This window comes from Notechis scutatus, chromosome 16 (genome assembly GCF_049901735.1).
Source record: "Notechis scutatus isolate UNSWTSFEM ecotype Mainland chromosome 16, rNotScu1.2, whole genome shotgun sequence".
Classification (NCBI taxonomy): Eukaryota; Metazoa; Chordata; class Lepidosauria; order Squamata; family Elapidae; genus Notechis; species Notechis scutatus.
This window is the reverse complement of record NC_142024.1, coordinates 5146688-5248294: the sequence shown is the minus strand read 5'-3', so window position 1 is coordinate 5248294 and position 101607 is coordinate 5146688. Positions and strand designations below refer to the sequence as shown.

The 101607-nt window shown below is 45.2% G+C and overlaps 4 protein-coding genes across 6 annotated transcripts; all 4 read right to left on the bottom strand.

Annotated features, from left to right (window-relative positions):
• Nucleotides 1-4231: 4231 nt before the first annotated feature.
• Nucleotides 4232-36092, bottom strand: PIK3CD (phosphatidylinositol-4,5-bisphosphate 3-kinase catalytic subunit delta). 2 transcript variants are annotated; one of them, XM_026686451.2, is made up of 23 exons: nucleotides 35660-36092; nucleotides 30528-30691; nucleotides 29172-29400; nucleotides 28078-28310; nucleotides 26972-27151; nucleotides 26142-26291; nucleotides 24737-24826; nucleotides 22534-22755; nucleotides 20361-20457; nucleotides 19043-19173; nucleotides 17905-17964; nucleotides 16304-16471; nucleotides 15573-15694; nucleotides 14289-14432; nucleotides 13273-13372; nucleotides 12324-12502; nucleotides 11524-11633; nucleotides 10782-10860; nucleotides 9593-9760; nucleotides 8759-8882; nucleotides 7722-7867; nucleotides 7248-7380; nucleotides 4232-5120 (listed from the first exon to the last, which is right to left on the bottom strand). In XM_026686451.2, exons 2-23 carry the CDS (start codon nucleotides 30675-30677, stop codon nucleotides 4983-4985), a joined length of 3153 nt encoding a protein of 1050 aa, XP_026542236.1. In that variant the 5' UTR covers nucleotides 30678-30691; nucleotides 35660-36092; the 3' UTR covers nucleotides 4232-4982. The 2 variants fall into 2 exon arrangements, with proteins under 2 accessions (XP_026542236.1, XP_087800723.1); XM_087944597.1 differs by lacking the exon at nucleotides 35660-36092 and adding an exon at nucleotides 35299-35380 and having other exon boundaries at nucleotides 4527-5120.
• A 5911-nt stretch (nucleotides 36093-42003) lies between these two features.
• LOC113424653 (uncharacterized) lies at nucleotides 42004-44239 on the bottom strand. The gene has a single exon (XM_087944717.1). It carries the CDS (start codon nucleotides 44237-44239, stop codon nucleotides 43367-43369), a length of 873 nt encoding a protein of 290 aa, XP_087800843.1. The 3' UTR covers nucleotides 42004-43366.
• A 1944-nt stretch (nucleotides 44240-46183) lies between these two features.
• On the bottom strand, nucleotides 46184-70726 carry TMEM201 (transmembrane protein 201). 2 transcript variants are annotated; one of them, XM_026686441.2, is made up of 11 exons: nucleotides 69954-70726; nucleotides 64875-64995; nucleotides 63980-64174; nucleotides 63160-63336; nucleotides 61210-61595; nucleotides 59848-60051; nucleotides 53155-53372; nucleotides 52203-52274; nucleotides 51007-51285; nucleotides 50143-50262; nucleotides 46184-48765 (listed from the first exon to the last, which is right to left on the bottom strand). In XM_026686441.2, the coding sequence occupies exons 1-11, from the start codon at nucleotides 70070-70072 to the stop codon at nucleotides 48668-48670; spliced, it is 1989 nt and encodes a 662-aa protein (XP_026542226.2). In that variant the 5' UTR covers nucleotides 70073-70726; the 3' UTR covers nucleotides 46184-48667. The 2 variants fall into 2 exon arrangements, with proteins under 2 accessions (XP_026542226.2, XP_087800756.1); XM_087944630.1 differs by lacking the exons at nucleotides 46184-48765; nucleotides 50143-50262 and having other exon boundaries at nucleotides 51163-51285; nucleotides 51942-52274.
• Nucleotides 70727-72239: 1513 nt separating this feature from the next.
• Nucleotides 72240-82461, bottom strand: SLC25A33 (solute carrier family 25 member 33). The gene is made up of 7 exons (XM_026686453.2): nucleotides 82271-82461; nucleotides 78223-78402; nucleotides 76332-76409; nucleotides 75028-75128; nucleotides 74667-74733; nucleotides 73501-73781; nucleotides 72240-72786 (listed from the first exon to the last, which is right to left on the bottom strand). The coding sequence occupies exons 1-7, from the start codon at nucleotides 82321-82323 to the stop codon at nucleotides 72584-72586; spliced, it is 963 nt and encodes a 320-aa protein (XP_026542238.1). The 5' UTR covers nucleotides 82324-82461; the 3' UTR covers nucleotides 72240-72583.
• Between the last annotated feature and the right edge of the window lie 19146 nt (nucleotides 82462-101607).

Below are 101607 nucleotides of genomic sequence, written 5' to 3'. Positions count from 1 at the left end.
ATGCTTCCCCTCCTGGGTTGTTTTTTTTTCTTTCTTTCTCCACTTTAGAATTAAATTTTATTTTTTTATTATATCATAGAGGGCTGTTCTCCCCCCCCTCCCCGTTTTGCATCTCTTTTTTTCTGGTTTGCAACGGGGTGAAAGCAAAAGGGGGGAGAATCCTCCCCAACCGCTTGTCTGTCGACCAGCTAACCTCTTTTTTTTTTTTTTTAATTTAGTCTTTTTCCCTAAAAAAAAAAAATCGCTTTGGTTTTTAAGCTGATTTTTTCCGTTGTCTCAGCTCCTCCCCACGACGATTTCCAAGTGCTTCTTTTTCTTTTCTTTTTTTCTACCCCCCTCCCACTTTGTTCCTCTTCTTCCTGACTCTAGTGCATGTGTAAAATGGCAGAATGGGGGGCGGGGGATCAATATTTAGGAGATTTAACAAGACTTTTTAATATTTTGTAAATACGTCGGAACTATGTAATTATGTCACTTGTGGTAGTGAAAACATGGCTGGGGGAGGGAGGGAGGGGGAGGGGCAGGGAGGGGAGACGGCCGCGCGGAGGTTTCAAATGACGACGAAGAATCATGCAGCATGGCATAGCGATTTTAAGTTGTTGTTTTTGTTTCCAGAATTCCCAAGGCAAGAAGCCTGGGACAAGTTTTTAAGTAGTGCAGAGAAAACTCAACAGCCACCTCGGAGCTGGCGGACTTGACTGCAGTTTCACACGAGGTCTGTGGATGGGTCCACCCCCCCCACACACACACACACTTTTTTTTTTAAATTAATAAAATAAACGAATCCATTTTTCTTTCCGAAAGGGGGCGGGGGGAAGAAAGAACGAAAGAAAGGTGGTTTGTCCTCTCGGCCACCTTTGGATCCAACTGTTGTTATCCACAGAAGCAACATGGCTCCAGCTTTGGTTGTTGTTTTGAAAGCAGGTTGCACCCAGGAGCCCTTTTAAACGCGGCCCTCTCTGGGTTTACACACTACACTTTCTCAGGAGTTGAGCCACCAAACCAGATCCGGTCCAAGTTCACCTCAGCTGCTGAGGAAGGGTTTTTTTGGTGTGTTTTTTTTTGGTGCCATTCCTCGTTTTGTTGTTTTGTTTTTTGTTTTGAAAACACTCCCATTCATTCCTGTAGCTACTACAACACTAACTTGAGGCGTGGGGTGTTTCTTATCTCCAGCTGCTTATTTTTTTATTTTTATTGAGGGGGCGGGGGAAGAGGGGTAGGGTCTTTGTATACCCCGAACGAATGTGGGGGAGGGGGCTCTTCCTTCCCAACCTCCCTAAAGCGATCGCATCAACATTCCAGATAACGTTGAAGAGTGGTCCAAGAGAACAGACCTAGCTGTTAAATAAAACCTTGCCTGGATGATTTGTGCCCGAAGCAGAACGGTTTCTCTCCAAAAGCCGTTTTACGCACCGGTGTAGCGGCAGGAAATGTCACATTCTCCTAGGTGGAAAGAGGGGGGTTTGGAGGGGGAAGGGGGTAGAGGAAGGGATCTTCTCCCTGTTAATGCAACTTTTTGGAAAAAAGAAAAAGAAAAAAACAATAATTTGCTTTTACGGTTCTTCTCTTGCTCCGTGGCCAAAGCCTGTTTCTAATCATTGCACAGAGCACACAAATACACACACAGAGAGAGACACACACAGCTTCTCTCCTGGTACATGGTAGATCTGCCCCAAACTGGCAAAAGCACAAAAAAAAAAAAAATTTAAAAAGGGAGGAGGAGGAGGATTTCAGCTGCAAAAGTATAGAAGTTTTTTTTGTTGTTTTGTTCTTTTTAAATCTTTACAGCAGGAAGCAAGGAACAGAAAAGGAAAGCAAAGCCCGTGGCAGAAATATTCGGACAGGTAGAAATCTCCCTTTGGTCCTGGCCATCCCACCGTGAAAAAAAATGGGGTGTGCCTGTATCCGTTGGGCAAGGGGAGCGGGGTGGTATGCTTTAATTACATCCCCCCCTTTGAGAACTTCCCTTCACTGCCAAGCCAGGAGTTGTATAGGGTTTCCTTTGGACCGGTCTGATCTCCACAGTGCCTTTGGCAAATGGGACAGCTCTGAAAGCCAAGCGCAGTTTCACTCCCCACCCTTCAAATCATCACCCCTTCCCCTTCTTTTTTTTTTTTTTGCAAAAAAAAAAAAAAAAAAGGACAGGAAAATGAAAACGGTTGATTGATTAAACAGGCAAGGGAAGCTGGTTTGGAAGATTTCCACATGCGACTTTTCACTGGGAACACTCTTAACTTGTGTCTGAATTTGTCCTGTGTTTTGTTGTCACTGTATAGAGAGAAAAAAACAAAAAACCACCCTTAAGCCTTTTTCTCCATGATCCTGTCTCTGTTTAGCAACTGTATTTTAGAGACTGTAAACCTAATCATGTTCACTCAGCCTCCCTCTCCCTCCCTCCCATACTAATATGGAAAGGCTGTAATTTTTTTCCCCCCCCTCTGATGCATTTTGTAGCCATCATGGGTCTTAACATTTCAGATGTGTATATTGGTAAATAGGTCACGTTTGGAAAAGTCTGAGCTACAATAAATTTCTGGTTCTAAAAAAAAGACAAAGAGTTGCTGTCATGTTTGGGGAAGGGAAATCCAGCAGCGTCCTTAATGTTTAGCTACCTACCTACCTACGTGCCAAAGTGGCACAGTAGTTATAGAGTGCAGTAATGCAGGCTCCTTCTGCTGACTGCAATTTGGCAGTTCGAATCTCACCAGGCGCCAGGTTGACTCAGCCTTCCGTCCTTCCAAGGTCGGTAAAATGAGGACCCAGATGGTTGGGGGCAAGAGGCCGACTCGGTAAACCGCATAGGGAGGGCTGGAAAGCAGTATATAAGTCGGAGGGCTATCTTCCTTCCCAGTGGTTACAATGCAGTATTTGCAAGCTAACTCTGCCCACTGTCAGGAGTTCGATCCTGAACAACTGGCTCAAGGCTGACTCGGTCTTCCGTCCTTCCAGGATTGGTAAAACGAGGACCCAAATTATTGGAGGCAAAAGGCTGACTCTGTAAACCACTTAGAAAGGGCTGTGAAGTAGTATATAAGAGCTATTGCTATGTCTGCCTCTATCTGTCTGTCTATATCTACGGTACCTATATACCGTATCTATCTTTCTCTTTTCCTTCCTTCCTTACAAAAATCCTTTGTCCAAAAAGACAAAAGCTTATGTTTAGCTGGTTAATTTAGAATTTAAACTCAAACGCTACGCCTGCTAGTATTTTACTGTTCTTTTTTTCCCTCATTTTATTAAAGGCTAACCCAACCACAGATAGGAGGGATACTGCAGTGTTTATGCCAAACTTTCTGGTTTTCTTCAGATAAGAAGGTAGTCTAGCAATCAACTGGGACCAGCCAGTCCTTTGCCTTTTAATTTGGATTTAAGCCCAGGATTGTAGAGGTAACTTTTTAGCCTTACGGGCCTCTCTTTTCTCTTGTAAGCAATGAGCCTTTCTGTATATTTCTTTTTAAAAAAAAAAAAATGAACCGATATCTTGGCAAGAAGGAAGTGGTGAAATCAGATCCCCCAGATCAATTCAACATTAGATAAGTTTGGGAAGTGTTGCTCAGTTCTTCCCCAGGGATCTTTTTCCCAGATAAGAGGTTTTAAGAAACAAAAAATCCTCAGTATATTTTTTAAAATAAAAGTTTTCCTCCTTGTTCCAAGGTTTGTTCCAGTTAGCCTTCTGTCACCCCCACAACATTTAAAAAATAATAATATGGGGAAAAAACAAATCATAGAAACTTTAATAGACTTGTTTTTCTGGTTTCCCCATTTTTTTTTTCCTGGTTGCTTTTTAAACTTATCAGTTTTTGTTAACTTTTCCTACACTAATGAGAGAAATCCTCCTCAGGAACAGTTTAGTCAGGTGGGAACCCACCCAACAACCGCATTCACACTTCACACAAAATCGTGGCTTAGGGCAGAGGTCTCCAAACTTGGCAACTTTACGATGTGTGGACTTCAACTCCCAGAATTCTCCAGCCAGCAGAGTGAAGTTTGGGGGCCTTTGGCTTAGGGAGTTATGTGAACCAGTGCAAAGATGGCAGGCGGTTTTCCTGCATCCATGTAGCTCCCACCTCAACATATGGCAAAATTTTATCTCGTAGAAGAGGCTCCTCGCCTCATTTCTTTCCCATTGGACATCTCAATTCTAATAAAAAGGATTAGTTTAGGAATTTCGGGCTGTGAAATTCTTCGGAAACAAGCTCAGGCCGCCAGCAGAAAGAAACACCAGCCAAAGTTAGTGGTAAAACAAACTCTGAATTTATTGAAAAGCTGAATTTAAAAAAAAATAAAATGAAAGGGTCATTGGTAAGTGACCAGGTTTTTTTTTTTAAAAAAAAGAATGTAATCTCTAGCTCTGGAAGAGAGAAGTAACTGGAAAAGTTTGCAAGAACATTTTTGCATCGGACAAACCAGGGCGTGTGACCTCATCAGCCATCCAACTCCTGCCAAAACTTCTCACCAAGGGCTCCTCTTTCAAAAGGCAGTTCCTGGCCCTGCAAGACCGGGCATTTTTAATTTTTTTTTTTTTGGGGGTGGGGTCAACATTTTGTGCAAAAACCAAGTTTTTGGAGAGTCCATTTCTTCCTAAAGAGGCCAGCTCTTTCGGAGGCATTCGAAGCCTTGAAACCTTACAACCACCTCAGCTCAACCAGTGAGTGAGTCCTAAGTACCTTTGAGCAGTATAAAATTCAAACCTCACACACACACACACACACACACACACACATCATCATCATCATCGAACTGCGCCATTGCCAGAATCGTGCCACTGTTCATTCCTCATTTGCCCTGGCCATCATCAGTTGGCCAAGGAATCCTCTCCGGGGACTTCCAAGCAGGACCTCCTGGAATAAGGACTTCCTCTCGCCATTCACACCTGGGACGCTTAAAAAGCAGTCCAGCCTCGTTTCATGCCAGGTGTGGAAAGGCCCACCTGCCCCATCCTAAAAGCCAGGGAGGAAGACTCGAAGGGGAGGGTCTCTCCCCTACTGGCGGTTATCCTTGGAGACGTTATGGGCCAGCCAGTTGACTTTGGTCTTCCAGCTCTCGCGAAGGGCCTCGTTGAACTTAAGATGGAATTGCTTCCGGGCCTCTTCATCCGTCTTCCCCAAGGCCAAGGAGTCCTGAAAGGCGTAAAGGAGATCCTTAGGAGGAAAATATCTCTTCACCTAGGTTTTATACACGTAAGAATAGGATAGCGCAGAGCGGAGCAGAACAGAACATGGAATAGAATAGAATTAGAATAGAATAGAATAGAATAGAATAGAATAGAATAGAATAGAATAGAATAGAATAGAATAGAATAGAATAGAATAGAATAGAATAGAATAGACTAAGAGTTGGAAGGGACCTTGGAGATCTTCTAGTCCAACCCCCTGCCTAGGCAGAAAACCCTACACCCCTTCAGACAAAGGGTTATCCAATCTCTGCTTAAAAACCTCCAGTGTTGGAACATTTACAACTTCTGGAGGCGGGTTGTTCCATTGATTCATTGTTCTCACTGTCAGAAATGTTCTCCTTAGTTCCAGGTTGCTTCTCTCCTTGACTTTCCATCCATTGCTTCTTTTTCCTGCCTTCTGGGGCTCTGGAGAATAGCTTGACTCCCTCTTCTTTGGGGCAGCCCCTGAGATATCGGGACACTGCTATTGTGTCACCCCTACTTCTTTTCATCAAACTAACCATTCTGTAACCATTCTTCATGTGTTTTATTCTCCAATCCCCCTGATCCTCTTTGTTGCTCTTCTCTGCACTCTTTCTAGAGTCCCCACATCTTTTTTACATCGTGGCAACCAAAACTGGATGCCGTATTCCAAGTGTGGCCTTATAAAATGGCATGAACACTTCACGCGATCTTGATTCTATCCCTGTGTTTATGCAGCCTAGGACTGGGTTGGCTTTTTTTTGGCAGATGGAAGCAGGAGGCAGGCTGGAAATATCATCTCTTCTTCTTCCTTCCTGCCTCCCTTCCGATGTATATATAATGTCTCTTGCAATCGGCAGAAATCCCTATCCCCCCCACCCCTCCATCTCAGGCCTATATAATTACACGTGGTCTAGCAAAATGGTCTTCAAACCCAGGAGTCATTTGCAATCTAGTGGAAGCAGCCAAACAGCTGGGAACTGCAAGGGTCAAGCCTAACATCTGGTTCTGCAGCAGATGCTTCCTCCTCCTCCGGCTTCTGCCACGCCACATCCCGGTGCCAGTTACTGACTTAGAATTGGGTGGGATTGGACCGGTTCGGACCGGTTTGGGCAAACTGGACGTTAAATTTGCATCTGGTTCGCCCAAACCAGTATTTGAACCGACTGGCTGACCCCACTCCCCACAATCCTCCCAGGAGTCTTATTCACGCGGCCCATTTTCGATGCAGGTAAGTACAGGGTCTGCATGGAGGCTCTGGGAGGGCGAAAAATCAGGCCTGTTTCCAGCTTCCAGAGGGGCCTCCAGAACCTGAGAGAGGCCCTTTTTGCCCTCCCAGAGACCTGAGGGAAGCCCCCAGACCCTGGGGAAGGTGAAAAACAGCCCTCCCAGAAAGTTCTGGTAGGGCACGCCCACCATGGCCACACCCACCCAGCAACCTGGCAGAGAACCGGTTGCTTGTGGGATTTTGGAATCCCACCCCTGCCTAGAATGTTTCCATACCATGAGAGGCTCCTTCCAATCTTCACGGTGTTCAGAAACATTTGACTCTTTGGAAGTTCTTCTGGGTCGAGTCCTCGTTTTTATCAATCTTGGAAGATTTACCAACCTTGAGCCAGTTGGTCAGGATCGAACTCCTGACAGTGGGCAGAGTTAGCCTGCAATACTGCATTCTAACCACTGGGAAGGAAAGGAAGGAAGGAAGGAAATGAGAGGAAATAAGGAAGACAATGAGAAGAACAGAAGGAAGGAAGGAAGGAAATGAGAAGAAATAAGGAAGACAATGAGAAGAACGGAAGGAAGGAAGGAAGGAAGGAAATGAGAGGAAATAAGGAAGACAATAAGAAGGGAAGGAAGGAAGGAAGGAAATGAGAGGAAATAAGGAAGACAATAAGAAGAAGGAAGGAAGGAAATGAGAGGAAATAAGGAAGACAATGAGAAGAACGGAAGGAAGGAAGGAAGGAATAGCCCTTCTTAGACTTAAATACCGCTTCACAGGGCTTTGCAGCCCTCTTCAAGCAGTTTACAGAGTTGGCTTCTTGCTCTCAACAATCTGTGTCCTCCGGAAGAGATTTTGTCTGTGAACCCACTCAACCCTTTTCTTCCTCACCTTGAGATACTGGATGTCTTTGGAGCAGCTCAACTCTGGCAGGCCAGCAGCTTTCATCAGGGAGAAAAGGTGCAAGAAGAGAAGGCCATGGCCTCGGAGGATCATGTAAGCCCTTTCACAGTAATCTCTGAATCTTAAGAAGGGGAAAAAGAAATGGTCACTTTGGGGTAACACCAGCTGTACGTTGACTTGACTTGAACTCTTATTTGGCTTTATAAGTCTGATTCTACACCTGAGAAATTGGTCTCCGGGGGGGGGAAAAAGCACTCTGTGTACATGCAAAGCCACAAGAATCGTCAACATCGTATCAATAAAAAGGAGTAAAGAAGACAGTAAGAAGGATGAGTAATAATGCTACGTGGATAAAAGGGCAAGTTGAGAACAAAGAAGCGCATAGCTGCTGACGTTTTACCCTTTGACACCAAGTCTCCCATATATGACCAGCCATTTCAGAGCCTCCATCCCTACACTCACCTTTCAAACTTCTCGCTGTTGCTGGTTTTCCCCTGCTGGATCACGTGGACGAAGTCATAGGTCAGAATGAAAGGGACCCTCTCGCGGTTGATCCCAAATTTGGTCTTGAAGTTCCCCAGGAAGTGGCCGAAATCAATATGGAACAACTGCCGAGGGAGGTGGAAGGGAAGGAAAAAAAAAACGTTTTTAAAATTCTCACCTTGCAAATCCAGCAGTGCTTTTATTTAAAACAAAAAGGAGCCGCATGCATATCAAAGACTTCTCAATCAAAATTCTGTGTAATACTAGCTTGATACCTGTGCTTTGCTACGAAACTAGGTGGGGTCAGGCTTAGTTTTGGGGGAGGAAAATAAGGGGTGGGGGGGAAATTGTGCCTTTGCCTACCAGCATCCATCAGTATTCATCTGGCTAGTGTCCTGTCAGTATGGGAGAGAGTGGAGGGCTGTGAGGAAAATGAAACCATATTTGCTGTGTGAGCAAGAAGGAAACAGCAAGGAGCCTGGGCGTGGCTTAGCTCAACTGTTCCGTACTAAAGCTGCTTGGTGATCTGAAACTGAAACTGAAACTCCTCTCCTCTGCTTGTGTTTTGCACTTCGAAGAGATTTCTTTTCAGGTGGGCAGGGGGAGTAGAACTCCTTAGCATCAGAGCGTGTTAATAATAATAATATAGGAAATACTCTAAATGCTCTGATGGTCATTTCAAAAAACCCTTTCTTAGTGAGCCCCTAGAAGCCAAGAGGACCATAGGTGAATTTCAAGCTTGTAGGCTTTACGGTTCTGGAGATTTTGTGATGATGCATGAGGGGTCTTTCGCTTTTATGTATATAAATTTAGAAACAAGACAATTTACAATACTGGACATCGCAAATGTGAGTAAATTGTACAACTTGGACAACATTAACCAGCTCGTTGGATTTTTTTAGATTATAAAACAATGTCTTAAAGTGCTATTGCTATATCCACCAATCTAACCTAGGTCCTTACGGAATAAAAAGAGAACTAACAAGGAAGGGTCAGCTATCATGATCTCAGAATACCTGTCCATTCTCTCGCACCATGATGTTGTCGCTGTGACGGTCCCCAATCCCCAAAACATACGTCGCCACACAATATCCGGCACATGAGAGCGTGAATTCCTCAATGGCTTGCTCCAGAGCATCACTACACAAGAGAGGAGGAACAGGCTGATGAAGGAAAAAGTCAACTTGCCTCTTTTGCAAGGCAGCTTAAAAACTCACCCTGTGGTACCCTTTCAAAGCAGCAATGGCCAAAAAAAGCCAAGATCGAATTCCTATCCTTTAAGCTCCGCTGTCCTTAATTCTTATGGTTTTTAAGAAAGATAATTCATCTAGTTAAGCATCTGAAGGCCTCAGAAGTTTCATGAGAAGATCTACTTAGAGCAGGGGTCTTCAGCTTTAAGACTTGTGGACTTCAACTCCCAGAATTCCTCCTCCAGTCATGTTAGTCCAGGAATTCTGGAAGTTGAAGTCCACAAGTCTTAAAGCTGTCAAGTTTGAAGACCCCTGCTCTAAGTAGATCTTGCCAAATCATTGAAGATCTGGGTACCAACCAGTCAAAAACATGTCCACTTTCCATGTGTCTTCTCAAACCAGAAGATCTTCCCCTCTATTCCTTTCAGCTAAATTAGTTGAGTAGGTAATGGCCAATGGACAGGACCTTATTTCTGAGTAACCTTTATCCATCCGGTCTCATCTTCATCGTCTTTTCAAGCCTGGGTTTGTTTAGGACCCCCTTTTATTCTGAGCCTCTTTGTTCAAGATCTGATCCCAGCGTCGGCCATGCTAGTGGAGATTACTGGGAGTTGTAGTCCCAACCCATCTAGAAGGCCTGGGGCCTTCCTTAGAACATACCCGGGATTTTTGGATTTCAGCCAATTCAGGAGGGCATCCTTGTTGAAAGCGGCAGTGGCCGCCATGTTGCTCTTGTTGAGTTGAATGTTGGCGATGGTGTCTGAATTCATCACCACTTCGATCAGCCCCATCTTGTCTCCCGTGGAAAGGCAGCCGTAAGGGGTCATCCTTCAGAGGAGAGAGAGGAAGAGAGAGAGGGATCATCAGATCCTGCCCTGGTGGGGTGAAACGTGAGGTGTCGGGAGGGTGCCGACACCTCCACCAAGCCCAAATAGAGATCAAACTCATGCGAGCAAGCTTGGTGTCAGGACTCCTCCATTCAAATCATAAGTCTCTAGCCGCATCTATCAGAGTAAAAAAGATTTGATTTATTAGGAGTTGACATGTTGGCGTTTCCCGGTTGCAGCCGACTCTGGCACATCCTTCATTTCACCCTTGACCGTGGTCTTCCCCCCACCCCCTGGATGTATATTCTCCAATGAGACACATCCATAGCCAAGAGCCATCAATCATGCTCTCCAGTAATAATCTTGCGTGCCAGAAGCTTCGGTTGCCAAAGCGATTATCTGAAGCATTTAAGGAATGCACTGCTTTCCCCCGCTCCCTTTCTGCTGGCAATTCAAAAGACCAAAGGAGTATTTTTTTAGTTGACACTTGGAAGAAGGATCAGGTGAAGATCAAAGAGAGGGAAAGGGAAGTCTTCATCGGAACTTATGGGAATTAATGGATGGAAGAGAAGACTGTAGAACAGGGGGGGTCAAATTCAATTTCATTGAGGGCCACATCAGGCCAGCTTGATGTCAACTCATGTCAGGGGGAACCTGTGGTAGCCTGAATGCTCTGACAGTGAAAATGGACTCCTGAGCTCGGTTTTTAGCCGTGACAGCCTCCTGCAGTCCTCTGCCAGCGAAAACGGAAACCGTCGTGGCTAAAAACGGAATCTGGGAGGGACGTGCATAGGTCTCCCGAGCTCCGTTTTCACTGGCCGAGGCACGGCGGGCCAATCCTTTGCTGTTTCCTGGGCAGCCCATCGGGCCAGATCTGGCTCGCGGACCTTGAGTTTGACCCCCCTGCGGTAGAAGAAACAGGATGGAGAGGGTTCATCAGCACCCTTCCAGGCTTGCATGGCCGCCGCAGAAAGCGAAGTATGAAGTTCTGTGGGGCAGCTTACCCCCAAGCATCAACTCACCTCAAGTCGAGACCTTCTTGCTTCCATAAGATATCCATGAGTTGGATCATTTGGAGCGTCAACATATCCTGGCGAAGATCTGCCGAATAGGGAAAGGTTGATTTGGCCCTTTGTCTCTGGCTGTCGCTGGCTGTCGCTGGCTGTCTGTCTCTCTGTCTCTCTCTCTGTGTGTCTCTGTCCCTGTCTGTCTGCGTCTATCTGTCTCTCTCTCCCTCCCCCTCTCTCTATCCTACAACCCTCAACTTTCTCCAACCAGAAATCACAGGGATGAAATCCTGTCCATCCATCACCCTGGATTTTTCAGCTGGACCACAAGGGGGCGCTTTGGCTAGGCAGAACCAAGCAAAACTCTGCCACTAATGTGGAGATGGATCTGATAACGTTAGCTAGTTTGGTAATGAAACGTCTCAGGAAAATAAGCTCAGAGCGTGCCAAGGACCCCTGGAGGCAGAATTCTTTGGCATTACTTAAAGTCCCCTGCAGCCCTTATCGTCTCACCCATATTTTTAATGTTTTTCTCTCTCCTTGGAGCCGAAGTCTTTATGGAAGAAGATGGGCCCACCTCCTCTTTTAATTTAAGAAAAACACTGAACACCCACTCTGAGGTAGAAGCTTCCTTTTAAACCTTCACTGTAGTGGAAGTAGAAAGTGACCTCATCAAACCGTGTGTGAGGCCATCTACCCTGACCCCTTGTACACAGTCTCTTGCTAACCAAAAGCTGGGTTTGTTGCTCTCTCTTACCGTCCCCGTTTTTGAATATCAAGCCAGTGCTGGGTCCTCCCGCCTCGCCGTTGTTAAACATAATCCACAGCGGTTTCATCTTGGAATCCATGACGGTGCAAAGCTCTACACTGAAAAGAGGCACATACAAAAAATGTGTGCTTGTGTGTGTGTGTGGAGAGGGGTGGTGGTGACACACAACTCAAATCCCTAATTAAAAGAGGGCGGAAATATCCTTGCCACTCCTTAAACTGGAGAACTGACCTAAACACACACATACACACACGCTAACTTTGAAGTGAAATCAGCATTTCTCAACCTTGGCCATTTTAAGTGGGGTGGTGGACTTCCAACTCCCAGAATTCCCCAGTGGGGTTGTAAACAATAATAGAATACTTGATTGGCCAAGTGTGACTGGATGCACAAAGAATTTGTCTCTGGGGCAGAAGTGCTCAGATGCCACTGGAGCTTTGCTGGCTGGGGAGTACTGGGTGTTGAAGTCCACCCCTCTTAAAATTGCATAGGTTGAGAAACACTGAGTTAAATCAGTCACTATTATGAGGTGGTAGTTCTCTAAATTCAAATGAATGAATGAATGTTTCTGCTATTTCTCCCTCTTTCCTCATTCACCCCAACTTCATCTCAGCACTGCAATGCCCATCAATTTTAGCAGTTGCTAAAAAAAAATCATGACCCTTGACCAACATTAATTCTATCATTTAACCCAGCAAGACTGGGCTGGCCTTCTCACAAGATCTTATTCATTTTTCAGGCCCATCCTGAACCATCCGTTCCCCCCTGCCTTTCTCCAGCGCTCTTACCTGACTCTTGCCAGGAAGATTCGGGGATCCAGAGGGGACTGGAGATGGGAGAGGGCCTCCAGGTAGGTCTCTTGGCGCATACAGGTGTGCATGAACTCCTTGGTTTGAGGTTTGGTGTTTTTTTGAGCGCTGACTTTGATGAGGTCATTGAGGGCCTTCAGCTTGTTGAGGGCTTCGCTCTTGAAGCCGGAGAGAGAGAGAGAAAGTTAGGTCAACTGGATCCCACGGGGGGCTCGCGAAGACAATCCTCTCGAGGTTGGACATAATAATAGAATACTTCATTGGGCAAATGTGATCAGACACACAAGTTCTCAGAAGTTCTCAGATACCACTTGAGTTGAATCCGGAGGGAGACAGAAAGTTAGATCACATGGAAGTCAGATCAGCGTAAATAGAACTGAACTGAACTGAATTGAATTCTTTATTGGCCAAGTGTGATTGGACACACAAGGAATCTGTCTTGGTGCAAATGCTCACAGTGTAAAAAGAATAGAATTGAATAGGAACCAAAGCAGTTCAATTAGATTCCGAGTCCTCCTTGAAGCTCTGTGTATGCTGGTCGTTGTTTTCTGGTACTTTGGGTGGTTTCTGTTACAATTAATTTGGATCCTTCTGTTTTTGGCAGCATTCCACAGCACTGGCAGGTGTGTGCTTATCTTGGGGAACTGTTTATAATTCGTTTGGCTGGGAATGCAAGTAATTCCCAGCGTTGCAATAAAATAGGTTTTGCTTTTAAAATAAGTTTGTGTTTTGAAGCCTGGGTCAGAACACTTACTTTCTCAGGCCAGGCGAGGAGTGATGGGGAGGGGAGGGGTGGGGCCAGCCAGTGGTGGGATCAGCCAACAGGGAGCCGCAGCAGAGGGCCAAAAGAGCTGCATGTGGCTCCAGAGCCGCAGGTTTGCCGACCCCTGCCCAAGACCACTCTCACTTCCCAAGGGAGCCTCCTTACCTGTTTCATTAGAGCTTTGATATGGTCAGCGTTTCCCCGGCAGTAGGCCTCGAGAATCAGGCCAAACCTTAAGGCAAGCGAAGGGAAGTGCATTTCCGATCTAACCACAGTTCAGTGTCGAAGGAGACATGGAACCCGAGCAAGAAAAAAAAAAAGACAGAATTTTAATCCCGGGGGGAGTTACAATAGATTGCTACAACCCCTGGGCAGCTGTGGCTCATTGAATCTCTTCTTATCTCCCGCTCGTTTGACCTTTAGTAGTTCAGATTCGTGTAGGGAGCTTAAGCTTGCAATCAAGTTTTATACTCATTTGAACTGCCTGAATCTGAGGACAAGAAGCAAAGGGTGGAAACTAATCAAACAACTTAGAATTAAGGAGAAATTTCCTGACGGTTAGAACAATTTAATCAGTGAAACAACTTGCCTCCAGAATTGTAAATACTCTAAATGCTGAAAGTTTTTAAAAAGATGTTGGATAACCCTTTGTCTGAAGTGGTGTAGGGTTTCCTGCCTAAGCAGGGGAGAAAACCTCCAAGGTCCCTTCCAACTCTCTTTATTCTATTCCTGATTTCCCCGGGGGGCTTGACAAATTAGTGTACATATAAGTGACAATAAAGTTATTCTAAGTCTAATCAGCATATATTCAAATGAAATTCTGTTGCACACAGCTCTCAAAGGGTCACCACCTCCAATCTACACTGCCTAAACATGACAAAATAAATAAATGCAAAATGGTGTATATACCCACATATATAGTATATGACCCAGATAGTTATAGTTATTCTCAGTTAACTAAGCCTCCGTGTTCCAGGGCAGCCTATCTCCAAATCTCAGCTGCTCAGAAGTGAATATAAGCAAAGAGCTGTGGATGGATGGATGGATGGATGGATGGATGGATGGATGGGAGAGGGAAATAAATAGATGGATGGGGTGTCCGTCGTCATTTCCTCAAAATTTCCAATCCCAGAGAACGGGCCGTAAACCCACCTTGCTTCTCCCAAAACCTCTTTTCTCACCTGAGATGCCAGAAGAGGAAATGGCCGACCTTCCGGTTGGATAAGGCCCTTCCCAAAAGGAACTTGGTTAATTCACAGTCTAAGTAGGACTGGTATTTCAAAACCTGAACCAGCTGTAAAAGATACTGGAACAATTCGGCATCCCTGCGGGGGGGAGAGCAGAGGGTTAATCGATGGCTCCCTCACTTGCGTAGCCATTCGGACAACCCATGTTTAACCCCCAGGGAATTATCCTGCTTTTTTTTTCTGGGTTTCCAGGTTTAAACTAACCACGATCCAGGTTTAAACTAACCCATCTTGGCCAGTTGAGGGAAAGGAGCTGTCAGATCTTTAAAACAACCGGGTTAAGCAGCTGAACTAGATCTCTCTCTCTTTAGAGGATTGGTTTGACTCCCATCCTGGGGACAAGGATGATGAGAGTTGTACTCCAATCTGCCTGGGGAGGGCCACATTCAGGGGAAGGCGAGTTCAACAACCTCCTTTTCCATCCCCTCATTCGCAATTTAATCTCACCCTGTGTTGTGTCACGTACTTTTTGCCCTGTTTTTCTCAACAGCAAAAAGATACCAAGGCACAACGAACCTAGCTTGATAACGATATTTTTTCAATCTGGGCAAATTTTAACCTGGGAGTTGAAATCGACCCAACTCGCAGAATTCATGGCTGGCTGGGGAATTCTGGGAGTCGAAACCCACTGTCAACTCATAAAATATTTCTGTGGTCTTTTTAGAGTTGCCAACAGCAGGGGAGGGGGAAGCAGTGCAGCAGCTTGCATTCCATAAATGTTTTCAAAGATAGTTTCTAGGTGACCGAAGTTTCTGCCGTGCAAAATTCCAACTGGAGAGCCTGAGGGATGACTCTTGGCTACGGATGTGTCCCATTGGAGAATATGAATTAGAATACACCCAGGGGGTAGAGGAAAACCAGGGTCAAGGGTGACAATTAACGATGTGTGCCTCAGAGTCAGCTACACCCAGGCAGTGCCGCATCTTTTAACTCCCAATAAATCCTTTTGGAGTTTGGCTAGAGACTCATGATTTAAATGGGGTTAAGTGTCGGAATCCTGACACCCACCCAATCTTAAAATCGTCCGAGGTTGAAAAACAGCGCCCTGGGTTGAAGTTTGTCCCCCTTTTTAAAATTAAAACCCGAAATGGTATTACAGCAGAGCTGCAGTATTTCCTCTGCAGTATTTCCTCTACAGCCTCTTCCTTTCCTTTCTCTTCCTCACCCCATCCCTCTCGGCTTTCTCTTCCTCTTTGAGAGAGATGAATTTTAACTCACGTCAGCTTTTTCAGGGAGTTGACGGTGAAGCGGCTCACGTGAGGGTCAGGGAAATTGAAATCCAAAAGCTCCAAGGCGTTGAGAACAGGCAGCTCGGGCCAGGATTGCAGCAAAAATATCATCTGCAAGAAAAAGCACAGGATCAGCTCTGGATCAGGCCACCTTTGGGTCGTCCCTGCCTTCCATCGGAAGAGCACTGAAGGTAACGCTGCCCTGGTATACTGCCCCTAAATAAGGAGGCTTGATTTAACAGCCTGGCCTATACAGGTAGTCCTCAACGTATGGCTCCAATTGAGGTTGCTCAATGAAACAAAAACAAAAAAGCATCTTTGGGACACTTTTGCATTACTATTTTTATTTTATTTTTTGCATTTTAGTATTTAATGACTACGGGCCTCAGAGTTTATGGATTGATAGTATAGTTAGGCCACGTGTGACTGATGGACTGGATACCAAATGGTGATTGTAATATAGATTTTATCTTGTTATTTATTATTTTATTCTAGAACCTTTTAACTGGATAGGCATTGAGTGTTTTTATTCGTTCTGGTCTTTGACCGTAATAAACTTGATTTGGGTTAACAGCAGTTAACAATCCAGGAAAGAACAGGCACGCTATTTTGGTGAATTTGGGGCAGGTTTCTAGACAGGTTTCTAGAAGTTAGGATTTAATTGCTTGTCATCCCCGGCTAAATATTTTATCCCCGGCAGATCTTAACTAAAATTCTCACCTGGGCAACATCCTCGTGTTTATTCCACTTGGTTACCATAAGCAGTTTAGCCAATGCTCCCGGATATTGATCCCGGATCTGGTACCTCATCTTCCACACCAAATCTTTCTCGTGTTCATACAGTTCGATGCAGGATCTCCGTTCCAGGATCTCCTTCAGCTGCTGTTTCTAAACGGATCACAAGGTGGCAGTTAAGAGCAAGACAGAAAGCTAACAATTATGCCACTATAAAAGGAGCAAGTTAAATATATTTATAGGAAGGCTTTTTGAAAAGGGGACGGATGGACGAGAGAAGATCTGTCTTTGTGGGTTTTTTGCAGGCTTATGGGGAAAAGAAAATGGGGGGGAAATTGTTTGTTTTCTGTCTTGCTTCAGGGATAGCAAAATGAGCCCCCCCCAATAATGGAATGTGCAGAAATGAGTAAATTGACATTCGAAATTAGAGAGCAAGAAGATAAACAATATTATGAACTATGGGATTTATTTTATCAATGGCTAGATAAGAAAATAGGGAAATAAAATACATTATAATATACAATATAATAGTAAAGAGAAGACAATGTAATGATATGTTATCATTGAATATAATGATTATAATGGAACGTATGATAATATAAATTAGATTTTGTAAAAGTTAAATTTTGCTCAAAAAGGATGATGTGAATTTATAATTATAGTCTAATAAGGAGATAATAACAATAAATATAATATGCATAGCTGATTTTTATATGTAGTTTAATCTAAACCAGAAGAGAGAGACTGTTGATATTGTGTTGATACTGCATGTAATGGAAAGATGGGTTTTTTTGATGGTTTATGTTTGTATTTGTTAATGTTTGTTGTCTAAATAAATAAATAAAATTAAAAAGAAAAAAAGAAATTAAAATGGGGCCCAAAAGGGGAAGCCTGCATGACAAAAGCGGTGAGGTTTACAGTCATTTAGTTCAGGAGAGGAAAAGGAAATACATAAAAGTATCACGAAAGGGGTATAAAATTAAGCCTGGCGTGTTGAGTAGAAAAGATCTTTTCTATGGCAAAGAAGCGGTTTTTCAACCTTGAAGATGGGTGGGCTTCAACTCCCAGAATTCCCTAGCCACCAAGTCTATTCCTACAACTATTTTTTTTTTTAAAAAAAATTGCTTTTCTTTCCATCATGTTACTGGATTTAAATAAAAAAGTCTTTGAAGATCCAGTCTTGGCTTCTAAAGAGGGCATATGCTTGTCTCTTTTGCTTACTCCCTTCCAGCTCTAGTTATTCTTTTTTTCTAATTTAACAATCACAACCTGGGACAAGAATTTTCAATGCTGAGCAAGGCCATTGTTGAGATGATTTTGCCTGATTTTGCAACCGTTTTATTTTGCCATGACGGCTAGAGAAATCACCATTGTTAAGCAAATCATGCAGCCGCAAAGCGGTTGTATGAAGTGCCATGACGATAAAGTAAACTAAATGGATGGCTCTACCCCGAGGACTAACTCCATCCTCCTTGCACACCTCATTCCCATTTTAAGCAGAATATTTCTGCATGGCACCCCAGATACAGCTCAAAACATCCACCAGACTTTAAAAAACAAAACAACCAAGTTTGTTTCTTGCTGACCTCTTCTGGATCCTCTCCCGTACCGCAGGCACAATGGCCATTTTGCCCCTTTTCTAAGATCTGAAACAATAAAACACACACACACACACACACAAAAGTGGTAGTTGAACACTGTTCTCCCAAGAAAGATGGACTTCAAGAGAAAATGGCTTCAGTTATCAGCCTGTCTTCGTTTTCCCATCGTTTGGGGGGGCGGGGGCATTCCCCGTTGGCATTTTTCTTGCTGAATCCCAATTGAGTAGCCTATGGCAAATTTCTTTGAAAACCCATCAAATTGTTCTTCAAAGACACCGCTAGTCCCGTCTCTGGGACTTGACAAGGAGGCCACATGGAATCGGTCGCTCCCGGATTAAAACTGACCAAGAGATCCACTTCCTTTCGGCTGATATTTTCTAGAAATCTTTCAATTTTTTTAAAAAAAAGAGGTTGGAAGAAGAAGTAGGAAAAGGAGGAGGAGGAGGAAGAAGGAGGAAGAGGAAGGAGGAGGAGGAGGACTGATGGAAGGGATGAGGGGAGAAGGAGAAGGATAGTGGAAGGAGGAGGAGGAGGAGGAGGAGGAGGAGGAGGAGGAAGAAGAAAAGAAGAAGAAAAGAAGAAGAAGAAGAAGAAGAAGAAGAAGAAGAAGAAGAAGAAGAAGAAGAAGAAGAAGAAGAAGAAGAAGAAGAAAAGGAGGAGGAGAAGGGAAGGGAAAGGAAAGGAAGGAAGGAAAGAGAAAGAAAGAAAGAAAAACAAAAAAGAAAGAAAGAAAGACAAAGAAAGAAAGAGAAAGAATCCCAAACAGATTTTCCACCATTCAACCTGAATACATTTGAATTTCGGATGGAAAAACGTGACGTGATGATGTGGATCCCTTTTGGGAAGGAAAGTACAACACCACCCCACCACTCCACACACACACACTGGGATCTTGTTAAGTTTGGGAACCAGAAGATCCAGATCTGATTCTGAGTGTCCCCGCGCCCTCTTTGCTTGCCTTTGGGGACAACCTCAACCCACAAACACCAAGAGAACCAAGGCAAATCGTCCCAGTGGCCCAGAACACATCCACAGCCCACAATGGATTGGACACGACTTCGCAACTCACAACAACCCAAAAACACAAAACAAGCAGCAGGGAACACATCAACACAAGCCTCACCTGTCTCATGGAAGGGTAGTAGATCGGGTACAACGAAATGCCGGGGAAGCGGATGAAAAGCGTGGCGGCACTCTCGGCATTGGGATTGGTCTGGATGGTGCCCGTCGGGTTCAACAATTCTCCTTTCTCATCTGCAAGGCAAAAGGGCTCTAGCTGCCAATCGGCTCCGTTGGAACGCAGAGCCTCGCTTGGCTAGGTTTACTACTGGGCTGCCGTAAACCCGGCCTGCTGGAACAAACCACAATCGCCAGGGCATTTATCCCACCCGTGTCCTGCGTGAACTGGGCCTCCGCATCCGATATCGGCAAATTCCAGGATGACCGAGTCCACGCTTTGCAGTTGCACTTATCTGCAACTGGTTGAAAGTTGAGCTAAGTTGAGCCTCCCTATCCAAGAGCAGTCCTGCACTCTTCTAAACTACATGATCAAATGACACACACCCCCGCCCACAGCAGGGTGTCTACCCTGGTGGGTTATGGAAGACCTCCAGTTTTAAGACGAGATTAGACAAACTGTTTGTCTAAAATGGTGTAGGGTTTCCCTGCTTGAGAGCGGGTTGGACTAGAGGACCTCTGAGGTCCCTTCCAGGGGTGGGCTTCAAATTTTTTAGCAAGGGGCTCTCTGCCCTAATGACTGGCTGGGTGGTCATGTGACTGGGTGGGTGTGGTCAACTTGGTGTTGCTTCTTTGCCCTAATTTCCTAAACAAAAAGGATATATACCAAAAAGTCATTTATTATTTTGTGCATTTAATTTAATACTTAAAATAAAAGACTGGGTGAAACCAGGCTTACTAGCAGCAGCTGTGAGAGGGATTTTGGAGTCTTAAGTGGAGTTTCTGGTAAGTTACGTGATTCTTATTATTTGGGAATTAATCCCCTCGGAAGCTAGTGGCTCTGTGATCTGATTTTCTCAATGGCTCTCCCTGACAAGCGCCGAGTGGATTGTTTATCTAGCTTGCCATACTTTTACCAGGTATGAAATGCTTTTGGCTGAACGCCCAGAAGTTCAGTTAAGCCTGTTAAGAGCTTTCCCTTGCTGCTTGTCTTTCTGAGGTTATGGGGGGCCTCTCCGAGCCCCACAGAGGGGCTCGGGCAAGCCCCCAACAGCCCACCCCTGGCTCCCTTCCAACTCTTCTAATCTGGTGATTCTGTTTTTCTTATCTTTAAAACCCGCTTCTTGTCTTTTCTAGACCTTTTGGCTGGGCAGAAACCTGATGAGAATTAAATAATAGTGACGAAATTAAAGGAGTGGACTCGTCCCACTGGATGCCCTTCCTGTTCTCCGTGGAAAAAGAGAAGCAGGGCGGATTTATCCCACCTGGGAAGGCCGACCACATGGGTAAGACGCATTCTCCGGCTTTCAGCTGGTCTTGGTAGTCGAAGAGCATCACATTCACCCAAGCGAGCGGGCAGTCCTAGAGAAGGGAGGAAGGAAGAGGATGGCAGGGATGATGGGACGCATGGCGATAATGGGACTGCCAAGAACAGGGTGTCCTGAAGACAAGCCATGGCAGACCTTAAAAAAAAAAAAAAGCATTCATTTTTCAAAGCCAAACCTCATTTGGTCTGCCTTTTCGCTCCACTGCCTGCCTCCTGCTTGTGGTATCCTGCTTGAAAGGCAACTGTTAATCCGATTCAACGGGGATTTTAAAAAAAATAAACCCTTTGCAGTGTAAACAAAACATGTGTTCCAGCTACAAAGCACTGTTTTTGGGATGCTTCCATGCTTTTCCTTTCCAAAGGAAGCTGGCCAAGAAAGTCACCAAAGTGCCTTCACTTCCTTTTTCCTTCTACATTAATATTATTATTGGTTAATCTTTAGTGAGATTCACAGCCTTTGGGGCTGGTTGGTAGCTCAACATCTCGAGTCCTAACCAAGGACCTAGGAACTGTTCAGGTAGCGTCGGAGGATATAAGCTGTTCCAAGTAGGATGTTTTTTTTGTAGAATCGGTATTCAAGTCTGATAAATTCAGAATTTCCAAATAGCGAGGCAGCCCTTTAGGTATTGCTCCAAGGGCTCCAATTACAATTGGTTGTTGTTGTTATTATTATTATTATTGATCATCAACACAGCCGGATGTTCAGACTGGGTTGGGCAATGTTGTCTACCTATCGAGTCCTTACCAAGGACCTGGGATAGGCAGATCTGAATGTTTAATGGTGTTACAGATATTGTTGCAGGATTATTATTAGTAGTAGTATTGGTGTTATTATCTCTTTTATTCATTAAACATGAAACTCAGTCAACTGAAAGTTTAAAAATATATCACAAATATCACTGATTGGTGCTGATGGTTGATACAGGTTGCTGCCAGCATCCTAGGTATCAACTTAAGTATCTTCTTAAAATTCTTAAAATACTATTGTTGTTGTTGTTACATAATATTATTCATATTCTATAATAATATACATTATAGAGTTGAAGAGAAGGACCAAGGGAGACACGATAGCAGGGTTCCAATATTTGAGGGGCTGCCACAGAGGGGAGGAAGGGGTCAAGCTATTTTCCAAGGCACCCAAAGGCCAGACTAGGAATAATGGATGGAAATGGATCTAGGAGAGATTCAACTTAGAAATAAGGAGGAATTTCCTGAGAGTGAAGACAAATCCAATGGAAGAGAAGTTGCCTTTGGAAGTTGTGGGAGCTTCATCCCTGGAAGCTTTCAAGAAGAGGCTGGGCTGCCATCTGTCAGAAATGGTGTAGGGTCTCCTGCTTGGGCAGGGGGTTGGACTAGATGACCTACAAGATCCCTTCCAACTCTGTGTTCTGTTCCGTTCCGTTCCATTCTATTCTATTCTGATTTCTATCCTCTATAACTCTTGAGTGCTATTGCTATTCTACTCTACTCATTCTAATTCTCCTTCTTTCTTTCTCCTTTGAACTGGCCAGTGAGTCAGGGCAGCAAAAAAAAAAAACGGGCAACTAAGCAGAGAGCGGTGAGTAATTCGGTGGATGGACTCCAAAAAGCAGATGACTCGGCAAATTTGGGGGAAATGGGGAAAACAGAGGGCTGAGTGACTCAGCAAAGGATTCCGAAATATGACCATCATTGGCCCGATTCTAGGAAGTCCCAATGCCTTTCGTTCCCCCCCCGCTTCCCTCCCTCCCCGTTGCCTTTGGCAGCTGCACAGCCTGTGTCTGTTGGCACTTTCTCATGTTTCTACAACCGAGAAACACATCCCCGTTGCTGAAACGAAATCTTCTTTTTAACATCTGGAAAGAAACGGGGACTTTCTCAGAAAAGCAGCCGTTGTTTTTTTGTACAGATGTCCAAGAAAAGGAGGCCTCTGGAAGAATAAGCAGGCAGCCATGTGGGCCAATTCTCTCTTTTTTCCCCCCCCCCGGTCCCAATTCAGGGTTTGTGAGATGAACGTTTAAAGCCCCCAACGTAACGGAGACTCTGGTCTGGGTCTCTTCTAAAGCTTTTGTTTTGCTTTTGTTTTTTGCTGGCAAAGAATGGTGCCACCACAATAGGGCCAAGAGACTTACTGCTTTTTTGGATTTCTTCTTGGTGGACCTGGCTTTTTTGGCTTTTTCCACCACCGAGTAGAGGACTAAGCAGAGCCGAGCCATGCGGGGCAAGTCGCAGACATGAATGTCAAATTTTAACGTCTGATCCCACGTGGGCTCGGAGCAAACATTGGCTTCGGTGCTGGTCATCATTTTGCAGAGCATTTCATGACCGTGGTAGAGCCCGGCTTGCACGACCAGCTGGAAAAAAAAGGAGATAAATGGGAGAAGGGAGAAGGTTTATCCAGCCCAAGGAGCTGCCGATCCAGTTCTACAGAGGAATGATTGAGTCTATCATCTGCACCTCTATAACTGTCTGGTTTGGCTCTGCAACTCAACAGGACAGACACAGACTCCAGAGAGGAATTAGGACTGCAGAAAATAGCAATTGCTACCAACCTGCCTTCCCTGGAGGTCCTGTATCCTGCACGAGTCAAAAAGAGGGCTGTGAAAATATCTACAGACCCCTCACATCCCGGACATAAACTGTTTCAACTCCTTCCCTCAAAATGACGCTATAGAGCACTGCACACCAGAACAACTAGACACAAGGGGAGTTTTTTTCCTCCATGCCATCACTCTGCTAAACAAATAATTCCCTCAACACTAACCATTTACTAAGTCTGCACTACTATTACTATTAACCTTCTCATCACTCCTTATCACCCCTCCCACTTGTGACTGTAACTTTGTCGCTTGTATCCTTACTATTTATATGGACTGTTTCCTGGTATGATTTGATTGCTTATTGTACCCTGTGACTATCATTAAGTGTTGTACCTGATGATTCTTGACTCTTGATGAATGTCTCTTTTATGTACACTGAGAGCATTTGTACCAAAGACAAATTCCTTGTGTGTCCAATCACATTTGCCAATAAAGAATTCTATTCTATTCTATTCTATTCTATTCTATTCTATTCTATTCCATTCCATTCCATTCCAATTTCTATTCTATTCTATTCTATTCTATTCTATTCTATTCTTTCAGCCCCAAATGAATAGCTCCCCATCTGCGGATGGAAACCAGGAAGTCTCAGATCTGTGGGCCAGGGGAAGGATGTCCAAACACACTAACTGTTACAGACGGCCCTCAACTTAACAACAGCTTATCGAGAGATCATTCAAAGTTTAACCACGGCACTGAAAAAAAAGTTTTTCTTCTTCCTTTTTTTTTGCAGTGTTCCCCGCAGTCGCGTGATCAAAATTCAGATGCTTGGCAAACTGACTCGTATTTACAACGGTTGCAGTGTGTGATTCCCCTTTTGGCGATCTTTCTGACATGCCAAGTCCGCCCCCCAACAACCCTGTGAGGTGGGTTGGCCTGAGAGAGACTGGCCCACCCAGCTGGCTTTTCCTGGCTAAGGCAGGACTTGAACTCATGGCCTCCCGCTTTCTAGCCTTGTACCAAACTAGGCTCTCTGATTACCTTAATGGTTCTTTTCTAAGAGATCAGAAACGACAATATAATACGTGTTTGAATGTCCTCTTTGCTATTCCAGTTAATGTCTTTATCTTATCTTATAATTATATAATAAATATCCTATAATAACCCCGGTCAGTTTGCAAGGAGGGCTCAAAATAATAAACCAGAAGCAACCTCGCTCCAATCTGATCAACGCAATTTGGAAATTTGCCCTAAATTCAGGAAGGAAATAACATCTTAAGTATGATCTGCAAAAAAAGGAAGCAATTAAAAAAAAACCCTTGTGGTTCCTTATTTCCTTCTACCCCCTAATTTCTCCATTTAAAAAAAAAAAAAAATTCCCCCAGAACTATAAAGTCAAGAGATGTTCAACCTCCTCCGCTTTTTTTAATTTATGTGCAAAAAGCTGCATTTTAGCGTAAGTGGAAAGGAAGGAAAACTTTTTCAAAAAACAAAAAACAAAAACCATAAACAGTTTCTAAGAAGTTCATTTCTGGCTAATCAACACTGCCATCCTGACTTCCTGTAATGAGAAGTTTTCGACCGCCAAATTGTAGAATTGAATGAAAGAGTTTCAGAAAGAAAAAGGAAAAACAACAGTTGCATGATTTCGAGCTTGACAATCGCAGGTTTGGTTACCAATGCAAGTCGTAAACAAATCCTGAGTGGGAAGGTAGAAAGCCACAGAGCATCTAGTCGAAAGAATAAGAGAGAGAGAGAAAGAGAAAAAATAAATGTTTGGTTTAAGGTGACTTACTTTCATTCCTTCGTCGGCGTTCACCTTGCTGCAATGCAGGAGTTCAATACAATACGGCTGATCCAGGGACCACAGAGATACACAGGTCAGCTAAGCACAGGAACAAGGGGAAGAAAGAAACGGTGAAGTTGGATTTCATGGCTAATTTTGGCATTTGGCCCACCCAAGAAAGGATATATAACCAGCCCCTGGTATGCTATTTAAACTTCGCCTGCAAAGATAGATTTGTCTTATAAAGTCAGCTTTGAATTACAACCATCCTTCCTATCTCCCCAACACCCCTACGAGGTAGGACACTTTGCACAAAGGTTGGGAACTGGAGAAAGAAGCACTGAGGATGAAGTGGGGAGGGCAGACACCATAATTCCAACCAAAGGACTCTGTACCAGCCTACCAGGGATCTGCTTCGTTTCCAATAATAATAATAATAATAATAAATAATAATAATAATAATAATAATAATAATAATAATAATAATAATACATTTCAATCAATCAATCAATCAGAATATTCAATTGTTCGTGTATTAATTTGCAGCTAGAATTGCAGTTGCTCAAAATTGGAAAAAGCGAAAAAATTCCTACTAATGAAAATGTGATTAGGAAAATATTAGAATGTGCAGAAATGAATAGATTAACCTTTGCAATTAAAGAGAAGGAGCAAACTGAATATTACAAAATATGGGAATTATTTTAGCGATGGCCAGAGGAAAAAAATATGAATGGTAGAAATAGCGAAGAGATTAATGAAATATAGAAAATAGGTTTATGGAATTAAACATGCTAAGAAGAGGAGCGTTACAGTACTAGAGATATTATGTATATTAGTAGGATAAGAATGAGATAAGAATAGAGAATTAATACCAAAGTAACGAGCATGGATGTACATTTTAATAGTTATGGCACAAGATATTTGTACCCGACAACACACCGTTAAATGGAAGATGAATTGTATGCACCTTAAATAAAAATTTAAAAACTAATAATAAAAAAAAGAATAGAGCTGGAAGGGACTTTTGGAGGTCATCTAGTCCATCCCCCTGCTCAAGCAGGAGACCCTACATCATTTCAGACTGGTGGCTATCCAGTCTTTTCTTAAAAACCTGCAGTGATGGAGCCCACAACTTCTGGTGGCAAGCTGTTCCACTGGTTAATTGTCCTCCCAGTTAGGAAGTTTCTCCTTCATTCTAGTCGCTTCTCTCCTTGGTTAGTTTCCATCCGTTGCTTCTCGTCCTGCCTTCAGGAGCTTTGGAGAATAGCTTGACCCCCTCCTCCTCTTTGGGGCAGCCCCTCAAATATTGAAACACTGCTATCATGTCCCCCTCCCCCAATAATCCTTTTTTTTTTCCTTCTGAATTTGAAAAATCATCTCTTTTTGGTGAAAAAGGAACATTATATGGGGTTACCTTCTGCTTAGGGCCCGGAGACAATTTGAGGGCTGTTTTGGGGGGGTGCCCAAGCCCGTTGCTCTGTTCCTCCCGCAAAGTCAGAAGAGAAGATCTGTGGACCATAATGAGGTGGGGGACGAAACGCCGGTGGAGGCATTCGCGGATGTACTGAGGGGAAAAAGAACAGGTGCCATTAACGCCTCAATCAAAGCTTCAAAGGCTCATCAGGGGTTTGACCGGGAATAAAATCAAGCAGGCCTCAAATCCCAAGCCTGGAGCAGAATCCTAAAAAATTTGGACAAATTTAAAACCGAACTCAAGGTTCTAGCACCTATGAAGGAAAGGGGGGCACATAGGCACACTGTTCGCCTTAAATAGCAAAAAAGGACTGAGGCGTGACTTCCAAAGGTGAAAAGGGTCGAGGTAGCCATTTTAGTTGCTTCCTCGTCCCTGGGGGTGGCTGCCTTGAAATTCCTTGGGATTCATGAGGACTAGAATGCCAGTTTGGGGCTGCAAGGTGTCGAGTCTAAGCTGCATCTGAAGCCAGGCAGCATATAAATATAGACGAGTGTTTCTCAAACTTGGGACACTTTTAAGTGAATTGGAGGCAGGGTGATATTGATAATACAGTGGGGGGTTTTCGGCCATTTTAAGATGGGCGGACTTCAACTCCCAGAATCTTCCAGCCAGCTTTGCTTTTGATTTGCTGCCTGGGGAATTCTGGGGGTTGTAGTCCGCCTGTCTTAAAATGGCCGAACCTTTCTCCCCGCCCCACCCCACACTGTATTATTTTTATCACCCTGCCTCACATGGTTGTGTTCGCTTAGCAAAGGGTGGAAAAGACATACCTGGAACTGATAAAGGGGATACTCCCCGTAGATGTATTCGTACTTCCCGTTCACCTGCAAGGTGTACTCGTCCGCGGGGCTCACTCTTTGGTGGCGGAAAATGGTGGCTTGCTTCTTGACGGCGTAGCTCATCAGAGTGATGGGGAATTCCTTCAGGGAAATCTGGAAAGTGAAGCTCTCCTGCCAATCCAGGAAAAAATATGAAGGCAGAAGGTTAACTTTCTTAGTCCATCTCCGCTGCTTTCCTCATGGGTAGTCTCGACTTACAACCATTTGTATAGAGGCCGTTCGAAGTTATAACAGCAAGGGGAAAGAGAGTTTAATGGCTGTTTGGGACACGTAACGACCGTTGTAGCATTTCCCACAGCCGCGTGATCCAAATAAATAAATGTTGGGCCCAATTGTGACTGTAAGTTGAAGACCACCTGTATTTTGCACTGGTTCAGCCCACGTGTCCCCACCTACCAGGTCTTTGCAAACAAGCCAAGATCTGAGGAAGATGGGAGGTTAAGAAATATGAAGGCAAGGGAAGGGAAGGAAGGAAGGAAGGAAGGAAGGAAGGAAGGGAAGGAAGGAAGGAAGGAAGGAAGGAAGGAAGGAAAGGAAGGAAGGAAGGACGAAGGAAAAGGAAGGAGAGGAAGGAAGGAACGAAGGAAAAAGGGAGGGGGGAAGAAGGAAGGAAGAAAAAAGAAAGGGAGGGAGAAGAGAGGGAGACAGGAGAAAGGAAGGAAGGGAAAGAAAAAGAAAGAGAAAAGAAAAAGGAAAGCAAAGGAAGGAAAAAGAAAGAAAGAAAGAAAAAAGAAAGAAAGAAAGAAAGAAAGAAAGAAAGAAAGAAGAAAGAAAAAAAAAAGAAAGAAAGAAAAAGAAAGAAAAAGAAAGAAAGAAAGAAAGAAAGAAAGAAAGAAAAAAAGAAAGAAAGAATTAATTAATTAATTTGAGATTTACACATTAGCAAGAGCATTGCCAGTTTTTCGCTTTGGAAAAACCCATTATCTAGGACACAGACACACAGACACACACACACAGTCTTTGCGCTTTTCCACACACTACAACATCTCCATTCTCTCTTTCTCTACAGAGATTCAGGAAGCGTGCAGATTATTTACCCCTCCGGATTGAAATTTGACGTTGACAAAAATGGTCTTTCCAGGCATGGGCAAAGATGGCCTCCTCCCGAGCCCACTCAGGGCGGGCTCCAGTTGAACTGGGAAACTGTACTCCATCCAGTCCTTCCAGCTGAGCTGCTGGCGCTGAGCCGCCCTCTGCTCGCAGTAATCCCGCATTTGAACCCGGAAGTCGTTCACCTCAGGATCGGCCAAGGAGTCAAACTCGTGCAAACCTAAGACGGGGAAGAAGAGGAGGACTTTCTAAAAAAATGGCAGGGAGAAAGTTGGCCCGTCTACCCTACCGCATCAGATCTCCTCCCTCGACAAGGTAAGCCTGTTGCATCCCTTCACAAGCCCTAAGTTTCTAGTCCTCGTGAAAGCATGGAGGATTCCCTGGGCCAGAAGTCATGCACCGAGATAGGATTTGACTACGCATCTTAGGAAATAGGCCAAACCTTTTATCGAAAGCTGCAAGGAAATCTCATTTCTGCTGCCTGGGTGCATTTCAGTTGGCAGGAAAGTTTTTGTTTAAGATGCCCTGAGATTTTAGGTTTTTCAGCCGCTTTCGTGATTGATCATTATGGGCTATAATTGTCAATAACACTGTCTGTCTTCTCCTAATTACTTTGATTATACTGTGGGGTCCCTGGTGCTATCTGAGCTTGGTTTTTTTTCTTGCAGACGTTTCATTACCCAGCTAGGAAACATCATCAGCGCTAGAAAGAAATGGCTTTGCACTGATGATGTTACCTAGTTGGGTAATGAAACGTCTGCAAGAAAAACCACCAAGCTCAGAGAGCACCAGGGACCCCATAGTTCAACTCTGAGCTACCACTGTATTCTCTTTCTATCGGTGCTTTGACTACACATTAATAAATCAAAATAAGGACTAAAAATACAGCATTGAAAAAGAGCAGGTGGGCTATTTTATATATGTAAGTTTTCAATCAAATCAAAGAATTAAAAACTTAGCAGGCACCAGTCATCCTCTGCCAAGGGCACTTCCTGAGGAACGGAAAGCAATACTTTTATTCCCTCCAACAGCCCTGCAGTGCAGGCCATTTGCCCCCTCGCCCAGGTGCCCTTCCGCCAACCTTTGCCGATCAGGAGGCTAATCTGGGAATTGAGCAGTTTCTTCGCCCGGTCCCCCTCGCGGGCCACCAGCCGCAAGACCGGGAGGAAAGGCTGGACATCACAGAGGCGTCTCTGCTCGTCCTCCAGTTCCTGCAACTCTGCGGCTTGGTTGATGCAGGTGAAGACGTAGGAATCCGGGGCGCTGAGCATCTGGAAGAAGGGCTCATATTGGGCCTGGTGCCAGACCACCTGGAAGGAAGACAGCAATAGCCTTAGGCTTATGTACCACTTCACAGTGCTTGACAGCCCTCTCTCTAAGCGGTTGACAGAGGGTCCTCATTTTGCCAACCAATGGAAGGTTGAGTCAACCTTGAGCTGATCAGGATTGAACTCTTGGCTGGGGGCAGACTCAGCCTGCAATACCGCATCTTAACCGTTGTGCCACCACAGCTCCCTCTGTCTCTGTCGGTCTGTCTGTCTGTCGGTCTATCTGTCTGTCTGTCTGTCTGTCTGTCTACCTACCTACCTACCTACCTACCTACCATCTATGTATATCCACCTACCTACCTACCTACCATCATCTATGTCTTACCTACCTACCGACCATCCATCCACCTACCTACCTACCCACTACCGGTATCTACCTACCTATCTACCTATCATCTATGTCTATCTACCTACCAACCATACATTCAGCAAAACACACACAGTTGGGAAGACACCAGGACCCCAATAAGCCTCGACAATAAAAGATAGCTCACGATTTGCTCCCAACAAGTTGCTGTGCGCAAACTCCCTTTTTAAACAGTGTTCCCAGCTGCAGCTAATGAAGGGAATCAGGGCCCTTTCCTTCCCAGTAAGCCATGCAACCCACGTTACTCCCTTCTCTGTTCCTCCCTGCGTGCCCTAGGATGAAGAGGGGGTAGGCCTCCGAATTCTTCCTCTCTTGCTCTACCTCTCCCCTGCTCTGCCCAGCCGGACTTTGCCCTTCCCCAGTTTTTTCCACAGCCAACTGAGCCCATACTCCCACTCCCTGTCAGCTGCTCGGCCTCCCTCTCTGAATCAGATTCTGACAGGGGGCATGACAGAGGTAGTCCTTGACTTACGACCACAACTGAGCTGGTCAGAAGGTCACAAAAGGGTGATCCAGTGACCCTGGCACATTGCAACCATCATAAGTAGGAACCAGTTGCCAAGCCTCCGGATTTTGATCATGTGACCACAGGGGAGGAGGAGCTGCAACAGTCGTAAGCGTGAAAATCAGTCGCCTGTGCCTTTTTTCCAGTGCCGCTGTAACTTTGAAGGGCCACTAATGGAATTGTTGTAAGTTGAGGACTCTCCATAGCTGGGCGAAACTCCCGTCACAAAGACCGTACCTTTTTGATGGCAGCCAGGCTGGCATGGCAGGAAACGGGCAAGGGCAGGTAAATCCCGGTGGGTAGGAGGAAGTCCACATGGATGGTGTAGTTGCTTTCTTTGGACCAAAATTCGGACGGGCAGTACATTCCTGGGGGCATCCCTGGCATTTCTCAATGCCAACCTGCAACGAAACAGAATCCCGACATTTTCATCCCTGCAAATTCTCTCCTTTTCATCCAGGAGAGTGGCCAAACCTCTGAATTCCCAAGCATGCGATCACGGAAACACAGTCACCGTTTTTTTTTCCCCCCAGTGCCGTCGTAACGCCAAGCGGTCACTAAATGATCTCTTGCAAGTGGGCCACCTGGATCGTTCACGTGTTCTGAATACCCTTAAAGAGGGGCTGTAAAGCACTGTGACATATACCGCTTCACGGTGCTTTACAACCCCTCTTTAAGCGGTTTACAGAGTCAGAATATGGCCCCAAACTATTTGGGTCCTCATTTGATGGTAGGTAGGTAGGTAGGTAGACGGATAGATAGATAGATTAGATAGAGATAGATGATCGATAGATAGAGAGATGAGAGAGAGATGGGGGAGAGAGAGAAGATGGATAGATAGATAAGTAGAGAGAGATGATAGATGGATCGATAGATGAGAGATGGGGGAGAGAGAGAAGATGGATAGGTAGGTAGGTAGGTAGGTAGGTGGGTGGGTAGGTTGGTAGAGATGACAAATAGATGGACTGACGGATGGATGGATGGATAGATATAGAGATGAGAGAGGTATAGATAGGGAGAGGGAGAGAGAGAGATGGATAGATAAGTAAGGAGAGAGAGAGAGATGATAGATAGAAAGGTAGATATAGAGATGAGATAGGAAGAGAGAAGATTGAAGGTAGATAGATAGATAGATAGATAGATAGATAGATAGATAGATAGATAGATAGATAGATAGATAGATAGATAGATAGATGGTAGGTAGCTGCCCCCCAAAAGCAGAAAGGGAGATGGACCCAAGGCAGAAGATAAAAAGGGCTTGAAAAACAGATGTCCTGGACACTTGAAAGGAGATTCCTGAGAGATGATTCATTTGTTTATAAAATGTGCGTCTCAGCTTTTTCCTTTCTTTTTTCAACTACCCCACAGTTGAAAATGACTTCACCGCCCTCCTGCAATGTGATCCCCGGTGTGCAAAGCAGATCTTTTAAAATCTTCTAAATCCTGCCCTTTCAAACTGCCCAATCCTTTCTGAATTATGGATTCCTTCCCAATTCATTTGCAAGTCCTTTGCATCTCATCCATTGTGCCGCTTGTCTTTCCAGCTGACACATTTCTCTGCTGAACGTTTTCAAATCTGGCGGCGCTGTTTTATGCAATACTAGCTCGATACCCATGCTTTGCTACGAAACTATGTGGTCGGGCTTAGTTTTTTGGGAGGAGAATAAGTGGGGGAGGGGGAAATGTGCCTCTGCCTACCAGCATCCATCGATATTCATCTGGCTAGCGTCCTGTCAGTGAGTGAGAGTGTTGAGGGCTGTTTGGAAACTGAAGCAGTATTTGCTGTGTGAGCAAGGAGACAGCAAGGAGCCTGGGCGTGGCTTAGCTCAACTGTTCTGTACTAAAACTGCTTGCTGCTGTGAAACTGAAACTCCTCTCTTCTGCTTGTGTTTTGCATTTGGAAGAGATTTCTTTTCAGGTGGGAAAGGGGAGTGGAACTCCTTAGCATCAGAGCGTGTTGTGGATAATAATAATATATGAAATATTAATGGTTCTGAGGGTCATTTGGAAAAATCCTTTCTTAATGAGCACTGAGAAGCCAAGTTTGTAGGCTTTATAGTTCTGGAGATTTTGTGATGGTTCCCGAGTGGTATTTTGCTTTTATCTATATAGATGTTATGATGAGGCATTTTGAAATGACTTTGACCTGCCTCATAAGTACACAAACCTAGCAGCATCTTAGCGAGCTCACTTGGGGTTTTCCAGAAATCAACTAATAACCAAATTGACAGGGAAAGGGGGGGTTGGGAAGGATGCAAAGTATAAAAAGTCTAATTTAAATAAATCAAGTTTCTAGACCTTAAGGTAATAGAGCCATTCTTGCTTTCTACCAACCACCTAATTAAAAAAAAGTGAGGAACAGATTTGGTTCTATTAGGGTCAAACATGATGCAGTTTGCAACCAAAATCTGAACTTGAGCACTTCTATGTAAAAACAGGTAGTTCTCAACTTATGACCCCAACTGAGCCCAACACTTCTGTTGTTAAGTGAGACATTTGTTAAGTGAGATTTGCCCCATTTTAAGGCCTTTCTTGCTCCAATTGTTGAGTGAATCACTGCAGTGGATAAGTTACTAACCTGGTTGTTAAAGTGAATCTGGCTTCCCCATTGATAATAGAATAGAATAGAATAGAATAACAGAGTTGGAAGGGACCTTGGAGGTCTTCTAGTCCAACCCCCTGCCTAGGCAGGAAACATTGCTGGTCAGAAGATCGCAAAAGTGGAGCACGTAACCCCGGGACACTGCAACAGTCATAAGTATGAAGTTGCCAAGCACCTGAATTTTGTTCCCACGATTATGGGGATGACGCCAAGGTCGTGATGCTGAAAAAAACAGCCGTAAGTCACATTTTTCAGCGCCGTCATAACTTTGAATGGTCACTAAACAAAACCATGGCAAATTGCACGTATAGATTATAAGTTCAGGTTCAATTAACTGGGAGCTCTGGAAATGCTCCAGCCAAGAGCAAAAATTTAGGGAGGGCGAACCTAATATACCACAAATTTTAATGAAGTAGTGTTGTACCTTATGATTCTTAATGAATGTATCTTTTCTTTTATGTACACTGAGAGTATCTGCACCAAAGACAAATTCCTTGGGTGTCCAACTACACTGGGCCAATAAAGAATTCTATTCTATTCTCAAGTAGAATATTTGAAACGTGAATTGCATCACGACCATCTCAATTAGAGTTTTCTCCCCCATTGTCCACTGCCTTTATACAATTACCCATCAGCAGAGAATGGGTCAGATCCACCAGGCAACAAAAATGAGCTCTGATCTGGCCCTCAGCCGCCTTGCAAAAAACCACCCCCCCCCCGTTAGGGGTCTTCAACTTCAAGACTTGTGATTCTCCCGAATTCTCCTCCAGTCATGGTAGCTCAGGAATTCTGGGAGTTGAAGTCCACAAGTCTTAAACTTACCAAGTTTGAAGACCCTTGGATTAGGTGATGCACAGTTAGTCCTCGACTTACAACACAGTTCATTTAGTGACTGTTCATTTTTCAGAGTTTACGATCTTTGTAACATCCCCGTTGGTCGGGTGATCAAAATCGGCCACCGGTTCAGACTTACGACCATTGCTGGATCCCAAGGACCTTTTGCGACCTTTTGACAAGTAATGGGAAGGGGAGGGGGAAGGAAACCAGCTTCACTTAACCATTGGATTACCAACTCATCAGCTGCACTGACTCACTTAACAATGGTGGCGAGAAAGTTCATAAAATGGCAAGTTTGAAACTCACTTAATAAGCGTCTCACTTAACAGCGGAAATTTCGGGCTCCATTTGCAGTGGCAAGTCAAGGATTACTTGAAGTTCTTGGAAGGCACAAATTCTCTTGCAGCCTTGCCTGCAAAATCTGGGAATTATTTTTTTAAAAAATATATTTTTCTTTGCATCGTTAAGAGGCAACATATATATACACACAGGTATCAACGCAAGGGACTAAATTATGGGAAAGCCTATCCGATTCCACTAAGGAGTGGAGTAAATTATTTATTATCCCTTCTGAGAAGGAAGGTGATGGGCCAGGGAAACCTTTCAAGCTAAATACTTAATAGGATAAGATTATTTACAAAGGACTCACAAACACAAAGGCCTTTAAAAGGCAACGCTTTGCTTTTTAAAAAGAAAAAAGAAAAACACTGATTTTTTTAAAAAAAAACCTCTCTAGATTCCCTTGCAGTTTGTTTGTTTGTTTGTTTGTTTTTAAAATCCAGATGATTTTTTTTTTCTCAACAAGTGGTAAAATATTGCCAGAAGTTAGCAAAAAGAGATTGTTTTAGCCCGGAAATAAACTTCAGAAGGGCAGGAACAAGTGATGCGTTAAAAGACACAATTCACAAAATGATGTAGAGAAAAATTAGACCCCTTGTTCATTAATCGCAATTTTCATTAACCGCAATTTCTCCCAAAGCCTTTCTTGAGGTCTAGCGTCTTGCAAAGCTTTAGTCCCCTTTTGGATTTCAAGAAAGAAAGAAAGAAACGCCCAGTTTCCCAGCCTTTTAAATCTTGGGCATAACTAGGCTTAGCTTCAAAGAGAGGGGGGAAGAAACTCAAATCAGATGATGATTTATTTCTGGGAAAGGCTGATCTCACTATATCAAGCATGTAATATTTCTGCTTTTTAAAAAAAATTAATTAAAAAAATAAACGCGGCTCCGAATCGGACGCAAAGCGGGTGTAAAAGCGACCCCCCCCCCTTCCCAAGGCAAATATTTGCAGACGCAAACCCTCCCCCCTTCCCCCCCCCAGATGCGCCCGATCCCTTGGGCATCCTAAGGCTCGAACAAAGGACCACGTAAGGGGGGAGACGCCGCCTGCAGAAAGCTACTCTGCACGTGCTCAGAGGCTTGCTGCCCCACCCCACCCTTGCAAAGCTCAACCCCCCCCTCCCCAAACCCAATTCCCCCCAAAGGAGGGGAGGGGGGATCCGCCCCGGGGAAAGGAGCGCAAAAAAGGACCCCCGGCTCTCCAAAGACGCCGGATCCGGGAGAAGCCACCCACCTCCGTGCAGCGGCGGCGGCTGTTGCGGCTGTTGCTGCTGCTGCATCCCGGCCTCTCCCGAGCCTGCTTAACCCCGGGCCGGCTGGAAGGGTGGGACGCCCCCCACAGCCCCACCTCTTCTTCGGCGGCTGCCTCGCAAGGGAGCGTGGCCAAAGAGCCCGAGGCGGCCAGAAACGTCGCTGGTCCGTCCCAGGGATCCCTTCCCAGACGGTGGTGGGGTGGATCCGGCTGATTTCCCCAACCCTCCAACCTTCCACCCACTCACACCACCACCCCTTGGAACAGATCCCCCTCCCTTTTCAAGCGCGTTTCCCTCCGCCTCAACAGCTCTCCATCCCTTGCAATCGGTCTCTTTTCTTACCCTGCGTGCTCCAGCTCCCTTCACCGATCCATCGATCGGTCGATCCACTTCCAAGCGCGAGCGGAGAGCGAGAGAGAGAGCTGGGGAGAGGGGGCTCCTTAACGCGCCTTTGGGTAGCTCCCCTTCTCCACATGCGCCTTGGTCGTTTGGAGAGGTCTGCTTAACCGCCGGCGTGCTTTGAAGCGGGTCCCCCCCCTTGCGGGTCCCGATCGCCCAGGATCGCGTTGTAGGCTTGCTTTCCAAGAGAAGGATCCTCTTTCCGGAGCTCCCGCTTTCCCCTGCGGAGGCTCCGTTTTCTTTTTGCTTTTTCCCCCAGCTCCGCGCTGGGAGCGCTTCGCTTCGCTTTGCTGCTGGAGGGCTTGAAAGGGCGCGGGAGTTGCGCTTCCTGAGCTTAACAACATTGAATCCTCCCGAGTTGGACGCTGCTTTCTCTTTCGCTCTTTTGGTTTGTTACAGGAACCAGCCCCGCCACGCCTTGCTTTCGTTCGGTATTGGCCGATCGAGCGGAGTGTCAACTTCACCAGGTGAAAGAGAGAGAGAGTGAGAGAGAGAACAAAAGAAAGAAAAAAGAAAGAAAAACTAAAGAAAGAAAAGAGGAAGGAATGAAGAAAGAGTAAGAAAAAAGAAAAACTAAAGAAAGAAAAGAGGAAGAAAGAAAGAGTAAGAAAAAAGAAAAACTAAAGAAAAGAGAAAGCAAGGAAAACTAAAAGAGGAAGAAAGAAAAAAACTAAAGAAAGAAAAGGAAGGAAGGAAGAAGAAAAGGAAGAAAAAAAGGAAAAAAACAAAGGAAAGAAAGAAAAGGAAGGAAGAAGAGAAAGAAAACACAAGGAAAACAGAAAAATTAAAAGAAGCAAGAAGCAAGAAAAATCAAGAAAGGAAGAAAACAAAAGAAAAAAGAAAAACTAAAGAAAGGAAAGAGGAAGAAAAAAGAAAGGAAAAAGAAAAGAAAGAAAAAAACTAAAGAAAGAAGAGGAAGGAAGAAGAAAAGAAAGAAAAAGGGAAGAAAAACAAGAAAGGAAGGAAAGGAAGAGAAAGAAAACACAGAAGGAAAAAAGAAAAGAAAAATTAAGAAGGGACAGAAGAAAGATTTTCTGAGGTTTTTTTTTTCCAGAATGGGTAATCTCACCCTGTATGTTTCTGAAACTGACACCTTATTAGAGTTCTGCTTTTCTTTTACAGTAGCTTCTTTTTTTAAACCCTCAGATCAGCCACAGTGAATTTATTATCTCAACAAACACAATGGTTGTTTTTTTTTAAACTCATGATAATCAATCATCAATAAGGGATTTGGAATCTGTTTTGCAGTCCATCTGCTTCGGTTTTCCAACCAAGCTGTTTTCTCCTGGGTCCCCCCAGCACTTCATCCTAATTTAAATTCTTCAGCCATCCAGTCTTTTAATAAAATTGGCAACTTGGAAAGTGATGTTTGCCACTAGCTACCAACAGGGTTCTCTTCCTAAGTATTATTTATGTCGAACCTCGTGAAAAAAAATCAAGGGAACCTGAATCAACCAAGTTTTTTTTCTTCAAACCCTCTGACCTTGTTAATTAGGTTTTACCCTTTTCCAAAACTGCTTTCTATGCCACAGAAAGCAACCCGCTTACTTATCCAACCAGAGGCTGATTTTATAATATGCACACCGTCTAACACGCAAGATGCAAAGACATTTGGGGGAAAAAAACACGGGAGAAGGAAGAACTTCAGGGCAATTCTACCAGCAGGCCTCCCAAACAAAGCTTATTACCGGTATGTTGCAATTTTCCCAGAATTGCTAAACATAAATAAGTTTGTAGTCCTCAGGAATGGCAAAATAAATAAAGCCAGATCTCTAAGATTAAATTGCAAAGATAAGCACAGATGCCTTTGGGGAGGATGAAATGAAATTCACTGGGAGGCGGTGATATTTTCTAGGAAGCTCAGAAAACCAGCAATTTTTCCACTTTTTAAAAAAACAACGTGGGAGCATTAAGCAAAATAGGGCAAATCCTATTTCAAAAACCAAAATCCATCGTAATTGAAATGGATCCAGTTTGGCTGGCACGTGTTTTTTGTGTCACTGAATCCAGCTCTTTGAATTTCCTCTTTCAAGGAGCCGTTTTGATGGACTTGCTCATACCGTGGAAATCCAAAGATTTGCACAGACTTTTTAATCCTGGCCACAAGGCACCACCGTTGGGCGGATAAAAATAGACAAGCCGTCGTATCACCAGCATACCATCCCCTCCTTCAAACGGGAAATTTATCGACAGGACGGCAAACATTCTTCCTTGCCACAATTTGGATTTAATTTATCGCCACTGATCTCTGGTGGTTGGTTGTTGTTGTTTTTGCGCAAGGTGGAAAACTGGCACAAGCGTTGAGACTATAATAATTACCACCAATTAGGAATTTTTTATTTTTTTAAAAAAATAAGACGACGAACAGACCGAACACTCAATTTCCGTTTGGAGCCTCTCCAGGCAATGAATGGGCACTGGCAAACAACAAATAACAGGTCTTAAAAAGGCCACCTTTTGAGCATCCGCAAGACAAACAGGAAGCATGGCTCTTTCAAGAGGTTAACAAGATTTATTTTTTTCCTGTACCAGCTGCAGCACGCACTTTTGGGGGTCTAAGAAAAGCCAGAGGAACTGTTTGTGCCCAGAAATACTCACAGGAAGAGGTTTCTAATATGATGAAGCTCTCTTGAGATAGCACAACTTTAAAGGTTCCCCTCACACAGCATTTGTGCTAGTCGTTCCCAGCTCTAGGGGCCGGTGCTCATCTCCGTTGCAAAGCCGAAGAGCCAGCGCTGTCCGAAGACGTCTCCGTGGTCATGTGGCCGGCAGGACTGAATGCCAAAGGCACACGGAACGGTGTTCCCTTCCCACCAAAGGGGTCCCTATTTTTCTACTTGCATTTTTTTTTTACGCGCTTTCGAACTGCTAGGTTGGCAGAAGCTGGGACCCGTAACGGGAGCTCACTCCATGACGAGGCGCTGGGGATTCGAACGGTTGAACGGCTGACCTTTCTGATCGACAAGCTCAGCGTCTTAGCCCCTGAGCCACCATCAGGCTGCAGGCAACACCATACTCTCTCCGGTCCACCGAACAACCTTTCCCCAAAGGTTGGGGCCCGCTGGGCTAGATGACCCTGGTTGATTTTTAAAAAAATATGGGACTGTATAAAGAAGCCGGATCTGGAATCTGATAGGGTCAAGTTAAATGGATGCCCTGTTTTTCACCATTTAGTCTGGTTGCTCACCGTTTCATGGGCTTTCTTGCAAGACGTCTATAGAAGGGGCAAAAATCCAGCTGTAGCAAATTATGACGATTCATTGCACGGCCAGCCAGAGGGATTGGTGCGGTGGCCTAGGGTTGGAGCTCTCGCCTCACAATCAAGAGGCTGTGAGTTCGATCCTAGGTAGAGGCAGATATTTCTCTCTCTCTCTGGGCGCAATGAGAATATATCTGCCGAACAAAACTCCACACCGGGGACAGGAAAGGCATCCGGCCAGTAAATACACTGCTAGCTTCATTCAGTTGCCCAGACTCCACCCCCGGCAAGGGTCATTAAAAGATGATGATTGCACGATCAGCCAGAGGTTCAGATTGGATTTGGCTTTTTTTTTTTATCCACTTAATGAGTCCTTCCCAAGGTTCTGGGATAGACCGCTCTTGACGTTTTGCGTTGTTAGAAGCATCGTTGCAGGATGTAAGCCGTTGGGAGTAAAGCTGCCTTTTGCAATTGACCGAGAGTGGATTGATCAATGCTGAATGTGTTCAGCTAGTGCACCAATTGTTTTGGGATTGTACCCAATGCATCTACAACTATTTGCTTTCTTTTGCCACAGTGGTTCTATTTCAGAATAACAGAGTTAGGAGGGACCTTGGAGGTCCTCTAGTCCAACCCCCACTGAAGCAAGAGACCCCCTATATACCATTTCAGACAGATGGCTGTCCAGTCTTAAAAACCTCCAGCAATGGAGCACCAAGCTGTTCCACTGATTAATAATTCTATCTCTCAGGAAATTTCTCCCTAATTCCAGGTTGCTTGATTAGTTTCCATCCGTTTTTTCTTGTCCTGCCCTCTGGTGCTTTGGAAAATAATTTGACCCCCCCTTTTCTTGGTGGAAATTTCTTCTTTGCAAGTCTGTACTTTATTGTTATTATTATTTTGGAAATAATTTGAATTCTGCCATTGGTTAATCTGCAGGGGAGCTTTTCTTTCAAAAGATGTAGCTGCTTATCTTTTTTTTTCCTTTATCCCCACTTCTGTATTATGATTTCTTGATCTGGAGAAGTTTGCCATTTTAAAAAAAAAGTCAGATTAAAAATGCAGGATGGGAATAGGAAAAGAGAGGGGGGGGGGCGAAACCACCCATAAATAGCTTCTCTTTTTAACCCCACACATTTTAAGATGACCGCAAAGTTTCTCTGGGAGAAGAAATGTATCTCAGTGCTGGGAAAGTTTAAAACAGTCAAGGGGAAATCCGCCAGCAACCAGAACAGAAGTGTCATTTTTGGCCAATTTACAAACGTTGTTGTTTTTTTTTTTTTACCACAATACTATAATGCATTTATTTTTTTTTGCCGATCAGGCACACCACCCATTTTGGTACCCTGAAAAATCTCATTTTTTTAAAAAAAAGAACACCTGCTTTTCAAGTTCCTAGTCCTCAGGATCGAAAGCCCCATTGGAAGGCAACCAAGAGAGAAGACAGTTTTCAGATGTAATGGGTCCACTTGGGATCGTTGCAATTCATTTTCTGGAATGGGCAGATTTGAGGACTGGAGGTGTAAAAGGGAGGCTCGTGTTATCATTTAAGGCTCTTAATATAATATAAATCCTGCAGCAGGGAGTTCCATTGGTAAAAAGATCTCCTTTATATCAGTTTATCTTTCAGCTGAACCCTATTCGTGAATGAGGATACCTGAATCATTCACATTTTAAAAGTTTCTCCCATCTGCCCCTGCCGGAAGTACTACCTATCCCATAACAACCCCGCCCCTCCCAATAATTAATTAATAATAAATTAAGACCCTGAGGATTAAAACCATTCAACAGTGCCACCTGGTGGAGGCCACAGAGCAAACATGACAAATGCATTCAACTCCCCCATTATCCCTTTCTAGTCTAGAAATTGCTCAGGAAGATGTATAAAAATGAAACTGGTATTTAGCAGGAAATGCTGTTTTGTTTGCACTGTTTGAAAGAAACGAAAGCAGGTATGAGATCCCAAATCTCATGCTTGCCAATGAGAGAAATAAAAATACCCAAAGGGTGAGAAAACCCCAAAGGAGTTAGTAAAAATTGTTTTTACTTTTTAAAACATGCATGCTATTTGGTTGGTGAGGATGGGAGGCAGAATAATAAGAGTCAAGAGGTTAAAATGACTCTCCATTAAAAATACAAATCTACAAAGAAATATACCAGAAATTTATCCTAAGTATCTAAAAAGTAATCAAATAGGGTTCAGAGACTAAATGCAATCAAAACTTTATTTTTTAAAAAAAACTCATTTTCAACAAACAGCAACGTTTGAAACATAATTTTAACTCACACGGAAAGAACTGAATAACAGGTTATGTTTCAACTCGCCCATCCTATTTTCATACACTGGCATGAAACTCTAGATAGAAAATAAAATATATTATTTCACTTCAAATTAAAATGCTCTGTGCTGCCCTTGCAGTATTAAAAATATTAAAATAACAATTGGAGATAAAAATACTAAATGCATCATTTTTTTTTAAATCCTGTGGTTTGCTAATATACTAGAAATTATTCCAGACACCTGTACATTTTAAAGAGAGGAGCTATAAAAATTAGCAGTGTTATAAGATGGCGTGAAACTTTATTTGGGAAAATTAATTTTTATTCTTATTTTTAATCTTTGATCTTAATTCAGAAGCAGGAAAATTTATCTTCTCTTTCAAAAAAACAAAATGATCCACCCACCCCTTTCCTCTGCCCAGTTTTTCAGTTTCCCAGATCTGTCAAAATTTGTTTTTTCTTTCTTTTCACTTCTCATATTACAACTGTCAAACACTTCTACAGAACAGAAAGCTGTGAACTGTTGAACCGTTGAACCGTATTTATCCCCCAAACAACTCGACAAAAAAAGAGCAAACGAAAACCCATTACGCATCACCGACCTGGAAGAAAACAAAAAATATTGCAACCGTAAACATTTGGCAATCAATCCACAACAGAAACTTCTGGCACATCCTTTGAACCAGGATTTCTAAACTTTCAAACAGGGGATTTGATGGACAAATGCTGTTTTTGACTTCTTGCATACCCGCGATCGCCTCCCACCCTCCCAGGATTTCTAAACTTTCAAACAGGGGATTTGATAAATGCTGTTTTTGACTTCTTTTTCTAAATACAATCGGTGAATTATGTTTTGCAGAAAAAATTGAGGGGTGTCAAAAGGTTTATGCTCTCCTGGCTCCTACACATTGGTGTGGGGAAAAAAAAACTACAAATATTATTCTATTTCTGTACAAGGCATTGAAATAACCTTAAATGAAAATAATGAATGAAAACTGCTAACAGGGTACCACCAATTTTCTTCAGCTTGGCTTTTCAATGCTGGACACCTCTTCCCAATTTCTCTGGATGTTGTTTCAAAAGGAAAGGAATTACCACTGACACCACCACCGTAATGCTCAAACCAGTCGAAACATTCTTCAAATTGATTTTTCTTTTTTTAACTGGCATTTGCAGAATGGTCATCATCCTGCAGAAAATAACTTGCAAAATCAGAAATTCTTGGTGCTTTTGAAAAACCCCGGGGGAGGTCACTGACCTCTTCCTAGTACAAATGATTCAAATGCTTCTAAATAAAAAAAAAAAAAAAAAACAAGGACTTCTCCAACTTAAAAAGCAACATTCACAAAAAAAAAAAAACCCCAAATCTCTCAGGAGTAAGTAGTATGTAAAATATTGCCGGATTTATGGATGCCAGAGGCTCCATCAGTGGTGCAGTTCCTTCCTTGGAAACCCAAGTAACCTTTTTGTGTGTCTCTTGTGTGTGTCTTGCAAACAATTGGCTGCGTTGGCCTAGTTTCAAACAGGATACTTCAGGGGTCTCCATCTGTAGCCCCCTCCCCAGTCGACCGTAACTAACCCCATGGCATGTTGGGAGTTGTAGTTTACCAACTTGGATGCCACTGTGAACAGCAAACTCAAGAGTGCAGATCTCGAGATCTCTCTCTCTCTCTCTCTCTCCCTCAATCTGGCTTTGCAGAGAAACTTAAGCAGAATTGGAATCCAAGCCCTGCGCCACCCAACTGCTTCAGTCCCGCACGACAAAGCTGTGATGAGAGAGCATCGGAGCAGAGCTCCAGTCCATCAGTTGGCCACCTGGATCTCAAGAAGACCTTGGATTTGAACCTGTTTGCTTTGAAAGGAGTCAGAAAGAGAAGGCTGGCTTGAAAAGAAAACGGGGAATCAGAAGCAGCGGGGAACATCCTCCTCACCCAGAACTGGAAACTTGAGACTCAAAACATCCAGCTTGTAATTGGACTAGCCTTGGTCTTCCTGTCTCTTCCACCCGGCCGTTTTCCTTTGCAGGAGGATGGTCTCACTTCAGCTCCATCAGGGAATAGCTCGACTCCTGCCAGCTCCAATAAGGGCCAAAGGGCAGGTCGGAGAGAGCCGGGACGGAAGGTCCGGGAGAGCCGAGGGCTGCAGAAGCAGCGGCGGCGGCGGCGGCGGAGTCACCCGTCGGGCAGCCAAAGGCGGAGACAGGGCTCGTAGCCCCCCAAAGGGACGATCCCCAGCGGGCGGTGGCCGATCGGATGCGAGGGGGTCTGTCCCACCGCCGCGGGACCCCAGAGGCATCCAGCCGGAGCGCAGGATCGCCGGACTGGGGTCTCCACCACGCGAGGAGGAGGCGGCGGGGCAGCGGGGGCGGCCAGTGGGGGCGATGCTTTCCGGGCGCGTCTCCGCCGCCGGTACTTGCCCGGCTCGAACGTGCTTCGGAAAGCCGGGTCCAGCGTCCAATCGCTGCCCTTGCGCGGCCCGCCCACGCGGGGCAGCTTGACGAAGCACTCGTGGAGGCTCAGGTTGTGGCGCACGCTGTTCTGCCAACTGCGCTGGCCCAGCCGGTAGTAGGGAAAGCGGCCGGCGATGTATTGGTAGATGGAGCGCAGCGGCAAGCGCCGGCCCGGGCTGGCCTCGATGGCCATGGCGATCAGGGCCATATAGGAGTAAGGGGGCTTCGTAGCCTCCCCCGTGGCCTCCTCCCCCTCCCTGGGGCGTTCCTCCTGGGCCGAACCTGAGCCGAGTTCCGGAGCGCACGGCTTGGAGAGCTTCTCCTGAGCGCAGCGCTTGGAGAGCTTCTCCAAAGCGCGCTTTTGGAGACGCGGCGCGCCCACCTTTCCTCGCCCGTCTCTAGTTTTGGGGGACTCGGGGGACCCGGCCGGGCAAGGGCGCGGGGAGCCCCCGGAGGATCGAAGGGGATCCAGCTTGGGGGGGCGCTTTCCTGGGCTCCTGGGGGGGTGGGAGGCGATCGCGGGTATGCAAGGCGCGCCCAGCTCCTCGGCAGCCTGGAGCGCTTCTGCGCCCCTCCGCTGACCCCCGAGGTTCATAGACGGGTCATCGACGAGATGTAACTCTCCGGAGAGATGTAGCAACTGTAGCCCCACTTTTGAGAGGCGGGTGGAGATCTTCTCCCCTCCCTGTGGATTGCACTTGGCTTTTCCTTCGGATATGCACGGCTAGGGATTTTTAGACCTGCATGCGCCGTTTTGTGTGTGTGTGTTTATGTGTGTGTATATATGTGTGTGTGTGTGTGTGTGCATGGATGCATTTTATATTTATGATCGTTTCGAGCCTTGGTGAGATGCGCTATATAAACTAGACGAATAAAATAAAGGGATTTCCCCCGGACCAAATCCAAGCGAGCAACTCTGTCCATGCTCTAAATTACCCTTGTTTGCAATTCATCTCCAAAACGGTAGCCGTTTTTGGAGAGGAAGAGGAAATTCCTGCCGGCGACTCGCTTAATGTGCAAATTCTGCAAAGCTCTGCCTGGCGCGTTTCCCCTCCAAGATTGGAATAATTTCCTTTGCGCGTTGCATTGCGAAGCCTCTCAACTTGCTTAGCCATCTCTTACAAACGACGCCTTGGTAGTCTCTTAAATTCCATTAAACTTCTATGAGGGGTTATGGGAGACCTAAAATAATTTAGAGGTACAAGAACTAAAGGCTACAAATTTAAAATTGCATATTCGAAAAGACGGGCAAATGTGTTGTCGGAAAGCCTGCCCCCTTGTGGATATCTTTTGTCATATCGTCGTCGTCGTCCCCCCCGAAGAAAGCTTTTGAAATTGAAAACGTCAGACGGCGTCTTTAGAGGGAGATGCACGAAGAAAAAGTTAACGTTGCCATGAAAGGCCAGTTGTTACTGGTAACAGATCTCGCTGTTGTTGCTTTGCAATATTGTTTGGTGATTTTAAATTAAATTGAACCCCAAACACAATCAAATACTTTTTGCTTTACTTTGTGGCGGGTGCGATGGCACAGTACCATACATGGAAGTACCTGCAAAAACTTAAGAAAACAAATATATATGGGGTGCGATGGCACACTGTGTCCACAAGAGATTATCGCCCTCTTGTGGACACAGTGTGCCATTACCCCCAACCCCCATATATCTGTTTTCTTAAGTTTTTGCAGGTACTTACATGTATGGTATTCAGCTTTGTTTGGGTATTTTCCCACGTCATTATAAGTTGTGCTTTTAAAGTTGTAGCAACGAACACAATACACAAGCCTGAGGATGGCAGATGAGATTCTGCCGAAATGTTGCTACAACTTTAAAAGCACAAAAAAGTGACTTCTGACCGTTTTCCACACTTATGACCGTTGCAGTGTCCCCCATGGTCACAAGATCAAAATCCAGACACTTGGCAACTGACTCACACTTACAACGGTTTGCAGTGTCCCAGGGTCACACAATTCTCTTTTGCGACCATCTGACAGTCAATGGGGAAACCAGATTCGCTTAACGACCGGGCTACTCCCTTAACAAATGCAGTAAGAAAAGTTATGAAATGGGGCAAAAGTCCCCCTTCACAAATTTCTCACTTAGCAACATAACATTTTTGGGCTCGACCGTTGGTCATAAGTTGGATCTTATCTGGATTTTTGTTTTTTGTTTTTTAAAGTGTGATTTTGCACATCAGGGCAAGAAGCAACTTCGAAAGGTTAAAAAATTCCCTCTACTTTTGTAACAGAAACAAGAGCCTGTGAACTCTTACAGGACGGTCTTAGTGTAAATTTTGGGTCGCGGTTTGCACTACTGGGATAAAAGGCACATTTTATTTTAGCGGTTGACCCTTTATCCTCCGTGACACCTGCCCCGGTGGCGGAAAATATGCTACATTTCATCTGACACATTGGCTTTGGTGGCAATGAGGGCAGATGGTTGCAAAATTGTTAATTTTGTTCTGCAAATGGAAACTTATTGCTCTCAGGGGTTCTCAAACCTCCCTTCCCTGTCAGAGGATGCAAAGAACAAGGGCACGAAACTCCAGATGCAACATCACCTTTATTTCTTAAACCATTTTATAAAGAAAAATAACCTTTCAAATGCAGAACATAAAACATCTCAAGAGGGGAGACGAAAACAAGAGAGGGGAAAACGCCCTCCCCTTCGGCACACGAAATCTTAAAACAAACCCCGAAAGGCGGATTCCTCTCCAGCCCCCTTAAGTATAAAATGAAATAAAAGATTTCTCAAGTGGCATTCAGTGGCCTTCCCACCCGTTGTAAAATTCAAGCCTCGCAGGACACAGTGTATATCTGATCGTTCTTGTACATTCAGCAAGAAGCTAGTCCTCAGGGAGTACTGGGGCATGTATGGGCATGTCTGTCTTCGTGTATCACAAAAGATACAAAGAGGCTGGAAGAGAGAGAGAGGGGGACTGCTTCTGCAGAAATGGGGTGAACTTGAAAATAAACTCCTGAATTGGAAAACTAAATTTTTCCGTTGCTAAATGTTAGACCTTATTCCCCAGAAGGGGGGGGGGGAGAGACAGACATGAGCAAAACCAAACTGACATAAAATATACACATTTAAAAAAAACGTGTGTGTGTTTTCCCCCTACCAACCTAAAGTTTAAGAAAAAAAAACTTTGAACCCTTAAGACTTAACACTGCGATCAAAGGAACCTTAGTGTGACTTTAATAACTTGTTTCCTAGCACCAAAAATACAGGCCTCCTTGTTTTGATCTGTGCATATTTTCTTTTTGCTGATTTCTATATTTTTTTTTAAAGCTGCTTTCTGCAACACCCATGTGGAGAGATCACCACTTTTGAGAAATTTTGCCCTATGAAGCAAAAATTAAACAGTGGTTAAAGAAAGCCTGTTTAACACAACACTTGAAATTTCTGGAAACCACCCCCAAAAACCACTTTCTTGAGAAGTTTCAAGGCAGCCGGGTTGCTGTGCGGTGGGAGACTCCCAGGATGGGAAAATGTGATTATTATTTTTTTCAAGCAGAGGGACAGCTCTGAGAAAATTAATTGAATGTCCTGCACTGTCTATGAACAAACTGGCAATAAACGCCCCGCTTCCAAGCCAGGATCATCAATGGTGGGTCGTCCTTAATATCTTGGCTAAAAAATAAAAATCCTTGGTTGCTAAAGAGGCAGGAAAAAAAGCTTTGAAGAGGTCTCTTTTTGTTATGCTCTTAAAAAAAAAACAAAATCAGCCTTCTAACCCATGTTGCACAGCCGGCTAAGACAGAAGCACTCTCATTTTAGCCAGCCAATGAACAAGGTTTAAAGCTGGGTGGTAAATGGCAGAATGTTACTTCCTGAGACAAGTTTAATTTTTCTAATTTAAAATTCTAATTTAAGCTTTGCTTCCCCACTCAAGACAAGACACGTTTGAATTTTTTGGCACCTAGGAAAAATAAATCGGGATTTCCAAACTGGAGGCAAACTTTTGGGGCTCAGCTCAACCCACACGATGGGGGGAAAAGTTTTCTCTGGCTTGAAAAGGAAGGGAAAAAGACACTGGGGTTCACTTTTCTCCCTGATCTGCTAGTTTTCTACATGCAGGGGAATTTTCTCCCGCTGCTGAAGTACAAGCATCTAAATGCAAAGAGAGAAGAGTCCAAAGCCCAATCGAAGGAACAGGTTGTTCTTCTGGTTTGGGAAAAAAAAGCAGGAGGCCATCAGGAAACCTAGTACTTAAGCGTGGAAAAAAAAAATTCACGTTATTTTGCACAAGTCTCCCATGATGATAATATAAAGATGTCCCCAACTCAGCCCACCAACCCATTTTGGCCTGCGTGAAACTTCTCAAAAAAACTCCTGTCCGGCCCTGAAAAATTAATAAATTAAGAACAAACATTACACAGTAACAGAGACTTTCTCCAAACGTCCCAGACACATTTGACTTGAAAAGCAGTGAAACTGACCGGATCCTGAAAAAGCAGTGAAACTGACCGGATCACGGAAGTCAGCAACCTATCCAGCAATGCAAGGGACTAGTTTCCCCCACCCCGCCGGCTACAGAGAGAAGGGGCCGGGGCCTGGAAGACCAAAGAGGACGGAGGGAAAGGACACCCCGCCCCCAAAGTTCTTCAGTTCTCTCCGGGAGCCAGCATTTAACCACCATTCAAGGTTTGCGACTGAAGCAAGGTGGGCTGAAAGGGCAACTCCGCCCACGCCTTGGCCTTTGCCTTCCAAACTCCCATCTCTTCATCCCACAAATCTGTACAAATGGAGGAAAACCAGGGCAAAAAAGAAGCCGAGAGGCGCTTCCCATTCCACCGAGACTCTCTTCTCAGATGACGGAGAAGGCAAGGCAATAATCGGGGCAGCGGGAGAAACTGACTGGATCCCGCTGCCCGTGGCCATGCGGCGGAAGAAAAGAGGTCCTTATGACGGCCGAATCCCTTCTGGAACCTCGCGATCTCCAGGACAAGGGGGAAAATGGGGAAGACTCCCCACTTTTTTGGGGGGGTGGGGGTGGAGAAGGTGTGCGTGGGAAAAGCGGAGGCTCATCGCAACGTTTGGTAGAGGTAGGCCGAGGTGAAGATGGCGTTGGCGGTCAGGCTGAGGGCCAGGAGACCTCGGAGGAGCAGGTTCCCGAAGCAGCCTAGGAAAGGAAGAGGGAAAGCGTTCAGGTCAGCCTTTCGTGATTTTTCAAGTTGTAGGACATGCTTTTTCTCTCCTTACAGAGGAACAGAGCCGGAAGGGGACCTTGGGAGGTCATCTAGCCCGACCCCCTGCTCTCTGCTCCATCCCATCTGCCCACTTTCCAAAAGCGATCCAGATTTATCTGCGGTGCAGTGAATCCTGAATCAAAGCAGGAGGAAGTGAAAAAAAAAGAGGGTGTTCTTTGAGATTCTTCACGATCATTGGATGTTTTCCAATCCAATCAGAATAGAGCTGGAAGGGACCTTGGAGGTCATCTAGCCTGACCCCCTGCTCAAGCAGAAGACGCGCCAAAGAGACAAGCGTGCCCTCTTAGAAGCAGGGACCGGATCTTGAGTATTTCAACCCCCAAGGGCCACAATTCAAAGACTTTCTCTCCCACCCCCCACCCCCCTTGTTTAAATCCAGCAATACGGTGGAAAGAGAAGCAATTAATTAAAAGAAAAAGAGTGGCAAACAAACTCAGATCAAGTCCTGGATATAAAACAAAAGGGAGGAATATATCATCATCAGTTTGAGAAAAAAGGATCCGTTATCTGGGTTTCTTTGGATGGTGGTTTTCATCACTTAAGGATCTTTACTCGCTCCTTTTATTTTACTTTTATTATTATTATTATTATTATTTTATTTCTATTTACAGTAGTCCTCGACTTATAACACTGTTCGAAGTCATTGCACGGCACCGAAAAAGAGTGACTTATGACCATCTTTCACACTTAACGACTGTTGCAGGCATCCCCACGCTCACGTGATTTACATTTGGATGCTTGGTAACCGACTCATCTTTACGATGGTTGCCATTTCCCGGGGTCACACGATCCCCCTTCTAATTAAGCAAATTCATAGGAGAATCCAGATTCTTCGTGTAACAACCGTTGTATTAATTTAACAACTGCAGCGGTACCCTTAACAAACGTGGCAAAGAAGAGTCGTAAAATGGGGCAAAACTCACTTAGCGACTGACTCGCTTAGCAGTGTAAATTTTGGGCTCCATTGTGGTCTTGAGTTGGAGCGGTGCGGTGGCCTAGAGGTGGCGCTCTCGCCTCCCAATCAGGAGGCTGTGAGTTTGATCCTAGGTAGGGGGCAGATATTTCTCTCTCGGGGCAAGATGATAATATATCGGCTGAACAGAACTCCACGCTGGCAACAGGAAGGGCATCCGGTCAGTAAACATTCTGTTAGCTCCATTCAGTTGCCCAGACTCCACCACGCAAGATGATGACTGTGGTCTTATGTTGAGGACTATACCTGTATTTAATTTTTAGTTTGCCATCTTTGCCGTGGGGCGGGGGGAGCTTAAAGACAACCATAAACTCACCTTTCCAGCCTGAAGGTTCTTCTTTCGTTGTGGTGTCAACCACACAATTTGACGAGTGGGAAGAACCATCTGCCTTTTTCCCTGAATCCTCGGTGGAGACGCTGCTGGCCGCTGTCACATCTGTGGGGAAAAAAGCCAAAAGCTGAAATTTCCCTGGACCAAAACTTTTTTTTTCTTCTTTTTTTTAAAAAAAGTTTTTTTCATTTTTAACAACAAACATAAAACAACAAATAAAGTCAGAGCTGAAGGAGCTTCTTGGATGAGAAGCGAAACGTCTTAAAAAAAAAAAAAAAAAAAAGGAAAAAGAAAAATGAAGGAAGTTTTTTGCCTCCTGCAAAAAAAGCCCCTTTGGGACAGCCACGACTTGGATGACTGAGAATCTCTGCAGACTTTTAGCCATACAATTTGGGATGGACACCCTTGGAACGGGGTGGGAGTAGGAAGGGATTTCCAGAGGGAAAATAAATTTGCAGGCTACAGGAACCAAGAGATAAACCTCCCAAGTGGCCTCAGGGACCCTCTAAAAGGATGCAAACGACCAGCTGTCTGCAAGGAATATAAACCCTTCTGTTATTCCCCACTGTGAAGTCAGAGCTGAAGAAGCTTCTTGGATGAGAAGCGAAACGTCTTCAAAGAAAAACCAGAAAGCCCAGCGGCCTCCCGAAAAAACACACCTTGGGTTCAAAAGCAAGAGACTTTTAAGAGACAAGCATGTCCTCTTGAAAGCAGGGACCAGATCTTGAATATTGCAAAGGATTCTGGGAACTTAGCCTCAACGCATTGCCCGACCAACAGGACTATTCCTTGGGAGACTGTCCGGGATTTGCACCCGGCTCTTCCGATGTCTCCAAACAAGAGCTTTACCTGGCGGGCCCTGCTCTCCGAAGGGCATTTTGGGGAAGACGGACCGCTCCGGGGCGAACGGGCTGTTTTCCAAAGAGGCGAAATCTTCCCCGTGATGGAATGTGCTTTGCCCCCTGAAGAGTCGCAGCTGCTGCCCTTTCAGGTTCAGCCGAGCGGGGCTGATCAGGGGCCGGCGGAAGCGCAAGGAGCTGGAGCTGGACGCTACGGAGCCGGCCACTGACGGTGCCGGCGAGGATGCCGGAGAGGGCATGCAGCTACCGGAGAGGACCGAGAAATATTCTGGAAGGTCGGGAGGAAGATGAGAAAAAGGGGGGGGGTTAGAATCAGCCCCGTCCCCCGTTCCGCACAAAATGGATATTCAATATCTTGACAAATAGGTGGGCTCAGGAGCTTTTTTTGGGGGGGGGACACAGAGAGCAGGGCAAAGCCCCCCCCCCCAAATCCAGCTGTATTCTCAGCCTTCACCCCACACCCTTTTGGCTGATGGAAGCGTGGAGGGCAGACCTTCCCAGCCTGATTCGACAGTCTAACACTTCCTGAGGCCGTAACTGAGCACACGGTTAGTCCAAACACCTCTTGTTTTATTTCAGCGCTGGGAATTATGTGTATTCCCAGCCCGTAATGAGTCCCAAACAGTTCCCCCGAGATAAGCACCTACCTTTCTCTCCTTGGAATTGCTGCCAACAACTAAAGGGCCAAATGAACGGTTAAAAAACCAACCGAAGTACAAAGTCCACACACAGAGCTTCAAAGTTGAATCCGAACTGAGTGAACGACTTTGCTTCCTGCAAAGGTTTCTCTCCCTTTGCCTGTCCTTTATACCTTATGGGGAGGGGCAACCACCTCCAAAGCCTTAAACCCGAGTCGCCCCTTTTATCTCAGCCGCTCTCACCTTCTAGCAGCTCTGCGCATACGCGCACTGGGAACCGGCTCACCTCATTCCTCTGCCTCGCTGCTGCCAGACTCCAGGGGCTCCAGAGTCAGCACCCCTCTCCCAGATGGTCCTGGCCCCATCTCTGCATCGGACGCAGGACCCTCGTCCGAGTCCTCCCCAGACTCCCAGACTGGTCCCCGTTCTTCCCCACTGTCCGGATTCCACTGCCGTCTGCCACAGGCTAACGTCCGGATTGCAGATGTGGCAAGAGAAAAGAGGAAGCACGTGGAAGAGGGTAGGGGGACCCACGCCTTCCGCTCACCTGAGGCTGCCCAATCCTTGGGGCAGGAGGCCTGCGAGGGCGGCCGACTTCCGCTGAACAGGTAGCCCGAATCTCGACACAAAAAAACCCAAAAAGGTCATTTTTAATCAGGATTAAAAATTAGAAAGGGAAGCGGATATGGTTAACTGCAGCGAAGCTATGGCATGCACAAAGGGGGCCAAAAAAGACACAAGGACCCACAATGAAGAGGGGACAATCAAGATGGCGGAATCTGAAGAGCCTGGTATTGCCCGCTAATTCTGCGGACTGCCAGCTGCTTGCCATTTGACAGTTCAAATCCCACCAGGCTCAAGGTTGACTCGGCCTTCCATCCTTCCAAGGTTGGTAAAATGAGGACCCAGATTGTTGGGTAAAATGTCAACTCATAAAATATTTCTATGGTCTTTTTAGAGTTACCAACAGAAAGGGAGAGGGGAAAGGGGTTTGAAAGAGCAGTGCAGCAGCTTGGAAGTCGAAAGCGCATTCCATAAATAGTTTTTCAAAGATAGTAACTAGGTGACGAAAGTTTCTGACACGCAAAATTCTACCTGGAGAGCGTGATTGATGAGTCTTGGCTATGGATGTGTCCCATGAGAGAATATGAATTATGATACACCCAGGGGTGGAGGAAAACCAGGGTCAAGGGTGACAATGAATTGTGTGTCTCAGAGTCGGCTACACCCAGGCAGTGCTGCATCTTTTAACTCCCAATAAATCCTTTTGAAGTTTTGGAAGTTTGGCTCGAGACTCACAATTTAAATGGAGGAACTGCCAGAATCCTGACAGTAAATATCAGATTAAAAAGCATACTTAGTCAAGGAAAACCAGTGGTTGTGTCTTCGGCAAGGCCAAGCACACAAAGGACTAGAAACTTGGAAAAGCCACCCCCCCCCAAAAAAAACCCACCCCACTACCAGCCAAAATAGGAGGGAAAAAGACAGGAGTGGCTTACCAGTCCTGGCCAGGGAAGGAATCGTACCGAGCGAAAGGGCCCGATTCAGCCGTCCGGGCAGAGACGAGGACGACGTCCGGCGTGGGGAGCAGAAAAGCCGCTGGTTCAACTGGAGGATACTGGGAGGACTGGGGATGAAAGGGAGGGGAGGAGAAGGATAGGCAAAACTGAACTCGGCACTGCTGGGGAACATGGCCACCTGGTCTCCTGAAGAAAACCTGCAAACGAGACACACAGGCACAACCTCGCAAGAGAGGCTTGCAATCCATTCATTCCCCCCTCCCCATCCTGCACAAAAGCATTAAAATGTATTCCCCTTTCCCGCATTTGCGGCCTAATTTTTGGCTCAAGGAACCAAAGTAAAGTTTGTTTCCAGCAAATGGGACATTGTAGATTTTTCTCTCTTCAAGGCATTCCGGACGTCCTCGTCTCTCGTTTGCCATCTCTATTTATTTATATAATCCTCTATTAACAGTCATGGTCTCATGTAGCTTGTGGTTTTGCTTGCATTTTAATAGCGACAAGGGCTTTTATAACTTCGTTGTTTTAATTCAGTGCTGTATGCCGCCTGGTGTCATTTTTTTTTATTTTTTATCTTTGAGATGGCGGGGACTGTATAAATTTGATGAATTTAGTTTACTTTATTGTCACTGCACCTCATACAATGAAATTAAATACCCTCTTCAGTGTACATTATGACTATGAAAATAAAACACAAACACACAACCTTCTCATTCTATACATTGAATTGAAAACCCGATATTGCATTAATTTTGCACTATGCAGTAGAATTCAACAGAGCTACTGCCCTGGGATAGAAGCTGTTTTTCAGCCTATTTGTCCTTGTTGCTATTATTATCCTGTACCGTCTGCCAGATGGTAATAGTTCAAAAAAAGGGTTCCCAGGATGAGATGGATCTTTGAGGATGTTTTGAACTTTCTTAAGGCAGCGGGAGCTATAAAGCTCTTCCAAAGAGGGGATAAATAAATAAATACAATTGCAAATTATTTTTCCACTTTCTGTAGGTGGGCTGAATCCTGAAAAGATGGAATAGGATACATTTTGTTCTAAAGAGGCATTTCTCAACTGAGCAATTTTAAGGTGTGGGGACTTCAAACTCCCAGAATTCCTAAGTGGCTGGGGGATTCTGGGAATTGAAGTCCACACATCTTAAAAGTTGCACAGATCGAGAAAAAGGATCGAAAGCATTGGGAACCAGCTGCTTTCTGACCAAATCTTACCAGCATTGAATTACAATTAGCTGATTTATTTGATTTACGCCTTCTGCACGCAAACATTCCCTTCCCACAAGATGTATGAATTTCCAGGCAGCTCATCCATCCGTGGTGAGAAAAATATATCAGTACAATTATCGGAGGTAGCGCTGGAGAATTTGAATTTGAAAACAACCCTTTTTTTGGCTAATTAATAGGGATTTTATCCAGAAAGCAGAAATAAGATGTGCACGCATTTCTTTTCTCTCTTATCCAAATGCCACATGCTTTGTTTGGGAAGTGAAAAAAAAAAAGGTTGCTTTTTCTCCGATAAAGAGTTATCACATCGGTGCAAGAATAAAAGACAGAAAAAGGTGTGGCTGAAATGGCAATGAGAACTGGGGATGGAGTTTGGGAGAGAAAGAGAAAAAAAGAGAGAAAAATTGAGAGAGAAAGAGAAAGAAAGAAAAAGAAAGAAAGAAAGAAAGAAAGAAAGAAAGAAAGAAAGAAAGAAAGAAAGAGGGAAAGAGAAAGAAAAAGAGAAGGATGAAAAGAAACAGAAAAAGAGGGGGGGAGAAAAAGGGAGGCAGAGAAAAAAGGAGGCACAGAGAAAGAAAAAGTAGGATGAAAAGAAACAGAAAAAGAGGGAGGGAGGGAGAGAGAAAGAAAAATTGGAAGAGAAAGAGAAAAAGAAGGAAGCAGAGAGGCAAAAAGAGAAGGAGGAAGAGTGAAAGAAAAGGAGAGCGGGAAAAAGGGAGGGAGGTAAAGAGAAAAAGAAGGAAAAGAAACAAAAAAAGGAGGGAGAGAAAGAAAAAAGAGGAAGAGAGAGAAAAAAGAAGGAAAGGGAAGGAGGGAGAGAGAGAGAGAAAGAGAAGAAAAACTCACAAAAGGCTGCGTCAAGCTTGTGCCATTTTGTAAAAAAAGGCTTCGTAAAAAAAAAGGTGCTTTTTTTTCCTGCCTGGATTTTAAATAAGACGCCAGAGAGAAATTTTTTAAACCGATTCTCCAGCGGATGGGAAGCATTGAAAACAACCAGAGGGGAGGAAAGTGCCTGGACAAAATGGGATGGGAAACATGCAAGACAAAAACACGTGGAGATGATTCCTCCTCCGTCCGACCAAGAAACAGGCCCTGGCTTGAATCTGGGGTCCAGCATCTCTTTTTCCAGGAACGAAAATGAAAATAAAAATAAAACAAGACAAAGCCCTTTGCCGGCTCTGGCATTCAAAGCTTTGTCTCTCCATCCGGGCACTACCAGTTGCTCCGAGGGCTGGGCATCGTTACATGGCTCCCTGCCATTGGCTGAGCCCATCCTGTGTTTTGGGGGGGGGGGGGCGGCGACAGCTCCCGCCAGCAATGGGGAGGGGGCAGTCCCCAGGGCGGCTCGGGTACTAGCCGATCCCTGGCTGTGTGGGAGGGGGCACCAAAGGCATCCTTGAGGCTCGCTGGAGGGCACCCGGGGAGGAAGAGGAAGGTAGAAGATGCCGAGAGAGGAAGGAGCAGGCTGGCATCCTCTTCGAATCGCCTTAAGGGAGGAAGCCGCGGGGTGGGAGATCTTGAAAAGTTTGACCAGCTGCCTGCAAGGAATATAAATCCTTCCCTTATTCCCCTCCATCCAGTCAGAGCTGAAGGAGCTTCTGGGATGAGAAGCGAAACATCTTCACAGAAAAACCAGAAGGTCCAGTGGCCTCTTGGGGGAATAAAATAAAAAGGACCTTTGGAACAACCAGGATCTGGAGGGCTTTGAGAAACCTCTACAGGCTTCCCAGTCCAATGAAACTTTGGTTCTGCTTAGCCGCCTTCTCTGCCCCGCGCCTCCTTCGAAGCAAGGAAGAAGCCATGAGGGCCGGGAACCTGATTTTAAGTTTGAGCTTGAAAAGCCATCGTTCGGAGTTCAGGTCTCTGGCAGGCTGAAGATGCCACAAAACAAGCCACCACCAGCCCTCCCAGACCCGTCTCGTTTTGAAAACACGTCTCCAAATCTCTCTTGATAGAATCAGGATCACGTGAAGCATCGGTACAAGGCCTTCTCTAAGGCCACCCTTCGAATATTGCATCCAGTTTTGTTCTCCACAATATTAAAAAAAGAGGCTGAGATCTCGTGGAAAGCGTGCAGAGAAGAGAAACAAAGATGATTAGGAGGCTGGAGGCTACAATAGATGACCAAGAACGGTTGCAGGAATGGGGTATGGCCGGTCCAGAGAAAAGAAGGACTAGGGGTGACATGATAGCAGTCTTCCGATATCTCAGGGGCTACCCCAAAGAAGAGGGAGTCAAGCTATTCTCCAAAGCACCACAAGGTAGGAAAAGAAGCAATGGGTGCAAACTAATCAAGGAGAGAAACAACCTGGAATTAAGGAGGAATTTCCTAATGGTGAGAATTAACCAGTGGAACAGCTTGCCACCAGAAGTTGTGAATGAAGTTTTAACTCCCTTCCAATTCTGTTATTCTATGTTCTTTGGCTCCACAGTTTTGTACCAACGCAAATTTTGCGTTGAGGGCTGCTGGACTCCAAAAACCATCAATGATCAGGGAAGATGGAGACCGGAGTCCAACTGCTCCAGGAAAAGCACAGATTCCTCACAGCCCTGGTGGGAATTCAGAAGCATCACCCAAAACCCCTGTAAAAATTCTTCTGAACCTTGATAGGAAACTTAATTAAAATCAAGAGACACCGAAAGGTAAATCTAAATACACCTGTAAACCAGGAACGGAAAGGTGTGTTTGATTTTTTTTTTCTACACCGTGTTTATCTGCACAGCCCTGGTTTACTGATCAACCACAACCCTGCAACTCTAAGGAAGATGCTCAACCTATCTACCATTTGCCGACGGAAGTTGGGGGTCACCTTAGCTAAGTCTGTTTTTCTCCCCTCGACTTTCAGTTACCAAGGAAGGAACAGCGAGCGTCGTTTATCGGAGGAAACATTATCCACTGTCACGATGACAGCAAGTCCAAAAACAAAAACAAAAAAGGCAATTGGAAAAGCGGTGAGGTGAAGGCGCCTTTTATTTTCAATAATTAGTGTTAACAAATCAGGCACAAGGATAAAATATTTAAAAAGTTAAATAATAGTCCATCATAATCATCGTAATTATCGGAACACAGCACAATGCCCAGGCTGAAACATTTCCTAAAACTTCACAGGTCTCAACCCAGTCGGCCGAGGAAAAAAAAAATAAGATTTTGGGACAACCACCAACTGTTTTTGTCCTAAGACAAAAAATGATCCAGTTTAAAACCGGGGATGGGAAGGAAAATCCGATCTGCTTTGGCTAAATTGCTCAGCTATTCCTGCTGCCCACTACATGGTGGAATAAACAGTTGGGCTAAGATGCAAAAGAAAATATAACAAAACCTGCAAACTCCGTTATTCTTTTATTTCTTCATCTCCAGCTCGGCCCCGAGAGATAAAACTCAGATTTAATCACATGGGTCTGGGGTGGATGAACACATCTATGCCTCCAGGCCCAAGAAGCCATCATAACTGGGTTTGACTCTTTTTCAAGTCAGTTATTCAGGAATAGAAAAGAGTCAGAAATTCACCTTTTTATGCGGGGTCTTTGGTGCTCTCTGGGCTTGCTTGTTTTCTTGCAGACATTTCACTACCCAAACTAGGTAATGTCATCAGTGGTAGTTTCTGTTACTTAGTTTGGGTAATGAAACATCTGCAAGAAAATAAAAGCAAGACCAGAGAACACCACGTCAAACCTGAGTTACAAATATTTTCCTTTATTAGTATATTTTTACGTCCCAGGTCCGAGCGGAAGAAATAAAGCTCCATTTTGCTAATGGGACCCAACTCCCGTTCAGGTTTTGTAACGTTAAGAAATGAAAACTTTATTAAACGAAGCATACAGATATCTGCTCCAGTTAAATATAAGTTGGCTATAATATCAGAGAATAAATAATCCTACATCCACAATTCCCAAGATCTGATTCGCCTACCTTCTTCACCAGGCTGGCTTTATTATTTTTATTTTTATTTTAAACTAAAGCGAAAGATTAAAAATCGACATTTGGAGGAAGCATTGAAAAATAAAAAAAACGAAGAAGAGAGGAAAAAAAAGGCCGCCGTCCTGGGAGGTTGCACTACAATTCCTATCAGCCACCGCACTCTTGTGTGGGCAATTGATGGGAGCTGCAGTCCAACCCTGGAAAAGAGGCGGGAAAGAAGATAAATGGCAAAACTCAGTAGAAGTATTAAAATGCACGAAAACACAAACATGCCCAGGATTAAAAAGAAGGCCTTCCTTCTTTAAAACAAGCCAAGTTGAGTCAGGTTAACAAATAAAGGGTTTTATTTTTTATTTTTTTGCAAAAGGACCAGACATGCTCAAATTTTCCCAATCCTTTAAGCCTACCACACTGTCTTTTAAAAAGATTTTTAAAAGACAGATGGGGGGGGAAAGCCAAGAGATGTTTTATGTTCAGCAGAACAGAATTTCCCCCTACAAACCTGGATACTTTAAATAATTCCAATTTTTCATTTGAAGGGGGGAAGAGTAAGGGCAGCACCTGATCAACCTGGCTGGGAATTTACATTATTTTTTTAAAAAAAAGAGAGAGAGAGAGAAAAAGGAGAAGTTAGCGAGGTCAGAAAGAGAGAGAACTCGGTTAGGGGAAAGGATGAATGTATGAGTGGGCTTTTGCAGGCTGTCTTCCCTTGATAAATCTCTTTTATCAAAGCAAAGTGCCCAAAGGCCATGTGTCAGTTTAAGAAAATAAAATATGAAAAGAATACACCGCACCCTTTAAAACCAAACCAAACACCAATATCCCCGTGCAAACATAACATACCCCACCTTAGAGCATGCAAAAGGTGTCGATTCAAACAAGGTTCAATCGAGGTTTAACTGCGAAGCCTCCAAGTCAATTTAAAATAATAATAATAATATTTTTTTGGGCCCAGGTTCCTGGGGGTATGTCATTCATTGACTCTTCTACCCATTGCTCATTTTTTACTGATTGATTCATCACTTCCTTTAATGCAAGGGTCTTCAAACTTAACAGCTTTAAGACTTGTGGACTCGGACTCCCAGAATTCCTCCTCCAGTCTATGTTAGCTCAGGAATTCTGGGAGTTGAAGTCCACAAGTCTTAAACTTGCCAAGTTGGAAGACCCTGGATTAAATTGCTTAGGACTTATTTTATCTACGTGAATTTCTTTTTTTTCCTTTTGGCTTTAAGGGAGAGGACCCCAGCCAAAAACCACTCCCAAGACTGCAAGGGGATATTAGCGGCCATCCATCTCCCCCCTCCTCCCTCCCCACCTGTGGAAGAGAAGCCAAGCCGGCCTGGGCGCGGGTCACCGAAGATGCACCCGGTAGCTGCCTAAGAGGACGTGAGGAAGAGGAGGAAAAAAAGCGGAGATGGGAAAGAGCGAAGGTGAAGCAGCGGGGAGAAATCCGAAGGCGTTTCCAGGCACTTGGAACCCCGCCCCGCCCCGCCCACCAAAGTCACTGCCGAGGCTCTGACCTTCGGGGCCGAGGTCTCCACTGACCCCCGGGCTTCCGCGTGGCCACGGCGGCTGCGAACCCCACCAAGCAGCACAGGGAGGTGGTGCCAAACTTGGCGGTCTCCACCCAGCTGGGGATGTCCACCTGCAGATACTTCTCTACCACGTGAAAGCCCATCACCAGCAGCCACAGGAAAGCAGCAAAGGCGTCGATGCGTCGGAGCCTGGAACGCGGAAAGAACGGTCAGTTTTCGGGAGAATCTGAAGGGGGGTCAACTCATCAAACATTCCTATGGCCTGTTTTAGTAGTTGCCATAAAAAAAGGGAAGTGAGGGGAGGAAGGAAATCTGGAAGAGCAGTGCAGCAGTTTGAACTTGAAAGTACATTCCAACTCTTCTCTTTAAAAGATTGTGGCTAAGCTACCGGATCTTCTGCCCACGAAAATCCTTAATTGGAGAACGTGATTGATGGCACCCAGCCTGTGAAGGTGCTCAGTTGGAGAATCTGATTTATGACACACCCAGGGGAGAGGGAGGGGGGAAACAGAGTCACAGGGGACTGTAAATGACGTAGGCCAGAGTTGGCTTCATACAGGGCAGTGCCAGGATGTCGCCTCTAATGAATCCTTTGAAGTTTTTTGAAGTTTGGCTCGAGAATCATGGTTTAATTAGGGCAATTGCTGGAATCCTGACAAAAGGTGTTTGTTTGTGTGTGTGTATGTGTTTGTGTTGAGGACAGGGGGAGTTAGTCCTCGATTGTCAACAATCTGCGTCACAACCGTTCGGAGTTAGGACGGCCCTGAAAAACGTCATTTGCAACCCAGTTCTCGCAACTTATGATCGATGCATTTCATTTCTCTATGTGTCTAAGGTTCAAGGGTTTGTAGTATGCTGCAATTCTGTTTGAGAACCTCTAGGACAGTGATGGTGAACCTTTTCAACAACGAGTGCACAAACCAGAACATGCATGCCAGAGTGCCGGAAAACCTAACACCAGCTGGCCAGTGTGCGCATGCCTGGTTTTTTTCATTTTTGGCCATTTTCAGGCCGTTTTGGGCCTGAAAATGGTCCGAAAATCGCTCTGATTTTGGGGTATTTTTGGTCATTTTCAGGCTGTTTTCAGGCCAAAAATGGCCCCCAAAACAACCTGATAATGCCCCAAAAACCAGCCTGAAAACAGCCTGTTTTTGGCGACCAGTGCCAGAAACCAGAAGAGCAGCTGGTGACGGCAAGCATGCCCACTGAGAGGCCACAGGTTCACCATCCACAGCTCTAGGAGATTGAAACCTCTCTACAACATCGTGATGACGTTACAATGCCTTTTCGGGCCCTTGGTCTCCCTCCGCCTCCTAAAGTCCTTCCCGCAGGCCGCCCCCATCGTACCTGATCCGCCCGGCCAGCAACATGGCCAGGATGCAAGTGAAAAGCCCCAAGACGACCACGGCCGTTTGATGGTTCTTCCCGTAGACCCAGGCCGCTTCCAGCATCTCCACGGCTCGCCCGGAAAGAGACTGGACTGCCTCCTGCCAGCTCGTCGATTCCAGGAGGGAGCCGTTCCGTGGCAGGATCACTGGCGGTGGCCCAGTCTTGTTCCTCGACAGACCTGGGCTTGGCAGGACCGGCGGTTTGGCAGAACCCGAGAAAAATGGATCTCCTGACCCGTACAGGGCCATCGCCACGAGAACGGCGCAACTGAGGAAGGCCAGAATCCGCAGCAGGATCACTCGCAGTGGGGTGGTATTGCCGGCAGAAGCCGAGGCGTAAAAACTCTACAGGGGAAAATTAAAAAAACAAAACAAAAACCAAACTCCAGACAACGCAGATCAGGTGTACAGTTTCAAAAATAAAACAACCATTTGACCAGGATGGTATAGTCTCCTGCCTTGAGCGGGAGGTTGGACTAGAAGATCTCCGGAGGTCCCTCCCAGCTCTAGGATTTGATGTTTCATGTTGAGCTTGGCCCACTTCTGGGAAAGGTTTAAGGAGAACTGGACAGAAGAAAGGACCTCCCTCTCTCATCATCATCATCATCATTTAACAACCCCATAATCCCTTGCGGGGTGCAATCTGGGCAACTGAATGGAGCTAGCACAGTGTTTTAATGGCCAGATGCCCTTCCTGTCTCCAATGCGGAGTTTTGTTCGGCAGAGATATTCTCATTGTGCTGAGTGAGAAAGAAAATCTGCCTCTACCTAGGATCAAACTCGCAGCCTCCTGATTGTGAGGCGAGAGCTCCACCTCTAGGCCACCACACCACTCAAAGGACCCCCCTCTGTCTCTATATGGAAAACTAGCTCTATACCCATCCTTCGCTACAAAACTATGTGGTCGGGTAGTTTTGGGGGGGGAATTCTGCCTCTGCCTACCAGCATTCATCGGTATTCATTTTGCTAGCGTCCTGTCAGTGTGTGAGAGAGTTGAGGGCTGTTTGGAAACTGAACCAGTATTTGCTGTGTGAGCAAGGAGACAGCAAGGAGTCTGGGCGTGGCTTAGCTCAACTGTTCTGTACTAAAGCTGCTTGGTGCTGTGCAACTGAAACTGAAACTCCTCTGCTTGTGTTTTGCATTTGGAAGAGATTTATTTTCAGGTGGGGAGGGGGAATAGAACTCCTTAGCATCAGAGCGTGTTAATAATAGTAATAATAATAATAATAATAATAATAATAATAATAATAATAATAATAATAATAATAATAATAATAATAATAATATAAGGAATACTAATGCTCTGAGGGTCATTTTGAAAAATCCTTTCTTAGTGAGCACCTAGAAGCCAAGAGGAGGAACATACGTGCCGAATTTCAAGTTTGTAGGCTTTACAATTCTGGAGATTTTGTGATGATGTGTGAGGGCTATTTCCCCTTTTATATATAGAGAAGAAAGATATAAAGTATTTTGCATGCAGCCGAAAAAGAGACAGAACCGGGCAGCGGAACTGCTAAGTTTTCCATCTCTTCAGTCCCCCGCTGCGTTGAGCGCAGCCTTCAAATTAAAAAAAAAGGCAAATAATAATTCAAGATTAGAATCAGGGTAGGGTTCAAACCCCCTCCCCGGGTTTAAAGCCCAAGAATGCAACGGCAACGGGAGGACTTTTTAAACGTGCCTGTCCCTTAAGCCGCCACTCAAACCAGGCAACAAAATTGATGGCTTTCAAAAACGAAGCTCAACAAATAACACGCTTTCCCCAGACAAACCAGCTCAGGGTGTCTCTCCTGCCCTTTTAATTTTTTTTTTATAAAGAGGGTTCAACCACTTCCTTGCCCTGAATGAAGGGGTGGTGGACCCTTTGCAGTCCTGGAAGATGGCACCGAGATGGGAGGTCACCCCTTCCTACCTGCATGTAACTCTTGTCGCTTTTCCGGTTGTTGAAATGGTGCCGGAGGAGAAGAGCTCGAAGCTGGCGGTTCTGATGCTTGATATAATATTCGACGGCGGCTTGGCAGGGCCGGCAGAGTTTGTAGGTCTGCTCCAAGTGGTGTTTGTATACTTCGATTTCTTCATCATATTTGCCCTGCTCCCCCCCACAAAAAAAAGATAAACTAGAATTAAAAACTTGATAGGGCCTGTTTATGTTGTGGTTCGCCGGCAGCAGGTGCGGACGGCTGAGGTCTCGGAGAGCGAGGACTCAGGTGAGGGGCCTGCATGTGATGTAGGGATGCGGCCAGGACCATCAGGGAGTGGAAGGCTGCCTTTGGAGATTGTGGAGGCTGGCAGCAGTGAGGAAGAGGTCCCTGAGAAGCCTGTGCCCAGTGTGCATGCATGCAGGGCTGCTCGAAGGAAAGAGCAGCTGCAGCAGCACAGGCGACTCTGGAGTAAGGCTGCAAAGTAAAGGCCCCTCCCTTAAGAGATAAAAGCCAGCTGAGAAACCGGAGTTCTTTGCGGGAAGCAAAGAAGTTTTTGCACTCAAGCCTTGTGGACGTTGGGATTCTCTTAGTTTGTGTTTGGAAACTTTTTGTGTTTGGAATATTTCTTAGTAACTTTATCTTAGTGTTCTTGGCAGCCTTGCACCACCTTGGCAAGGCTCGTTCTTATCAGAGGTAATTAATTTGAAACAGCTTTTTAACCGTGAAGGAACGGAATTCGTAAAGGCCAGGAGCAAAGCCAGCCAGGGGAAGGGAATTTTCGTTCGCTCTCCCTTGGGGCCCCCTCCCTACCTCTTCTCGGGGTGTGAAGGACGCCAGTTGCTTGATCTTCATCGTCTGGTGGTTGTTACACTTCTTACAAAGGAGAACTTGGCTGCTGACCCACTGCTGAGGCTTGGTGGGATCGTAGAAGGCCCCCGCCCCACAAATGACGTGGTTTAGATTCTCCATGTATTGAGCTGGGATTGGCTTGTTGTAATCGCCATTCTAAGAGGAACGGGGAAAGAAAAAGAAAAAAGATTCCAACAAATCGGTTTTGATCGCTTTCACAACCTCTACACCATTTATGAACTGAGTTTCTTTGTTTTTTTTTCCTCTTCCCTCCTCATCTCTTCTTCCTTGCATGCTGTTGGTCTTTACTTTATAAATTTGCAAGCAAGGACTGCCTTGTTCATCCCTGGAAGCTTTGCAAAATGTAGCTTCTCCTGGACTTATTTTTGGCTTCTCTGCCCCAATTTCTAGGGTTTCAAGTCTTTGTATTGTGCATCGTATATTAGTTTTGGGAGCCGTTGGGGCTAAAACACAGAATTAAACATCCCTAAACTCATAGCTATGTTTTTGCTTGGATTGGGGTGAGGAAGCGTCCCCTGCATTTCGTTAACGCTTTTCAATTAATCGGGGTCAATATATCAACTTTACAGCTGGGGGAATCTTTCACATTAACCAATTTATCTCCTTTTATTTCTGTTCTTCTGTGGCATTTTAGGGTTCGACCTTTTTTCACAACAGAGAAAAATTAGCACACCTATCTACATCCCTCGGCTCCGTCCGTCCCCCCGAAGCAAACTAAACTAATTTATATTAATTAAAAATCTTAATACTACAAAGGGGCAGAAACTTTGATGGGTCCCAACCCACTGGGACCCCAAAATAGGGGCCGCCCACCCGATCCAACGGCAGGGCACACCTCTTCAAATCCGTTGTACTGCTCACAATTCGGGCAATCCCAGCAATTGCGGTTCCCGTACGGCACCACGGTATCCTGGTTACAAAACCAGCAGTTGACGGTCGTGTGGGTGGGCTTCGGCCTGTGCGGGGAGGGGGGGAAACAGGAAGGAGAAATCAAGAGCCATAAAAAAAAAAACAATCGGCCCCCCAACTCTGAAGTTGGACAATTCTTATGTTGCAGGAGGAGTTTTACACCTTAAAATATTTTAAATCACAATTTTTGCACAAACAAGGGGGTATGCCATGGTCCTTCTGTCGGGGTGGGGAGGGGCTCACAAGCAGGGCCCAATCCCTATTTTATTCGTGCCCCCCCAAAAAACTGGACTCCACTTTAAACTTATGGGTCCCATCGCCAACTACATGTTGTCACCTTTGGCTCCAAAAATGGCACCAAGGCATTCTGGAAGGCCTGTTGGCTTGGGAGGATGGAGAGAAGCCATGTGCTGGTTGCCTAGCAACTTCGCCACTTCCTGCCTGCTTCTGAAGAAGCCATGTTGTTGTTTTTGCTGGTTGCCTAGTAACCCTGCCACTTCCTGCCTGCTTCTTCAGGAGGGGTGATTTCCGTTGCCTGGCAAAGGAAGCATCTCGGGGTTACCTAGCAACCGTCTCCACTAGGCTGGTCTAAGAGGCAGCCCTGCCCCAATATGTGGCCGCCTCTTTTCATGGGAAGAAGTTTTTCTTCCTATTTTCTGCCTAAAAGCAAAAAAAAAAAAAAATTAAAATAAATTAAAATAAAGGAAGCCATTTCCCTCCTTTCTGAATTAGACTGAGGGGAAAGACAAAAGGACAAAAGGATTGATGTCTGTGGAGGAAAAGATATCCCTTTGTTGAAAAAAAATAATAATCCAGTATGAGCACATGTGCAACACATGTGACCAGCTGCTAGGGCTAATTCAATAAAGGGGAGGGGGATGCGGCTGCCCCAATTCCCCCCTTGCCAATCTCCCTAGAAAACAGGGTCGGGTGTCAGCACCTGTTGGACTTCTGCCTAACAGGTGTTAGCAAATGGCAGGGAGGAGATTCCATAGCTTCTGGACACTTGTTCCCATGTGGCTCTGCCCCAGGGGTGGCAACTGCTGACTCTTGCCATGGAGTAAAGACAGCCCCCCCCCCAAAAAAAGGGGTGACTTCTGCTTCCTTGGAGATCCCCAACTGGCTTTCATAGTATTTTTTATAAGACACTCTTTTCTCTAGTTTGGCTGCTTTCTGAAAGTGGGGGAACTACAAAACCCATACTGCTTGGGGACGAGGGTTTGACAATCAAGAGACTTGCAGAAGGTGGCTGCCACAAAACAGCAACAGCGAGAGGAACCCTTAAAGGGTTTAAATCACTTTAAAAAGCAATTTAAACTTTTTCATCAGCTTGCCGTTAAATCTGCAAAATCCACGCTATTTTTCATTAGGATGTTGCTCATCAGCACTCTCTGGAGAGAAAGGAACCCATCCCTGCCAATTCCTACTCTGAACAATTTTTAAGTTATTTTTTTTTACAACAGCTGATTCAGTAGGGGAAACTGTCAAGTCCTTTCAAGGGTTTAAATGAGCCGGTTTAGGATTATTTTATTGTAGGGTTTCCTTAATTGTTGCCGTTAGCTAGTCAGAAGAATTTCTCAATATGTGCATGTTCTTTAAAAAAAACGAACACGCAAATATTAATTTTAAACAGCTCCTGAGAACACCTTGGCTGTGTGTTTGAAATGCCCTTCTCTTCGGTACGTTAAAGTGTTTCTTCTCAACTTTTGAAGTAAAAATACAGAAAGGACCTTGCCTCCCCAAAGTTAAATGCATTTCCTTTTTATTGCACCCAATAAAACACATGAGAAATAATAAAAATAAGCTGTCTTTTCAATAAGCCATAAACAGCCATTTCCCCCCCAAGCTAAGCACTATCCGCGGATTCCTCACTTCTCAGCTTTCAAGCAGAACCAAAATGTTAATTCATTCTTTCCAGTGCGCTAACAAACTGGGTATTAAATAAACAGGTGTCTCAGAAATAGGCAATTTGTTCCCGAAAGAATGATTTGCAGCATCCCTGTACAAGTGCCTGTCCTATCCTCATCGGCCAACAGCTAATCTAAACTGGAAATCCCTCAACTTCTGCTTACACGTGATCCTTGTCTTACAGCCACAACTGAGCTCAAAATTTCACTGCCAATCTAGACAGTTAACTGAGATTTGCCCCATTTTATGACTTTCCTTGCTGTCGTTAAGTAAGCAATCGGAAAAAAAGCTGGAAGGGACCTTGGAGGTCTTCTAGTCCAACCCCCCCCTGTTCAAGGAGGAGACACTATTCCATTTCTGATGGATGTCTATCCAGTCTCTTCTTAAAAGCCTCCACCCACAACTTTTGGTGGCAACTTCTGTTCCACTGGTTAATTGTCCTCACTATTAGAAAGTTTCTCCTTAATTCCAGGTTGCTTCTCTCGATTATTCCATTCATTTCTTGTCTTGCCTTCTTCTTTGTGGCAGTCCCTTAAATACTGGAATACTGCTATCATATCACCCCCTGGCCCCTTTTTCTCTAGACTAGCCAAACCCAAATCCTGCAACCGTTCTTCATGTTTTTATCTCCAGCCCCTTAATCACCCTAGTTGCTCTTCTTTTGCACTTTTTCCAGTCTCGACATCTTTTTTTATGTAACGTGGTGGCCAAAACTGGATGCAGCAAGCATTCCAGATGTGCCCTTAACTAAGGCTTTCTAAAGCGGTACTAATACTTCACGAGATTTTGATTCTGGGTCTCTGTTTATACAGCCAAGGATTGTATTAGCTTTTTGGGGGGGGCTGGCTCATGTTTAATTGCTTGTCCCCATTCACAATTACTGTTTTTGAGCCAGGTTTCGCATTGCCATTAAGCCAAGCCGCGTAGTGGTTACGTTTGTCAACTCATAAAATATTTCTATGGTCTTTTTAGAGTTGCTAACGGAAAGGGAAGGGGGGGAAAGGGGGTTTGAAAGATCAGTGTGGCAGCTCGGAAATCGAAAGTGCATTCCATACATAGTTTTTCAAAGATAGTAACTAGGTGACTGCAGTTTCTGCCCCGCAGAAATCTAACTGGAGAGCATGATTGATGACTCTGGGCTATGGATGTGTCCCATTGGAGAATATGAATTACGATACAACCAGGGGGTGGTGGGAAATATTTCTATGGTCTTTTTAGAGTTGCCAACAGAAAGGGAGGGGGAAAGGGGGTTTGAAAGAGCAGTGCGGCAGTTTGGAAATTGAAAGTGCATTCCATAAATAGTTTTTCAAAAACAATAACTAGGTGATATCTAACTGGAGCACATGATTGATGACTCCTGGCTATGGATGTGTCCCATTGGAGAATATGAGTTACGATAGGAGGTGAGGGAAATCCAGGGTTAAGGGTGACAATGAATGATGTGTCTTTGACACCGAAAAGGAGGCTGGGAGCAACGTGCGCAAGTGAGGTTAGTCGGTGGATGACATCCCCCCCCCCTAAAATAAGACCTGGTCTTTTTTTGGTGGCAAAAAAATATATATGACAGGGTCTTATTTTCGGGAAAACACAGGTACTCTGCTGCCCTTGGATTTCCCCGTGGTCTCCTATTCCAAACACCCCAATGCGACCTCTAAAGACCCAGCTTAAATCAAAGAAAATCTGTAGCAAAGTTGTGTAGCATTGGCTTTTTGCACGCGAACAATCTCACACTAACATCCGGCTTGCTTCTCCAGGAACCTGGCTCCCAGCAAGACGTGGCCATTTGGGGCAAACCGGACTGGAAAGCACAGCTCAAGATTCTGATGTTCCTCGCGACCCCCCTGGAAGGTAGGCCACACCAATTTGCTAACTTATCCCCAAGCTTTTTGCAGCTTCGGTGTGTTGAGTGAGTGAGTGAGTGTGTGTCTATGTGTGGGAGAGAGAGAGAGAGAGAGAGAAACAGAGACAGGAAGAGAGAGAGACAAATAGAGACACAGAGAGACAGAGGAGAGACAGAGAGAGACAGAGAGAGAGACAGACACAGAGACAAAAACAGACAGAGAGACACAGGGAGAGCGAGAGACAGAGTGACAGAGAGAGAGAGACAGAGACAGAGACAGAGAGAGACAGAAAGAAAGACACAGAGAGAGACAGACACACACAGTGACAGAGACACACAGAGAGAGAAAAACAGAGAGACGGGAAGAGCGAGAGAGAGACAGAGAGACAAGACAGACAGACAGAGAGAGACACAGGGAGAGCAAGAGACAGAGTGACAGAGAGAGAGAAACAGAGACAGAGACACACAGAGAGACAGAAAGACACAGAGAAAGACAGACAGAGACACACAGTGACAGAGACACAGAGAGAGAGAGAAAAACAGAGACAGAAAGAGTGAGAGAGAGACACACAGAGAGAGACAGAGAAACAGAAAGAGAAAAAAACAGACAGAGAGACACAGGGAGAGAGAGACACACAGAGAGAGAGAGAGAGAGACAGACAGAAAGACAGACACAGAGAGAAAACAGACAGAGACAGACAGAGACATATCTATCTTTGGCCATTTCAGCAGAGATTCCTTTTCAAAGCTACTCTGAATTCACCACGCGCTCAGGCAGGCACAGGCACATACGCACTCGGCTTGTGCAAAGGTGAACCCGGAAGGGCTGCCCTCCCATGCTGAAGGCGCACGTGGGCTGGCAGGCTGCAAAGCTCCCCGGGGCGATTTCTCCCCCCCCCCATCGCCCCCGCCTTTGAAGCCACGGGGGGTGGGGGAGCAACACCTCCGAGTACATCCCTGGCTCTTCCCCAGTCTGCGAGACAACCTCCCACCCCCGCCCAAAAGAAAAACTTTTAAGCGTTTGATAAAGGCGCGAAGTGGAGGAATGGGGAGGGAGGGGAGATTAAACCAAAGGGGGAGGTTAAGATAGAGCGCGGAGTCCCCTCCCCAACCCGCCCCCTCCCCACGAGGTCGTAAGAATGCAAATCCGCTTCTGGGCCTCATTGAGGGTCACACACACATCCCACCCCCACCCTTTTTTTTTTTCATTTCGATCGAGAGGAAATATACAAAGCCCCAGCCCGGCCTTCTTCTTACCTTCGCGCGATTTTATAAAGCAAGACTCCGCCTGCAGCGGCGGCGGCGCACGCGGTCACGCCGAGGCCGCCGGCCAGGCCCCGGGAGTAAGCCGCCACCAAGGCGCCGACGTCTTCCATGGGGAGAGGAATGGAGGGATTAAAAGAAAAAAAGAAAGAAAAGAAGAGAGAGAAACGGAATCGCAAACCCCGTCGCGAATGGAGAAGGAGAGGAGAGAGAGAAAAAGGAGGGGGGGAAAGGGTCGCCGCCGCCTCCCTCCTCCTTCTCCTCCTCGTGTTGGGAGGAAACAAAAAACCCGCAAAAAAATCCCCGCGTGTATCCGAAGCGCCCCGATGGAACGTTGAGTTGCCTTTTTAGAACGTTCGGCGCCTGTTTAGAACGTTGAGTCTCAGCTTCCCCCCCCCCCCAGCGGGGGGTTAGAACGCCGGGCAGCCAATCGCGCGGCCGCCTGGGGGCGAACGTTCCAAGGCGGTGTGGGGGGGGGGAATCCAGCGGCGGCGGTGGCTGGTTGGGATCAGCGCCTTTTCCTCCTCCTTCCCTCGGTTTGACCTTCCGCGGCTCCGCCTCTTCCACCGAGCCCGGATCCTCCCCCCGAGCATGGAGGGATCCACGGTGGATCCATTTCTGCAGGGGTTACACGCGGTCCCCAACCAACCCGCCCGCCGCGGACACGCGCGGGCCGAGGTTACTGCGATCCGGGATTCTTCCCCGGCTGGGATCGGCTGCTCGCGTTCCCCCCCCACGGCTTCTTGAACAAGCCACGCGTCCGCTCGATCTCCGCTGCAGCCCAGCCGCCGCGGTTCTTTTATAAGAAGAGGGGGGAGTGGAGGGAAACGGGAAGGTGGGCGGCGGCGGGGGAGGCCAAGGGCTGCCTCGTGAAAGGGCAGCGTCGTGCCGGGAGGCGAGGGGAAGCGAGTCCACCACCACGCGCGGGGATTAGGAAAAAACAAGGGGCGAAGTGTCCACGTCGTGCTTGGAGTGAGGTCTTTTCGCCGATCACGCTTGAAAAGCCGCCTCGGGCGTGATGGGCGATTGTCTCTGTTTTCGATGGAGCGAAACACCTTTGGACCTTGGAAAATAATGGGAGTTCCTCCCTCCTTCCTCCTCGCAAGATCGCCCTCAGTGCGTTTGGAGAGAGAGAGATGGATGGATGGTTGGATGGATGGACAGACAGAGGATAGATAGATAGATAGATAGATAGATAGATAGATAGATAGATAGATAGATAGATAGATAGATAGATAGGATAGATAGATAGATAGGTAGATAGATAGATAGATAGATAGATAGATAGATAGATAGATAGATAGATAGATGGATAAATAGAGAGGGAGAGAGGAAGGAAGGGATGGATGTATAGATAGATAGGAAGGAAGGGATGTATGGATAGGGAGGGAGGGAGGAAGGACGGAAGAAAGGGATGGATGGATAGATGGATACCATAGATAGATAGACAGACAGACAGACACCATAGACAGACAGACGGATGGATAGAAGGATAGACAGGCAAACAAGAGGGGGATAAGAGATAGTGGATGGATAGAAGGATGGATAGACAGACAGAGAGGAGGGATAAGAGAGATAGTGGATGGATAGAGACAAGAGGGGATAAGAGGGATAGTAGATGGGTGGGTGGATAGATAGATAGACCGACTATCTATCTATCTATCTATCTATCTATCTATCTATCTATGTCCTGTTGGAGATGGCGCTGGTGCGCGGGGGGGGGGATTAATTCACCCCCGAAAAGACGTCCTAGCTGTTTTTTCAGGGCTCAAAAAAAAATAAGGCCCGGCCTTATTTTGTGAGAAACACAGTATTGTACCCCAGACTGATCATATTTTGTGGAAAAAAAATTCAGTGTATAAATAGGTAGGCTGCGCAATGACATTCCAATCTGACCTTCATCAGAAATTTCTTGTAGAAAATGATTTTAAAAAAAGCAAAAATATCCCAATACCTTAGACCAAGGGTCTCCAAACTTGGCAACTTTTAAGACTTGTGGACTTCATCTCCCAGAATTCATGAGCTAACATGGACTGGAGGAGGAATTCTGGGAGTTGAAGTCCACAAGTCTTAAAAGTTGCCAAGTTTGGAGACCCTTGCCTTAGACTGACGTATCCCAACCATTTTCCACACCCCTGTGAACATTTCACAGCTAATGGTGTTTATTTTTTTCCCCCCTCCAAGAAATATCTCCCAATCAGAGAATTGCAACTTTCCATAATAAAAAAACAAAACATGAGCATATAAAAGAAGAAGCTGTCCCAACGGCATCCACAGAAATTAAATAGCATAATTTAATTCAGTCATTCTTTTTAATTTCTGAACCTTTTTCTCCTTTAACTTAAAAAAAAATACATAACCCTTATAAACATACGTACCTTTAAAAACCAAAGATTTTGGAAGGGAAATTGCACTGGGGGGAAAAAGGGATGGGGGTTGTGGAGAGGAGAAATGCCCCCTCCTCAAAACAACATCCAGCAAGCAGACTGTCCGTTTCAAAGTTTGTTTTTTCCTAGCGTATTGTGAACTGTCCCACAATCGTTGTGCTATTATTATTATTATTACTATTATTATATTTTGTTACTGGCTGCGTACGGTCTGGGCTTCGGAATCGATGCCGGCTGCTACTTCACTTGCTCTTCTAACAGATACACGATCAATTCGTAGGTGGACAGGACGATAGCCGTGTTCGGGATTTGCCTCATCAGCTGGGCAAAAAGTCCGCGGTAAAAAGCAAAATATCCTTCCTCCTGGAATACCAGCCGGGCCGTCTGGAGGAAGGACTGGTACTTGGTTCCTTCCTCGCGTAGCCTTGTCCGGATGACCTCTGGGGACAGGGGAGAAGGCGAAATGTCAGCACACCAACCTGCATTTAAATTCAGCCCTGATTTGGGGGTGGGGTGGGGGTGGCATAAAAATCTATAAAAGGGGCTCTAGCCTCCACCGTTAAGAAGATTCCAAATCCAGAAAACATCTAAAAATTAACAAGCCTGTTAAAACATCTCGTGAGGTACCGCAGAGCACCGTTATTAACAAAATTCACATTTTCTATTGCACGGGGAATGCCAAATTTGGTCACGCTTACGTGTTAAGACACCTTAATCCCTCCTACCTTCCTGCAGGCAAGTGTGCAGTTGTTTTGTTGGGGGGAACGTTCCAGAGCAAGGTGTGCTCGGAACAATAAGGACTAGAAACCTGATTTTTCACAACAAGAAGAGGCAAATCCTTGGAGTGTTACGATGGCCTAGAGGCGGCGCTCTCGCCTCCCAATCAGGAGGCTGTGAGTTCGATCCCAGGTCGAGGCAGATATTTCTCTCTGGGCACACTGAGAATATTATCTGCCAAACAAAACTCCGCATCGGCAACAGGAAAGGCATCCGGCCATTCAAACACACTGCTAGCTCCATTCAGTGGCCCAGACTCCACCCCGCAAGGGATTATGGGGTCGTTAAGAAGACGAGGCAAAATCCTTCCAGGCCTGGCTTTTCTTGGTTCAATAAAGGGTTTAGAGAAGTGGATGACAGCAGGAAAAAAAACCTACCGTGTGGGTAAGCGATGCAGGACGCGCATCCTTTGGAAACGGCGGCAGCAACCGTGATCCCGAGGAAATGGGAGGAGCTCTTCTCCGGGTTTCCCGTGAAAGGAGACCGGCTGGGATCTTTTAAGAGTTGCTTCAATCTCTCATAAATAGCGAAGCAGATGATGGTCTCGGAGATGCCCGCGTAGGAGGCGGTCAGGCCTCGGTAAAAACCCCGGACACCTTCTGAGCGGTAAACATACTGGGCACATTGGAGGGTGTTCATTTGCTTCGAGCCACGGACTCTACAGCAGGCAGGGAAGGATCAGCAAATGAGCGGTTGGGTTAGCCGGATTTTAAATCGTTTAAACAGGGCCTATCCTGGTTTTTACAACTAGTCAGTAAGCCAGGGGTGCCCTCGTTCCCAGTTCTATCCCTCTCAAAACAGAAATATATAAATTTATATCTAAAACTAACTTGAATACCCGTGCTTTGCTACAAAACTATACGGTGGGACTTAGTTTTGGGGAGAGGAAAATAAGGGGGGGAAATTCTGCCTCTGCCTACCAGCATCCATCAGTATTCACCTGGCTAGCATGTGTGAGAGAATTGAGGGCTGTTTGGAAACTGAAGCAGTATTTGCTGTGTGAGCAAGGGAGACAGCAAGGAGCCTGGGCGTGGCTTAGCTTAAGTGTTCTGTACTAAGGCTGTTTGGTGAACTGAAACTTAAACTCCTCTCCTCTGCTTGTGTTTTGCATCGGGAACAGATTTCTTTTCAGGTGGGGAAGGGGAGTAGAACTCCTTAGCATCAGAGCATGTTAATAATAATTATAATAATAAATAATAATAATAAATAATAATAATAATAATAAATAATAATAAATAATAATTATAATAATAATTATAATAATAATAATAATAATAAAAGAAATACTAAATGCTCTGATGGTCATTTCAAAAAATCCTTTCTTAGTGAGCCCCTAGAAGCCAAGAGGAACATCCATACGTGCCAAATTTTCAGTCTGTAGGCTTTACAGTTGTGGAGATTTTGTGATGATGCGTGAGGGGTATTTTGCTTTTATATAGATTTAAGGCTCTAGTGCAGCATTTTTTCAAACCCAGCAACTTTTTAAGATAGATGGACTTCACTTCCCAGAATTCCCCCATCCAGCCACGCCCCTCCCCCTTACCTTCTTTCCAGCTGCATTCTGGTTTTCACCATCCAGATGGGATTCATCAGGGAATTAGTCACAAAAGCTGGAGAAGAGCCAAAGGGGGGGGGAAACAGCAGAAAATATGGGGACCAGTCCTCAAGGAACTTCAATTCCCAGAATTCCCCAGCCACCACACTCTGGAGCGTGCAGGAGAGAGAATATCCGAATTGCGTGAAACGCAATGGAAAAAACAAAACGAGGTTGTGCCAGCCCTTCACAGTGGTCCCCAGCTGACATTGAAATACAATTTTTGCCCTCGAAGGGGGCGTGTCTGGCTCGGTCCAACCGGACAAGGACAAGCACAGCAAGACGTGCTACCTGGGGCAAGTCAACCCACCTGCGGAAGCCGCCGAAGCAATATGGACCATATTGCTGTTGGGTACGAAGACGCGGTTGAATTGCTCCTTCGCTCGGGAATAACACGCAAAATAAACCGCCCTGGAAAGAAGCGACACAAACGCAGGTGAGTCCTCGGCTTACGACCCGATGTTTCTGTGGTTAAGCCAGACATTTTGTTAAGCGAGCGTTGCCCCATTTGAACGATCTTCCTTGCAGTCGGTGAATCCTTGCAGTCGTTAACTTAGTAACACAGTGGTTAAGTGAATCGGGCTTCCCCGTCGACGCTTGTCCGAAGGTCGCAAAAGGGCAGCGTGACCCTGGGACACACCGCAACCGTCGTAAATAGGAGTTGCCAAGCATCTGGATTTGGATCACGGGACTATGGGGATGCCGTAAAAGTTGTCATAACCGACAAACGGTCATAAGCCACTTTTTTTCAGTGCCGTTGTACCTTTGAATGGTCACCACTCACCCTGATGTAAGTCGAGGACTAACTGTATAGGTACCCTTCAACTTACAACCACAATTGAAATCAGGAGGCTGTGAGTTTGATCCTAGGGAGAGGCAGACATTTCTCTCTCTGGGCACACTGAGAATATATCTGCTGAACAAAAACTACGCCCTGGCAACAAGGAAAGGCATCCGGCCAGTAAACACTCAGTTCCGTTCAGTGGCCCAGAGTCCACCCGGCAAAGGGATTATGGCGTCGTTAAAAGGAGAGGATGATGAAGAAAGACTTCTTTGGTAAGTCTGACGAGCTTTCTTTGCCATCCTTATTAAGCAAACCTTGTTAAAGTTAGCGACACCAGTCGTTAAGTGAATCTGGCTTGCCCCGTGGACTTTGGCTTGCCGGAAGGTCGCAAAAGGGGATTGCGTGACTCCGGGACGCCTGAGACCGTCATAATTGTGAACCAGTTTGCCAAGCGGCCGGATTTTGATCGCACGACCGTGGGAATCTTGCAAGTGTGAAAAACGGTGATAAAATCCCATTTTTCAGTGCCCTTGTTAACTTTGGTCACTAAAATGGCGGTTAAGCCAAGGACTGCCAATTACAGAATTAAGGGGCATCAAAGCAGCACTTCTGACCAGTTCAGTACAAGCCAGTAAATTAGTCTTTCCCCCTCGCCTTAAAACCGGGAGGATCTAGCAGCAAATCCTCACAACTCTCCAGAAACTCCCGAAGACCGGAATTCCCTTTGTGCCCACCCCCCTCCATCCTGCACCCACAAACGAACCCTCTTGGGGGAGAAAAATAATGGAGGAAAATTTTTTTTAAAAAAAAAACTGCCTTCAAATTTCTACCTGGATGGCGCGACTCCAACCAGATTGGGGCCCAACCCACGGAAGAGTGACTTCGGGCCCTCCTTTTCCAAAATGGACCTGGAAAACAAAAGGAGGAGGAGGAGGAGAAGGAGAAGAAGGAGAAAGAAGAAAAGAGAAAAGAAGAGACAAAAAGGAAGGAGAGAATAGAATAGAGGATAGAATAGAATAGAATAAGAAGAAGAAGAAGAAGAAGAAAGAAGAAGAAGAAGAAGAAGAAGAAGAAGAAGAAGGAGGAGGAGAAGAAGAAGAAGAAGAAGAAGAAGAAGAAAGAAGGAGGAGAAGAAGAGAAGAAGAAGAGGAGGGGGAGGATGGAGAGAGAAGGAGAAACTTCAGCAAATCTGTTAAATTAAAAAAGGACTGAAATATAGAAAGCCCCAAAACAGTAATTTTATCCAGGTTACAACAGACCTCCCGATTTCCTCCTGGTTGAATTCTCTTCCTTTTGCCTTTATTTTATTTTTTTTCCCAACTGGACCAATACTGCCTAATTTCCCACCTTATTTAAGCAAAGACACCAGGCCTTGGTGCCTCACCCCCCCCAAATCAGACCCCTAAGAATTTTAGGGGCCTGTTTTAATCTGCGTTTCCAAGACACACACACACCCTTGCCTGCTGGAACGGGGGAATAATTGTGGTTGTGGAGCCGCTGTAGAAAACAACAACCCCTGCATTGTCTTTACAAGTTCATGGCCAGCTTGGGAGAAGATTTGTTAATTCCCATTTTCTGTGGGAACAGAGAGGTTTTTTTAAAGGGGAGCGGGCCATGAGGCTGCCAAGAAGGAACACGGCTTGGCTTCTTATTATGTTAAACTGGCAACTGTGGCTTTTTAAACAAAACAACTTGCTTTTATTCGGATTTATTTATCCAAGGCCAGACACACACACACACACACACACACCCCAGCACCAACCTCCCCCTCTCTCTTTCCAGCCCCTATGCACTTACATAATTCATGCGGACTCAGCAGAGATAACTGCCAAGGTATGTGCGTGGAGGAGGGGTATTTTTAAAACACCAAGCCAGCTTTTTTTTCCCCACCCTGGCATGGATATATATACAGATGCCTTCCCCAAATGTTCCCTCTCTGGAAAAAAAAAATTGCACTGAGAAGGGAACAAGGAACAATCTGCTGCCTTCAAAATTAGGAGCATCGGCCGGCATGTCTTAAAAAACTGAGATCCCAAAAAGCAAAAAGATCATTTCGTGGATTTTAAAACGTACGTGCGTGCAAACAACACGGCCCTTCTCGTTGCTTTTTTTTGGAATAGGTTAAACACAAACACACAAAACCAGAACACATTTGTTTTTGTTTTGTTTTGTTTTGTTTTCTCAGGAAATCTTTTTATATTGATGTTGATGCCTGGGGAGGGTTTTCATAGTGTGTTACCTTTGAGCTCTGCTCAAAAAAATAAATATTCCAGAAGAAATAAATGTTCTAAATTTACAGGTTTTCAACTTGTAAATTGCGATAAATATAAGCCCATGATTATATTTGGGGGTCCTCTATGATGTTTAAAAGTAGGAAGGGTCCCAAGTGCAAAACGTTTGGGAATGGTTCTAATTTTTCTAAAAGTCAAGATTTAAACCGGTGTTTTTTCAGTCTTGGCAAATTTAGACCTGTGGACTTCAATCCTAACCCTTACCCTAATACACTACATTTTGATATGTATCCCCATTGTATGCCTGCTTATTCTCTTATAATCCCTTCCGCTGCAATCCCGCCATTCTAGAGACAGGAAGAAAGAAAAAAGACATGGCTGGCCTGGGGAATTCTGGGAGTTGAAGTCCACAGGTCTTAAAGCAGCCGAGGCTAACAAACGACATAAAATCTTTAGATATAAGCCAAGGCCCCATTTTTAAGACACTCACTTCAGCACCTGGAGGACACCTGGGGGCAGAGAGGTGGGACGGACCACGCCTTCAGCGCTGAGCGTGCCCAGATGGACCTGCGGATAATAGACCGCCCGGAAGGCCAACCTTGAGGACTGCAGCCTTGTCTTGATCACTTCCAGAGGGCAGGTGAAGATGGCCCCCACCGTCCCTCCGCATCTGCAACATTCAAAGTACCGAAAAAGGGGGAAAAATATTCCAACGTTAGGGGGAAAAAGAGAGAGAATAAACCCCAACATGACCTTGTATTGATTTAAAAAAATCAAACCTACTCTAAATTCTAATTAAGGAAGATAAGCTAGAAGACGGGCTCACTTTATGTGGTGCACAGTATCCTGAAGGCTTGATATGAAAAGAGATAAAGCGTTAGGTTAGATCAGACCCGGCTAACGGCAGCAGCCTTTCCTCAACTTTTTATGGATTAACTAGCTCGATACCCATGCTTTGCTACGAAACTATGTGGTGGGGCTTAGTTTTTGGGGAGGAAAATAAGGGGAGGGGGAATTGTGCCTCTGCCTACCAGCATCCCTTAGTATTCATCTCTGGTTAGCGTCCTGTCGGTGCGTGAGAGTTGAGGGCTGTTTGGAGACTGAAACAGTATTTGCTGTGTGAGCAAGAAGACAGCAAGGAGCCTGAGCGTGGCTTAGCTCAACTGTTCTGCACTAAAGCTGCTTGGTGCTCTGAAACTGAAACTGAAACTCCTCTGCTTGTGTTTTGCATTTGGGAGAGATTTTTTTTCAGGTGGGGAGGGGGAGTAGAACTCCTTAGCATCAGAGCGTGTTATTAATAATATAATATAGGAAATACTAATGCTCTGATGGTCATTTTGAAAAATCCTCTCTTAGTGAGCCCCTAGAAGCCAAGAGGAACATATGTGCCAAATTTCAAGTTTGTAGGCTTTACAGTTGTGGAGATTTTGTGATGATGCGTGAGGGGTATTTCGCTTTTATATATATATGTATAAAGATTAATACTATCATTGTCACCAAGATTCTGTGTAGAGCAAATGGACCCAGACAATAAGTATACAGAAAGGAAAATAAAATTAAAACAAAAATGAAACAAAAAAATCCAAAAACTATCTCTGCTGGACTTGGGGAAACGTCAAGCCCTCAAGTTCACCTCTAGCGAAAGCCGCTTTGCTGCTACTAAAGTCAGCAAGAACTTATTCCGACTTGATCTTGCTTGATTAGATCTAACTTCATCCAACGTTTGGAACAATCTGCATCTTTCTTCCCCCGCCCCATTACGCTCTCAAAACACAATTGCTCAAGCCAATTTGTAGGGAACACTGGGAAGAGATGACCTTAACAAGTCGCAAGGGAGCCACGTGGGACAAAGCAGCAGGGAGGGACGCACAATTTTAGGACATTGTGTTTCGAAAGGAAGGGAGAAATGCAACAATTGGGAGTTGGTTGGTTGGTTGTGTGTGCGCAGGTGTGAGTGTTGGAACCATTACTCACTGAGCAGGAAAAAAAATAAGACACAACTTTAGAAGGGCAAGGAACAGTCTGACACAATTAGAGGGACTTGCTCGTCCAAGTTTGCTATTTACAAAGGGCCAAAGTGCAGAGTGGGGGATTTGCAAAAAAATAATAAGTTAGATACATAAAAGTTTCTCGCTTTATCTATTAGGAAGGATATCTGGCTCTGAAAATCAGATTGTTGTTATTGTTATTAATCTTCAATTTGATTCATTGTATGGGACTGGTAAAAACTTAACTAACAGTTCAAGTCCAAAACCAAGAAATAAGAGCTGTTAAGATAGCATCTGAGTATATAGGCAGTTCCAAGGGTTTTTTGGGTTTTTTGTTTAGTCAGGATATTCAGGTCTAATAAGTTCAAAAATTTCCAGGTGTCTAGGTGCCCTTTGGGTATCCAAGGGCTCTATTATTATTATTTTAAGATTTAATCTTCAATTCACAATTCCGAGTAAGATGTGTTTTTGTTTTGTTTTTTTGCAAAATCAGAATATTCAGATCTAATAAGTTCAAAATTTCCAGGTATCTAGGCAGCCCTTTGGGTATTTCTCCAAGGGCTCCTATTTCTATTGGTACACCCACTGGTTTTCTTCCCCCATACTGCTCAAGTTCAATCTGCAAATCACAATATATTATTTTTTCTAGCTGTTTCTCCCCAATCCATGCATCAACTTGGTATTACAATATCAATGAACCACACTTTTTTCTTTTCCACAATAATGAGGATCAAGCATGTTAGGAGCCAGATTTCTGTCTGCTGAATTCAAAAGTCCCACAAGATCTTGACTTGTTCATTTTCAAAAACTTTTGTCAGTTTGATGTTCCTCTTATTATTATTGTTGGTGGTGGTGGTGGTTGTTACTGATTTAATCCTCAGTTTGATTCACATTCTGGGACTGGTAAAAACTTAACAGTTCAAGTCCTAACCAAGGATTAAAGAGCTGTTAAGATAATCTGAGTATATATAGGCATTATTATTATTATTTTCGTTTATTAATTAAACATGAAACTCAAGTCAACTGAACATTTAAAAATGTACCACAAATATCACTGCCTATATACTCAGCTTATGGTTGATACAGGTTGCTGCCAGTATCTTAGGTATCAACCAAGTACATTACTATTAGTAGTAGTAGTAATAGTAGTAATACAGTAGTCCATAAGATGGTTTTCTTTGCACATCAAGACTCCGCAGAGAGATTCAGAAACCAGGGGGGGAATAGTTTAAAAAAAACATCTTCTGGATGGGAAAAAACCTTGTCAAAGCTCCCCTTTTGTCTTTTTTCCCCCCCAGGAGTATTTTAGCAACAGGGAGAGTGTGAAAAGTACTAAATCCCAGCTATATCCAGGGATTGAACCAAGAGTCTGCATTAGTGCCCAGAGACACTAACAAAGATAGCAACGCACTCCAGAAATACATACTAATCTTTTAAGAAGCCTTTTTCCAGATTCCATAATCTGCAGGTTTCGTAACCTTATCACAGTAATTTCATAATGACCTCCCATTTAGGGAAGTGTCTGTGAATCAGATATGACCCACACCTACTGAATTTTATGTTCACCACCGTTCACCACAGCTTTTTGATTCTTGACAGAGTATCTTTTCTTTTCTGTACCCTGAGAGCATTTGCACCAAAGACAAATTCCTTGTGTGTCCAATCGCACTTGGCCAATAAAGGATTCTATTCTATGCTATGCTATTCTATTGCCCCTGGACTAAAAATTCCGATTTTGACAAGAGGAAATTGAATTCCCTGCCCCACTGAACAAACCATACATATAAACACTACCTACTACGGGCAGACAATCTCATGCCTCTAATTATAACTTGTCTGCTTGAATCAGTTACTTCGCCCCCCGCCCCCCACACAAATCGGTGGGTCATTTCGTCTCAAGCCGTCGCCTTTTGCACAACTTCCTTGATTTTAAAAAGAGGCTTCTTCCTCCCCCCTTCCCTTTCGTTTGTTTGTTTCAGGGTGTGTTGCGTTATGCAAAGCGGATAAATCTTTTCTTTGGGAAAGAAAGAAGGATGCCAGGGGCGATCTATTGGCTCTTGGCGCCATGTGCACCTAGGGAATCTGATGCAATGGATCGGAAGCAACCTGGAGGCTGAGCTGAGCGCAGGGATCGGTCCCGGAACCCCCGCACCACCACCAACACTAGTTAAAGGTAGACTGCTCCTGTCCATGGGAGATCACCGTATGAAGTGTCGGGGGGGGACAGATGAGAAAGGAGAGTCCCAGGGAAGGGAAGGGGGGGAAAATCAGAAAATCGGGGAGGGAGAGGTAGGGTTTAACCTGAAAAAGGAGAAGGAAGGGTGGAAATTCTCAATGAAAGGAGGAGGGGGATGAAGAAAGGGAAAAAAAGGGAGGAGACAAACGGAGGAAGAAATGGGGGAGAGAAGAGATGAATGGGGAAGGGGAGAAATTGATGAATGGGGGCGTGGGAACCGAGGGGAGAAATTATGAATGGCGGCGTGGGAACCGAGGGGAGGAAAGAATTGAATGGGGGAAAGCATTGAAGGAGGGAGGCGGCGCAGGACTCACCCCCCGGCGAACAGATGAAGCAGCGTGCTCTTCTCCGCCGAGACCCCGGCCATGCCCGCCGCCCACCCCCCACTCAAAAGCCGGCCTCGGTCCTTCCCGGCGCGGCGCGGCGCTACGAACTGCCAAAAACTCCGGAATGCCCGGCCAAGGAAGCGCACCCCGCCACCGCTCGCTACTGCGCCTGCGCCGTCGCGTCACGCGATGCCGGCGCCTGCTTCCACGTGCGGAGCGGGCCAACCACGAGGCCGGCGGAGGCGCGAGGGGGGAAGAGCGATGACGCGGAGGGGGGCTCCGAGGGCCGCGATTGGCTGGCCGGGGAAGGCGGGGTGAGGCGAGGACGGAGAGCTCGGTGGGGGGGGAGGAGAGGGTGACGCAACAGAGCCCCCGGCGGGCGGCGGCGTCACAAAGGAAAGGGGCGTGGCTTCGCGGAGGGGGCGGGCTGGTTTGTTTTTCTTATGAATGGGACGCCGTGGGGGGGGGGTGGCCTGGGGAGGGGGCGTTCGCTCCCCCAAAAAGAAAAAAGTGGGAATCACAGCTCACCACTTGGTCCCCTTTCCCAGGGATGTGGGACTACAAGTCATGCCATGCGCAGCTACTTGGATGGGGATAAGGGAGGTGTAGTTCCCCCCCCTCTCCTTATCTGTCTGTTTATCTCTATTTCTTTATCCCACTGTCTGTCTTTCTCTCTCTCTCTCTCTCTCTCTCCCCCTTTGTCTCTATGTATTCCTGTCTGTCTCTCTCTTTTTCCCTCCTTCCTTCCCTCTCTGTCTCTCTCCCTCTTCTCCCCTCCCTCTCCCTCTGCCCCTCTCTCCCTCTCCCTGTCTCCTCCTTCTCCTCCCCTCCCTCTCTGTCTCTCTCCCACTCCCCCTCTCTCTCCCCTCTTCTCCTCTCCCTCCCTCCCTCTGCCCTCTCCATCTCTCCCCCTCTCTGTCTCTCTCTCCCCCTCTCCATCTCTCTCTCTTCATCTGTCCCACTTTCTCCATCCCTCTCTCTCTCTCTCTCTCTCTCTCTCTCTCTCTCTCTCACACACACACACACACACACACACACACCTTTGTCTTTAGTCCCACACTAAAGTTGTTCCATTAAAGCTCATTTTCCAGCGAAGGCCCAGAGAAAGAAGAAATGAGAATCTAAACCATGGTTTGCAACAGTCCATTTTAGCTTAAGCCAGGATTTTGTCCACCTGGGCAAACTTTAAAAAGGGACTTCAACTCCCAGCATTCCCCAGCCAGCATTCTCCAGCAAGTTTTGCCAGAGTGGACAAAACACTGGCTTAGAAGGTGACTCAGCCACAGTCTAATAGCGCCTAATGCTGCAACCTCCCCTTTGAACATTTTGAAAGAAATAAATAAAGACGGAACGGTGCATGGCAGGAAGCTGTCTTTGCAACACACCTTTTTGTCTAGAGGCGCATTGCCTGGGAAAGAGGAACACGCGAACCTGGTGTCACATTGCAACTCAATCCGGAGAGTCACCGGGGGCCACTTTGGCAGTGACGTTGGTCTGACAAGACACTTAGCCAAAGGAGAAGTGTGTTTCTGTGTGTTTGTGATCCACACCCCCTCTCTGCCTTTGGAGAAGAGAGCAGCTGTTTGTCACATGATTCCCCTGAAAGGAAGGTCAACTTCAAGGAGAGAGGAAAGATCCCACAACTGCTGGCCTCTTCATAAACAAATGCAAAAAAATGCATTTTTTAAAAAAAGTCAAAACTTCCTAGTAAAAAACACAAGCAACCCACAACCAAGTTATTTATTCAGTTGCTGTGGAGGTTAGGTAATCTATCAGCTCTTTCCCTGGTTATTTTAATGTCAGCCTTCACTTTTTTCATAAAGATAACAAAAAGGTGTGATGAATTAACTTCCCCAATTATGCCATCCAACACAGTGCTGTGCTTCGGTGTCCTTACCGTGTGTGTGTGTGTGTGTGTGTGTGTGTGTGTGTGTGTGTGGTATTCAGCTTTGTTCGGGTATTTTCCCATGTCATTGTAGTTGTGCTTTTAAAGTTGTAGCAATGTTTTGGCAGAATCTCATCTGCCATCATCAGGCTTCTGTATTGGTTTCATCTATTGTGTCGTCAGACGAACACAATACAGAAGCCTGATGATAGCAGATGAGATTCTGCCGAAATGTTGCTACAACTTTAAAAGCACAACTATAATGATGTGGGAAAATACCCAAACAAAGCTGAATACCATACTTACATATATACACCCTCTAGATTTTTATTAAGCTGCTGCCAGACTGACAGAACAATATGGAAAGTAGCACATTTTCAAGAAATTAATGAAAACTGTTTGCGGAAGGTTTGGCTATTATTTCAATTTTTTTCATTTGGCCCTAAGGATAGTTTTGCTTTATTCCCGAATAGCTAAATTAAAGGGAACCATCTTCTAATCTAGCACTGGTGTTGAGTCAGAGGAATTTTAAACAACTGGCTCTGAAATTATAAAAATATCTGAAATTCCCTAACAATCCCTTCCTTAAATCCCTATTCTCCCCCAAGAGCTTTGGCTGATAAGCTTCTCCAGCATCAATATACAGACTTTTGCAAGACAAGATAAGATGTCTCGCTCCATTCAAGTTCACAGATGGCATTGTTGGCCTTTGGGAGTTCATCTGAATTTAGGTCAGATAAACTTGTTTGCATACCCTGTTGATTTAAGGATCATGGGGTGGTTTTGAAAGACTCTGTCCTGGAGGCAAACATACTTCTGGACAGATGACTTTAAAACCTTCACCTTTGGAACAGTGGCATATTTCCCCATTTAGTGCTTAAAAATAACTTCGGGATGATCTGTAAGTCAGTGAAACAGACAGGGAGGGAATAAACAGAATTTGAATCCCAGTGATGTTTCAAGGCATTATGATTCCCATAAGCTTGTGGCACGCTTTAAGCCAATTGCCAAAATCAGTAATAGTAACAAAACTTCTGACAGATTGTTCAAATGTGGAGAATAAAACACACAGCGCATCCAAACGACCACTTTTGTTCCCATCCCAAGTGGCCAATACCAAAGGAAAACCACGTTTTCACCACTGGCTTTTTAAGGACAGGCTTAACTCACCAAAATGTGGCTTCTCTGCCAGATAATTATTTATAATCCACAACGTATTCTCCGCACAGAGAGAGAAGTAGCTTCACCACTTTGGAAAGGAAATAATCTTTTAACAAATTGGAGAAGGGAAATGTGATCAGTACAAACACTACTTTGCGAAAGAGGCAAAGGGGAGCCCAGAGAAAGCAAACAGAGCAGTGAAGAAAATAGACCCAAGCAAAAGGCCTCTGCCTTGTTTTATTACGTACTAAGATGCTAGTCCTCATGATTCTGATTTTAAAAAGGCTGGCTCTGATAACCTGCAGGATTCACAGGTACCTTGGCTAGTGTAGAAAGTCAGCACCCACCCCTCCTAGAAGAATGAAATATTTTGAGGAATACTTTTTTTTAAAAAAAAAAAGGCAGAATGTTATATTTTCCTAAAGGAGAAATGGAAGAAACATGCTCTTCAAAGACAGAAACCAGGCTCACATCTCCCTGCTCGCAAATAGATACTGAGGAGATAGCTTTTTAGAAATGCAGATTTGGTAATCCATTCAAGACAGGATTTTAAAAAAAACCCAAGGAAGCCGGCATCTCTAGGATTTAATTATATTTGTTAAACAAGATTAAAAATGCAAAGAAGCCAGCAACTTTAGACTCATTGCCACGCCCCAGCCTTCGGGAGACAAACTAATTAAAATCAATAACAAAATACACAAAACACTAAATTACAAAAAGGCTGTAGAAAAAAAAACCTGAATCAAAATCCACATTGGTCAGCTGACTCAGGACTGCCGATGGTTCTGCTTTATCATTATACCATCTTTCCAATCAGTCTCCCTGTTTCCAAGCATCTTCCTCCCAGCTTGGAACCAAACCAGATGGACATTTAGAATAGAATAAGAGAGCGGGAAGGGACCTTGGAGGTCTTCTAGTCCAACCTCCTACCTAGGCAGGAAATCCTACACCACGTCAGACAAAAGGTTATCCAACATCTATTTAAAAACTTCCAGTATTGGAGCCTTCACAACTTCTGGAGGCAAGGTGTTCCACTGTTTAATTGTTCTAACCTTCAGGAAATGTCTCCTTAATTCCAGGTTGCTTCTCTCCTTGGTTAGTTTGCACCCATTGCTTCTTGTCCTGCCTTTTGGTGCTTTGGAGAATAGCTTGACTCCCTCTTCTTTGGGGCAGCCCCTGAGATATTGAAACACGGCTATCCTGTCTCCCCTAGTCCTTCTTTTCATTAAACTAGACCTACCCAGTTCCTGTAACTGTCTTCATTTGTTTTATCCTGCAGTCCCCTAATCCTCTTTGTTGCTCTTCTCTGCACTCTTTCTAGAGTCTCAACACTTTTTTTTTTTTTACATCGTGGCAACCAAAACTGAATGCAGTACTCCAGGTGTAGCCTTACCAAGGCATTATAAAGTGGCATCAACACTTCACATGATCTTGATTCTATCCCTCTGTTGATGCAGCCTAGAACTGTTGTTTCTTTCACTAGCTTGCAGTTTAGTGGGTTACGCAAATCCACTTTTCCGTATTGCACCCGCAAAATTTTGTGCAAATATAATTTAAGGGCCAGTGTTCTGACTGTGGGAAACTTTAGGATGTCCGTTGCCCCGTTGCAGGATTTAGGAACTAAGAAGGAGGAATGTAATTTTTCCAGCTACCACAAGCATGCGAAAGAGGCACACAGATTGACTAATCTGGAATTATTTGTGAAACACAAGAGGATAAATAAATAAACCAAACCGGCTGTTTTTGGCTAGGATAAGCAGGATGAGACCTCTGGATGTATTCCATGAAAAAAAGAAACAACCACAAATTCCCAGAGCTGTAAACTAGAGTGGGAAGTTGAAATCTCATCCCGGAATCGTTGAGTCTTTCCAATAAATAAACATATAAAATAAATAATATAAATCCAGTTGTTTTAATCCCTTTAGCCGCCACCAGAGGGCAGATAAGGCTTAAGAGAATAAAAACCTCCATCCCAAAATTTAAAGTTTAAGAGAAACTAAATTAGATATCACTGTTTTTTACACCCTTGTGACACTGGTGCAAATTTCTCTTGGACAGCACAAAGTCACTACGCAGGTTCAGAAACACACAAGGGAGTTGGCCGAAACATTTCACAAATGGAAACCTCCGAAAAAGGAGAAATGAACAAATTCTCTCTCTCCTTTTCCTTACATACAGACTAGCTCTACGAAACTTATGTGATCAGGCTTAGTTTTTGGAGAGGAAAATAAGGAGGGGAAATTCTGCCTTTGCCTACCAGCATCCATCGGTATTCATCTAGTTAGCGTCCTGTCAGTATGTGAGAGAGTCGAGGGCTGTTTGGAAACTGAAACAGTATTTGCTATGTGAGCAAGGAGACAGCAAGGAGCCTGGGCATGGCTTAGCTCAACTGTTCTGTACTAAAGTGGCTTGGTGCTGTGAAACTGAAACTCCTCTACTTGTGTTTTGCCTTTGGAAGAGATTTCTTTTCAGGTGGGGAGGGGGAGTAGAACTCCTTAGCATCAGAGCGTAATAATAATAATAATAATAATAATAATAATAATAATAATAATAATAATAATAATAATAATAATAATAATAATATAAGGAATACTAATGCTCTGATGGTCATTTCGAAAAATCCTTTCTTAGTGAGCACCTAGAAGCCAAGAGAAACATACGTGGCCAAAATTCAAGTTTGTAGGCTTTACGGTTGTGGAGATTTTGTGATGATGCTAGAGCAGGAGAGGAATCTAAAGCTAATAGTTGCTTACTTCTGTTCCAGCATCATTATCTGGCTTTTTTCTTTTCTTTTTTTGCAAAATTGGCAATATTTTGAATATTACTGCAGGATTTGAAGGCATCAGTTTGGATCTACAGTCGGCACCATTGCTCCCAGCCCCACCTAATGAATTTTCTCTCTGCTAGCAATCAGCTCTGGGTTTCCAACAGATAATCCTCAACAAAAGGGAAAATTTTGACAAGGGGAATTGATTTCTTCCTCATGTGGCAGCTGTTAAGGTGGACAGAATCAATGCAAAAAGCAACCTCAGCTATTTTGGCACTTTATCTACTGTATTAATCACCAAGGCCAAATATTTTGTATTTCCAAAATGACAGGCTAATTTTGTGTAATTTGCCTGGTAGGGGAAAAAAAAAACCTTCTGCAGAAGATTTTAATTTTAAAACCAAACGAAAAAACCTGGGCTGGCTAGTTTTTCCTTTTCCGCTAAGGTGTTCTGCTTTCTATATGCCAATTCCATAAAGAGGCTCACAAAATAAATAAAGGGACCAATTAAATGTATGAATCAAACAAAGCAAAATTTGTTCCCCATGCTGTAATTTCTTTTTTCTTGTTCTTTTGGCTCCAAGTTATTTTGTATTTCACACCCACACATTTTTGTGAGAGACTGCATTGATGTTTATCTTTCATTAATAAATCCTGTCACGGTTGGCCATCCTTAAAAAGCAAGGAAACACTTTCTGTTTCAAGAAAACAAGTAAACCACGAGCCTAAATAAAAAGCAGCAACAAAGTTTTCCAAAGCAAACAGTACAATGCAAAACTGGGCTTATATTTTAGTGCAAAGAAAAGAGAAAAACATACCAGCTATAAAATTCACTCAGTGCAAAATGAAGCAGTTGAAGGCTTCGTGCCTCTAAATTTTGGGTTTTAAAAAAATTATTCGGGGCCGCGAACATATCTTCCAGCTTGGTGAATTTAGGATCGCTCCGGTCCAACCCCTAAATGAATATATTTAATAATCTCAGGTTATATCTTTGTCCTGCTGGAAAGAACAATGTCCAGCTTATACATCACAACAGGTTTTGCTAAGCACGTCTCTGTTTTGTGACGGCTTTACCGCTTCTCCAGTTTCCTAAATGAATTCAAATTCTCCCTAAAACTTGTGGCTAAGCTAGGCTCGGGGGGGGGGGGGGTTTCTAAAAGCTGCCATTCAAACTCCCACATGATACATTCACACACACACCACCGGGGTTTAAAAATACCCCCAGTTGTGTCTAGACTGAGTCTCAACTTGGACAAACTACACCTTTGACACCAGACAGCTAAAAATAAAAAGAATTGTGTTCAGTGCCTGGACGGAAAGTGACTGGGCAGGAATGAGACAGAGGGGCCCTTTCCAACTTCAGGGCCAAATGAAATCCTTTCCTCCCCCCTACATTTTTGGGAGGTGGAGGGGCTTCCTCTTCTCAATGCCCCATTGAGCAAGCTGTCTCCCTGCCTGGCTGTATCAAAGCAACATTTCATTCCATGTCAGGATAAGCCTCATGCCAATGACCCTGCCTTAACTGGAAGAGCCACGTGTTTTCCCCGGTTGCATCAAACGTTACACCCCTTTAATTAATTCCTTGATTGCATCCCAATCCATGAACTTGCACAGGCTGCACCCAGAGGTGCTTTTTTTTCCCAAAGAGGCCTTGCTGATTTTTCTACGAAGACGTTTCGCTTCTCATCCAAGAAATTTCTTCAGCTGGTCATTTGCATCCTTTTTTTAGAGGGTCGTTGAGGCAGCTTGGAGGTTTATCTGTGTCCTGAGGGTCACCTGAGTGGTGTAAATGGGTGTGGAGCCTTCTTGGAACTGTGTTGTAATCTGGAGACAGATGATGATCCACTTTCCAAGAAGGAACTTCCACACCCATTTGCACCATTCGGCTGACTCTGAAGACACAGACAAACCTCCAAGTGGCCTCAATGGCTCTCTAAAAAAGGATGCAAATGACCAGCTGTCTGCAAAGAATATCAATCCTTCCGTTCTCCACCAGTCAATCAGGGCTGAAGAAGCTTCTTGGATGAGAAGCAAAACGTCTTCAAAAGAAAATCAAAGGAAGTCCAGTGGCCTCTTGAGAAAAAAGCACATTTGGGACAACCACGACATGAATGACTAAGAATCTCTACAGATCTTCAGTGTTTTTGAGTTTCTTCTGGCCATCTCTTTCTTCACCGCTTTCCAACTTCTGCTCCCCGCTTCCTCTCCAGCGGAGGCCTTTGGCCCAGGAGGTTCCCAGATCTCCGTCCTCTTGCAGTCGACACCTCAGAAGGAGCTTGGGGGCTTCCATCCACAAGCACAAGAAGGAGGTAGGTCTGGTGGTTGCACCTTCTTCCTTGGGCTTGCTAAGCTGATGAAGAGCTGAGGTGGCCCGGTGGTGTGGTTTTGTGGAGAGACAAGCGGATGGTTCTGTGGGAAGACAAGAGTGGGGTGGCCTGATTGGGACCGTGGTTTAGAGGAACGCAAACCAGGGTTGTAAGATCCAAACCTTTGGGACAACCATGACCTGGAGGACTTGAGAATCTCCATAAAGATTTTGCACGGGCTGTGTTTATTTCCTTGTTAGGAAAGAAGCCGGGGGACGGGACAAAAAAAAAAAATCAAAAGAAAAGCCAGATTCAGCTGCAGTATCCCCAAATCTGCGAAGGTTTCCCGCAGGTGGGGAATCGCCCTGACCCGACCTGCCTGTCCAAATCGGGTCTCCAAAACAACCAAAGCAGAAGCTCTGAGTGAGGTGCCGAAAGGTCTCTGCGCAGCTGGAGGTGGGATTTCTTAGGAAGGGAAGAAGCCACCCACTCCAGACACAAGCAGCGTTCGGCATTATTTAGTCTAGCGATTTTCGGAGGAAGCACAGGGAAAAAAAAGATCTCTGGAATTTCTCCCTTGCTGTGTCTTTGCACCATCCACAGCACTCTCTCTCCCTCGTGTGTGTGTGTGTGTGTGTGTGTGTGTGTGTGTGTGTGATTTTGGAGTCTTCTCATCATTCAAGAAGAGATTGGGCTTGAACGATGAGGAGAAGGCTCCAAAACATTGTTCAAGAAGAGATTGGGCTGCCATTGGTCAGAAATGGTGTAGGGTCTCCTTCTTGGGTGGGGGGTTGGACTAGATGACCTACAAGGCCCCTTCCCACTCTGTTCATCTGTAGAGAGCGAGAAGGGAAGGACACACATTACTTTCTTTTAACACAAGCAACAGCTTTGCCAGGTCTCCCTCCCTGCTTGGCTCCCTCTCAAGGGACTACAGCTCCCAGCATCCCCTTCCCAGGGGGGGTGGGGTTTAAGACTGCTGGACACCACAGTCCGGCTGTAGCTCCCCCAGGCTTGATTAGGAATCAAAAGTGAAAAGCTTGAGTGTTTTATTTTATCTTCAAATTTATCAGCTGCCTCCCGCGCCGTGGGCCTACTCTCGATGGCTTACAGCACAGGTAGTCCTTGACTTACGACCACAATCGAGTCCAACATTTCTGTGGCTAAGCGAGATGGTTGCTAAGTGAGTTTTGCCCCCTTTTTCGAACTTACGTTGTTAAGTAAATCAGTGCAGGTTGTCAGGATTCCAGCAATCGCCCTAATTAAATCACGAGCCTCGAGCCAAACTTCAAAAAACTTCCAAGGATTTATTAGAGGAAACCCTATATCATTTCAGACAAAGGGTTAGTTTGCAGTTGGTAAAATGGTTAACATTGGATTAGATTAGATTAGATTAGATTAGATTAGAATTCTTTATCAGCCAGGTGTTTGCCAGAATTTGTCTTCGGTGCATAAGCTCTCAGTGTAGACCAAAGCTGTAAGTGATAAATCATTGGATAAATATTGGCAGCCGATCGGCCTGTTCCCCCCAATCTAGACTCTTCCAGTCCTTCTGAAATATAAAAAAAGCAGGATGCATATGGGAGTATCCTGAAGGAGTGGGGGGGGGGGGTTTAAACCTGAGACCTGGGCTGGTCTTTGTAGTTGCCAGCCAGGGGGTTTAAAAGGAGCATGGGTAGTTGAGAAGGGAGGTGCTGTTTTAAGCAGAGCGTAGCTGCCCTTATTTCAAATGTTCGGAAGCGATGAACAGAGCGAACTGTTCCAGACCTGTTCCTTGGCCAGACCTGTTCCAGCTTGTCTACTGTTGCTCCATCCTCAACGTACAAGATGCAACTTCGAACCACAACCCTAAATTTCCTGCAACGATCGGCGTTCGTGGTCAAAGCCCACCACGCTTGCTTAAAAAGTCACCCAGGCTATTTTATCTACGTGTATGCATCAGACAGAGTGGGGGGGGACGACGCCGAGGATCAGGAAAGGAAAAGCAAGATAACTGCCCAAGGGGCTGCTGACCCAGTTCTACAGAGGAACGGTTGAGTCTGTCATCTACACCTCCATAACTGTCTGGTTTGGTTCTGCAATCCAACAGGACAGACACAGACTCCAGAGAGGAATTAGGAATGCAGAAAATAGCAATTGCTACCAACCTGCCTTCCATGGACAGTGCACGAGTCAAAAAGAGGGCTGTGAAAATATCTACAGACCCCTCACATCCCAGACATAAACTGTTTCAACTCCTTCCCTCAAAACGGCGCTCTAGAGCCCTGCACACCAGAACAACTAGACACAAGGATGGTTTTTCCCCCAACATCATCACTCTGCTAAACAAATAATTCCCTCAACACTGTCCAACTATTTACAAAGTCTGTACTATTACTATTAATCTTCTCGTCACTCCTTATCACCCACCCCCTCCCACTTGTGACTGTATGACTGTAACTTTGTTGCTTGTATCCTTATGATTTATATTGATTGTTTCCTACTATGATTTGATTGCTTATTGTACCCTATGACTATCATTAAGTGTTGTACCTGATGATTCTTGACTCTTGACGAATGTATATTTTGTTTTATGTACACTGAGAACTTATGCACCTGAGAGCTTATGCACCAAAGACAAATTCCTTGTGTGTCCAATCACACTTGGCCAATAAAAGAATTCTAATTCTAATTCTAATAACATATATTCTCACTCGATGTATTCCGGGCCAATATATTTCCACTTGTGCCCCGTGCTGAGTTCTAGATTGCATCAGTCCTCACATACTGGCCTAACCGACATAGAACTGTGAAGAAAGAAAAGAAAGGGGGGGAGCAATGGAGCAGGACGCCCTCCCGGAGCCACAAAAGAAGAAAAACCGGCTTGTTGCTTAAAGAAACGAGTTTGCATTTAAATTGATTTGTTGCAAAAGGACAACAGGTTTTCTTGATGGTGTCTGGAAGAATGACACTTCTTCCATTCTTCTTCTATTCAAGCTAAAGAACAAGATAGGCAGTCTTCAACTTATAACTGTTTATTTGTTGAACGACCATTTGAAGTGACCACAATATATCAAAGAAAGAGGTTGAGATTCTGGAAAGAGTGCAGAGAAGAGCAATAAAGATAATTAGGAGCCTGAAGGCGAAAACATATGAAGAACCGGTTTCAGGAATTGAATCAAGTGGGGGAAAAAGGACTAGGAGAGACATGATAACAGTATTTGAGGGGCTGCCACAAAGAAAAGGGAGTCAAGCTATTCTCCAAAACACCTGAAGGCAGGGTGGGAAATAATAATCCAGGGTGGGAGAGAAGCAACCTGGAATTTAGAAGAAATTTCTTGACAGGGAGGACAATTAACCAGTAGAACAGCTTGCCACCAGAAGTTGTGGATGCTCCATTGCTGGAGGTTTTTAAGAAGAGATTGGACAGCCATTTGTCTGAAATGATATAGGGTCTCCTGCCTGAGCAAGGGGGCTGGACTAGAAGACCTCCAAGGTCCCTTTGAGCTCTATTATTCTGTTACATGCTCTGGGCCAAAATATATAAAGCAAGCTAGTTGTCTTATATGGCCACTTCGATTGTCTCCAGCCTGCAGAAGTCAACTTGATCATCTTAAATGTATTTTTTTTTATTGTAGTTTGTTTGTTTTTTTGAATGAGAAGAAGGACTAGGGGTGACATGGTAGCAGCATTCCAATTTTTGATATAATATAATAACACCAAACCTCAACTTTTTACTTTCACATAAGTAGTCTTAAACTAGGCATTGCTATAACAGCAAACCTATCTAATCGGTAAAACCCAAAATGAAAGTTTCATTTCCACCACCACCCTACACCTCAAGCACAACGCCCATGTAGAAACAAAAGTTGTTGTTGTTGTTGTTGTTATTATTATTATTATTATTATTATTATTATTATTATTATTATTATTATTTGTCTTTAATCAAAACAATCCATTTAGCCATCTCTGCCAACTCTATCATCTTTTGCAGCCATTGTGGGAATCAAAGCATCTTTCTGGTTTTGTGCATAACGTAATCAACATATTTCGCATCCAAGTTCCAGATTTTCCCTGCCCCCCAGGTCTTTTTCCATGAAACCCAAAAGAAAAGGTGATCCCTCATCAGGGATTTATCATTAGAACATTTATGATAAAATAATGCAAACGAACACATATTGGAAAATGTTTTTGCAACCCCACCTTGCACATGTGGGATGATTTGGTCCAGATTTCCTCTATTTTCTTCTTTCCAGCACACAACCTTCTGAGCCACAAGAATCACTAGAGAAAGTCCCTGAGCATGTGCTGAGTGTTTTTTGTTTTTTTTGGCCTTTACCAAAATCTTTGCAACTCACTCGAATCAACCCCGGCCAGGTTAAATAATAAAATAACATTTATTATGATCGCAACTGATGAGATTGTTCTACGCGCTGCCTTTGAGGTACCCAGGGCGTGGCACAAAAGGCAACACAGTCAAATAAGCAGTAAGAGTCGCTTTATTATCTCCAGCTTTGCCCCCAATGTCCAGGTTACCTTTGGGCTGGAGAAAAACTCTCCCAGGAACAGCCTTTGACTGTAGAAAATGCAGCCCAAAACAAGATACACACAAACTGTAACTTAAAATCCAAACAAACCAAACTGAAATAATTTGTTTGGCAGGGCAGGAGCAACAATTTCAAACTTGAAAGCACGCCAAAACTCACACAGTTGGGAAGATGCCAGGAACACAGATAAGCCATGACAATACAAGATAAATTCACGTTTGCTCCCAACAGCTTGCTGTGCGCAGCTTGCCTTTTTTATACACTGTGTTCCCAGCTGCAGCTAACGAAGGGAATCAGGGCCCTTTCCTCCCCCGCAAGCCACGCAACCCACATTGCTCCCTTCTCCATTCCTCCCTGCGTGCCCTAGGATGAAGAGGGGGGTGGGCCTGGGTCTTCCTCTGAACTCCCTCTCCCTTGCTCTACCCCTCCCCTGCTTTGGCCAGCCGGACTTTGCCCTTCCCCAGTTTCTTCCACAGCCAACGAAGCCCATACTCCCACTCCCTGTCAGCTGCTCAGCCTCCCCCTCTGAATCAGATTCTGACAGGGACATGACACCACCCCATTCGAAGCCACGATAGATGACCCTAAATAAATCTGATTTAAAATGAAATGAAAAAAACACTGCAATGTTGCAGGCTGGTAATGGCACCCAGCTTCCCCTGTTTTTACAAGCTGGGGAAGCCAACACAGTCCAACTCCCAGAGGCAATGCAAGCCGGTTGAGCCTGTGCCCAGGGTGTCCTGCCTTGCCCTGGACAAAAATAATAATAATAATAAATGGATGAGGTGGTTTTTTTATTTCCCCGGTCTGGTTTCAATGCCGCCGTCAACGTCATTCTGCAATAAAAAAGGGAACTATAAATAGGTGGTCCGTGTCACCAAGACCTTTTGCAATTCAATGGGTGGCCTGCTGCCAAGGTTGTCTCATCAGAAGCCGAGACAGACACACACACACACACACACACACACACTGAAAAATGCTGCTAAGAAGGGACTCTGTTCTCCTTTCAACTCAAGAAACGGATCTGATTCAATCCGATGCTTGCAGGAATGGAGTCTGTCTAGTGATCAAAGAAGGGAGTAGGGACGACGTGATGGCAGGTTTCAATATCTGAGGGGCTGCCCCAAAGAAGCGGAGGTCGACTTATTCTCCAGAGCATCTGAAGGCAGGAGAAGCAGCAACGGATGGGAACTAACCGAGGAAAGAAGCAACCTGGAACTGAAGAGGAACTTCCTAACAAGGGAGGACAGTTAACCAGTGGAACAGCTTTGCCTTCCGAAGTTGTGGTTGCTCCATCATTGGAGGTTTGGAAGAAGAGATTGGGGATTTGTCTGAAATGGCATAGGGATTTGAGATCCCTTTCCAGCTCGGATATTCTGTCATTCTGCCTCTTCAAATCAATTCCGCGATCCGAGCAAGGTTGGCCCTTCCGTCCCAACGCTGAACAAAAGCCTACTGTTGTCATGCTTAAAAGCCAGATGCTGTTGTGGTTAGCCGGCAGCAGGTGCGGACGGCTGAGGAGAGCAAGGATTCAGGACCATTGGGGAGCGGACTGCTGCCTTCAGAGATTGTGAGGGGCTGGCAGCAGCAATGAGGAGGTTCCCGAGGAGCCTGTGCCAAGTGCGTGTGCACGGAGGATTGCTTGTAGGAAAGAGCAGTTACAGCAGCACGGGCGACTCGGGAGTAAGGCTGCAAGGTAATGGCCCCTCCCTGAAGAGGATAAAAGCCAGGTTTGATGAAGCATTCTTTGCAGAAGGCAAAGACGCTCTGAAATCCAGCCTCGTGGACATTCTAGTTAGTATTTGAAAACTCTTGCAAACTATTTTCAAGCAGCCTTGAAAAACAACTTGGCCAGGCTCTTTCTTGTCGGAGCTAATTAGTTGGCAGCAGCCTTTTTATCTGTGAAGAAACAGAATTCATCGATGAAACCTTAAAAGGTGGGGGCAGCTCCCTTTGCCTGGTGTTGGCTCTCTTGGACCCAGGTTGGGTCAGAACAGGTGCGCACCTTTACAGCTATTGCTGCTCCTGGAGGCTCCATCGCTGGTCGGCCTGAATTAATCAACAGAGCTAAAATGGGAATCAGGTCTCCTTGGAGCTGAGCATCACTAATTCTCACTCACCAGATAACAGAATAACAGAGTTGCAAGGGGCCTCGGAGGACTTCTAGTCTGACCTCCCGCTCAGTGAGGGAAACCCCTATAACCGTTTCAGACAGATGCTCTCAGGGACTACCTACATGGTCTTCTCTCTCAAATTTCCTGCTCAAATGTTGGCTTAGGATCCAGACGTTGTATTGTCTGACAGAGTCCGACTCCGCAACCCATCGGCCGACCTCAGGACCTTGGATTTCCAACTTCACCGCCTTCCTGTGCATGGCCCACTTCAGTCTGGCCAGGGCAGGAAACCAGAGTTTCACCATCCACCACCAAGGAAATCAAACGCCGGCACTGAAGACTCAGCCGTGAAGCTTGCGGTGGGTTAGTCACTCCGTCTGTCTGTCTGCCTCTCCGTGTCTGGGATAAGACGTACGAGAAGGAAGCAGCAGCTGGAAACAGTGCCTGGAAAACGTCGTCTGAGCCGAACAGCTGTCGTAAGATGCAGCTTTTTAAGAGCAGGCCGTCTGCGGAGAGAAAGCCAAGCCATTCAATTCTGGGCTTTTCCGTTTTTAATTGGAAGAAAACGTGCCTTAGCCTGTTGCCAAACTTTCTCAAAACAAGCTAATTATTATGATTATTATAATATTTTACATGCAAAACTCAGGAAGAGAACGCCCACTGAATACAAGACTTCCAGATTTCCAGACCAGATTTTTCATTTCAGCAAGAAAGTTAGCAGGCCAAGGGAAAAACACAGGGAGAAATAGCCCTCCCTTCTGTGAAAATATGGGAAAGAGAACAACCTGCACTCCCATCTTGTAGAATTAGTTTAGTTTTTAGTTTACTTTATTGTCTTTGCACCAGTGGTGGGATTCAAATTTTTTTTACTACCAGTTCTGTGGGCGTGGCTCGGTGAGCGTGGCAGGGGAAGGATACTGCAAAATCCCCATTCCCTACCCACGCCACTAACCTGCTTTCCAGCTCCGTTCTCCTGTGCAGGACAACAAAGTCAGCTGGGACTCAATGGGAGACAGAGACTAGATGGGGGCCAGTCAGAGGTGGCATTGGCCGGTTCTCCAAACGACTCAAAATTTCCGCTACCGGTTCTCCAGAACCGGTCAGAACCTGCTGAAGACCACCTCTGCCTTGCACCTCGTACAACGAAAGTAAATACCATCTTCAGTGTCCATTATGACCATGAAAATAAAACACAAACACACGTCTCAGGGTTGACGTGGTGCCCTCTGAGCTGGGTTGTATTTTTTGCAGGTGTTTCATTACCCAAACCAGTTTTTTTTTTTTTTTGAAGTTTGGCTTGAGGCTCATGATTTAATTAGGCCGATCGCTGGAAACCTGACAGCAACATCTTCAGTGCCCATAAGTTTACGGACAGCAAACTGCACTCCGTACGAGCACTGATGATGTTACCTAGTTTGGGTAATGAAACGTCTGCAAGAAAACGAACACCAAGGACCCAGAGGTGGTAATTCAGCTGGTTCTGACCGGTTCTGGAGAACCGGTAGCGGAAATGTTGAGTCATTCGGAGAACCGGCCAATCCCACCTCTGACTGGCCCCGCCAACCCCATCTCTTCTCTGCCTCCCATTGAGTCCCAGCTGGGTCTTCTTTGGTTGCCCTGCCCAGGAAAACAGAGCTGGAAAGCAGGTTAGTGGGGTGGGAAGGCGAGGGGGATTTTGCAGTTTCCTTCCCCTGCCATGCCCACCAAGCCACGCCCACCAAGCCACGCCTACCAAGCCACGCCCACAGAACCAGTAGTAAAAAAAAATGGAATCCCACCACTGCATAGCTAAGTGGGTTTGGAGCAAACACAACGTAACACCTGACTCCAGAAATTTTGTCAGACAAAGTGGGTTGGGCTTGAGGACTTTCAGAACTGGCTCCTTCTCTGCTTCTGAAGGAACCAGAGTTTCAAGCATTGTCCACTGCTCTTGATAAAGATGGGAAGAGGTCCTGCTGTTCTGGGATTTTTCCAAAATGCTTTGGATCTACAACCCTGGTTCATGTTTCTCTAAACCACGGTCCCAATCAGGCCACCCCACTCTTGTCTTCCCACAAAACCATCTGCTTGTCTCTCCACAAAACCACAAGCTGTTGCTTGTGTTAAAAAAAAAGAAAGTAATGTGTGTCCTTCCCTTCTCGCTCTCTACAGATGAACAGAGTGGGAAGGGGCCTTGTAGGTCATCTAGTCCAACCCCCCCAACGAAGAAGGAGACCCTACAATTTCTGACCAATGGCAGCCCAATCTCTTCTTGAACAATGTTTTGGAGCCTTCTCCTCATCGTTCAAGCCCAATCTCTTCTTGAATGATGAGAAGACTCCAAAATCACACACACACACACACACACACACACACAGGGAGAGAGAGAGAGAGTGCTGTGGATGGTGCAGAGAAACAGCAAGGGAGAAATTCCAGAGATCTTTTTTTCCCTGTGCTTCCTCCGAAAAACGCTAGACTAAATAATGCCGAACGCTGCTTGTGTCTGGAGTGGGTGGCTTCTTCCCTTCCTAAGAAATCCCACCTCCAGCTGCGCAGAGACCTTTCAGCACCTCACTCAGAGCTTCTGCTTTGGTTGTTTTGGAGACCCGATTTGGACAGGCAGGTTGGGTCAGGGCGATTCCCCACCTGCGGAAAACCTTCGCCGATTTGGGGATACTGCAGCTGAATCTGGCTTTTCTTTTGAATTTTTTTTGTCCCCCCCGCTTCTTTCCTAACAAGGAAATAAACACAGCCCGTGCAAAATCTTTATGGAGATTCTCAAGTCCTCCAGGTCATGGTTGTCCCAAAGGTTTGGATCTTACAACCCTGGTTTGCGTTTCTCTAAACCATGGTCCCAATCAGGCCACCCCACTCTTGTCCTCCCACAGAACCATCCACTTGTCTCTCCACAAAACCACACCACTGGGCCACCTCAGCTCTTCATCAGCTTAGCAAGCCCAAGGAAGAAGGTGGAACCACCAGACCTACCTTCTTCTTGTGCTTGTGGATGGAAGCCCCCAAGCTCCTTCTGAGGTGTTGACTGCAAGAGGACGGAGATCTGGGAACCTCCTGGGCCAAAGGCCTCCGCTGGAGAGGAAGCGGGGAGGAGAAGTTGGAAAGCGGTGAAGAAAGAGACAGCCAGAAGAAACTCCAAAACACTGAAGATCTGTAGAGATTCTTAGTCATTCATGTCGTGGTTGTCCCAAATGTGCTTTTTTTTTTACAGGAGGCCACTGGACTTCCTTGTTGTTCCTTTGAAGACGTTTTGCTTCTCATCCAAGAAGCTTCTTCAGCCCTGATTGACTGGTGGAGAACGGAAGGATTGATATTCTTTGCAGACAGCTGGTCATTTGCATCCTTTTTTAGAGAGCCGTTGAGGCCACTTGGAGGTTTATCTCTGTCCTCAGGGTCACAAGATCCAAGTGCTTCAAGGATCCTCAGAAAGGATGCAAATGACTAGCTGTCTGGAAGGACAGTTAACCAGTGGAACCGCTTTGCCTTCAGAAATCGTGGGCACTCCATCCCTGGAGGTCTTTAAGAAGAGACTGCACAGCCACTTGTCTGAAATTGTAGGGGGCTGGACTAGAAGACCTCCAAGGTCCCTTCCAGCTTCTATTTCTATTTTATTTCTATTTTATTACTGTTTCTATTATTTCTATTTCTATTATTTCTATTTCTATTATTTCTATTCTATTATTTCTATTCATTCTAATTCTAATTCTATTCTATTTTATCCATATAAATTTTGGCTTTCATTCCCCACCATCCAGTCAGAACTGAAGAAGCTTCTGGGATGAGAAGTGAAACGTCTTCAAAGAAAAACCAGAAAGTCCAGTTGCCCACTTAACAAGCACAAAACATTGAAGGGATTGGGGTGGGGGGCAAGTCTCAGGTGAGACAAGGTAGCAACGGAAACAGAGAGGGAGGGAGGGAGAGAGAGAGAGAGAGAGAGAGAGAGAGAGAGAGAAAGAAAATTGCAAGCCACACAACTCCAGCAAGGTTGGAATAGCTTCACTTTAACAGGATTGCTGTCCAAGGACACTTGGCCACTTTTCCCATTGATGCAGGGTTTTTTTTTTTGGTTGCTAAGCAAGGAGAAACATAAACACACTACTAGCTCACACTGGGCACGGTGCAAATCTGAATATTTCTCCCCTTTTGAATTGCCTAAACAGAAGGGTTTGTTTATGGACGGTGTTATCAGCCAGGGGGTTTTCATCAAGAGCCTCTCTCTCTCTGCCATCCCAACGTCGGTTTAAATGTCCCTGAAGTTTGGGAGGAAAGAGATTTTGTGAGATTTCTTTCCTTGATGGGGGTCATTCATCAAGATTAACAAAGTGGGAAGGGACCTTGTAGGTCATCTAGTCCAACCCCCCCGCCCAAGCAGGAGACCCTACACCATTTCTAACAAATGACAGTCCAGACTCTTCTTGAAAGCCTCCAGGGATGAAGCTCCCACAACTTCCGAGGGCAACTTCTGTTCCATGGGTTGATTGTCCTCACTGTCAAAAAATTCCTCCTTGATCAGTTTCCATTCATTGTTCCTTGTCTGGCCTTCGGGTGCCTTGGAAAATAGCTTGACCCCC

What these genes read in the sequence shown, in the direction of transcription:
- PIK3CD (XM_026686451.2), bottom strand. Translation starts at nt 30,677, where the DNA reads ATGCCAGGGATGCCCCCAGGAATGTACTGCCCGTCCGAATTTTGGTCC. An exon ending in AACTCCCTGAAAAAGCTGAC is followed by an intron (nt 14,433 to 15,572) that starts GTGAGTTAAAAT and finishes TCCCCCCCGCAG; the next exon opens with GGATGCCGAATTGTTCCAGT. An exon ending in AAGACATCCAGTATCTCAAG is followed by an intron (nt 5,121 to 7,247) that starts GTGAGGAAGAAA and finishes TACGCCTTTCAG; the next exon opens with GACTCCTTGGCCTTGGGGAA.
- SLC25A33 (XM_026686453.2), bottom strand. Translation starts at nt 82,323, where the DNA reads ATGGCCGGGGTCTCGGCGGAGAAGAGCACGCTGCTTCATCTGTTCGCC. An exon ending in AGAATGCAGCTGGAAAGAAG is followed by an intron (nt 73,782 to 74,666) that starts GTAAGGGGGAGG and finishes TGCCTGCTGTAG; the next exon opens with AGTCCGTGGCTCGAAGCAAA. An exon ending in CTGCATCGCTTACCCACACG is followed by an intron (nt 72,787 to 73,500) that starts GTAGGTTTTTTT and finishes CCCTGTCCCCAG; the next exon opens with AGGTCATCCGGACAAGGCTA.
- TMEM201 (XM_026686441.2), bottom strand. Translation starts at nt 70,072, where the DNA reads ATGGAAGACGTCGGCGCCTTGGTGGCGGCTTACTCCCGGGGCCTGGCC. An exon ending in CTTTATAAAATCGCGCGAAG is followed by an intron (nt 64,996 to 69,953) that starts GTAAGAAGAAGG and finishes CTCCCCGCACAG; the next exon opens with GCCGAAGCCCACCCACACGA. An exon ending in AGTACAACGGATTTGAAGAG is followed by an intron (nt 64,175 to 64,874) that starts GTGTGCCCTGCC and finishes CGTTCCTCTTAG; the next exon opens with AATGGCGATTACAACAAGCC.
- LOC113424653 (XM_087944717.1), bottom strand. Translation starts at nt 44,239, where the DNA reads ATGAACCTCGGGGGTCAGCGGAGGGGCGCAGAAGCGCTCCAGGCTGCC.